The 127,395-nt window shown below is 63.5% G+C and overlaps 4 protein-coding genes across 10 annotated transcripts; 1 reads left to right on the top strand and 3 right to left on the bottom strand.

Annotated features, from left to right (window-relative positions):
• Nucleotides 1-62,235: 62,235 nt before the first annotated feature.
• FGFRL1 (fibroblast growth factor receptor like 1) lies at nt 62,236-74,791 on the bottom strand. Of its 2 annotated transcripts, none has more exons than XM_036017878.1 (7): nt 74,513-74,791; nt 73,903-74,003; nt 65,575-65,847; nt 64,392-64,472; nt 64,024-64,305; nt 63,600-63,953; nt 62,236-63,506 (listed from the first exon to the last, which is right to left on the bottom strand). In XM_036017878.1, the coding sequence occupies exons 2-7, from the start codon at nt 73,985-73,987 to the stop codon at nt 63,058-63,060; spliced, it is 1,524 nt and encodes a 507-aa protein (XP_035873771.1). In that variant the 5' UTR covers nt 73,988-74,003; nt 74,513-74,791; the 3' UTR covers nt 62,236-63,057. The 2 variants fall into 2 exon arrangements, with proteins under 2 accessions (XP_035873771.1, XP_028359584.1); XM_028503783.2 differs by lacking the exon at nt 74,513-74,791 and adding an exon at nt 74,200-74,268.
• Nucleotides 74,792-88,075: 13,284 nt separating this feature from the next.
• On the bottom strand, nt 88,076-101,946 carry IDUA (alpha-L-iduronidase). Of its 5 annotated transcripts, none has more exons than XM_036017868.1 (13): nt 101,659-101,946; nt 91,519-91,604; nt 91,188-91,295; nt 90,875-90,970; nt 90,580-90,782; nt 90,322-90,501; nt 89,995-90,211; nt 89,503-89,715; nt 89,256-89,377; nt 89,044-89,169; nt 88,880-88,956; nt 88,370-88,470; nt 88,076-88,230 (listed from the first exon to the last, which is right to left on the bottom strand). In XM_036017868.1, exons 1-13 carry the CDS (start codon nt 101,829-101,831, stop codon nt 88,124-88,126), a joined length of 1,809 nt encoding a protein of 602 aa, XP_035873761.1. In that variant the 5' UTR covers nt 101,832-101,946; the 3' UTR covers nt 88,076-88,123. The 5 variants fall into 5 exon arrangements, 4 of the variants coding, with proteins under 4 accessions (XP_035873761.1, XP_028359665.2, XP_035873764.1 ...); XM_028503864.2 differs by lacking the exon at nt 101,659-101,946 and adding an exon at nt 98,389-98,966; XM_036017871.1 differs by lacking the exons at nt 88,076-88,230; nt 101,659-101,946 and adding an exon at nt 98,389-98,966 and having other exon boundaries at nt 89,256-89,342.
• A 5,284-nt stretch (nt 101,947-107,230) lies between these two features.
• Nucleotides 107,231-119,493, top strand: DGKQ (diacylglycerol kinase theta). 2 transcript variants are annotated; one of them, XM_036017845.1, is made up of 23 exons: nt 107,231-107,672; nt 110,142-110,221; nt 110,893-110,992; nt 111,275-111,360; nt 111,442-111,567; nt 111,759-111,912; nt 112,001-112,072; nt 112,170-112,270; nt 112,348-112,592; nt 112,685-112,775; nt 112,914-112,968; nt 113,090-113,151; nt 113,528-113,678; nt 114,112-114,150; nt 114,657-114,772; nt 116,051-116,202; nt 116,452-116,600; nt 116,729-116,907; nt 117,149-117,249; nt 117,369-117,515; nt 117,615-117,726; nt 117,810-117,962; nt 118,277-119,493. In XM_036017845.1, exons 1-23 carry the CDS (start codon nt 107,399-107,401, stop codon nt 118,337-118,339), a joined length of 2,808 nt encoding a protein of 935 aa, XP_035873738.1. In that variant the 5' UTR covers nt 107,231-107,398; the 3' UTR covers nt 118,340-119,493. The 2 variants fall into 2 exon arrangements, with proteins under 2 accessions (XP_035873738.1, XP_035873735.1); XM_036017842.1 differs by having other exon boundaries at nt 107,232-107,672; nt 112,164-112,270.
• TMEM175 (transmembrane protein 175) lies at nt 118,887-126,267 on the bottom strand. Its single transcript, XM_028503819.2, is given in 11 exon segments — nt 118,887-120,363; nt 121,496-121,631; nt 121,797-121,875; nt 122,557-122,721; nt 123,016-123,099; nt 123,696-123,731; nt 123,913-123,964; nt 125,073-125,170; nt 125,828-125,866; nt 126,114-126,218; nt 126,220-126,267. Coding segments are annotated over 11 exon segments (1,500 nt in total). The 3' UTR covers nt 118,887-119,705.
• Between the last annotated feature and the right edge of the window lie 1,128 nt (nt 126,268-127,395).

Genomic DNA, 127,395 nt, shown 5'->3' with positions numbered 1-127,395 from the left:
TTGGCTCCATTCCTCTCTGCCCAACAGATTCAGATCCCCAGTGGCTACTTTGACCCTTGACCTTGGGAAGGAAGGAGCGAAAGCAGCTGTCCGTGACCATTTCACCCACTGCGGGGGGAGAACGGTGGAGGCTTCATGGGCACCTCAGACATGCTGCCGCCTGGACCTGCTGCTAAACAGACCGGTGGCAGGTGCTTCACCAGAGGAAGGGACTTTTCTGTGGAACATTCTGGGCATGTGATCTTGGGGCACAGTGCCAGGAGAGCCCAGGAAGAGCCTGAGCTCCAGGTGCATGGCCCCTGCTGTCCAGCAAAGCACTGCACTGGGTCTGTCTGCTCATGGGCACCCCTGCCCCAGGCGTGAGCCTTGAAGGATCCCACTGAGTGGCTTTGGGGTGCAGGGCACACACATGGTGAGAGCCACACAGCACAGCTCAGGCAAGCTCAGGCATACTTACTGAATGAGCAAGGAACTCAACACTCTTCATCTGTTTGCAGGAACCCTGACAATGAGCACCTAAGATACTAGACAACATGAGACATATCCCTTTTTTAAAATAAATAATGCACTGATGAAGTAGCAGGAGGTGGGGAGTTTCTCCAAGGCCCAAACAAAAAGCAGCTACTGGGTAAGTGGTACATGCAGGAGCCGGACTCCACCTGGATGCCCTGCTGACCTGAGGTATCAGAGGCCTGCACCTCGCAGGCACCACCCCCAGTATGAGAGTGAGCTGGCCCTACACGGGTATGGCTTCTCTTGTACTTGGCTCTGCAGAGAAAAAAAAAATTGTCCTTGAAAATTCCTGAATGCAAGCCCATGGTCACACATGGGATCTGAAAGCTCCTAGTTAAAAATTTTTCTGGGCTGGTGACACCCTGAGGCCCCTGGAAGAAATGATCGTTAAGTCCTCCCTGAAGACCCCACATGGATTTAGGACTCAAAGATTTCCACCGTGACATGAACTCACAATCAAAACCCACCAACACACACAGAAATCAGCAGGACACCCCTAAGTCAGAGGAAACAGCAAACTACAGGTCAGACCAAAGAAGCCACAGGTGCTGCAATCACCATGTGTAGGGTGTGACTGAGTATGTGCTGTGTTACCCAGCCCAAGCACAGACTCCAGAGCACGCCCCAGAACCCAGCATAGCACTGGGCCACGCATTCGAACCAGACCACAGACTACACAATCCAGTCAAATGACACAGGAACATAGACATTGCGGTGGAGACTCCTGTGGACACCCGTGTCCACTTCCCCTTCCTCCCTGGAACAAGGGGCCAGTGGGGCCCTGGGCAGGGGGCTGAAGTGACAAGTATTATTTGGTGCCAGGACATTTACTGCTCACATGAGATGCTCCAGACCCCAAAACACATGTCAACAGGAAGGTGCCTTCACAGAAGCCACCCGGAGCCAACACTCTGAGACACCCAGCCTGGAGAGTACCTAGGACCATCGCCCAGTTAGAAACCACCTTTGTGGTGGTGGTGATGGTGGTATAGCACACTCTTTCAGGAAGGCGGTGGGGGTCACCCTCACTGATGAGCCCACCTCTGAGCAGAGCTCTGAACGAGAAGAGGGGAGTCTCTCTCTGGTGATGAGCATCCAGGAGGGGGAACAGCCAGAAGCAGAGGCCCTACTCTGCTGTGCGGACAGCTCGGAGATCGGTGTGATCAGCACAGAGTGGGGGTGGCCGGCAGGAGGCCTGGTCAGACAGGCTGTGAGCTTCTGCCCCAGTGAGGTAAGGAGTGGGGTGAGGTGAGGAGTGGGCGGGTGTCATGGCAGGGCTGAGGGAGAGTGACAGTTCCTGAGTGTGCAGTACAGAGCGTCAGCCTGCCACTCCGAGAGCTGAGTGCAGGGGCGGAGGCAGGGGGAGAGGGCGAGTTAGAGGCCAGGGCACTAACTTGCAGAGGAGCGAGCTTCCCAGAGGCACGAGGACAGCAGTAGAAGTGAATGAGTTCCGAGTTCGTGCTGACACAAAGGCCACCCAGACACCCGCAGACTGGTGTCTAACATGGCTTCAGAGAAGTGGAAGCCACCTCCTTCACAGCATCCAGTGCAGGAAGGTTCCGGCCATCCGGGTCAGCCCAGGGAGAGTGAGGGGATGAGTGGGGACAGGCCCGTTCTGGAGGCTCTGGTGGGCTCTGTGGTGCCACCACACGCTGAGTCAATGCGGGGCCCTGGGCCAGATGAGGTTGCTCTAGCACCTGCACTCACCTGCAGCCTGTCACACAGGCTGGAAACGTGCACTCGGGGTTTCTAGGGGTGGCGGCTGGGCCTGGCGTTGGCAGACCCAGAGCGAGCACGTTGCAGAGGCAGCGGCAGTGGTCTGCAGGGACAGTGCTGGAGGAGGGGGGACCTCAGGAAAGGTCCACTGTGCTCAGCAACCCCAAGCACACGACTGGGGGCAGGGCTGAGCAGCTGGTGGCACTGGGAGGGGTGGGGAGGCAGGGGGCAGGACATTGAGAAGTAATGGGAGGGGCCTCCTGGCAGAGATGGGCTGCACACTCCCATCTCACCCCACTTCTGCCTGAATCCCTCAGAAGCTATAGAAAAGGCCGTTTGGAGGGCACACCCAGATGACTGCTTCTGACATTACGTCTGCCCTGACATCCTCTTCCACACACCCCGCCAGACCCTCAGCTCTGGGTGGAAACCCCATCTGAGACACTGCCCTTTCCATACTGGTAGAGGTGAACTCTCTCTTCCTCCTCCTACTTCCAAACATAAACAAACAAAAAAACTGAACTGGGGCTGGAGCAAAGTGGAGCTGGGGTGAGGCCCAACTACGCAAGCAGCTGGAAAAGACAGGGCTCCCTGGGGGCTGCGGCTGAGCAGGGGCCGGCAGCAGAATCCAGAGACAAGCTGGCGCCCCCTTGCTGAGCAGGCCCTCAAGGACAGTGGTGTCCTTCGATATTGGGGAAGAATAGATGCAGTTCTCTCTGGAGGAAGCTTTTTCAACTCCCAGTGTGGGACTCAGGCCTCCCACCAATCAAAATCAAGCAATTAGTGCAATCCAAAAGTCACTAGTTAAACAAGAAAACAAGCCACTATAATCGATTGAATGTCGGCAGAAAAACCAGCAGATTCAGAGGCCCCAGATAAGGAAGTTGCCAGGATGAGCAGGCACCACAGTGGCCAGTCAGCAAGGGGTGTCGGAACGAACGGGCGCAGGCGGGAAGGAAGACTGTGCGCGGACAGGCCTCCCTCTGCTGCAGGGAGGGTTACGGGGACTTGGCCCAGAGCACGGCCCAGAGAGAGGCAAAGAGGCAGGACGCTTCAAGAAGATATGGAAGATGAAATGAGCAGTGTTAAAATGTTTTAAAGTGGAGCTCTGAGGATTTAATAGAGGTAATGGAGAGAGAAGGGAATATTTAAAGAGAATACAGTCCCAAAGTCACAGAACTGGCTAAAGTGAAAAGGTGTCTTCAGAACCCGAATGCACATGATGTCCCACGTGGGGCCGATGAAGGCCCCACACCGTGCCTGTGACACGAGACTGCTGAGCACCAACCCGAGCGGAGACCTTTGAAGGGCCCAGCGCTGGGGCAGATCGCCCCCCAAGGAGCATCCACTGGAAGGACAGCCGTTTCTCAGCCCCGACCAGAGGAGTCCGAAGGCTGTCAGCACCCTGAACACTCGGAGAGGGACTACTGACCCAGATGGAGTTGTGAAGCTCAACACTGTCTTTCAAGGATGAAGGCCTTCACACATTTTCAGAGGAACAAAAACTGAGCTTGAACCACGGTGACTGCACTGAAGCACCTTTCGAGGATGTGCTTCAGAAAAGTGTACCTCCTCTCCGTCCTCCAGAGAAGCTTGGAGGGGAAGACCACCCAGTGGAAACAAACACCCTTTATGTTCTTCTATCACAGGAGCCAAGATAAGGGGCAGATGATGGAGCAGGGAGCACCTGTGTCCACCTGGACACCTGCCCGCTCTGTCTGATGGAACTCTGTTTGGGGCTCTGGAGTCTGTAGAAGTCTTGAAACTTTCGGGGGAAGACTAGGAGGGTCAACATCAGCTCCTAGCACAGCAGCAGCTGCCCGTCCCCCACCCAGCCAGGGGGGTGCAGCTGGGCACATGACCCTGGGGCATCCCACACACAGCTCGCAGGAACCAAGGTGGACAAACAGGACCCTGTGTTCCAAGTATCGGGGACCTGTGAGCGGATGTTGGTTGCTGCTCCTAATCACAGAGATGTAGATAAAGGGAGAGCAGCCATTGTTGATATACCCCCAGCACCCCCCACCCCCTGCAAGCCCCGCCCCCTCCAGCTGAGGTCACTTGCAGACGATTTAAAAAGACCCTTTCTTTTCCCCCTTAATTTCTCACTTTTTCCCCTTTCAGAGCCAAATATTTACGGGAAGGTATTTGAAAACAGCTGTACATCCAGGGAGCACTAGAAAGTGACTGCAGGCCCAGGGAACGTCAGGAAAGGCCTCAGAAGGCCTGGGGTTTACCCCTCTGGTGGAGCTCCACCAAGACAACCTACGACAATCACAACCGAACAGCAACAACACAGAACAGCAAACCCCAGGAAAGGGGGAGAGGGTGATTTCCAGAGACACATCCTTGGATTCAAATGTCCAGTGTTCAAGAACAAAAAAATCACAGGGCTACAAAGAAATAGGAAAGTGTGGACCATTCAAACAAAGAAAATGAATTAAGAAAGCTGCCCCTGAGAAAGTTCTGATGGCAGCGCTGCTCGACAGAGCCCCTCGTTACAGGTGCTCAGAGACCGAGCACAGTGCCCGCCTCCGCTCCCAGGGTGCGGTTACGCAGCTTCTCAGTTCTGAGAGATGTTGCCACTGGGGGGCGGCCGGGTGCTGGGCACATGGGACCTCTCCATACTGTTCCTGCAACTTTTTGTGAGCCTATAAAGGTTTAGAAATAAAAGCCTTAAAAAATACGTTGGCTGCGTAGACTGAAAGGACCCAATGGATCACACTGGGTGAGTTCAGCTCCTTTTTCTGAAAGGAGGAAACCGAGATCCCCAGAGTTCTGTTCAGGGCGAGGCCTCGGTCATCCCAGGCTGCCAGTGCCTCCCAGTCCAGCATGTCCCATCTCAGCCGCCTGCTTGCTCCTTGGCCGCACTTCCACGCCCACCTTCCTCCTCTCGTTTCTCAAGCCCAGGACACAGCCCTCACTTCCTCCTCCCCACTTCCTGCCAAATCACAGAGACCCCCGGGCCACGTGGGTTTGGTCTCGGGGCATCTGCTCGGCTTGGCCCTCTGCAGTTTGCTCCAGGTCCACACTATCTTCCATTCCATTAGCATTCTGACGTCAGCATGCCCGGAAAGGCCCTGAGGCCCAGATGTCTTATTCCCTGAGACTTGCTGCAATACCTGCCCAAGGGCAGCCGCCACATGTCACCTCCCACAAAAATCAATGTACAAACTTAGCCAGTGAAATACAAACACTCAATAAGCAGCATCACTTGCAACTGATCCATTTCAAAGCAAGTGCCCAGGGGCGTCTAAAGCAACAGAAATGCAAGTGCTAACGTTTCTCTTAGGTTTCTGTTTTTCACTTGCGACTGCTTTTTATTTCCACACGGGGGAACGAGAGGAGAAATGCATCATAGAAGACATTCCGAGTGACACACTGATCACAGGTAGGTGCCATACGCTCTTCTGAATGTGGCACTAAGGAAGCCATGCTGTGGTCTCATGCCAGCCACTGATGTAGGTTTTGTTTGCCAGTGGGTATCAGGCTATGTGGTTTCCTCTTGAGACAGTTTATCAAGTCATGCAAATGCAACATGAAAATGGCCTTTAGAGTGAGTTGCGTAATTCATAAACAGGAAACCCAGATGCAAAACCACAGACTCCAAGCTTGACTTGTTTTTCCGACTGTCAGGTTTTCTTCAGTAAAAGATTCTGATGCCATTCATTCCTCTAGGTGTGGTTGAACTCTGCAAAGATGTATGTTTTAGACCCGTCTAGTAAAGCAGACATTAGTGTGTCCTATGAGTGCCCATGTCCCACAGGCTGGGGTGCTGAGAGGCCATGCGTGTGCAAGCCAGACACTGCTGCCTGAGCCAGCTGCACACAAAACCTGCCACCATCACAGTGACCTCTGCTCCTTCCCATTCTCCACCCGGTCGCCTCACATGGTCAGCTTCTCAGGCGCGCTGAGAAAGAAGCAAGTGCCAGTGCCTCAGAATTGCATAGAAAATCCAGCGTGTTCAGCATTCAAGGCAGAATCAACATCAAATGCCCTGATTTTCATACAAAAAAGGGAAAGAAGGGACAGGATGTAAGCCGTCACTGTCTAGCGGTGCCGAGAGTGGACTTGTGTGGCAAGCTCAATCTCACAGAGGGTGCCCAGCTCCCCTCTGTGTATCTTGGCTACCACACTGGAGAGTTCTGCAAAGACTAATGCCCACCCTGCAAAAAGTCGAGTAACGCATCACTCGAGGAGGCAAAGGAAGAGACTCACGGACGTGAGACGGACTTTGGGGTTGAGAAGACTACCAGGAAGACACACAGAGAAGCACTGGGTGGTGTCAGCACCTCCTCACTGCTGTCATGGTCACTGTGGCAAGAGGCTGTGCTTGGGACTGCGGAGTGTGAACAAGACCACCCAGGGTCAGGCCCCAGCTCTGCCACCTGGTAACTGTGTGCCCTTGGGCAAGCGACATAACCACTCTGCTTCATCTGTAAAACAGGATAAATTAGTAACGACGCCTGTTTCTTTTGGTTGTGATAATGACCAAATCAGTATTTGTCAAGGCCGTAGGACCCAGCAGACACGCAGAGTGTACTTTAAGGGTTTGCTTGAGTCTCTGACCCCAGCTTTTCCTCTCAAGGGTATTCTGATCCCTGGGCATGTAGCTGTGTGTAAGGTGGTCGTTTTTCTAGTAGCCTGTGAACTTTTCCACCTGCATTCAAAAGGAGGGCGGAGGAGTTAAGAGAAATAGGAATAGCCTGCCCCCAACCCACCTGCTGCCCGGAGGTCCACCAGCTGGATGGACTTGGCCTGGGACACACTCACTGGCAGTGAGCCCGAGAATCACCTGGCCGACCAGAGGGTCTGAGGCAGGAGGCAAATTCGGCCAGACGGTGTTCAGCAGCTGTGAGAAAGGCAGACCTCAGTCTGCCAGGCCCCTAGTTCCCAGTCAGGAGCCTCTTTTAGTCCTTGTCCCCATGAACACTGAGTCTACCCCCTTGTCTTGTCCTGCGCTGGTCCTTCCCTGCCTTCTCAGGCCTCCATCTCAGTTCTCTCTACTCTGTGGTCTCTGTAGTCATCACCCCTGTGCAATTATTTTTTAAAAAGATTCTATTTATTTATTTATTTTTAGAGGGGGGAAGAGAGGGAGAAAGAGAGGGAGAGAAACATTGATTGGCTGCCTCTTGTGCACATCCCAGCCAGAGCCCCGCAACCCAGGCATATGCCCTGAACCAGCAACCTTTTACTTTGCGGGCTGATGCCCAGCCAACTGAGCCATGTCAGTCAGGCCACCCCATACAATTATGCAGGTTCAGAGCTCAGCTTCTAAAGCCTACTGCAACTACAGGGACAGTTTGGAAATGTGTCAGGGCGCACATTTAAATTTCTCTTTAAAAGAGAATGTGGTCCTGAGGTCCCAGAATGTATAATGTGCAAATCGAGAAAAACAGGAAAAAAAGGCAAGGAGAAGGGACGAAGAGGACAGACAGAAGACAAGTAGCAGGAGAGCAGGCATGAGCCCAGCAGCACTTCATACTATACTGAGTGTAAGTGGACAAAGCTCCAACGAAAAGACAAAGGTTGGCTGGATTTAAAAACAAAACAAGTGTATGCTGTTTCCAAATGAGACAGTTAATGTAAGGAAAGGTTGGAAGTAAAAGAATGGAAAGACAGACATGTACATATGAACTGAAGATAAGTGGGCATCAAACACACTTTAAGAAAACCACTGGAGTGAGAAGGATGTAGAAATCACTACTGTTGGCGTCCAGTGGTAAGAGAAAGATGTCCAACGTGTTTCCCACCGGACTCTACTGAACCTCTTCTAAAGGAATTTGAGCACACTGACCACCAGTTAAATCTACTCTTGTCATCATTTTCTTGAACTATAATCATGGCTTTAATAATTAGCCCAAATAATATAACAGTGTGCACCAAGATAGAATTCCTAAACACTTCCTTTAAAAGTCCCTTTTTTGAAAAAAATTTCATTTCATGTTTACTGTACACTGTGTTCACTGCAGGTTGCAAACCCCTATGTCTGAGGCCAGGACCGTGGTCTGGCTCCCTGCTAGCAGTGGGGACAAGGTCCTGCCTGCTGCGGGCCAGGGGCTCAGCCACTGTGCCGCCTGCACCAGGACAGGGCTCCACGTCCCCCCCCTCACTGAACCATCGCAGAACCTTCGCCACCTGTGGGATCCCCGACTTTCCCTTAGTGCGAGCTTGATCAGGAACACACGTGTCAAATGCACGTGGTTAAGTACTAATCCAGAATATGCTTATATTTAATTTTTATGTTCCCCCTAACATGAAAAATAGACTTTAAGTTTTTCTGGGCATCTGTGAGGACCTGAGACTGTGCCGGATACCCCTCATTCAGGAAGAGCACGCACCAGCTACTCATTTCTCTCCTCAGGGCTCTCAGGTCCAATGGCGTCCAATGGAACACACCTCTCTAAAAAGTTCCAGAGACTGACCTCAGAGCCAGACATCAAAATCTACCTGAAAGTGTAATTTTCTCACTGAGACTAAAAACAGACTGCAAGGAACTCAAGGGCTTGGACTCCTGTCTCCTCCCACCCCCCATCGGAGGCAGGTCATAGGTCACAGGGGACAGAAACCTGCTTTTGGAGTCAACAAGGCATGCTTTGCACCTGCTTCTGTTGCCCAATAGCTGGTGACTGAGCTGTTTCCTTATCTGTAAACTGAAGCTACACCTGCCCCGAAGCTACACCTGGCGCAGAGGTGACTAGCTGCAGGTGTTCATCAGTATCAGTTCCCACCCTTTTGGACTCTGTCTCCAACTTTGCCCCAGTGTCTGCCCTCAGCTCCCCGCTCCCCAAATGAAGTAAATTCCCTGAGAAGCAGAGAAGGAGCCAGCGTCCCCCTGCCCGGGGCTGAGAGGGAGACGATGAAACAGGACCTGGGTGCCCGAGAACTGAGCCGGTCTGGGCACTATGGCCACACCTGGGATGGGAACTTGCTTGGGAACTTGCTTAGAAGCTTCAAGTCAAATACAGTGTTTCTCTTCACTCTTTTAGTAATGTTCTTTAATAACTAATTCCAGATGGTCTTGAATGAAAAAAAGGAGAGCTGGTTTGATTCCCAGCTGGGGCACATGTCTGGGTTGCGGGCCAAGTTCCCAGTAGGGGGTGTGTGAGAGGCAACCACACATTCAGGTTTCCCTCCCTCTCTTTGCCCCTCCCTTCCCCTGTCTCTATAAAAATAAATAAATAAAACATTTTTTTTTAAAGGGAGAGAGGTATTTCAGGGAGAGGAGGAGCAAGGAAGGAACTCTAGAGAGGCCACAGTATAACTTCCAGAGCTAGCCTGAGTTTAAAACTACTTACTGGTCCTTGTAGATACTTTAAAAAAACCAAAAAACAAAAAACAAGGCTGTTAGTCTCTTGTAAACAGCAGGCATTGAGAAAAATGAAGAGGTGTCATGGAGCATAGAGATCATTAAAAAGAAAATAATTAGAATTCTGCCCTGGCTGCTGTGGCTCAGTGGATTGAGTGCTGGCCTGTGAACCACAGGGTTGCATGTTCGATTCCCAGTCAGGGCACATACCTGGGTTGCAGGCCAAGTCCCCAGTAGGGGGCGTGAGAGAGGCAACTGCACATTGATGTTTCTCTCCCTCTCTTTCTACTTCCTTTCCCCTCTCTAAAAATAAATAGATAGAATCTTTCAAGAAAACAATTAGAATTCTGAACCGATGAGTTTGCTCCTGGTTGCTCCCTTTCAAAAGTCCCAGATATGGCTCTTGCATTCTGCCAGATACCCAGGTTGCTGCCATTTTTTTTCTTCAGAGCAAAACTTATCAGGGACTAGGAGGCAGAAGTTAAATTTGAGTGTCACCCTTCATTGTCCTCATTCGTGCCGTCACAGAACACCACACCACATGTCAGAGTGTCTAAAGCTAGGGGCTCCCTGGAGCGGCTCCGAGACAAGGAGTCAAGCACAAATGATCCATTAAGAAGATGCTCCCAGGAACCAGAGGGAAAGAAGCCAGGGAAGGTGAGATTTCTGGTGAAGCCCAGATTCAGACTGAGCCCAGGACCCTCAGGAACACAAGGTAATAGTGCAGACATACGACCCAGCACTTGTGCTCTGAATAGATGCCCGGAAGAAGTGAAAGCAAAGCCTCAGCTATTGGCACACCTACATCACAGAAGCACTGCTCACAGCGGCCAAAAGGGGGAGCCACCCAAGTGTCTATTGACAGATGAACAGATAAGCACAATATGAGGAAACATTATTCAGCCTTAAAAGGACGGAATTCTAACACTTGGTTCAACATGGATGAACACTGAGGACGTTATTCTCAGTGAAATAAGCCGGTCACTCAAGACAAATACTGTGTGATTCCACTTATGTGAGATCCTTAGCATAGGAAAATTCAAAAAGCAAAAAGTAGCTCTGGCTGGTGTGGCTCAATTGGTTGAAGCATTGCCCGTAGCTGAAAGGTTGTGGGTTCAGCCCAGGCATGTATGATCCCTGGTCCAGGTGTGTATGGGATGCAACCAATTGATGCTTCTCTCTTGCATTGAGGTTTCTCTTTCTCTTCCTCTCTCTCTAAAAGCAATGAAAAAATGCCCTTGAATGAAGAAGATTAGAAAAGAAAAGAAAAAAGTAGACTGGAGCTTGCCCGGAGCTGGGGGAGGTGGGGAGGTGACACTTCAGTGGGGGCGAGTTTCTGTGTAGGGCGATGGGAACATCCTGAAGACAATCGTGGCAGCAGCACAACAGTGTGATTGTGCTTGATGCACCTGAGCTGCACACTTGAACTGGCTAAGTTCAACTTTGTTACATATATTTTACCATTTTTTAAAACATTAAGAAACAGTTGGATGAGATACCCACAGAGTGTGTCCTCGCTCCAGGCAAAGGAGCTGGGCGTCTGCCCCCTCACATTTCACTGGCTTCCAGCAGGGGCACGTCCCAAGTCCCGGCAAAGCACATGATGTGGGGCATACACAGTGCCCACCACAGCCATGTGAACACACATCTTGGCTGAGGCTCCTCCCCAGCCAGAAAGTGCTTCTGCACCTGGGAGGTTTCTCAGCCTCCTAACCTCTCGCCTGTAAACACCCATGGTTTCTAATGATGCTGCTTTGGGAGAAGTGCCTGCACTTCCGATCATCTGCCCTTAGTGAAAACGTGACAAGAACCTGAGAATGAATGTGATGCAACACACCAGCACAGAGGACTACCCATGTGGCTGGGACAGAAAATTGGGCAAAAAGGAACAGATGCTTCACCAGAGAAGAGACCCAAGTAGCCTGGAAGCAGACAGACAGGGGCTCAGCTGTGTGAGTCATCAGGGGAATATAAGCAAAGCCCAGTGACATACACACACCAGTGAATGCAAAATGACAATGACAGAAAGCAGCAAGTGTGCAAGTGCACGTAACCCTTGCACAGTCCAATGAGGCCCTGGACTCCCACGGGGGAGCTGAACACAGGCACACTTGAGGCCCAGGGAAACATGCACATGTGCTCATGGGCACAAGAACCTTCCTGGTAGCACTATTTGCAATGGCTGAAACACCGGACCCTGCCCAGTGCCCATCAACAGTCAAATGTAAAATAAAAGTCACCTAGTCACGTGTGCAGAGGCCTGCAGCATCTCGGGCCTCACAAATCTAGGCTGATTAGACACTGACACAAGCACTCACATACTTATACAAGTTCCAGAGGTTCAATGACAGACAGAAAGAACCTGGCTTTAGAAGTCAAAGCGGTAGTTGCCCTGGAAAAGTTGGAGGAGGGAGTGATGGCGAGTGGCAGGGCATTCGAGGTGCTGACCGTGTGTAACCAGGGTGATCCGGCTGTGATAACTGGCTGACCTATACACTGACAGGGCGTGTACGATGCGTGATGTGTATATGCACCGCCTCTCGGCCACACCACACCTGGGGTCTCAGAAACATTCACAGGTTGTAGGGAAACTAGGGGTCCTTGGGGGGACCTGGAGCATTCCAGAAGGGGTCACTCTGGGTTCATAGCTATTGCCTTCCATGCCAAGGTTACTGCAGGGGTCAACCAGATGAATGGTCCTTTGACCCCCCCACACTGCAGGGCCGCCCACCCCTTGTTTCTTCCACTCACTTGTCAAATGCCGGGCACTCAATTGGTGTCCAGAAAGTTCTGTACTCGGCTCTGGACCCTTCTTCATCTCTGAACAAACTTCAATTCAGGTTATAGACAAATGTTTAAGGACACAGAAAGATGGTCACAAAAACTGGAAAAATTTACAGATTGTCCTTGCTGCATGACCTCAGTTTTTATAAAATATATAATATGTACTTACAGGAAAAAAAGTCCAGAAGGATCACACTGAACACAAAAAACTCCTATAGGGAACTTTTACTTTCTAAAATTCCTTCAGTGAATGCATTTTCTTTTTCTTTTTTTAAAAAAAATATATTTTATTGATTATACTATACAGTTGTCCCATTAGCCCCCCATTCCTCTCTGCCCTGCACACCCTCTACCACCCACATTCCCCCCTTTAGTTCATGTCCATGTGTCACAAGTTCTTTAGCTTCTACATTTCCCCATATTATTCTTGCCCTCCCCCTGTCTATTTTCTACCTCCACCATCTATGCTACTTAGTCTCTGTACCTTTTCCCCCTCTCTCCTCCTCCCACTCCCCTGTTGCTAACCCTCCATGTGATCTCCATTTCTGTGGCTCTGTTCCTGTTCTAGTTGTTTGCTTAGTTTCTTTTTGGTTTTGTTTTAGGTGTGGTTGTTAATAATTGTGAGTTTGCTGTAATTTTACTGTACGTGTTTTTTAATCTTTTTCTTAGATAAGTCCCTTTAACATTTCATAAAATAAGGGCTTGGCGATGAAGAACTCCTTTAACTTGACCTTATCTGAGAAACACTTTATCTGCCCTTCTATTCTAAATGAGAGCTTTGCTGGATAGAGCAATCTGGGATGTAGGTCCTTGTCTTTCATGACTTGGAATATTTCTTTCCAGCCCCTTCTTGCCTGTAAGGTCTCTTTGGAGAAACCAGCTGACAGTCTGATAAGAACTCCTTTGTATGTTACTATCTCCTTATCTCTTGCTGCTTCTAGGATTCTCTCCTTCATTTTTACCTTGGCTAATGTAATTATGTGCCTTGGTGTGTTCCTTCTTGGGTCCAACTTCTTTGGGGCTCTCTCAGCTTCCTGGACTTCCTGGAAGTCTATTTCCTTTGCCAGAATGAGGAAATTCTCCTTTATTATTTGTTCAAGTAAGTTTTCCACTTGTTGCTCTTCCTCTTCTCCTCCTGGTACCTCTATAATTCGGATGTTGGAATGTTTAAAGATGTCCTGGAGGTTCCTGAGCTTCTCGTTTTTTTGAATTCTTATTTCTCCATTCCTTCCTGTCTGGTTGTTTCTTTCTTCCTTCTGGTCCACTCTATTGTTTTGAGTCCCAGTTTCCTTCCCATCACTATTGGTTCCCTTTGCATTTTCCTTCATTTCTCTTATCGCAGCCTGCATTTGTTCATCTAATTTGTGACCAAAATCAACCAGTTCTGTGAGCATCTTGATCACCGGTGCTTTAAACCATGCATCTGATAGGTTGGCTATCTCTCAGTTGCTTAAGAGTACTGCTTGTGAGGCTTTCAGTTCTGTTTGAGCCATTTTTTTTTTCCTTTGGTCTGGTCGCACCTGTTACGTATGAGGGGCGGGGCCTTAGGTGTTCACCAGGGTGGGACACCCCGGTTGCTGGATTGTGATGTTGTATGTGGGGGCAGGGTCCGACAGAGAACAATGGTGCTTGCTCCACTCTCCGTCAGACCTCAGTCCCTTCCACCGCTTCCCCCCGAGCAAACTGGGCCCCTCTGGTGCCAGTTCCCGTGTGGGTGGGCTTGTGCACCCCGTGAAACTTTCCAACAACCTCTCCTGTGAGGCTGGGAGTCTCTCCCTGTGCCTCAACTACACAGGTGTTTTCAATTAGTGCCCCAAGGCTCTATTTCCCAGTGCTGGGACCCTAGGTTTCGAGCAGTGCCTTGCTTCACAATTCCCGCCTCGCTGGGTCTGCCAGCTGCTGCTTGTGCACTCAGGGTCCACCTGCTGCGGTTTTGCATGCCCCAGATGCCTTATGCACCTGGTCCCAAAGTTCTCTGCTCTCCACACCGAGACCCCCGCCAGGCTGCCCGACTCCGCCCCTCCTACCAGTCTGGATGAGCGGGTCTATTTTAACTTCTTGGTTGTCCGACTTCCATACAGTTCAATTTTCTGTCAGTTCTGGTTGTTATTCTGTTTTTAAATTGTTCTTGCCCCTATCTTGGTTGTGTGAGGAGGCACAGTGTGTCTACCTATGCCTCCATCCGCATTTTATTTTTCTAATACCAGCTCAAATGGCCCATGGTTCCAGCCTTCTGGAGCGGAAGGGACAAGCACATTAAGGTCACAGGGAAGGGCTGAGTGCCTGAACAGTGCATAGGCGAGGCCCAGGGAGACCAGGAGCGACATGTTCAAGTGCCGGGAGAGGGCTTCTGTGTGCCTGGGGCAACTGGCCTTCTGGTACACAGCTGTCACTGAATGGACATGCCAGAGGAAGGGCCCCTGTGTAGTGAGGCTGGCTTGCAAGCTGTGTAAGAACCACATTTGCTTTGAAGCACACACACAGTCCCTGGCTATGGCGTAAGCATACATTGTAGTGAGGGTGCAGGGCCCTCGATTAGGGAACCAAGCTAAGTTTTAATCCTGCTCAGCCTTTTATTGTCTGGATGGTTCCAGAGAAGTCGCTCAGCCCCTGGGGTCTCAGGGTCCTCTTCTGTGACAGTGGGGGTTGTTGTACCAGTTTGACAGGGTCGTGGGAGTCAATGGGGACTCACAGAAAACACCGCAGTGAAAGCCCACAATAATGTCAAGAGTTATTGATCAAGTGCTTGCATAGTGCTTACAATGTGCCAAGTCAAATATTAACTCACCCTTTGTACCCTAAGAGATATAACTTTAGTATCCTGGTTTTACCCGTGGGGAAACTGAGGCATGCACTTCAGTGACTTGCCCAAGAATCTGTTTTTAGCCGGAATCCTTGCCAGTGTCTCGCCAACTGGTGGGAAGGAAGCCTGAGGAGGCAGCCTGACCCTGCTCTGAACCAGCACTGCTCCACCCACACCCTAACCGAGGCTCTCAGGCTGTGCCCCAGCAGTGCTTCTCTTCTGCCATCTGGTGGTAGCCATGGGGCATGACACCTCCGTCCATGCTCCTCTTCCACCAAGGGGCCCAGGTCCTGGTGGGGGTGATGGTCTGGTGACTCAGGAAGTGCACCAAGGACACTGTCACTTTAAGCATGGGCCCATTGACACTCACTCGAACCCTTCCTGAACATGTACTGAGGGGAACTTCCACTCATCCCAGACATCCTTATGGAGCCTCTTCTGTGGAGCCAACAGGTCCCTCTGCTTACTGCCAGGCCCCAGGGCCTAGGGAGGCAGACACAGCACGTCCCTGGTGCCCCGGAACGTTCCGAGTACAGACATGGGACGACGACCACAACAGCTAGCAGGCACCATAACAGGCACCAGGTGTGGGCAAGTGTGGGAGAGGGACGAGAGCCAAGTCCCTGAGAAGTGGGAGGGTGGCCACTGGCAGAGCAGGGACAGCCCAGCCCTTCCAGCCAGAGGTGGGCGGGAGGGGAGTGAGTTGCGAGGTTAGCATGCTGGGTGGAGGAAAGATGCTGTCCCTGTAGGAGGCGAGGTGACCATGTCAGAGGAGGGGGTGGGCTGCAGGAGGGGCTCCCAGCTGTTGGGAGAGCAGGAAAACACAGTCGAGGCCTCCAGGCAGCCACCTCTCTGGGAAGCCACCAGTCCGGGGGGCTGTGTGCTTCCCCCAGAACATTCAGCTGCTTCAGCCAAGGTGCCCATCAGGGTGCGCCAGGGAGCGCTCCACGTGTTCTGCTGCTGTGGGTCCTGCTGGTCAGGCTGCTTGTCCTTCAGTTTCCCTGCCGACTTCGCCTGGTGTTTCCGTCCGGTACCGGGGAGCACTGAAACCCCAGCTACCATTGTCCATTTTTCTTTCCCATTGCTTTACTTCATGTGTTTTGAATATCTGTTGTTTGATGCCTTCAGGATGGTGATACATATCTTCCTAATGGACTGACCTCTGTATCTTTATGTAATTATGATGATTATCTTTGTCATTGGTAATTTCCTTTGCTCTGACATCTCATTTATCTGATTACTATAAAGCCACTCAAGCTTTCTTTTGACTCATGTCAGAATGGTGGACCTTTTACTTTACTTTTAACCTGCCTGTAGCATTATGTGCAAAGTGACTTTCCTGTAGACTGCAATATTGGATCATCAAAAACACCTATTCTACCATCTTTGTCTAACCTCTGTTTAGACCAGTTACACAGGATGTGATTATTGATATGCAGGATTTAGGTCTGGTTTCTGTTCCCATTTTCTACTCCCCGCCTTCCTGCAGGTCACTTGAACATTTTGTAACATTGCATTTTGCATCATCTATAGTGTTTTTCACTTCATCCCTTTGCACAGTTGTTATTGGTGGTTGCTCTTAGGATTACAACACACAGTCTGACTTATCACAGTCTAGGAGGGTCAATATTTTACCATTTCTAGCAGAATGTAGAACCTTACGACCATGTGCCCTTCCACCCTTTACAATAATGGCTGTTTTAAATATCATGTGTATACACTTTGAGAATCACACGGGATGTTACTTTTTTTTTTTTTTTGCTTTCAATGATCTAACATTTAAAAACTGTCAAACAACTTTTTAAAAAGAAAATACTCTATTGCAGTTTCCCAAGATATTCATCCTTTCCATTGTTCTCTCTTCATTCTGATATTCCAAGTTTCCTTATCATTTTCTTTCTGTTTGAAGAACTTCCTTTAGTCACTATTTTAAAGAAGTTACTCTAGTAAAAAAAAATGCTTAGTTTCCCTTAATCTAAGAATATTTTGCTTTTATTCTGAAGGATATGTTTGGTGGATGTAAAATTCTGTTTGGCAATTCTTTTCATTCAACACTTGAAAAAATCTGCCACTTCTTTCTAGCTTCCATGTGTTCTGATAAGAATCTCCTGTCACTTAAATTGCTGTTTTGCTAATACTGCACTGTTCTGCTCTATGTTCCACATATATATATATTTTGTCTTTAATTCTGAGAAATTTGATCATGATGTATCTCGTGATGGATTTGGGGGATCACTCAGCTTCTTAAATCTGTAGGCTTTTTTCTTTTAAAAAATTTGGGAAATTTTCAGCCCTGGCTAGTGTGGCTCAGTGGATTGAGCGTCAGCCTGCAAACCAAAGGGTCGCCATTTCAATACCCAGTCTGGGCCCATGTCTGGGTCGCAGGCCAGGTCCCTAGTTCGGGGTGCACAGGAGGCAACCACACATTGATGTTTCTCTCCCATTCTTTCTCCCTCCCTTCTCCTTTCTCTAAAAATAAAATATTTTTTTAAAAATTAAAAATTAAAAAAAAAAGTTTGGGAAGTTTTCAGCCATCAATTCTTCCATTGTTTATTCAGCCCTAAACAGGCACACCTCACTTTGAGCTTTGCTTCTTCACAGATGTGCAGGTTTTACAAATTGAAGGTAAAACTCTACACCAGAAAAAGATTACAAGTGGCTAGAGGCTCAGATGGTGTCAGCACTCGTTAGTGATAAGGTATATTTAAGGTAGGCACACTGTTTCTCAGGTGTAGTGTTGTTATACACTTGGATGACAGTTTGCACTGGGACGCCAGAAGGCTCATGCTGCTGGCTTCACTGCAGGGGCCTGGTCTTCTCCTGCAGCATCTCTAGGCATGACTGTCCTCCGCCCCTCAGACTTGCAAACTGTAGACCTTCGATTATTGCCCCACAGGTTCATGAGACTATTTGAGGCTCATTTTCCCCCCATCTACTTTCTTTCTGTTGAATGTGTTTGATTATTTCTATTAATCTAATTTTAAGTTCATTGACTTTTCTGTCATCTCCATTTTCTTATTGAGTCTATTCAGTAAATTTTTAATTTCAAATATTGAATTTTTCCTGTTCTAATGCATCCACTTTTTTCTTTTTATATTTTCTACTCTTTTGCTAAGACTTTCTATCCTATTTTTTCATTATTTTAAGGATGATCCAACTTCCAGTTGATGCATTTTCATTATGGCTGTTTAAATTTCTTGTCACATAATCCCAACCATGATGTCATTTTGATGTTGGTGTCTGTTAACTGTCTTTTCTCATTCAAGATGAGATTTTACTGGTTCTTGGTATGGTGAGTAATTCTGTAATGTACCCTGGACATTCTGAGTATTATGTATGACTCTGAATCCTATTTAATTATTCTGTTTCAGTAGGCAGTCAACCCATATATATTCAGAACACACTCTAATATTAATTTAGCTTTCCAAGACTTTGCACTACTGTTCTGGTCTACCTTGCTTATGTGTCACACGTTGGCCAACCTGAAACCTGGGCAGTATTCCGTACCACAGGTGGGGTTTCCAAGCTTCTGTCATGTTGATTCTGGTTGGTTGCATGCACAAGCTGCTCAGAAGTGTGTGCAGGACTTCAGACATGGTCTTAAAAGATCCCTTGAAGCCCTGGCTGGTGTCACTCAGTGGACTGGGTGCCGGCTTGGGAACTAGAAGGTTACAGGTTCGATTCCCAGTCAGGGCACATGCCTGGGTTGCAGGCCAGGTCCCCATTTGGGGGTGTGCAAGAGGCAACTGACCGATGCATCTCTTGCACATTGAGGTTTCTGTCCCTCTTGGCCCTGCCTGCCCCCTCTCTAAAAATAAATAAATAAAATCTTTAAAAAAAAAGATCCCTTTCACCAGCCCCCTCCTCTCTGTGATCCTCCCTCAGGCCTCTAGGGTTGATGAAGCATGCTGCCTCTTAACTGTCCTCTTAGTGCAGGGCAGGCATCTGAAGTGTCCAGTGTGGACGGGTACTGTGTCTTTCACCTGGAGCAGGCAGGTATACTTAGAGGGTTCCATCCTGCAGGGCCACCCTATTCCAGACCCTTTGGCTAGAGAGATGTTTCTTGAGTTCTCTTCCTTTCTCTATCTCACTTTGCCCTGCAGTCGCAGATTGCTCTCACCCCCAGGAGAGGACACACAGGTGTGAGGCAAACGTAGGGGCACTGCTGGGTCACACTCTGAGTCAAGGGGTCCTTAGCCAGTGAGTCTGTTTCTCTGCCTTTCAGAGTCTTTGACAGCTGCCCAAAGCTTTTAGTTGTAATTAGCAGGAGGAATAGGGTAGAATGGACTTGCTACATCTTTTCCAGAATCATCAATGATATTTTTAAAAGACCTTGAGGTGGACCCATACTAAAAAGTATAGTTAGCAAATTTCTGATGGGAAGAGGCCAGGTCCATTTGAAAGATGCTTATGGCTACAGTCACTCAGGGCGAAGGCAGGCTTCAGAGTTTGCTGCAGTCTTCTGTCCCAAGAAATATCCTTGGCGTCCCTCAGAGTCCCTCACTTTCCAAGGCTGCCCTGACAGTCGACGTAAGGGTGCAGCTCCCATCTCAGGTCCCTGTCAGGGACTGTCCTCTCGCCTCCCAGGGAGGTGGTGTGCACTGGATATAGTTCTGGGCTTTGGAAGCAGATGACTTCGGTGGTAATTCTGCCACTACAACTTATTACTAGGTGACTCTGGGCTGTGACTTTATCTCTCTGATCCTCAGTTCACAACTTGTGTAGTAGGGATAATACAGGATCTAATACTTTTTACAGCCTCCACTGCTAGCACATGGCCATCTCGATTACAACTATAGCCTCCCTGCTTCCACTCTTAATCCTCCTTCTTTCTTTTCTCCACATAATTAAAATTTCAAAATGAAAACCACATCATTTCACTCATCCAACCAACTGCTTCCCCAAATCCTTACTACAGACCTGTAGGCTCCCCCTGGTCTGGCCCATGCTATGCCTCCAACCCCATCAAAGATTCTCTCCCTGCTAACCTCGCCCCAGCCACTCCACTGCCCCTAAAACAGCCGAGGATGCTCCTGTGTAGAAGGACCTTTCCCCAGTGGAGACAACATCGCATGGTGCCGAGGGAAAAGGCACACACTGCCAGGTCTGAGCCCTGACTCTGCCACACGCTAGGAATGTGACCTTTGGCAAATTCAATACTTTTTCTGTGCTTCGGTTTCATCACATGTGAGATCGTCATAAAGACAGTATCCACCTACATAATGTCACTAAAATTCAGATTATATGTGTAAATTCCTTAGAATGGTGCTTGGCACATAATTGGCACTGAATGTGAGAGGTAACTTTTATATATGACATTTGTAAGTATAAATATTCTAAAACTCTATAATTTTGACTCCCCTATTCCTTCAAGTCTTTTCTCAAATGTCAGTGAACCCTCCTAACTCCCTACATGGTACTTGAGTCCCCTAGCACAGTCTATCTGTTGCCTATTTCTTTAGCCTTAATACCTTCGACAATATATATGTGTTTGCTTGTTGTCTGCTTCTGTCTGTAGGAAAGCTCCACGGGACAAAGACATTATCTATTTTGTTCACTTATGCCCCCAGGTTCTAGAACAGTGCCCCTGCCAAACAAAGTGCTCATTATGTACATGTCAAATGACTGGGTGAATGAATGAATAAATAAAAATGCTTTCCTAAAAGCACGTTTTGAGAATAAATGAAATAATGAATGCTAAATGCTTAACACAGTACCTGGCCTACATAAGGTACTATTAGATATTTTTCAACAAACGTTAAATATTTTTTCATTCTAACTATACTTCTGGAGGCAACAAGGAGAAAGGTGAGCTCTCTGATGCTTATTAGGTCCTAAAGGGAGATGGTGGGGGCCCTTTCAGCAATCCAAACTTTAGCAGGAGCCTCTGGAGACAATGGGAGGGTTAGACATGAACACACCTAAGCTTTAGGAAGGAGTTATGCAGGAAGTGTTCAGGACAAGTCACAGGAGGGAGAAACTGGAGGCAGAACTACTGAGGAGGTGCTAGAGGAGGTCTTAGCCAGACCCACGTGGAGTAACAATCCGGGTGGAAAGCTTTCATGGGAGTCCCCACAGCTCTCAGACTTCAGAGGGATACGAACTGTCCCCTTTTCTGCATAGGAAACTGAGGCTCGGAGCAGTGAAGTAACACATAGATTGGAGTGAGACAGGACCAAGAACTCATATCTTCCTGCACATTCCAGCTTTCCGATTCTGCTATGTGACCTGACCCCTAAGGTGTAAACCATTCAAAAGCAAAATTTTGTGATTTGGGTACACTGAGAAATACAAGCTCATTATCAGTAATTGTATATAACTATTTCCTGCACTTATTTTATAATGTGTCTTGTCTTATACTTTTGGAACAGGGACTTTCAAGATACAGCAATGGGACATAGCCAGACATGATTTCCTTGAATCTGCTCCTGGTTTGGGGCTGTTTGTGACTGTTACAACCTATAATGAGGAGGTAAAACATTCTTTTATGTTTTGTTACTAAAATTTTTCATTTGCTAAAATTCCTGTGTCATGTACCCCCCCCAAACTTTTAAAATCTGTGTAAGCACTCATGAGCCAGCCTTTAAATTCTTAGTGTGTAGACCCCTGAACACAGGCACTGCACAAAGACAAAGAAGGTGCCTGCCTCCTGAGAGCCTCGTCCAGCTGATGCTGGACAGAGAAAGTTTGAAAACAATACAAACAGGTTTGCTGGTCTGGCTGGGCAGAGAGGACCACAGCGGGACCCACACGGCCAAGGTATCCCAGTGATTCTGCAGGGACCAGGCTTCATCTGCTCTGCTGGTGCCACAACTCCCTGCCCCACAGCGTGAGGACTGGACAGGCCAACTCCTCTTCTGGTCCTGGCGAGGCTTTCTCTACACTCGGCAGCCTCTGGGCCTGTCTCTGTGGGAGTTAGCAAAGGAGTTGGAAAGATACCAGGAGCAAGTGAAAAGAACATGGGTTTTGGAGTCAGAGCGAAGTTAAAGCGCAGACTGTCATCTACAAGCTAAATCCTGAGCAGGTTATTTGCCTGCTTTGATCCTCCATTTTCCCATCTGTACAATGGATGTAACAGATGTCCATTCTTCAAAAACACCCCCTTCTAGGAGAAATGAGAGAGATTTTCATTTGTTCTGCAAACATCCAGCAAATTTTATCATGGGCCTAATATATGCCCAAACCTCTTCTTGCCTTGGGGAAGACAAAACTCTCACTCACAGGCCCTATTTTCAGAAAATCCCCTCCATTTGGAAGATGACAAGAAACAGCTTTCATTTCAGCATTTCTTACAAGCTAAGATCCCTATCAGCACCCCCACAAAGACTCTGTTCCCACTTGGGCCACTGTGCCTGGGGACATGGGGCACTCTAAGGTGTCCCCTGATCATGTGTCCATTTCTATGCATGTGACTGACAGCCCAAGGGAACAACAAGCTGGTAGGAGAGGCAGGGCAGACCACATCAACAACACATGTGTACCACACAAACATGCATTCTGTGCCCTGTTTTCCATTATCTCATGTCCAATATTCCATGTCCTCAGAAATGGTAGTTCTGAGAGGTTAGATGACATATGAGACCTCACTGTTAGCAAGTGGCAACACATTTAAACTTCCATGTTTTTTTCCAATATACGAAACTAGCAGGCATTAAAAACATATGTGCTGACTAAAACAGCCACTGGAAGTAGACCATGCAGAGCTTTGATATGAAACTAAAGCTCAGAAACAATTTAATAGGTAACAAGCAGTCACTAAATATTTTTTCAGAGGAGAGGTCTTTGTTATTCATTTAAAATTTTTAAAAATTGTAAAATCTGACCCTTGAATGCAGTCTTATTTAATAAAATTTCCCAATCAACAGTCTGTTAAGGGAAATTAAGTATGTGGCATCGTCCTTTAATTTCCTGCAAATCAAAATTGAAAGACTTAAAACAGAATATTTATTGAGTTTTTCTATGTGTAATACACATCTGAGTTGCAATGGTAAGACAGACTATTTTTAGAGCAGTTTTAGGTTCGCAGCAAAACTCAGCAGAATGTACAGAGCTACCATGTGCCCTTCGCCCCCCAGAAACAGCTTCTGCCCCACTGCCAGCACCGATGGTACATTTGGTACAGAGCCTCCCGCCCAGCAGCACCAGTGGTGCATTTGCTACGCTGACACAGCATCACCACCCCCAGGCTTACACTGAAGTTCACTCATGGTGCAGTACATTCTATCGATTTCCATTATAGTGTTACACAGAGTGGTTTCCTTGCCCTAAAAATCCTCTGTGCTCCACCTACTCATTCCTCTCCCCTGCTAGCCTTTGACAACCACTGATCTTTTCCCTGCCTCCATAATTTTGCCTTTTCCAGGATGTCACATAGGTGGAAACATGCAGTGTGGAGCCTTTTCAGATTGGCTTCTTTCACTTAGCAGTATGCCCTCAAGTGTCTGCCCTGTCTTTTTGTAACTTGGTAGCTCAAGTCCTCTTAGTGCTGAGTAATGTTCCGTTGTCTGGATGGATCTCAGTGTAAGTGCCCGTTCGTCTAGTGAGGGACACCTTGGCTGCTTCTCAATTTTGGCAATTATGAATAAAGCTCCTATAAACATTCATGCACAGATATTTTGTGTGGACCTATATTCCATCTTATTTGGGTAAACAGCTAGCATATTTGCAGGATCATATGCTAAGAGTATGTTTGGTTTTATAAGAAATGGTCAAAATGTCTTCCAAAGTCACTGCACCACTTTGATTACCACCAGCAACGGATGCGAGTTCCCATTCTTCCACATCCTCGCCAGCATCTGGTATTGGCGCTGTTTCAGATTCCTGCCATTCTCATAGGGGTCTCACTTTGAATTTGCAATTCCCTTATGACATGTGATTGGGAGCATCTTTTCATATGTTTGTTTGCCCTGTATGTCTTGATTAATGAGCATATTCTGATCTTTTGCCCATTTTTTAATTGATTTATTCATTTCCTTATTGTGGTTTTCAGAGTTTTTTGTATGCTTTGGGTAAGAGTACTTTATTGGATGTCTTTTACAAATATTTTGCTTTTCTTGTTATTCTCTTGATTGTGTATTTTGCAGAGCAGAAGTTTTAAATTTTAATAAAGTCCAGTTTCTCATTTCTTTCCTGGATCATGACTTTGGTGTTGTATATAAGAAGTCATAACCAGACCTAAGGCCATCTAGATTTTCTCCTATGCAATCTTCTAGGAGTTTCATAGTTTTGTGTTTTACATTTACACCTATGATGCATTTTGAGTTAATTTTTGTAAAAGATGTAATGTCTGTGTCTACATTCATTTCTTTACATGTGGATGTCCAGTTGCTCCAGCACCATTTGTAGAAAACACTGCCTTTGTAGTTGTGTCTAGACGGGGAGACATATTTCAGGTGATTTGTTCTCTACCATCTTCTCAGAATCCTCTCCTAATTTAAAATATTTTAAAATCTCTTATTTCTTGACCCATGTGCTACTTAGAAGTATGCTTTCAATATCTAAGTATTTTGGGATTCCCCAGCTGCCTTTCTGTTACTGAACCCTACTTGGATTCCACTCTGCTCTGGGAACGGTGTTTCAATTATGTTCAGTGTGTTACGGTTGCTTTACGGCCTGGAGTGGGGTCTGTCTTGGTGAAGGTTTGCTGGGAGCGTGGGAAGAATGTGTCATCTGCTGCCGGTGGATGAAGTGGTCTGCAGGTGCCGGTTCCGTGGGGTTGGCTGGCGGGGCTGTTGAGTTGGACCACGTCCTCACTGACCTTCTGCCTGCTGGGTCTGTCTGTCCTGACAGAGGAGTGTGGGCATCCCCGACAGCGACAGTGGGGTCTTGTTTCTCCTCACAGTTCTAGCAATTTCTGCCCCACACAGTGGGATGCTCTCTTGTTAGGTGCACACACACTGAAGATTGCTCCATCTGCTTGGAAAAGGGACTGTGTAATGTTACACGACCCCCTTACCCCTGGTGGCTTCCCTTGTTCAGAAGTCCACAGAGCTGCTCCAGCTTCCTTCTGATTGAGATAAGCTTCAAGTGAGCACGTCCACCCTTGTCCACCCTTAACTTTTAATCTGTCTGTGTCTTCATATTTGAAGGAGGTTTCTTATAGACAATATATAGTTGTCTTGTTTTCTTTTATCCACTCTGACAGTCTGGCTTTTTTTTTTTTTTTAAGATTTTTTACTTATTTATTTTTTTAGAGAGAGGGGGAAGGGAAGGAGAAAAAGAGTGCGAGAAACATCAATGTGAGAAACACTAATCAGTTGCCTCTCACACATGCCCTGACTGGGAACCAAACACACAACCCAGGAATGTGCCCTACCCAGGAATCGAACTGGCGACCCTTTGCTTTGCAGGACAATGCCCAACCAGCTGAGCCACACTGGTCAGGGCTTACAGTCTGTCTTTTCATTGGTGCATTTAGTCCATTGATATTCAAAGCAAATATTGATACAGTTGGATTAACATCTACCACATCTGTTACCATTTCCTAGTCACTGCCCTTGTTCTCTGTCCTTGTTTTTGTCTCCTACTCTTTCTCTGCCTTTTGTGGTTTGAATTGAGCATTTTGTGATTCTACGTTATTTCCTTTCTTAGCATATTGGTTATACTTCATTTTTTAAACTTTTTTTTAGTGTTTGCCCTAGTGTTTGCCGTATATATTTGCAACTAATCCAAGTCTACTTTCAAACAACATCCCACCTCTTCACAGGCACAGCAAGTGCCTTCTAATGCAGTATTTCCCATCCTTTCTTCCCACCCCGTGCATCATTGCTGCCCTTCCTTTCACTCACACACAGACTACTGTACAATCATCCAACACACTGTTGCTGTTACTCTGAACAGACTATTATGTCTTAAAGACAAATAAAATTGTTAACTGTACCTTTACTTATTCCTCCTCTAATGCTTTTCTGTTCTTTATATACATTCAAGTTTTTAACCTATATTGTTTTCTTTCTCTCTGAAGAACTTCTAACGTTTGTTATAAGGCAGGTATATCAGTGGAAAATTCCCTCAATTTTTGTCTGAGAAAATCTTTATTTCTCCTTCACTTTTAAAAGAGAATTTTGCAGGATACAGAATTCTATGTTGGTAAGGTTTCTCTACCCCCTCCCCAAAACTATTTCACTCCACTCTCTTCATGCTTGATGGTTGCTGAGGAGTTCAATGTAATTCTTATTTTTGCTCCTCTACAGCTAAGGGCTTTTCCCTCTGGCTTCTTTCACAATTTTATCTTTGATATCCAGTTTCAATATGAAATGTTTGGGTACAGTTTTTGGCATTTATGTTATTTGGTTTTCTCTGGCTCTGTGGCTTGGCATCTGACATGAGTATGGAGGAAGTTCTCAGTTGTTGTTGCTTTACATGTTTTTCTTCTGCCCTGCCTGGTGTGGCTCAGTGGATTGAGTGCAGGCCTGCAAAGCAATGGGTCACTGGTTAGATTCCCAGTCAGGGCACATGCCTGGGCTGTGGGCCAGGTCCCCAGTAGGGGATGTGTGAGAGGCAACCGATTGATGTACCTCTCCCTCTTTCTCCTTCCCTTCCCCTCTCTCTAAAAATAAATACATAAAGTCTTAAAAATAAATAAATATTTTTCTTCTGTTCCTCTTTCTTCTCCTTCTGGTATTCCAATTGTGTGTATGTGTGTGTGTTATACCTTCTCTAGTTGTCCCATGATTCTTAAACATTCTTTCCCGATTTTTTCAGTCTTTTTTCTCTTTGTTTTTCAGTTTTGGAAGTTTCTGTTGACCTACCCTCAAGCTCAGAGATCCTTACCTCAGTCATGTCCAGCTTACCAAGGAGCCTATGAAAGGCATTCATATCTGCTGCGGCATTTTTACCTCCAGCATTTCTTTTTGATTCTTTCTTAGGATTTCCATCTCTCTGCTCACAGTGCCCACCTGTTCTAGAATTGTGTCTACTTTTTTCATTAGAGCCTTCAGTGTATTAATCATAGTTCTCCTAAATTCCTGCTCTAATAATTCCAATGTCCCAGCATATCTGAATCTGATTCTGACGCTGGCTCTGTCTCCTCAAACTGTGTCTTCTTGCTTTATAGTGTGCCTTGTAATTGTTGTTGTTCTGAAGAGCTGGACATAATGTACTTGGTAAAAGGAGCCCAGTACTGGTTCCCACAGAGCTTCTTCTCTCATAAGTTGTGTTCTTTGTATCTGCGTATTTATTTGGAGGCAGCAGTGTGCCCTGTGACCTCAATACTCTGACAGACCTAAGAAAAAGTGATTTCTTTCTGTTCAGCTGTTTATTTGTTGTTTGGACAGAGTGACAACTTCTGAACTCCTTATATGCCAGACTTGAAGTCCTTTTCCTGTTTTTAAAATCCCAACAAATATAACCACCTAACAGTTTGATGTATGTTCTTTAGAATCTTCTTGTAAACATACAGAAACATGTGCATCCATACTTTTATAAATGATACTTATTTAAAAAGAGGATCCTATACAGATGTTCTACCAGAGGATATGAGGAACACCTTCAGTAGAGAAATGGGTGTAATATTCTCTTTTATTGCTGTATAGGGTGTCTTTATTTGGTTTTGCCTAAATTTAATTACTCCTAACTGAAAGGTATTAACGTTATTTCAAAAATGCAATTTTCTTTATCTAATGACTGAAAAAATGCAATTTTGCTATTACAAATAACATCACAGTGGATATCCTTTTACATATACCTTTATCTACTTGTGTATTTCTATAGGATAAATATCTATAGGTAGAAATGCTGGTCAATGGTTATGTACATTTTAATTTTCAACACATATTGCCAAAATGCTCTACAGAATGGTTGTTCCATTTTCACCCCCAAAAGAGTGTTTGGAGATAGTATTCCTGAATGCTATCCTTGGGTACTTTGAAATCTTTGCTGACCTGGTAACAAACAAGAGATATCCTACTGAGGTTTATATTTTTTTATTACTAGCAAGTCTGAATATTTTTCACATTTATCGGCCATTTGATTTCTTCTTTAGGAATTGCATAATTTTTACTAGAAATATAAGAGAGATTTATTTTTAAGAACAGAAACTAGAGAATAACAAACTTAAACTATGGAAATCTTCCATCCTAGGTGTTGTTGTCAAAGTTATATGGCCCACAAGGAACATTCCATTTTACTTCACATTCACCTGGAGAACACATCATTTGCTTAGAATCTAATTCTACGAGGCTTGTGTCATTTGGAGGGAGTAAGCTGGTAAGTACCCGCCTCCGTGTCCCTGTTAATGAACACAGTGTCAGCACTATTCAAGCATGACATTGGTATGCAGAGCCATGCCACCCAGACTGGTTAGAAAGTTATTCAAGTCCTGCACCCAGATCTCAGCACAGCAACCAAAGAGGGAGCTGGAGAGCTTGGAAGAGGTTCAAAGGAGTGCCACGAAGTTGATTAAAGGGCTTGAAAAATAAGAACTGTGAGGGAAGGTTAAAAGGGCTGTGATTATTCAGGCTTGAAAACAAGTGAGGGCTGAGGGTGAATTAATAATGGAATTCCAATAAGTAAAACTCTTCACGGCAGATGGTGATTGGCTATTTTCTAAGTGTGCTGAGAATGAACGAGGAGAATTTGTACTTTAGCATCAGAAACTCAGCTGTGTGTAAAGAAAGTTTCCTGAGAGTAATCAGATTCTCAGGACCAAACGCACTTGCCTGATAGTAAATCTGACGTTCAGGAAGGTGTGAGTACCCTCGTCTCTGGGGGTTACCATTTAAGACATTACTACAAAGAAGACTGCCAAGCAAAAGAAGGACCAGAGTGGCAGTGAGGGGCACAGGGAGATGGAAAACCAGGGCCTGCCTGCTCTTGTGAAGGGGAAAGGAAGGGGAGAGGAACTGAGGACACAGAGAGGGAAAACGAAAGAGAGGGGGGAGCCGTTTTAAAAACACATTTCCTCCTTTCCACTGTTTGCACAGCGGATCCACTTAGACATTCACGTTGGAGAACATGACCTCGATGCTGCCATTGCTCAAGCCAAGGACAAAGTTAATGAAGTTAGCTTCAAGCTTGAACATCTAATTGAGCAAATTGAGCAAATAGTCAAAGAACAAAACTATCAAAGGGTCAGTTTGCCTGTTCAGCTCATTTTATCTCTTCCTGCCAGGAATCTAATTCTGCAGACAAAGTTCCTGAACCAAGAAAAAGGATAATCTGCCTGTTCCTCGGTCTTTCTCTCTGAGCCAGAGGCGAGGGCTGTGTGTGGGCACAGGGGGTGGGAGAAGGGCAGCCCCTCACTCTGCGCGGACCGCAGGCTCCTCTAGGACAGGAGGCTGCGGCCCGTGCGCCGCTGGGGGGGAGCTCACGGACCGAATAAATCAGTGCTTCCAAACACAGCCCACGTATCCAAAGAGGCCCAGTGTGCTTGCTTTCCAAATCGCTGTTTCGTTCCCATGACATTATGTGTGTTCTGGGTCACTGCACTCAGTGGACCGAGGTCACATGTGGGCTCAAACATGCTCCGCCACTCACTAACCCTGGGTCACCTCTGGGCTGAAGCCTCCTTATCTGAAAAACCAGGTGAGGGCAGGTGCTTGACACGGGGCTTAGCCAAAGTAACAGAAGGATTCAAACCATGAAAATCTACCACGGCGGGGCAATGTTCACTTTGCTCAAAAGTGGCTAAGGTACAAGGTAACAGACCAAACACCTGATACGTTTAGACCCAAACACGGAAATGTTTTACAAGGTTGATTCCTTCTCCCTGCCTGTGCTTGGCAAGCCAGAGGTGACTTTGGTGTGAGACGCTAACTGGGACACAGGGGACACCTTGAATGCACACAGCACCGCCCCCCGAAGTCTCGCTGTAAGAAACCAGAGCTGCCCGTCTCTCTCCCGTGCAGGACCGCGAGGAACACTTCCGGGCGACCAGCGAAGACACCAACAGCAACGTGCTCTGGTGGGCTTTCGCCCAGACGCTCATCTTCATCTCGGTGGGAATCTTACAAATGAAGCACCTTGGAGACTTCTTCGTAGCTAAGAAGCTTGTCTAAAACACTCACGGGGACAAACGACGACCCGCTCATGCGCACAGTGGTTGGGATGACAAAGGGAAGTGATACTCATAAATGTGTTTTCCAGCAGACTGTGGAAGGACGCTGTTCTGTTCGATGTCCTTTCGCTGTGACGGTGACGGAAAAAATAACTTCCCCACCGGGACCCCTGATTGTGGGACGCCCACGTTCTCCCCGTGTGTGTATGTGTGTGAGTGTGTGTCCTGCCACACCCCAACCACGTGCACAGACGCGCCCGCGGTGTCCCAGGGCAAGCGCGGGCGTGGGTGGCCCTGCGAGGGTGGGCGGGGCGGGGGTCCGCTGTGCACCCCGAGCGCCCGGAGCCCGCAGGTCGGAAAAGGGGGCCGCTCCATGCGCCTGAACACACGGACTCGGACAGCTCCCGCCCCGGGTCTCCGCCGGGAAGCCGGGCGGTGTCGCGGAGCCGGAGGGACGAACCGTCCACTCCACGCCCGCCTGGGGGTGGGGGGGGCGTGCTGGGCTCCGCTGTGCCCGCCCGCCCTCGCTGGCCTCGGGCCCCGGAGCGCGAGCCCACGCCGGGAGGCCGCGCCCGCGGAAGGCGGCGCTGACGACGCAGATGCGGACGGGAAAGCGCGCGTGGCGTCTCACGGCGGCCTCGGGGGCGGCCGGCGCGTCCCCCAGGAGTCAGTGTCGGCCCCGTGCGCGCGGCGAGGCTCTCCGGTGCAACCGGGCTCATGAAGCGGCGGCCTCGGCCGAGCCACACACCCTAACCCTCACGGCGCACGCGCGGCCGCGGCAGCGCGTGGGGGGTCGCCTCGCACCGACGCCCGATGCCTCAGCTTCCCGCGCTTCCGGGAGGCGCCGCGGGCCGGGCGCGGGAAAGGGGCGGCGCCGCCTCCCCTGGGTCCCGAGGCCGCGCGGTGACAGGGCGGACCCGAGCCCCCCCACGAGCGCGTCGGAGGAGGCAGGCCCCCGCGGCCGCCCACCTGCCCCTCAGGCCGGGCCGCCGACCCCGGCTCCCCTCCGGGCACCCGGTGTCCCCTCCCGGCCCACCAGGCCGCCCGCAGTCCCGGGCGGGCGCGGCCTCACCGGACTCGCGGCCGCCTCCCGGGCCCGCGTCGCTGAGGGGGCACCGTCTCCAGGACCCGGGCCGGGGCGCGCTGTCCCACCGGAGAGTCACCGGGCCCGCGGCGATGGGACGAGGACGGCAGGTCCGCGGTGCGTGTTCCTCCCCTCAGACCGGCAGCCGAAGCCGCCGGCGGGGACACCGCGACCTCACGCGGCGCGTTCGCCCGCGGGCACCGTCTGCGCCAGGTTTTGGCGGGAGCTGCCCGCGCCCTGGTGCGCAGGCGCAGGGCGGCGCCCCCAGGTGCGCAGGCGCAGACTCGCGCTCCGGGCGGACGCTGCGGGGACCCCGTGGGCGTCGAGGAAGAGCGGCGGCGCGCGGCATGGCCAGCTGGGTGTTCTGCAATCGCTGTTTCCAGCCGCCCTCGCCGACGGCGCGCTTCAGCCTGACCAGCTGCGGCCACGTGTACTGCGACGGGTGCCTGAGCAGAGGTGGGCGGGGCGCCGGGGGGCTGGGGGTGGCGAGCAGGCCGTGCCCGGGACGCCGAGACCGGCCACAGCTGGGGGCCCCTCCCTTCTCGGTCTGCACGAACCCGGAGGGAGGGATGGGGGGACACCCGGCAAGAATGGGGCGTGCCTGCACAGCTGCAGCGCCGATGGCGTGGGGATCCACGTCTCAGCCGGGCGATGGCCTAGGTGTCTCGGCGTGGGGACCAGGACAGGGGACAACGGCTGCTGGATTTGTGCCGGGTGTGCAGCCCTGGCGACAAGGGACGCAGGGCTGCGGCGCCTTGGGTGAGGAAGCAGAGCTGGTGGGGGAGGTGGCGGGACCACAGGCCGGCTGGCCGCGCTGGGGCCCCGCGTGGCGGAGGACACCCGCACTCCGGCTCCACACGCAGGCGAGGAGGTGCAGGCTTATGTTAGCGCCGGCCACGTGCAGGAGAGCCGGAATTTCAGGGGGCGGGGGACGTGGTGCAATAGGTGCTAGGGTCCCTGGATTTGGGGCAAAGACCGGAGGAGGGCAGAGCGTGAGCTCGCCGCCAGCAGGTGGGGCACACGAACCTTTCATCTTTAAGGGGCTGCCATACAGGTAGCAGGAGCTCAGTGCATACTTAGAAAACATGAATCCAGGGAGTCGGTGTGAGCTGCCCCTGGTGTTGCAGAAGTGAGGCTGAGAGCATAGAGCAAAACTTATTTTGTCTGTTAGGGGAGGGGGTGGGAGGAGCTATTCGCAAACTAAGATACAGGTATAAAATTAAGTATAAGAAATATCTGGGATAGACAAGATTAAGTATTACTGATTATGGTCACTGTTTGGGGGCATATTTGCAAAACAGAAAAAAAAAAAAGGAATCTTAGTATGAACCCTAAAAGGAATTACAGTATGAGTCTTTTCAACTCTATCCATACCCACCACGGTCTCTGCCACTTTTTGAAGGTGCTGTCATCCTGTATAGTTTTGAAGAATTGTTGCAATTCAAAGTCTGTATTTGCACATTTAAAAGCACTCCTCACGATAACATAACATTTGCTTTTCTTTTTTAGGTAAAAAGGATGAATGCTTGATTTGTAAAGTTCCTTGCCGTACAGTTTTGCTTTCGAAAGATGTAAGTTGAAATCTGTAGCATCTGAATATTGATCACAGTGTTTCCTTTTAAATTTGAGACTCAACGTTTGGACATTCGTGGTGTCTAAACGTTTCTTGCATTTTGTTAGGTTAACTGGAAGAGCTCACAGGATTTCTGAGTAGTGAAAGTACAATTAGAATTTGGTTTCCAATACTTTATACAACTTTTTTAAACTGTAGATTGGCTTACCTGTAAGTTTGCTGTCCATGTTCCTGAAAATGAAACTGTGTTGAATAGATTTCTTCAGTACAATACAAGCTCCTTAAGAAGGTGATAGAGTTCGGGGTCTTCCCAGTTAAGAGGCTCAGAGAAAAGTAGGTTTAGAATTGACTGCTATTGCAATAGCTTAAAAGAGTGCCTTTTGTTCTTTCTATAAAGTACATCAGTTTAACCTGTTTGGTTTAAATTTGGTTACAAATAATTGTTCTCGTTACACTTAGGCTCCAAGACGTGTATTTGATCTGATGTTTTAATCTCTAACAATCGCTTTTCCTGATTACAAGTATAGAACAAAGGTACAAGTCATGCTGACAATACAGAGGCTCCCGGTGGAGGGTGTGGAAGTCCCCCCATGCTGTTTCCCCAAGACAGCAGCCGGGAGTGGAGCCCCTGCTCTGCGTGGCTGCTGTGATTTGTCTTCTCGCAAAAATGGTGTCTTCTCAGTGGACATATTTAGGGGCACAGCCACACTCTCTACAGATGACTGCATAGCCTTTAGATGTTTCCATCCGGTAAACCTTTGGGGTTGTTTTTTTTTTGTTGGTTTTTTTTTCAGTTTTATACTATTTCAAACAACCTTACAGTGAACCTTTTTAAACAGTATCACTGCATACTTGTCAGAATACTTACGTAGCATAAATTTCTAGAATGGGAAACCTGCAGCTGGAGGAATCTGTATAAACATAGGTCATGGGTCCCAGCTTTCCAGGAGTAAAACTCAGGCCTGTCCTGCCCACGGCTGTGGCCTGGCCTCTGGTGGATGCCTGGTCCCAAGCCAGCAACTCGGGCCTGTCGACACTTCCTCACACCCCCTTCATCTATGGCCTTGGGGAGCCACAGACAAGGAAGAACCAGCGGGCAGAATCGGGGGCTGGAGCGGGGTGGGCCAGAAGGTTCCCCTGGACAGCAAAGGCCAGCCTAATCAAGACAGCCCAGGGCGGGAGTCCCAGGACACCCGCTTGCAGGGTCCTCCTGACTGCTGCACCCTCCCACCTATGCTCATGCTACCATAGGGGTTGCGACCCCGTCCCCTCCGGTAGACTCTGGTCATGGTGGGGACTGGCTGTGTTCATAGGTGTAAGAGAGAGGACCACCCAAGACCCTGGGCTGGTGTGGACACAGTGACGGGGCATTTGGGATGTTCCACGGGTGGAGGGTGACTTTCTGTGCAGTGGAAGAGACAAGTGTACACCGGCAACTAGGGATGGCAGGCCCAGGTGGGGGGCTGTCTTCAGTCTGCCTCCCTCTCTTCCTGGGCACCCAGCTCACAGTGTCCCCACTGGCCTCCCACGAGAAAGGCCAGTCCAGGCCTGGCCCCCAGCACAGCCTCCCAGACAGCCTTCAGCCCCCCTCCCCTCCACCAGCTGGGTGCTGAGGACCCATCCCAGCAGAGCTGCTGACCAGAGGCTGGATCCCCTGGGAGACCACCCGCCCCTGAGCACCGGCAAGACAAACGCCCCCTTAGGCCCCCGAGGCTGGGGAGCTGCCGCAGCAGAGAGTGCCCGTTAGCCTGGGCGCGCTGCACCAGCTTCGAGATCACTGTCAGCTCCCACGTGCAAAATCAGCAGTTCGGGTCAAGGTGGTGTCTGTGTGAGCCTGGCTCACGCCTCCACTTACTGGGGTGTGCCCTGGCCTCAGGGACTGAGGTGATGCTCAGGTGACGGTTTGGGGTGCTGCCGCAGGGCGTTCTCACTTCACCTCCTAAGTGCCTGTTGCTGGTGTGAGAGATGCGATTGGTTTTCGTCTGCGACTTGGGTGGTGGCCTCGCTAAGTTCGCCTGGTGACTCTGTTGATTGGCCGTGGGTTTTTCCAGACTCCGCACGGGCGCCTGGACTCGGACGATCGCCTCTCTCAGCTGCAGCTGCACGGCCTGGACGCTGGCACCGTGTGGTGCAGAGACGGCGGCCACGACCTCACGACCTCGGGGCTGGTGGCGGGTTCCCGGGAGGTGTGGTGTGCGCTGCAGGGTTTTACTGAAGGCTTTGTGTCGGGAGTGGCGCTGGACTCCATCAAGTGGCTTTTCTGTCGCTGGTGAGATGATCGCCTGACTTTCTCCTTTGTTTTGCGAATGTGGTGAATCGCATCCGTCTTCGGAATTCTAAGCCCACTCTCGTTTCCAGGAGTGAATCCGAGCGGGGTGAGGCGGCCCAGCGCGTGTCCAGATGAGCTGCAGGTTTTGGCCTGAGCCCGCGTGGGACCGGGCTGTGGGCTCCTCTCTTCGGGGGCAGCGTGGGCCTCATTCCCGCCCCGGGAGGCGGGGGTCATTTGCAGAACATGTGGTGGAATCCACAGGTGACACCGCCTGGACCTAGAAGGGTTTTGGTGGGGAGGTGTTCAGCAAGGGATTTAATTTCTCCGGTAGATTTGCCACTGCCCGGTGTTCCTCGTGCTTGCCAGGCCAGCCTACGGAGGCCGTGTTTTCTAGGAATTTGTGCCCTTTGTCTGGGTTTTCGGACATCCTTGTTGTTGTCAGTGTTGGTGAGATCTGTACAAAGTTCGTTTTTCTAGTGGTTATTGTGTCTTCTCTTTCTTTTTTCTTGAACAGTCTTGTCAAGTGTTTATTGACTGTTTTTTAAGATTTTACTTGTTTATTTTGAGAGGGAAGGGAGAGAGAGAGAGAGAGAGAGAGAGAGAGAGAGAAACATCCATGTTCGGTTGCTGGGGGTCATGGCCTGCAACCCAGGCATGTGCCCTGACTGGGAATCGAACCTGTGACACTTTGGTTCACAGCCAGCGCTCAATCCACTGAGCTACGCCAGCCAGGGCGTTTATTGACTTTTTAAAAATATGTTCTTCATGTATTCTTAGAGAGAGGGCAAGGGAGGGAGAGATACAGTCATCGCTGCCTCTCACAAACCCCCAACCAGCAACCTGGCCCACAGCCAGGTGTGTGTCCCGGCCGGGAATCAAACCGGTGATCTCTCTGCTTACGGGGCAGCACCAACCCGCTGAGCCACGCCAGGCAGGGCGAGTGTTTGCAGACTTCTGTCAGTAGTTTCAGAGCTGACTTTGGCTCTTTTACCTTTATCTCACAGTTCCTCTCTGTTCTGTGGGTTCTCCCTGCCCCTTTGCCTTCTGTTTCCCTTTGGTTTAGGTGGTTCTCTAAGACGGGCCCTCAGCGTCCGAGACCGACCTTTCCTTCCGAGAGTCGGCGTCACGGGCGGGCGTTGCTCCCCCTCCGTGCTCCCCCTCGCCTGCGGCGCGCTCTCTGTGTCTTCACTTCACAGTGATTTCCGACTTCTTCTCGGTCAGTCCTGTGGCCCATGTGTTCGTCGACTGACTTAGAAACATTTGGGGATTTTAATGATCAATGTCGCTAACTTTTGTTGAAGTATAATGCAGGAAACGCACGAATAAAACGTGTGTAACTCAGCGAGTTCTCCACGACCTGAACTCAGGCAGCAACTCGGCTCCAGGAAGCTTGGGTGCGAGGGGGCTCTCGTGCCGCAGCCCCAGGCTTGCCTTGCCGTTTGCAGCCTCCCCGGGGCCTCGGTGCTTGGACTCCACCCCCCACCCCCCACCCCGCCACCCACCCGCCCACTCCCAGTGCTGTGCTTGCGTCTCCCTCTCTCCGAACAGAAAGGAAACCGCCCCGACAGCCTTGCCTCGGTTCCCATAGTCCCCTTTCCTCCGCTTTTCTCCTGTCCCCTGTCTCCCTGCCACCCTGAGGGTCACGTTCCGCCCCGGGGAGCCCCTTTTGTCTCATCCTGGAGTGAGGTCTGCCGGTGGCCGTCCCCCAGGGGCCTCTGTGCGCCCTCATTGGCCCTCATTGCGAGACAGGCTTCCATGGGGGTGGAAGTCTCCCGCTGGGGCGCCCGCTGGCTGTCTCGCTCGAGCAGCGTCACTTCCTGCTTCCCCCTGGCTCTTCACGGCGTGTCTGTCCCCGTAGTGAGTGCCCCGCTGAGCTGCAGGGAGACTCCACAGCCTACCCAGGGGCTCAGTTACTGGGGTGGAGGCTCTTGGCCACTCTGCTTCAGACACTCCCAGTCCTACCCAGGGCCTCCATCCACGCAGAGTGAGGGCTCCCGTCTCTGTCCACCGGGGTCTCTCCCGTGGAGAGAACTACTGCCCTCACAGAGGCTGTGGATCTCGCTTCACCAGGGACGGCGTTTCCAGCGGCTTCCTTTCTGCAGTGGAGCCACTCGTCCTGTTTCGGGTGTCTGTGGGTGGGCAGCCCGTGGGGAACCTTTGCTGCCTCCCAGGCCAGCTGCACCCTGTGGGGGCACTCTCCCGGGTCCTGTGCCCTGGGCTCCCAGGCCCTCGGGGAGGCGCTGTCTCCGCCTCTTGCTGCACCGGGAGCAGCAGGCTCCAAGCTGTGCAGCGGTGGGCCAGGTGGCAGGCTGAGTTGGTGCCCAGCAGGGCTCGCGGGGACCTGGCCCCCCAGCCCCCGTCCACAGTCCACACTGCTGGAGGTGTGTGGAGGCTGGGTCCTGGACCCCGCTGTCCAGATGGCCCATGAGCTCTCCCTCCAGGGTTGGGAAGTGGATCCTGGAGCCCCCTCACCCGCCCCCCACCCCTCCGGAGGGCTGGGCCTGCTGCAGAGCTCCGCCCGTCCCCCAGGAGCCCCTCTGGGGCACCGCCTTCCAGGGGCACTTTCCAGTTCCTGCTTAATCCAGTTTCCTCCCTAAGCCCAGTTTTACTGTCATTCAGAGGAACTTGGGGAGCAGTTTCAGTGGAAGGGCTCAGGTTCCCACTTTCATGCCTGTGTCTTGCTGATGGTTGTGCAGCAGGGACCCGGCTGAGGAGGGAGCTCGGGGGGAGGGACGTCCTCTGAGTGTGGCGGCCCGTACCCAGGGCCCGGCTGTGTTCATCGCTGTCCTGTGCCTGGTTCGGGGCAGCCCTGCCTGTGTCTGTGCCCCAGGGTGGCGGTTGCTGTGGGTGCTGGTGTGGTCCGGAGTAGGGGGGCGGGCAGGGGGGCCGGCCATGCCTGCCTGCACAGGGTCTAGGAGAGGGCCGGCACTGCGTGGGAAGCCCTGCTTTTCCTCAGGCGCCTCGTGCGTGAGCTGGGCCTTCCCCCGGGCTCCTCTCCGCCGTGGCAGCCCTTCCCAGCAGGCACGGGCCCCACCTGGCAGACCGGGACGTGTGGCCCCGGGGGCTCCGCCGGCTGCCGGGCACGCTGCCCCGCTGTCCTTGGAGGCGGTGGCACGGCCCTCATCCCACAGCCCTGTGCGGGCAGGGGTCGGGGGAGAACTGGCCCCACGCGCCCCCGCGGGTCTTCCTGGATCTGCGGTTTGCTGTGCACTCGTGGCCGCGAGCGCACCCCGGGCAGCACACGGGCCGGCCGTTCGCTCTCTTCCAGACGGACTCGGACATCCAGGCGCTCTTCATGGGCGTGGACAGCCTGTGCAGGAAGTACTCCAAGGAGACCAGCCAGGTGAGTGTGCGCGTGCACACCGGCCTCGGGAGCCAGTGCTCTGAGGGCCCAGGGCCCGGCCTCACGCCCTGGAGAGCTGACCCCAGGGGCCCGGGGTGTGGCCGGTGGGAGCTTCCTGCCCCTGCACCGTCTTCGCTTCGATGACGCTGTTCACGCTTCCCTTCCGTGCCCGTCCCAGGCTGCTGCCAAGAGGAGGTGCTGTCCGGTCAGGGTGCCTGGCTGATCCTCACGGTCCCGGTGCTGAAGGGCGTTTCCAAGGCCTCGGGGCAGGAGGGACTGCAGCTCCCTGTTGATGCACACGCTGGGCTTATTATTGTCCTTTTGAAGGGCCGGGTGCCTTAAACGTCTCTCAGCACTCCGTTCTCCTGGGGTGAACGTGGACGGCCGGAACCGCCCAGGCTGAGCCCAGTGGGGTCCTCCGGGACTTCAAGGGTGTAGAGCCAGCCCTGGGCCCGGCCTGCATCCGCCGACCCTCTGGACTCCTCGGGAGATGCGGGAGCCAGGGGGCTGGGGCCCGTGAGGGGCTGCCGGCCGCTCCCACACAGTCGTGTCCTCTGAGGTGGCCGTGGCTGTGGAGGCACGGGAGGCCACGAGGGCTGGCCCTGCTCCGTGGCGCGGAGGGGCTTTCTCACCTCCTTGTCTGAGACCTCCTCTGTCCCCACCCTGAGCCAGCTGGCACAGCTCGGTGCCTCTCCTGCGAGGTGGGCTCGTGGGAGGAGCGGAGACGCAGCCGGGAGCCCAGGCGCGGCAGCTGGCGCTGGGCAGCTCTCGTGGTCTCCGCCTGGGCCCGTCCTGCCTGCCGGCCCTGATCTGCGTGGCAGTGTCCAGGGGGTTCCGGTCGGTGCCGTGTGGTCAGGAGGCTGTGGTGATCCAGTCTCGTTGCCAAAGGGACAGTGCACTGTGGTTGGCCCCTGGGGTCGTGTCCCACGGGAGGGGGATGGCGCCTGGAGTTTCCACCTCCTGCAGTGCCACACGCTCCCTGGGTGCGAGCACGCCGGCTGCATTTCCGCCAGGACTGCGCAGGTCCGTGGTGTGTGTGGGCACGGGCGGTGCCGTGTCCGGGCAGGCGGGCAGGCAGGGCGTGTCCAGGGGGGTGCCCGGCGCCGCCCTGCGCCTCCATCAGCCGCTGGCATGTGCTCTCCTCTCAGATCTCAGAGTTCCAGGAAAGACACAGGAGGAGACTGGCGGCCTTCTACAGGGAGAAGGTAAGCCCCGTCCCCTCGCCCCTCACGCGACGGCCGTCTGGCTTCCTGTCAGACGCCGACCCGCCGCCGCCACGTCCCAGGGCAGAGGGCGGGGGGAGGGGCCGGGGGGCATCAGCCTGCGGATCCTCGGCCTGCTGGCGGTGCCCGTGCGCCACGTCACCGCTCAGGGCCAGTGGGGTCGCCCCTTCCCACCCACGGCGTCCCCCAGACGCGGGGGCAGCTCTCGGTGCACAGCAGCCCCAGGAGCCCCGCAGACCCTCACGGGGGCGCAGGAAACGCCTGCTGGTTTGCCCGACAAACACCCTCCGTCCTCGGCGTCTGCGCTGAATGAGGGAAAGGGGGGCTTCGGGGGGGCGGTCGTCCGTGGGCGCTTCGGCTGACTCGGGCTGAGGCCCCTGCGGGGACGGTGGACACTAGACTCGGAGGGGGGGCGGGAGAGCCTGGAGCAGCCGGCCGGGGGGGCAGGGGCAAAGGGCAAGGAGCAAGGTCAGCCTGGTGTGCCTGGGGCTGCAACCCCGGGGACATGGGCCGTGTGCACGGGCCACACGGCAAGGACCCTCCGCACCTGGCAGGGAGTGACGTCGGGGCCTGCAGAGCAGCTCAGACCCTCCCCCGTTCCATCGTTCACACCATCGTGCTTGTTTCCCGTAAAAGTCTTTGGGAAAAAACCTTTGCCCCAGCTGGTGTGGCTCAGTGGATTGAGTGCTGGCCTACAAACCAAAGGTTTCACAGTTCGATTCCCAGCCAGGGCCCATGCCTGGGTTGTGGGCCAGGTCCCCAGTAGAGGGAATGCGAGAGGCAACCACACATTGATGTTTCTCTCCCTCTCTATCTCCCTCCCTTCCCCTTTCTAAAAATAAATAAAACCAAAAAAAAAACAACCCACCTTTGAAGGTCATAGAGTAATGAGGGTAAGGGGCCTGGTTTCAAAGCCATATGTCCTGCGGCCACCTCCTTGAGCGTGGAAGCCCCCTGGTGTCTGTCCTGGGGCCCCCAGTACCTCCCTGGGTGGGTGTCACGGCCCCTGAGGCCCAGTTGGCTGGCCCATGCTTGGTGCTCTCTGCCGTCTCCCTTCCTCACGTGCCCCGGGCCGGCCCTGCAAGGGTCTGCACAGAGACGGGCCAGAGGAGTCCAGTCCCTGCCCAGCCCGGCCCTGTGGGCAGTGTCTGCAGAGCTGTCCAGCCCCGTCTGTCCCCCGGCCCCGGGCGCCCAGCCAGCTCCCACGGGGCTCACACTCCGACGCAGGCCGGGAGAATTGGCAGGTCTGCGTGCCGTCTCCGCACGGGGCCCCGGCGCGGCCAGGCTGGTCACCGGAGGCCCTGCGCTGTGTCAGATCGCCAGGCTGGAGGAGTCCCTCAGGAAGTCCGCGCTGCGTGCGGAGCAGCTGCAGAGGTGGGTTCGCTCGCCGCCCCCGAGCCCGCAGTCCTCACCAAGGGCCAGAGAGGAGGCGGCAGAGGCCAGGGGAAGGAGCAGCCGCAAGGAGAGGAGGTGGTTCCCGGGGCAGCAGGGCTGGGGGCAGAGGCCGCGCCTGCTGGGGAGGAGCAGCTCTGGAAGGTGCGTGCAGGCCGCCGGCCTGTCCACTAGTCCACGCACGTCCACCTAAGGTCGTAGAGCGATGGTCCTGAGGGGCTGCTGTCCAGCTGGGGGCATGTGTGGGGGACCCGCCCAGTGCCCCCTGGGGCGGGCCGCAGACGGAGCTGGTGACGCTGGTCCCCGCTCGGCCTGTGTCTGCCAGCCGTCGCCACCTCGGCCTGCTTCCTGGAGGTGCGTCCCAGCGGGCAGGTTCTCCCAGTGCGGGGCCGAGGGGCGCGGTGCTGGGCAGGGCGCGCGCTGTCCCCGTGCGGCCCTTCCCGTCGGAGCGAGTGGACGAGTGGACTGGGAGTACGTGTGTATGGGTGACTTAGGACCTTTTTCCGTCTGTTCAGCATGAGACCGTCCCAGCATGCACCTTTCAGCATGACACAAAATCCAGTCTCAAGTAAGTGGCGGCACGCCGGCCGGGGCGCGGGCCCCAGGACGGTGCCCAGGACACGCATGTGCTGACACGCGGTGTTCTGTCGCAGCTCCTTCAGCGACGCCCGGCGCCCCGCTGCTCCTGCCCACCGGCAGCGCCGTGGCTGGGAGGTGTGTGTGCCCACGGAGCAGGGCGGTGGTCTGTGATGGTCGCGGAGCAACCCTCACAGGTCGTACACGTCCTTGGACATCCTACGCTTCCGTTCCTCCTGCTGCCCCTTCTCCCCCACAGCCCCAAAGTCTGGAGCTGAGTGACCCCTAGCACAGCCCCCAGGAGCGCACTGCCCCCCGGTTCTCCCTTGGCAGTCAGGGGCGTGGGCCAGGCTGGCCAGTCACAGCTCCGTCCCCGTGGCCTCGTGGCTGGTGTCGGAGTGGTCATGCGGCTCGGGCTGGGCCCTGTCCACCATCTGGGCAGCTCGGAAGCCCGTCAGCACAGGGACAGGACAAGAGAGGGTGACCCTGCTGGGGGCCCCATTGGGACCCTGACCCACCCCCGGCTGCCGCTCCCTGCAGAGCATCCCTCCCCCACCCATTTTTCTTGGAATGCCGGGAGTTGGGTCCACGTGCAGCCCAGAAGGCCCCGGAGGCACCCCGGCCCCGTGTCCCGCTGGTGGCCGGGCCCCAGCGCTGAGCGTGCAGCTGGAAGTGAGGAAGCAGCCGGTCCCCCCGCCCCCACGCCTCTTCCTCCTGGGGTAGGGGGGAAGCCCCAGGGACTCGGGCCAGCCAGTGAGGGAGCTGGCGTCTCCCGGGCACTGGCCGTGTGCAGTGGGTGGGCCAGGCAGCAAGCGCTAGCACAGGCGGCTGGGATGGGGCCGCCCCAGGAGGTCAGGTCAGGCCAGGCAGGACTCGAGGAGCCGGACGGTGGCCACGGAGGGCCAGCCCGAGAGAAGGCCTCCGAGCTCCGTGCGGGGCTGCGTGCGGCCTCGCCAACGGCGGTGGCCGGGAGAGAGCGTGAGAGTGAGGCGGCGGCACGGCTCAGGCCCAGCGAGCGTCTTGCCTCTGTTCGCAGAGTGGAGCCCATGGAGGTGGACCTCACGCCCACCCCCCTGAGAAGGGTGAGTGGTCTGCGCTCTGTGCCTGTCACCTGTTTGCTGATGTCCAGGGCCCTGGGCTCCTCGGTGCCAACACGCGTGGTGGCCATTCCCTCCCCGCGGGGCCGCCACAGGAGGTGGGGCCAGGCCGGCCACTGTGCCCCGGTGCCCCCGCCGCAGCCTGAGTGAGCGGTGGGCGTGGTGCCCAGTGAGTCCAGGATGCGTCCCCCGGCAGCCTGCGGGGGGCAGGGTCAGCGATGTGAGGGGACGGCTTGCCCACGAGACAAGACCAGAGGACATGTGGCCCGGAACTCAGGGCGGCCATGCCCAGCCCGTCACGGCCAGCTCAGGCCGAGTGTGGTCCTGGACGCGGGCCGCTCAGAGTGGGGCGCAGGGCCACACCGGACCAAGTGCTCTCTCCCCAGGTGCACACACCTCTGGGCTCCAGGGCCTGCTGCTCGCAGGCAGGAGGCCGCGGCAGGTGAGGTGCCGTTCAGTGGGAGACAGGGCTCGCTCCCGGGGGCCCTGGGGGCCTGGCTCTGGAGGAGCCTGAGGAGGAGGTGGGGACGGGGCACCACGCGGAGGCCGTGGAGGGGACAGCTCAGTCCTCGGCAGCCGGGCCAGCATGCCGCCTCCTACATGCCCAGCCGCCACCCGCACCCCTCGCCCTGCAGGCCTGCCAGAGGGCGGCGCTCCCGTCCGTGGGAGGGACCACACGCGCTCCTTTCTGCCTCCGCCGGCGCGCCCCAGACCCCGCCCGCCAGCCTTACCAGCAGCTCTTGGGGGCCCCCCACCTCCAGGCTTCCCGCAGGCTGGACCACAGCCTCGGCCCACGTGCGGCCTGCCTTTCCCTGGGTTTCCCTGGGTTCAGAGGTCAGAGGCAGACAGGCTGAGCTGACGTGCACATGACCGGTGTCCCCGTGGGCACTGCAGCCGAGGGACCAGCATTTAACGAGCCGTTTGTTCTAACTCCCCAAGTGAGGCGCTGACCGGGGGGGTCAGCAGCGTTTTCCCAGGGAGAGACGGCCGCTGAGACTCTGGGGCCCGAGGGCCTCTGCCCCAGAAACTCGCCCCTGACGGTGGGGAGGCCAGCGGGCGCAGCTCGCCCCGTAGAACTTCACGGACAAAAGTGGGGTGCGGGCCGTGGTGGGCGGCCCCTGTGCCGGCCCCGTTTCAACTCCCGGGTGCAGCCCAGACGGACACCCCAAGACGTGCTCCAGAAAAGGGGCCCTCCCATGGCCCAGTCTGGGCGCACGTGTCCCCGGCTCCTCCCGGCCCTGCCCCACACAGCCGGCTGGGCTGTCCTGCCCCGGGTCGCGGCCGCTGTCCCGCTCACTCGGACTCTCAGTTCGCTTCGCCTCACCTGCTCCCGGGCTCTCCCCCAGGCAGAGGACTCGGGGTCTGACCCTGCAAGCACGAACCCTTCCCGTTGGAGGCCGGGCTGAGAGCAGACGGTGAGCGGACTCCGGCCCGACAGAGTGGCCTCTGCCCTCACCACGTGGAAACACTTCTCTCTGCCGGGTCTCTCGGGCTGCCGCAGGTGCTCCGGGTTGGCCGGCACCGGGCGCACGGGGCAGGGCATGCAGGACGGGCTGCAGGTGGGCGTCGTGAGAGGACCCCGGGGCACGTGTGGCGGCAGGGGGAGCCCGGGGCAGGGAGCGCGTCTCGATGCCCCCCCCAGGTCAGGGCTTTGCCTGCGGGCGGGAGCCAGAGGTAGGGCCGGGAGGTGTCAGCAGAGGGTGCCCGGCAGTGAGGCCGCCCGGAGCTGGTGGAGCTCAGAATCGCTGGGTTGGGCGAACCAGGGCGGGGAGCTGGGGGGACGGCCACTGAGGCGGCGGTGGCTGAGTCTGGGCAGGTGGCAGAGCCGGGCATGTGCAGGGCCTCAGGAAGGAGGCCAGGATGGGCTGTGGGAGTGGGGAGATGGCGGCCAGGAGTGGCACCTGTGTGCCCACACCCCAGCCGGGCCCACACGGGGCGAGCAGCGGGGCCGTGGGACTGGAGCTGCCTCCGTCGGTCACCCCCGTCCCAGGGCTGGGGGGGCCCAGGACACTGGCCCGGCCCAGCCTGGCCCCCGCGCACCCCACACGGGGCCACACCGGGCCACCGCCGCCCGGCGTCCAGGAGACAGCTTTACACCGGGAATCAGGATCCACTCACGAGTCTTAAACTCGTGACGTTGGCCGAGGACACTGTTTGTTTCATCTCTGTGCTGAAATTCTTAGAAGAGCCCAGTGAGTCCCCGGCCCACGCACCGCTGTGGGGGCCCAGCGGGCACTCCCCGCCTCACGGGCTGCGTCCCAGGACCGGCGGCACGGACAGGCCTGCAGAGGGCGGCCCTCACCCCGCCGGAGGGCGCCGCGCCCTGACACCCGCTGTGTCCTCTCTGTGTCCTCAGCCCGAGCTGGTGGCCGGCCCGGCCAGGATCTCCCTGATCAGCCCCCCTCAGGACGGGCGCATGGGTGAGTCGGCCCCTGCAGCCGGGCCCCCGGGGAAGTGTCTGCTTGTGTCCGTCCGGTCCTGCCCTAGGGGAGAGCCCGGCCGGCACCCGCCCCACTGAACAGCGAGCCGCCCTGGGCGTCCTGCCCGTGGGCAGGTGACGCGCAGCAGCCCACACGCCTGGGGCTGCGGGGAGACCGAGTCCCCGCCCTCCGGGTAATGGGCTCCCCTCCCAGAGGCCACGTTTGCTGTGGGAGCGGGTCAGAGGGTCTTTCCGAGATGCAGCTGGCGGCCCTGCCTCCTGAGCAGAGCCCCAGGCCGAGGCTCCCAGCGTCCTGGCCCTGGGGGGCGCTGCTCCATCACACCCTGAGCTCCCGGGAGGCTCTCGGGCTGCGTTCCGCCTCCGTGCCGCCCACCGCCAGCTGCCAGCCGAGTCACTACTCTCGCGCAGACCCTGCATGCTCCCCGGCTCAGCCCGAACCCGTGGGGTCCCCCAGCCAAGGGCCGACGCCCGCACGGCGGCCAGAGGGCCCTCGGAGCGCTGCCCTCGCCACCCCGGCAGCTGTGGACCTGCCCAGGCCTCATGCTCCCCAGCTCCGTTGACCTGAGGTTAACCCACAGATTCCTGTGGAGCGCGAGTGGGACACTGCCCCCCGGACCCCACGGTGCCGAGCGTGTGCGCTGCTGCCTGAGAGCGAAATGCTGGCGTCTGTCCAGGCAGCCTGGGGAGGCCGGCGGGTCGGGAGGTGACCGCCACACGGGAGGGAGATCGTGCTCACAGACCCCTGGGAACGTGCAGGGCCGGCGGGAGGCGCCGGCGCCGTGAGGAGGAGGCAGGTCCACGTGGGAGGGACAGGGCGGGACGGCGGGAACCGGCCAACCAGGTCGGCCGTGGATGGTTTGCATGGTGCTGGCAGTGTCCGGGTGCAGGGGCTGCCCCCTGGGGTCGGCCTGGCCTCGGCGATGAGGACGGGGGGACAGAGGAGGGGCCCAGGGCCCAGGCCATGGGTGGGCCGGCCCTCGCGGGCAAACCGCAGGCTCACGCAACGACAGTCCGCCTGCCAGCAGCAGCGTCTCCAGCGAGAGAGGCCCCAGGGTGCCCAACCCCCGGGGAGCACAGGAAGTGGGGCCGGCACTAATGTGGCCCGAGGGGAGGGTCTGCAGCGCTGGCTCTTGGCCGTGCCGCCCCCCCACGGCCCAGGGCCACTCCATGCCAGGAGGCCTCGGGCAAGCAGGCCCTCTCGCCCCAGGCCCCGCGCTGTGCAGGACCCAGAGGGAGCTCACCCGCCTGCTGTCTCCCCTCCGCACTCCGCCGTTCTCCAGTTAAACTCTCCGCAGTGTGGCGGGGGGGGGGGGGGGGGGGGCGCAGGGGGGGAGGGAGCCCAGGTCTCGGAGACAAGCGGCGCTCCCACGTGTGCCTGGGTGTCCCTGGCGTGTGCCACGGACTGTGTGCCCCCAGAAGTTTCTCGCAGCCCGAGGAGTGCAGGGCTTGGGTGGAGATGGCCCCCAACCCCCACGTGGTCCCCGCTGTCCCCGCCCTCCTCAGAGCGGGAGCCCCTGGGCTCGGAGCGCAGGCCTGGATGGGTGCTGAGTGCCTTCTGAGTGTGGGCTGTCACCCCTGGACAGCCTCAGGTGGTGGGGGTGGAGGCCGTGGCCCGAGGGCCAGTGTCGGCCTGAGCCTCAGCTGACCGCGCAGCCCTGTGCCGGGCCCCCACGTCGGGCTGCCCACAGGCGGGCGGCTTGAATGTTCCGGGAACACACGGGGGAGGCTGGGTGTGAGGCGTGCGCCCCCGCCATTCGGGCGGAGGGTGCTCCCGTGGGGTGGGCTCAGCTCGGCGCGGGCAGGGTGGGCAGGGACCGCGGAGCTCAGGCAGCCTCTGCCCCCCGCCCCCCGCCCCCCACCCCCACAGGCAGCGTTTTCTGCCCCGTCCCTCCGCCGCTCAGCCTGACGCCCGGTCACCCCAGCGTGTCGCCGGCTTTCAGGTACAGCCCAGCCCAGTCAAGGGGGGGTGGGGGGAGCAAACCCCTCCCTCGCAGCCCGACGCCCCGCCCACAACCCCGACGCCCCTGGCTGCGGCCCTCCCCCACTTCCCACTTCCGCGAGTGCTGAGAGGACGCTGTGCAGGCCGCTTTTCGGGCCGCTGCTTTGAAGCCGACGCGGGACTCCGGCTGTCGCCCTTCCTGCCTGTCGGTGAGACCGTCGGAGCCCTGTCGTGGCTGCGGCATCCCACCACGGGCACAGCTCGGGGGTCTGCAGGCCGCTCTGCGCCATCTCTGGAGGCCCGGGGGCAGAGCAGCACGTCTGTGTACCCCCCAGGCTACCTGCAAGGGCAGGGACGGGGTTGGCCTGGGGGCTGCCGCCCCCAGACCCCCGAGCAGACCGTGTCCACCGCCTCAGACCGGGCCCGCCGTTGGCTGCCCTGGACGCACGACTGATGAGTCTGGAGGACTCTGAGCGCCAAGGGCGGGCGGCCGCGCCCTCTCACCCCACCTAAAGCCCTCTGATGGCTTCCAGTGCCGAGGGCCACGTCCAACCTGGCCACCTGGCACCACCCAGCTGGTGCCTCCAGCATCCTCCCCTAGCTCAGCCCACTGCCCGGGGGCCCAGCCCTCTGTGCTGGTGCCCCTGACGGCGACCCTCAGCTTTGGTCAGCAGCAGCATGGGAGGCGGTCTGCTGAGAGCAGACCCCGGGCCTGGTGACAGGCCACCGTCCCCGCAGGGCCTGCAGGTGGCCCTCAGGGGAGGCTCAGCCCAAGCTCTGCATGTGCCCCCCCCCCCCCGGGAGTGGGGACATGGCCTTTAAAGCTGAAAGGCACCCCGCGTGTGAGCGGCCCTGTGCCGGTCCTGTGAGTGAGGTGTCGGTGACTCCGTCTGTTGAATTTACTCCTAGGGTTTCGCCTCTGCAGACCCCCTGCCCGGGGTCGTCCCAGAGCCTCGGCGCCCAGGCCACGGGCAGAGCGGGAGGAGGGGGCTCGTCCAGTCTCGGCAGCCCCCTGGCCCTGGCCCCCAGGCCACCCATCAGCATCTCGGGGCTGCTGCAGAGACGGCAGTCAGGCAAGTGCCTGCGCGGGCAGGTCGCACCGGAGGGTCCCGGAGAGAGGTGTCTGAGCGCCCGTCCCGACGAGACTCGGCCGCCGGTGGTGCTCCCGGTGCCAGTGTGCCTGTGCCTGTGCCTCCGCAGGGTCTGCTGGCCCCGGGGGGCTCGCACTCAGGAGGTGACCTGCTGCCGCCCGCCCGCCTGCCGCATGCTCCCACCAGCTCCAGCGCAGTGCCCAGGGGAGGCCGCGGACGGACTCTGTGACTCAGCAGTGCAGCCGAATAAAGCGTTTTCCTGGCTCTCTGTGGCGGCGTGCGTGTGGGGTGCTTGACACGCCGCTCTCCTGGCGCCCGAGACCTCCCCTCGCCGTGGGCGTTTGTGCTCAGGGGGCGCCGCCGGCCGGGGCGCTCTGACCCTCGCAGGCAGGCTGAGGGGTCTGCAGCCCACAGAGCCCCGGGGCAGAGCCCTGCACACGGACCCGGAGCGGCACGGCCAGCGGCTCAGGTTGCCCTGGGTCCTGCTGGTCTGCCGCCGGACAGCCTGTCGCGCGGTGCCCAGGACTCACAGGTGACACCGTGGTTTCGTCCGGGCTCCCCGTGCCAGGCAGGTGAGATGCGCTGGCTGGGGAGGCCACGCGCGCCCCCTCCCCCCACTAGCTGGGACTCCGGTGGACGAAAAGGGGGTCATGGGGTGAGTTAGAGTCCTTCCTGTCACAGTTACCTGACACGTGTCAAACACCGAGTGTGTCGCCTCGTCTGGGTCGGGCTAGTCACAGGGAGGCAGGTGCTCGGGACTCCGGGCGGTGCTGACGCCCGGGGAGCCCCTCGGGCTGCGGGCGCCCCGTGCGCGTCCCAGATGGGAACGGCGTGCGGCCGACCGTCCCGTGGGCGAGGGGACACGTGTGCGAAGCCTGTCGTTCAGAGCGCCACAGCGGTGTGCGTGTTCCACGCCGGCTCCAGTCCCAGAGAGGGCCACGGGCTGGAAACGCCTGGCCAAGGCGTGTTCTTCCCGGTGTGTGTGTTCTGTGTGCCGCGTGTGCACACGCACTCCCTGTGGAACCCACACAGGGGACCTTCGGCCCTGCCGTTGGGCCGACCGGTCCCCGGCCCCTCCTGGTGGAGCCGCAGGGCAAGCAGCGTCCCCGCTGGGGCTCCCGCCCGTGGTTCTCTGTGGAGTGGGGTCGGGTGGACACGCAGCCCCAGGGACAGCACTCGGGGGCCGGCCCCCCACCGGAGCCCCCGATCAGCCTCCAGACGGCCCCGGCCTGTTCCGGAGGGCGAAGCTGGCACAGACGCGGGTGCCAGGGACGACGCCAGCGCTGGCCGCGGGCAGGTGCCCTGTGGCTCTGGGTCGCACTCTGCTTGCAGCGGGCCCTGTCCAGACGCGCCCACGACTGTGTCCACCCCCGGCCCCTGCTGAGACAGGGCGCCAGGACCCGCCACGTCACCCTGGACAGTGAGCTCCTGTCGTGGTTTTCATTTTGCTCCTCGACTCATTTCTGTTACAAGGTGACACTTGCTCGTCCAAGCCCAACACTGAGTGAGTGGGAGGCAGTCCACTCTGCTGACGCCACAGGCCCCACTCAGGGGGCCTGTCCCCACCCCCGCCCAGGGCCGCAGGGCCTCCCTCCCCGCCAGCCCCCCGTCCTCTGGTCCCCCTCATCCAGCTCACCCCCACCCAGGACTCTGCCCAGGACCCCCACCCAGGCCAGCGCCATCCCCTGTGACAGCTGCAGACCCGGTCTCCTGCTGCGGCCCCGCCGGATGGGTCGGGCCCACGAGCAGGCTCTGTGGCTGCCCCCGCGGCTGCGACAGCGTCCGGAGGCTCCTGGGGGCCGAGGGGGGGGGGCAAAGTCGTGCTCATCGAGGGCCCCCCTCTCCTCAGGGGGCCCCTCGCTACACCCCTGCTCAGCCCCACACTGGACAGGGCTCCAGGAGGACACCTGGGGGGCCAGACCCTGACCCGGGAGAGGGGGGCGCGGGTGAGGTGCTGGGTGCCGGGGTTCCTCCACCTGAGGGAGCCAGCAGGGCAGGGCGGGAGGGTTGGGGCGCCAGGGGTCCCAGGACGAAGGGCCTCAGGGCTGACATGGGTGGTGGGGCCGAGAGCAGCCGAGGACGGCGGGTCTGGGCTCTGCAGCTGCCCCTGCTGGCCCCGCAGGACGCCAGGTGCTCGGCCTGCCCAGGAGTGGCCACCAGTCCCAGCCCCGTGTCCCCCGACCCCTCCGGAGGAGCGCAGCCACGGCCGGGCGGGCGCGTTCCCACCGCAGCTCAGCGAGCACAAAGGCACTCTCACCGCCCCCCCCCCCACCCCGCGGGACAGGGAGGGGTCTCTGAATGAGGGCCTTTCAGACGGGGAAATTCCTCAGATTCTTCGTGGGTGGTTCCCTGTCCCCGCGCACTGGCGCCTCACCGAGAGGGGGGGCTGCGCCATGCCTCCAGGTCTCTGGGGGTGCAGTGGGGGGTGCCCCCTCAGACCTGGTCCAGGGGTCTGAGTGGTGAGGGGGCACCGGCAGTGGGGTTCTGCGGCGGGAGGCTCAGTGGAGATCGACAGCCAGGCTGCCCAGAGTGTGCCCCCAGGCCTCTGGGAACCTCGCAAACCTCCACAGTGGAAGCACTATGGTGTGGCCTCCCCCCCACCCGCTGCCTCTGTCCCAGGGCAGACGGAGCCCCCCCAGGTGGCCGGCTCAGCGGGGGCAGCGGCAGGGGTCACGGCCACACCAGTCCCAGACCGAGGCCGAGTGGGTGGGGCGTGGGGGTGGCATGGGCAGCCTGCTGGCCGCAGCCAGGGAAACTGAGGCCCAAAGCCAGGCCAGCCCCTGCTTCCTGTGTGGCCTGCCCTCCCAGGACAGCCTGCCCACTGCCCTTGTGTCCACACATGGCACAGGACACGGAGGCCTGTCCTGGCCGCTGGGGACACGCTCCAGCCACACGCCGTGCGCCCGCATGACGGCTCTGGCCAGGCCCGGCACCTGCAGGACCCTCCAGACCCGCCCCCCACACCCGGGCGCTCATCCTGGTCCTCCCTGGGGGTGTCGGGGGTGATGGTGAGCCTGGGGGCGAGGACCCACCGGAGTCCATGGAGTCGGTGGGCGCCCCTGGTCTGGCATCTTCCCCAGGCAGACGGGGCCACCACCGTCCGTCCCCGTTGAGACCTCCCTGCACCCCCTGTCCCCACCACTTCATCTCACTCGCTGCTTCTGTTCTGCGCTCTCAAGTCTCAAACCTAAGTTTGGCAGAAGAGGGATTTGTCTCAGGACTTTCCTGGGCCAAGGCTCCAGGTGAACAACGGGGCCCGGGGGGCACCGAGCTGGGCACGTGGGGCCTCGGGTCTGTGTGCTCCGCGGGTCCCGCCGGTGCCGGCCTGCGGCGGGTGGTGCCATCACAGGCCGGTCCCCTCGCGTTCTGGGGCTCACAGAGCGCCGTCACCCGCCCGGGCCCTGCTCCCAGCAGGAGCCTCGGGAGGGGAGGTAGCCGGGGTCGCCATGGCGCCCAGCGCCCCCCGCAGGACTACTCTTCACCAGGACGTGCGACGAGACCGGGTGTCAGAGGAAGAGCCCCTCCTCCACCCGGGGCTGAGAAACGGAACGGGCTGGTGCTGGACCTTCTGGAACCATCTCCAGCTCCTGCTGTGAGAAGCCTCCACTGGGAGCCAAGGCCCCAGAGTCGCCCCTGAGCCAGGGGCACCCCCGGTGGGCGGGGCGGAGGCCAGGGCACGGGCTGGGAGCCGCCAGCCGCCCCATCCCACCCGGGGCGGCCAGCTTCCAAGTGCGAAGAGCTCGAATCCGGTTCCTGGAAACATTTCCAGATGCTTTTGGCATCAGAAAGGGCCTTCCGTGAGCCTGGGAACACGGCCGGGCGGGCGGGGGTCCCACTTACCCAGTGGGCACGGCTGTCATCTGGTGTGTCAGCCGCGCAGCCCCAGGAATGCCCGCCGTCTTCCAAAGACAACAGGCCAGCGGGGCGCCTGATGCAGGCCCACGGGGGTCAGGGCACAGACTTCTGCCCCCAGGTGCACCCCCCCAGGACACCGGAGCCCACCCCCGGCCCACAGGCAGAGCAAGCCCCAGACCTCAAATCCTTCCCAGAGACCTGACCCTGAATGTGGGGGAGGCGAGCAACATGCCCAAACTCATACCGTGCACGTGCTCACACATGTATGGACACGTGTGTGCGCTCGGCCCACATGCACACTGCACACATCCTCACATGTGTGCACACCCAGCCCCTGCACACGCAACGGCAGCACCCGAGAGCCGGGCAGCCTGGGTCCCCCTTCCCGCTGGTGCAGCCTCGTCCGGGCGGGGATGTCCGGCCGTGATGGGTGAGACATCCAGCCATGATGCGTGTGCGGCATGCACACGGGACTCGGAGCAGCCGCTGGAGGCAGGGTCTCTGATGGGCAGGGCTCCCCAGTCTCAGGGTTGGGGGTTCAGCCGCCGAGGCCCATGGCGATGGGGCCTGGGATGCCTGCCTGCTATACTGGCCGGGTGGGTGGCCACCCGGGACAGAGGGCCCCGCTGCGACAGCTTCCTCGAACCCCAGGCCACAGCAGCCTCGGTTTCCCCGCCTCCCCTGCCCGGCCTGCCGCCCCAGCTGGGCGGGCGCCCGTGGTCCGCAGCAGCGACCACGGCACTCAGCGTGTGCTCCTCAGGAAACTGGTCTGTTTGCAACTTGTAAAAGCTGAGCCAACGCTCAGAGCAGGGCTGTTTCCAGTGGAAACTGTAATGTGAGCCCAGCAGCGTCTCGCTCGCCTCTCAGACGCCCCGACGCCCCCTCCGCCGTGAGGCCGGCGCCTGGCTCGGCGGCCACGCCAGGCCAGCTCCACACTGCGCCAGCGTGGTCCCGGCCACGGTGCCGGCCCTCCCCCTGCCCAGGCTTGCAGTCCCCCACCCCCCAACAGGCCGGGCCGGCTGGGATCAGGGCTGGCTGCAGACCTGGGTGCGGGAGGGTGAGGCCGGGCGCCGCTGGGACCCCGCGGAGGCACCAGGGCCGGGGGGAGGCTCCCACCTTCCCGCAGCCTTGACTCCAACCCGAGCGGCGCCTGGACCCAGCCCTCAGCCAGGTCAGGCCTGTCGCTCAAGCGCCCAGCTGGCCAGCTGGGGGCACGAGAGGCCTGGCCATAGGCCCTCCGGCTTCAGCCAGCCAGGCCGGTCTGCGGCCCAGGCCCCTCGGGGAGTCCAGTGGCTGAATAGACACCTTGTCCTCCAAGGGGGCCCTCAAGGCCATGTCCCGGGGACCGTGGGGCACCGGGCGTCTGAGCTGAGAGAGCTAGGTGGCGGTCGTCACACCGTGTCCCTGGGAGCCACAGGCCAGGCTGTGATCACCCCACCGGGGGAGGACCCAGGCTGCCCAGGCCGCCCTGGCCTGTGGTTCCCCGTCCCCCCCGGGGAGAACCCCCACCCCAGTCTGCTCAGCTCAAGCCACAAAAACGTGAGAGGGCAGTCTGGGCCCTTCGGCTCAGAGCTGCTGGGAGTCGGGGCCCGCGGGCCGTGCAGGGGTTTGGGGGTGCAGCAGATGAACAGCAGCCCCTGAGGCCTCCCAGCCGGCGTGGCACTGGGCAGACACAGAGAGGGTCCCTGGGATGTCCCCGGGGCCTAAGACCCTTCCTGGTCCCTGCGCGGCCACCCTTGCCAACACTCACTCCAGGAACCTGGGCGCCAAAGGGCGGGGCTCCAGCCAGCTGTCCCCGACACCCCACGGTGGTGTCTGCTCTCATCCACGCGGGTGCTGAGCCCAGGCCCCCGATGCAAGTGCAGGCCCCTGGAGGACAACCCCCCGCGGCTGGGCCCACCTGAGCACCTTGGGCTGGTCCCTTGGGTGCTGTGTGCCGAGGGGAATCAGCAGCAGGGGCAAGTCCCAGCTGCAATGACCACTCCCTGGGCCCCTTCCCGCCCTGCCACCCCCACACCCCTGAGGACAGGAGCGATCTGCTCTTGCAGTGAGTGAGGGGAGGGCCCTGCCAGGCCCAGAAACGCCGCACTGGGCCCAGCGGCACACCAGGCCCATTTGGTGGGGGCGGGTGGCAGCTCCCCTAAGATGGGACACGTGCTCCGGTCACCCGTCGGGAGGGACACTGGCAGGGGAGGCCTCGTCAGACGGGAGGGCCAGCTGGGCCCGGCTCAGATGCCCCCAGGCAGGTCAGGCTCAGGGGCAGAGGGAGGACAGGCTGACGGGGGCTCGAGGCCACAGGACACCAGCCCGCTGCCCCAGCCCCAGCTGCTGTCTGCAGAGCTCCCAGCGTCCTCCCGGCCGCTGGCAGGAGCACAGGGGTGGCCAGAGGTGGGGTGGGGGGCCCAACCCCGGGGTCTGCACAGGAGAGAGCAGCCAGAGCCTTGCTGTGGTCTGGGGCTGCTCGGGGGCAGGCAGGGCACCGGGGACTGCCTCCCCAGCCCAGGCTCGCCCCCTGCAGCCGGCAGAGGCTGGTGGGGGGCCCAGCAGACCCGGCACTTGGGGTGAGAAGGGCAAGGCCAGGCACCCACCCAAAACCAGAGGTGGGCCCCTCTTGGGCCTGGGGGCCGTGTTGTCTGAGCCGGGGCTCCTCAGCAGCAGTCTGGCCCACAGCCCAGGGCCTCGGGCAAGCGCTGTCACCCCAGCCCTGAGACCCGCCTCCCGGCAGGGGACCTTCCCGCCTCAGGGTGGGCTTCAGGGCCCAGGCCCACCCACAGGGCCCAGCAGGCAGACCTGGGGTCGGAGGGTGGCCCTGCCCCCGTGCCTCTGCCTGGGGACCCCAGCCAATGCGCCCCCAGCAGGCGTCAGTGCCCCGCGCCACCTGTGTGGATCGGAGCCGGGCCGGGGCCGGGGCCGGCCCTCCCATGGGGGGCCAGGGTAGGGATGTGACGGAGGGGCCCCGAGTGGCACAGGCTGAGAGGGAGGTGTCCTGGGGGCGTGCCAGCCCAGAGAGCCTGGGGAACCCACGGGGCAGACCCGAGAACGAGGCCCCCAGGTCCGCAGCCACACGTGAAGGGAGGTATGAGGGGACAGCGGGGGGTCCACGCCCCACACGTGTGTGCACGCACGTGTGCACACAGGTGGGCATGTGCTAATGGGCATGCACTTCCACCCGTGGCCCCAGGTAGCCCTGGGCAGGAAGGAGCACTCCCACGTGGGGCCCTTCGGGGCCAGAGCCCCCTTCCAGGGGTGAGGGGCAAGCCTGGCTGCCCCGAGGATGGGGAGCAGCCCTTCGGTCCTGTCTGCAGGGCTCTGGGGAGCCAGGGGAGCCTCGAGGGGCGTGGCCAGCCCCCACCGCCCACCTGCGGTCTGGGGCCGGGAAGGAGAGAGGAGGGGACTGTGGGCAGGAGGCCGTGGGCAGGGGCCTCCTCTGACCGGAGCAGGTCCGCCCTGGACCTGCCCTCCCCAGTGGCCTAAACAGCCTTGCAGGAGGGGCCTGGGCCATGCTGGAGGGGGTGGAGGACGGTGGAGACCCGGGGGGTGGCCGTGGGCGTCCAGGGCTATTTGCTGGGACCTGCAGCCACCCCTCGCGGATGCCCCAAGGGCCCTGGCCAGGACCTGGGGGGAGGCAGCCTGCCCGCCCCGGGAGCCAGCCCCTCCGGCTCCTCTGCTGGGCTGGGCCTGGCGTCCACCGGGCCCTGGCGGCGAGGTCTGCGGGCGGGTGAGGCCCGCTGGCTGGCGCTCCCCCCCATTTCCTCTTGGCCCGCAGGCTCCCAGCAGCCTCAGGAACAAAGGGTGGATTGTGCCCCGCTCCGGGCCCACTCCCCGCCCAGCACTGCCCCTGCCGGCCCCGCGGGCGACGTTTGTGTTTGCAGCCAAACCAGACTCCTCTGGCCAGCCTGCCGGGCCTTGTGCACAGCGGCCCTGGGCACCCGCCCCCGCCGGGGAGCCCGGGAACCTCCGCTGGCCGTGCTGCGCCGCTGTCCTCCCCAGCAGTCCCCACGCACCCGGAGGCGGGGCCAGCCGCGCACCTTCCCCTGCACAGACACTTCCTGTCGCCAGCCCAGCCGGCCCGCGGCCCCTCCGGCCCAGTGCTGGTCCAGCCACCCTCCTGGACTGCAAGCAAAGACCCCCGATGTCTGTTTGCTGTCTGTCCAGCCCCCCCCACCGCCCGCCCCCCCAGTCATCAAGTGTCTGGGGTACCTCAGGCTCAGGGTGGCTTTTGCAGGGAGTCAAGCAGGGATAGGGTCCAGGTCCCCAAGAGGGCGAGGTGGAGACGGGCCACAGCCCCCCACCGCCTGGTGCCACAACCCCAACTCTGCGTCCTGCAGTGCCTCCCACCCCGCTCTCAGGGGCGCTCCCGTGTGCAGGGGTGGCCACCCGAGACCAGCCCTCCTGAGCCCCTGGGTGGGCGACGTGGAGCAGAGAGCCCGCCCCCTCCTCGTCGTGCAGCGCCGTCGGCACCCAGACAGGCTGCCGGGCACAGGGGCGCACTCCAAGCCTAGCCCCCTCCCCCCACCGCCCACTCGGCAGCCAGGCCAGTGGGCAGCTCGGAGCAGGCCCTGGTGACGTCGGCCCTTCAACCCGGGGAGCCTGGAGAGGGGGCGCCGTCCTCACGGCCAGAAGCGGCACAGGCTCAGGCTGGCAGAGCCCCGGGCGGGGGTCCCAGTGCGGCCCCGGTGCACCCCCGCTCCCGTGAGGACGCCGGGGGCCTCGCCTGCCTGCCCGCCCCGCCCCCACTGTTAGTTCAGCTCCGCCGACGCCGTCAAAAGGGGCTTTGTGGCCGCCCAGCGCGCCGGTGCGATTGTGTTGGAGGGGCTCCAGCAGCGAGCCGTGGAGGGCGGGCTGCTGTGGGGGAAACGTGGGGAAATAGAGGGAAAAGCTGTGAAGAGAGAAGGGGTCTGCCTCTGTGGGGCCCCTGCCACATCCCCCGGGTCTGGGTCCAGGACGGGGTGTCAGGCGGCCCCCGGCCCTCAGTGCCCTCTGGGGCTGGCCTGGGCTCAACCCCTGTCCACACGGTCACCAGTGAGGACCCTGAGGGTCAGAGTTGCTGGGTGGCCGCAGGGCCCCCGAGGGAGGACTCAGATGGGAGCCCTGAGGGTGGGAGGTGCTGCCCCGGGCCACAGAGAGCGAAGTGGGGGGGGGGCTGGCCTCCCACCCCCTGCCTCCCAGGGCCGAGGGCTGAGCCGGTGGCCCAGGACTGCCACTTCCCACCCACACATCAGGGGGCGCTGTCGGCCTTGGCCGCTGCACTTTCTGTATGGCAGTCCGGGGGCAGCTGGCACGGACGCCCCGGCTTGCAGGGGGGCCGCCACAGGCGCAGGGGTCGGCGGTCCCAGGGGAAAGCGTCATCCGTGGATACTGGTGGTTTGAAGGAAGGTGGGAAGGTGAGGGGTCTGGGAGGGACCCTCTGCATGCACCCCTCACTGTGAGCCCGGCCCCCCTCTCATCACCGAAGCCCACCTGTGCTGCCTCCTGGCCCGCTGTGCCCCCCATGTGGCCCCCATTGCCCTTGCCCCTCCCTGTGGAGACCCCCAGGGGCAGACGGAACCTCCTGGAGTCCTCGGCCTGAGCCCCAGGGCCACGATGCCCCTGCCTCTTCCCCCACTCCCCAGGGCTGTGCTTCACGACCACCCTTCCAGGACCCAGGGTCCAGCCAGACCCCACCCCCACCACGGCACAGGGCAAGGCTGGCGCCTGCCCCTGCAGCCAGCTGTAGGCGGCCGTCACCACCTGCCGGCCCAGGGCCAGATGCCAGTGGCTGCCGTGGGCATGGGGGTGGGGCTCGCAGCCGCCCGGTGGGGGAGCCTCGGGCCCCCGCCCCGCCCTCACCTGAGGCTACGGCAGGCCCTTCGTTAGTCCCCCTGCTCTGCCCTGGGATGGGGCACATGTCTCAGCTCGGGCACCCTGAGGGGTGGACATGGGCCCCAGCCTGAGGTCCCCTCCCCTGGGCCCCCCACCCACCTGTGCGCCAGCACCTGCCACTCCCCAGAACGTGGCTGCAGGGTGGCAGGTGGGGCCCCTGGGAACTGCTCTCGGGTGGGGAGGCGGGGCTCCCCAAAGCCTCCGGGGAGGCCTCCCGCCCCTCGGGCCCAGGAGAGAGGCCGGCGGCAGGCGGCAGGCCCCAGGGCAGTGCGGGCGGCCTGCGTGCCCAGCCTGTGCCCTGTGACCCCTGCTGCGGGGCCACAGCCCGGGAAGCTTCAGGCCCCTGCGCTGACCGCCGGGCCTGGCACTGGCTCGCTGCCTTCTCACCCCGGACAGACACCACCGTCAGGCCCCCCAAAAGGAAGCAGCCCGTACCCCAGGACGCAGACGTGTGCCGAGGGCCCCCTGACCGGGGCGTCTCCAGCCCCAAGCCGACGCGGAATCTGTGCCGCCGGCAGAGCTCCTGCCCCAGACCGCCGGGGGCGCCCAGCCAGCGCCAGGAGGCCCCGTGCCGGCTGCCCCCGCGGCGCACCCCGGTGGCGACGCCGTGCCGGATCGCCGCCCAGCGAGGCGCACGCAGGGGTGGGCTCCTGAGCCTGCCGGGCAAGCCCCCAGCTGACCGGGCCTGGGAGGCCAGGACAAGCCTCCTGGGCTGCCCACCTGCGGGCGTCCACAGGAGAACCCCGAGGGGCAGGGAGCTCGGCCTCCTGCTCTGTCTGTCGGGTCTGGGGCCTGCACGGGCGGCCACCTCTGGCCACAGAAGCGCGTGGACCCGAGTGGGGGCCTGGACCCGCGGTGAGGACTGACCAGGGCTCAGGCAGGGCCGGGCAGTCAGTGCTGGAGGACAGAGCTGCGGATGGGGTCGGTCCCAGGCCGGGCGGCAGCCTGGCCAGGCTTCGGGTGGGTTGCTGAGGGCCCGGCCACGTGGCCCCGGGGGAGGGGCTGGTGGACGGGGCGCTGCCCAGGTTGGGAGCCTGACTTCAGGACCAAGCACTGCCGGCCGTGAATGCGCCAGCTTCAAACAGGCTCCGTGCACACTGGGGCAGCAGGGCCCGGGACACCGTGGGCCAGCCACCCCGGGCCTGCCCGCTGGGGGCCTGTGCTGCGGGGTCACAGGGGTCTGATGAGCTCAGCACCCAGCTCAGCCTTGGGTGGAGACAGCACCCTGTAGGCAAACCTTCCCCTCCTCAGAGACCGCTCCCTGAGCCCTTACAGTGAACCCCAAGACCAGGGCCCTGGGACACTGGTGGCTGAGTCTCCCTGTCTCTCAGGAGAGCCCTTGGCCCCCACCAGATTCCCCCACCACATCCCGGCGCCCACCCAGCCCGTCCTGGGAAGGCCCTGAGCCCAACCGGGCCTGGATGCTGGGCCTCACCGTGCAGGCCAGGCCCAGGGCAAGGTCAGCACAGGGCCCCAAGGGAGCCCCCGCAGTGGCCAGGCCCTCCCTGCCCCACCTCGGACCCAGCCCCTCGGTGTGACGAGCAGCTGCAGTGGCCCCTGCCCACCACGGACAGCTCACGGAGTGCCCTGGGCTCCCGCCACCAGAGGCTCCTCGTGTTGGACTTGCTGCCGCCCGTCACACAGCAGGGGCTGCTCCCCCACGCCCCAGCCGGGGGGCCACACGGGGAGCCCAGCCTCTGTGCCCCACCTCCAGGCAGCCCCCACCCCATAGGCCCGCCCGTCCTTGTGCCCTGGCTCTGGGCAAGTCATCGGGGGGCGTCTTCCATCCGGCCCCCACAGCAGGTCCCTGCCCTGGCAGGCCCCACACAGCAGCCCCCAGGAACCCTTGACCTTGTGCTCTGGGCCCAGGCCAAGTCTGAGTCCCCCAAATGTCCCTGGCCTGGCCCCAAGACAAGGCTCTGATCTCCTGCCAGCACCCCCAACACAAGGCCCGTGGGGGGAGGGTTGCACCCGCACCCCTCACACTTGGCCCCTGGCCATACTGCCCCATCCCTGGCATCAGCCTCGGGCCCCCCCTGCCCCAGGACAGCTGCTGGCCGGCCGGCTGACCGACACCCCTTTGAAGCCAGGAAAGCTGGGCAGTGGCAGGGGGCAGTCACACCCTCGGGTGTCAGAGCCCCACCGCCCTTCCAAGCTCGCCCGACTTCAAGGGGCCCGGCTTGTCGTGCTGCGGGCAGGGCAGATCAGAGGGCGGGCGGCTGGCTGGCTCGGTGCCGGCAGCCGTGCCCTCCTGGCACCCCCACCCAGTGCCCTGCACCCACCAAGGGCACCCAAGTATCCCGGAATGGCCTGTTCTGAGGGTCGCCCTGAAACCCCACAGTTGACCCCCTCACCCACCTCCAGCCTGGGACCCCGGGCAGGCCCCGACCATGCCCACCCCCCAGAAAACCCTGCAGAGCTGGGGATGGTGGCATCTGTGTCCCCACTGGAGAGCCCATAGGCTTGGCCGCTGCCCCCAGGCCTTTGTGCCTGTGGCCAAGGGCGCCTTAGGGCCTGGCCTCAGTGGGAGTCTAGGGCGGCCATGCAGGGGCAGAGGAGCCCAAGGGACCGGGGGGGATGGCCCAGCCACAGTGCCTCTCCCTTGCCCCCCAGCTCCCCGAGGTCCCACCAGCCCCCCCAGGCCCCCCGCCTGTCTCCTGGACCTGGTCAGTCCCTCTGTGCTCAGCCTGGAAGTCCCCAATGCCCCAGACAAAGGTGTGGGGCGGGGCAGCAGTTGGCAGAGAGCCGCCGGGCAGGGTCAGCTGGCGAGCCGGTCAGCGATCACCTGTTAGGGGCAGACTTTGCGCCTCCTTGGGGACACCGTCTCCCCTCTGCCAGCCTCCCCCCATGGAAAGGACCCACTACCCTCTGGTGGGCTGCTCCCCTCACGCCCATGCCCACCCTACAGGGGTGCAGGGAGGTGAGGCTCCATCCTGGCAGTGCGGGCATGGGCAGCTTGCGTGCACCTCTGCAATGTGGGGGGGGCCAGGGCCGACGGGCGTCCGAGTGGGCCCTGAAGTCCCCCAGGGTCATGGCAGTGTCGAGGGGCAGACAGCCCAGGACAGGAGAGGTGGGGGGGAGGTCACAGTTGCAGACCGAGGGGGGGGGCTGCAGGGAGCAAGGAGGTGCTGACGCACTCTGGGCAGTGGCTGAGGGGGCCGTGGGAGGCGGGGCCTCTGAGCCCCGGGGTGTGGGCTGACCAGGTGGGCCTGCCTTACCTCAGGGCTGGCTACGGCCCCGCCCCTGTGTGATCCCTAGGGGTCGAGAGGGGCAGGACTTGGGGTCTTCAGGTTCTGGAGGCTGCCCCTCCAGCGTGCCTGCCCCTCCTTGCCCCCTGGCCCCAGGTCTCCCTACCACTGGACAGACATCTTGCTACCCAAGGTCCATCCCTCCCCCACAAACCTGCTCTGTCTGGGGACCTTGTGGGGGTCACCAGCTGTGAGCAGCCACAGCCCCCGTGGCACCCTGAATTGCTGCAGCTGGCCTCCCCAGGGCAGCCCGTGCCCAGGTCTTCCACTGCACCCGCCACAGGCGGTCCCTTTGCCCCCAGCCAGGACCACTCCAGTGGGGCCTCCTCCCAGGGGACGGGGAGATGTGGAAAGGAAGGACACTGCCTGGAGGCCCCAGTGGGGGAGTGGGAAGCGGACTGGAGGCCCGGCCCTCAGAGACAGAGGAGGAGGGGCTGCTCTAGTGTGGGGTTGAGGGGCAGGGGCTGAGGCCTTGACCCTGGGGGGCTCAGCAGCGCCTGGGAAGGGTGGTGGGTGTCCCAGCCTGCAAAGCCTGTCCTTGTCTGGAGAAGCTGAGACCCAGCACCAGCCCAGGCGGGGCCCTTCCCGCCTGACTCTGAGGCCTGGGGACGTCAGGTGCCTCACACGGGCGGCTCTGCTGGAACCACACAGGTTGTCGTAGTGCCTTTTCCTAAGAGGTTCCAGCACCTCCACCCCCCGGGCCCGAGGAAGCCCCACCCTCAAGTGCTGGCCAAGCAAGTTGAAGCCTCGTGTCCCCAGGTGGAGAGTGAGCCCATTGCTGCCCCACTCAGGGGTGGTGGCCAGACCCTTGGGATGGCACCCTGCAGGTGGCAGGTGCCTGGGGTGGGGGGGTGCCAGCCCCACTCCTCGGAGGGCAGCCCCAGCCCTCCAAGGCCACCCAGCTGTGTGGGATGGGAGCGAGTGAGGGCCCCAGGGCTCCACCGTGGAGAGGTGTTCGTGGGACAGGTGCCAGGGCTCCAGCCGGGTCCCAGGCTGACCCTCAGGCCCCAAGGTGGGACTCTGTCCCTGCCTGGAGCCCAGGCCACAGGTCCACTCGCAGGTCCATGGGCACACACACACCGGCACACACTTGTACAGATGCACACGCAGGCAGCAACACTAGTTTAGAGGAAAAGGATGCACGTTTTCTTGTTTAACAAAATAAATTAAATATACGAAGCTTCAGCTCAAACTCTATATAAAATTACAGAGGTCTGGGCCACCTTGGACAGTGGGGTGATGGGTGCCTGGCCCCGAGTGGACACCCGGCCTGGCCACGAGGCCAGGTGGGTCCTGGGCCCCGGGAAGGCCAGGTCTCTGTGGCCCTGCTCTTTCCTCATTAATATTATCTTAATTTCATAAATATAAATACCAAGGCCCTCTTCTCTCTGGCAGTGGGAGGTGGGTGTGACCAGAGTCACTCCCAGCTGGGCTCCAGCCTCTCAGGACAGGGCCTGAGACGGCCATGCCCGACCCCCCGACCCCCCGGCCCAGGGCGCGGGGACTCCTGGACACCCAGGACAGGTGGCGGCAAAAATAGCCGCCCACCTGCCGAGGCCTGGGCAGAGACAGGCGGGCAGGCGTGGGGCAGGGGTGGGAGTTTTTGGTTTGCAAAGCCAGGGCATCTCTCAGATCTCCTGCCAGGCAGGGGCGGCGACCGTGCCCCCGTGAAACCCTCCTCACAGGCCAAGGGCTTCCCTCGTCAAGCGGCCCAGCACCGCGTGCCCTGCGCACTAGAGACGCGGGCCCGAGCGTGGGCGTGGCTGTGCCCAGAGCACGCCTGTGTGTGTGTGGCGGTCTCTCGTGCACGCTGCGCCTCGCACAGGGCGCCCAGGCTGCTGGCTGCACCCTTCCCCGGTGCACACCCCCCACCGCGGCCCTCTGCTCCCTGCCTGGCCTCCGGGCACCCACCCCGGGGCACCCGAAGCCCCAGCACCGGCACCACCTAGCATTGGTAGTGGATGTGCTGGTGCTGGTGGACCTTGCCCTCCACGTGTGAGTGCGTGTGTGAGTGCGTGTGAGTGTGTGTGTGCACGTCTGTGTAGAGCTTGGGGTAAAGCTTGGGGCCAGCCGCTGAGCCTGGACCCAGCAGGTGCTGGGGGGCTGCCGGGGCCCCGAGCTCCTCACACAGCCCCATGCCGGCGGCGGTGCCAAGGCCGGGGGACACCGACAGGTCCTTGTCCCCGCCTCGGTCCCGAGTGGTCACCGGCGTGCGGTGCGCAGACGCGGGGGGCACGGGAGCGGGTGCACACGGCTTCTTCTTGGCCTGGCACAGCCACAGGAGCACAGTGCCCAGGATGAAGACGGCGCCGGCCGGGATGCCGATAACCACGGGCCACGGCAGGCTGGTGGTTGAAGACGAGGGGTGCACGGGCGGCCCTGGCGGCTTGGGATCTGCAGGCGAGAACCAGGAAGAGGGCGGAAGGGGTCAGGAGCGCCTGCGCACGGCCCCGGGGGCGGGCGGGCGGGGCCCGGGGCGTGGGGCACCTGGCAGCACGGTGAGGAAGGCGCTGCGGAAGCTGTAGCCCATGGTGTTGGCGCCCAGGCAGATGTACATGCCCGCGTCGTCCTGGCGGGCGCGGGTGATGAGCAGCTTGTTGAGGTAGGAGCCGTCAGGCCGTGACCACACGTCACCCGTGGGCAGCACCACGAACTTCTGGCCGCCCACGTCGATGGTCGAGTTGTAGCGGCCCTCGGAGCCGTACTCCACGCGCTTCAGCCACTGGATCACGGGCTTCACGTCGCTGCGCACTTTGCACTGGAAGGACGTCGTGCCCCCGAAGTCCACCGTGGTGTTCACGGGGTGCGTGCCGGTGAGCACGGGCTTGGAGCGCGTCCGCTCTGCAGGGGAGACGGCATGTGGGCGTGGCCCCCGGCCCCGCCCCGGCCCCGCCCCCCGGCCGGCACTCACGGATGACGTCCACCTTGTAGGTCGCGTTGATGGCGCCGGCGCGGTTGGACACCCGGCAGGTGTACTTGCCGCTGTCCTCGGGGCGCAGGTTCTTCAGGCTCAGCGTCCACTTCTTCCTGTGCTCGCTGGCCTCGGGGCGCGTCAGGGCCTGGTCATCCTTCATCCACATGATGTCGGGCCGCGGGTGCCCGCTGGCCACGCACTTGAGACGCACGGAGCTGCCCACAGGCCGCGCGATCACCCGGCGCCTCATCTTGGAGGGCTGCGTGAAGCGGGGCCGTGCTGCCGGGTGGGCGGCGGAGAGGTCAGCGGGGCTCCGACGGAGGGGGCCCCCCTGCTCCGAGGACTGGGGTGTCGCCCACACTTACCCCACTGCTTGCTGGCTGGGTCCTCCTGGCCCCCGGAGGAGCCCTCGTGCCCCGGGCTCTCCCTGGCTGGGCTGGTGTCCTCTACAGAGGGGAGGGTGCATGAGAGGGGTCCCCACAGCACTCCCAGACCCAGGCTGGTCCCCAGGCCTGGGCGTCTGGCCGGGCTGTGACAGCCCTGGAAAGGCCACAGGCACCCCCCCCCCCCCATCTCAGAGGCCTCGGGACAGCTGGGCACAGCCCGCCCAGCCCACTCCCAGGGTGCAGGTGACCCCAACAGACTGGGGGGGGCAGGACTGAGAGTGGGCCCCCCACCCTGGCTCCGGGGGGTCTACAGGCCGGGGGGAGGGGCAGGCCCGGCGGCAGCTGCGGTAACCCTAGCCCACATCAAGGGGCCGGGGGCCGGGTGAAGTGACATGGGCCACATACCACCCTGTCGTCCCCCCCCCCCCTCCAAGAGGACAGTGGGGGGGGGCACCCAGAGTGCTCCCATTCCACAGCCCCTGAGGGGGCGGGGCTTGTGGAGGAATGCCCCCTCCCCAGGACAGCCGCGCCTCTGTGAGCCCAAGGCTGAGGCCAGGCTGCCTCAGGCGCCCGCCCTGGCCCCGGCAGGGGGAGCCCAGCTCAGGCCACGCCCTGGTAGGCAGGCCAGGGCCACCGTGCCCAGAAGGACACTGCCCCCCCCCCCGGGAGGCCCCACCCCAGAGACCCCTCCCCAAGGGACCCACACAGGGAGCACACAGGGGCGGGCTGGGGCCAGTGCCTGGTCCCCGCGAGAGCAGGGCGTGTCTCTGGGGACGCCGCCCAGGCCCCAGAGGCAGAAGAGAACAGAAGGTCCTTGGCTTGCGGCGGCCCCTCTGAACTCCGAAACCTGAGCCTCAAAGTCACCGCCAACAGCAGGGCCGCCAGCCTGCCCGGCACACCCTTCAGTGGGTCGACCACTAGGGCCCCACGCCGGCTCCTGCTGCCCCGGAGCCCGGGACCCCGGGACAGCACACCCTTGGGAGGAAGGGTCCCCGAGGGGCAGAGGACAGAGGTCAAGCCCCATCCTGGGCTCAGAAGAGGTGGCAGGGCGTCCTGGTGGCGGCGGGCGTGGCTCAGGCCCAGGGGGGAGGGTGGGGGAGGGGGCAGGGTGGGGGCCTCGGGGAGGGCCGGCCCCAGCACGCGCCGCGCCGGTGGCACTCACCCGTCACGATGAGGGTGTAGTTGACGCTGAGGCTGCCGAAGCCGTTGGTGGCCTTGCACACGTAGGCCCCAGCGTCCCCCCGCTCCACCTCCTTCACCCGCAGCCCCTGGGGCAGCACCCGGAACCGGCTCCAGCCGCCGTGGATGGTGCGGCCGTCCTTGGTCCACATGGTCAGCGGCGGCGGGTCCCCCTCCACGGGGCACTGCAGCCGAATGGTGCGGCCCAGCCGGGCCACCTGCCGTGGGACCACCTTGTCCGCCATCCTCGGGGGGCCTGCAGGCAGGTCAGGGCCTCGTCAGGGTGGCAGTGGTGGGGTAGGTGCTGGGAGCCGGCGGCACAGGGCCCTCCTCCCAGACCACTGTCTGCATTTGCCCAGCCCCCCTCGGGCCGGGCCGCGGCCACCGAGCACCTGCTACCTGCCACTGCACGGAAGCCGGAACCAAGCTCCGCCGGGGCAGCTCGCCGGGGCACACGTCCCGGGAGAGCAGGGCGGCTCTCACCGGCCCCCCCAGACACACCGCAGTGTGTGTGCATGTGTGTGCACACGTGTGCACGAGTCACATGGCCCCCACGTGGCTGACAGCCCAGGCCTGTGTGCCTGGACAAGGGCCTCCCTGCTGCCAACCACAGCCAACACGAGGCTTAACCCAAGGCCGGGGGTCACAGAGTGAGTGGCGGGTACACCGGCCCTGGGTGCAGGGTCCCTGTCGGGTTGGCAGTCTGTGCCCAGCGCCACCAAAGGAGAGGACCGTGGCACCCCGCACTGTGGCAGAAAGCCCGCATGTGGCCTCAGGGCCTCCAGAGTCAAGTGCGGGGACAGTTGGGCAACCGGGCCTGGAGGACATGGAGGGACGGGCCTGCTGGGAAGGACACACAGGCGTCCAAACGCATAGGGGTCCTCTCCCGGCCAGCGACACAGTCGCCCTGCCCAGGGGCTCGGCCAGCCAAGTTCCAGGACCCTGCTCGCCACCCCATGCTGCGTCCACTTCAGGCCCAGGGGGCCCGTGTCTGGGTCCTGGCCTCACAGGCGTCCCGGAGGTAGCGGTGGCTCCCAGATGCTGTTGAACGGGGCCTGAGGGCCACATGTGTTTCCAATCACCAGCTGGTATTCCTTCAGCATGCAATTACCAGCTGGTTACACCAGGGCCTTTGCAACCAGGGCCACACGTGCCTCCGTGGGTCCGACAGAAACTCCCGCGGCAGCTTCCCACACGTCGCCACCCCCCTCCGGGACTGTCCCGGAGCCCTGAGCCCCCCCCTCCTCTCTGGGGGCACTGAGGGGGGCTGGGCACCACTCCCACTTAAGGCAGGGAGCTGGTGGCCCAGGTTCAGGGTGTCTGGTTCCCAGTGGGGAGGGGCTCCCTCATCCTGCCTGGCACACCCCACTCCGCCAAGCCCACCCTGCCAAGATGCAAGTCCACTCCCCACCCTGCCTCCACTTGGGACACTCCCACCCACCACGTGGATTCTGGACGGTGCACCATGGCCCCAGGCCCCCTACACTGCCCACCAGCCCCTCCTCACCAGCTGTCACCCCCACCCCTGTCCCTGGGAAGGGACAAGAACTGCAGAGGTGGCAGGGGTCCGAGACCCACCTCTCCCTAACTCCTCCGTGGTCTGCCTGGCCCCCCAGGCCCCCACCCAGCTAGAGTGGGAGGGGGGGCTGCAGGGCCCACAGACCAGGTCCCAGCTTCACGCCCAGGCAGACCCGGTCCGCCACCTGTCACTGTCTGAGATTCTGCCATTCACAAGGCCTCTAGCCGCAGGACAAAGAGCCCCCCAGCCTTCCCAGCACCCTGGGCCTCCCCGCTGCCACCTGGGCTCACGTAGACACACGCAACCACTCAGCAGGCACGGGGAGGGAGGGCAGTGCCTGACCTGAGAGGCAGTGTCCTCCCCGTTGGGGGTTGCCCGCCCCAGCGCCACCTGGGAGGGCACCACAGAGCGATGGCCCGACACCCCCCTCTCCCCAAGGAGCCGGCTCCGTGGCAGGGAAAGGCCCGACCTGCCTAGGCCGGGGGCCGCGGAGCTCGAGCAGTGGGGGTGTCTTTCGGGCGGCAGCAGCTGAGTCCTCCAGACAGAGAGGCTGTGATGCCCTCCATCCGGCATCCTGCGGGACAGAGCCAAGGACAGCCAGACGGCCGGAAGTGTGGCCCCAGGGCAGCCCTGTGAGCCGTGCTGGGGGACAGGCGGGCCGGAGCCAGCCTTATCCTAAAGCAAACAGCCCCTTCCCCGCCCCTGCAGCCAGGCTGCCCCGCCCCACACCGACCCAGGGCCGTGCCAGGCCCCTGGGCCGCCCACACCCACCCTGGCAGAGACCCCAGCAGGCTCCAGGGAGGAGAGCCCACCCCCTGCAGATCCCTAGGAACACGGCTGTAGCTCTGTGCTTGGCCTGGGGACACAGGCCCCCCCCCACCCCGGGCCATCTGGGCAGGGTGTGCAGACCCTCGTCACAGGGAGACGATGGCAAGGCGGAGGCCGGGGGGTGTGCGGGGATGCCCAGGAGGAAAGCCCAACAGCAGCTCCGAGGCGGGGGCCGTGGCCTCCTCCAGGGACCCCCCGTCCAACCCCAGCCCCCTCCCTGTGAGCACCTCCTCCAGGAAGCCCCCAACCCGGCACACACCTAGGCCACAGGTGTGTCTAAGCCATAGGTGTGGGAAGTTATGGGCACAGGCGGGCCACGCGGGCCACATGGAGGGGCAGACGGGGCAGCAGAGACCAGGTCAGGGCTCCCCACCGCCGCCGGGAGGGCTGAACACGCAGGCGGGGGCAGGGAGGAAGTCTGGCCCCCTTTCCTCTCCCCTTCCTCCCCCCCCCCCCCCGGCCGTGAGAACAAGGCCAGGGGTGGGGGGTGGGGGGGCTGGTGTGCAGTGACCTGGAGGCCCCACCCCCACCCGGCTTCCCCGGAGCTCAGGTGTCACCCACACCGTGTCGCTGGCTGTCCCCCAGACAGCTCCCCCCCCCCGTGCACACCCCCCCAACAGTGGGTGCAGACCTCCCGCAGGGGGGTACAGCCCACCTCAGAGTGCCTGAGGCCCCAGGCCCACTGCTGTCACCCCCCGGCCAGGTCTGGTAACACAAGAACCTCCTGTCACCCCGGCGGATGCCCCTCTCACCCCGTGGGCCGTGGGACGGCGAGGGGAGCCGAGCACTGGGGGGCACGGAGAGGTGACACACAGGGAGGGGTGGGGACAAGGCCCCGTGCGGCCTCCAGGGCCCTGGCTCAGCCCCGAACCCAGGGCCTCAGCCTGCCCCCACCTGGCGACCTTCCCAACCCCCGTCCCTGGTGACCTTCCCAACCCCCTTTGTCTGTCTGTCTGTCAGGGGCCTGGTCCCGGGGCATCAGCCTGGCTTCTCCCCACAGCCCGAGGCTGTCTGTGGGCTCTGACCTGCTGACCCTGAGCTCCGGCTGGGCCGGGCCCCGCCCTGCTCCGGGCCCCGCAGGGGTGGCAGGTGCACCGCGGTCTCAGGCCTCGCCCCACACCTGCCTCCCAGCTGGTGACACCCAAGCTGGGGGGGCAGATACAGGTGGGAGTGAGGGCGCCCGGGGACCACTGGCTCACCAGGGCTGCCCCTGCCCCCCGCAAGCCCCAGGAAGCCCCAGAAGTTTCTGGCGCAGAAGGAATTCTCCAGCCAGGAGCCCCCAACCTGCTGGGCCCACTCCTCCTGGAGGAGCCAAGAGGCCTGGGGACAGCACGGTGGACCGGTCAGAGGGCAGGGAGGAGAGGCAGGGGGGGCTGTGACCCCGCCCGACTGTGAGAGAGCACCTGGCACAGAGCTGTCTGGGGGGCAACGGGCCCATGTGGAGTGTGCACACGCCCACACACGCACCCTCGCACGGGCTCCCAGCCGTGGCGCGGCCCGGGGCAGCCCCCGTGCGCCCCCAAGGGCTGTGGTAGAGCTGGCAGGACCCGCAGGAGGGGCGGCTGCCTCGGAAACAAGTTCACTCCGGGCACAGCGGGGGGACAGCCTGGCCCACCCCACGGGCAAGCTGGCTGCAGCGGCCAGTCCCCTCTACTGCCCAGCGGGGCTCTGGGTGGGCGGGTCAGCCTGCTGCCCTTCCTGGAGTCCTCAGGGGCCCTGCCCACAGGGACCCTCCTCCCTGCTGTCCCGGGGATGCAGGGTGTCGCCCCGATGGCGCCCCTGCCCTGGGGGAGCCACGGAATCCACTGGCAGCCGGCAGTGAGCAGGGAGGTGCCCAGACCCCCCGCTGCCGCCGCAGCTCCCACCGAGGGGCCTCACGTCCAGACCGTGCCGGGCCCGCCAGACTGCAGGCTGGCCCCTCCACCCTGCTGCTCGCAAACACCGCTCACCTGGAACTTGGGGCCCATCACAGGCTCCTCGGGGGGCCCCACCCCACCCCAGCTGTCACGCACCCAGAAGGCCCTTTCCTCTGAGCCCTCCCTCGAGTGCCAGTGTGGGACCCTGACCACCAGAGTGCCCACGTCCGCCTGAGGCCTTGGAAACGTGGCGGGGCGTCTCCTGAGCTGGGAACCCCAGGGCCAGAGGCCAGCAGAGCCGATGCCCTACGTGCTGTCAGGACTCACGTGCTGGACAGCCCGACCCGCCCAGCGGCCAGGGCTCCTGCAGGGCGGAGAGCCCTCACACGCACCCACGCCTGCCCCACCTGCCCCTCGGCCCAGGGCCACAGCGCGCTCCTCGGGGGCGGGCCCAGGGCTGGGCCGCCCAGCCCTCCGGGCGTGCAGCACACTCGCTGTGCTCCGCAGTGAGCCCACAGGCCCTGCCGGGGGCGGGCAGCTGCAGCAGGAGCACGGAGGCCGCCCCAGCCCCGGCCCCTGGCTCTGGCCCTGGGCGAGGAGCTGCGAGCGCCAGAGCGGCTCGTGGCCCAGGTGTAAGGCTCTCTCGGGCACAGCGCCCTCCTCCCACCCCGGCTGCGTGCCCTCTCCTCAGCCGTGAACTCCCTCCCGGGCCACGCTCGCCAGGCCGGAAGAAAAGCAACCGTTTCCTGCCGGGACGGGAGGCCTGGGTCCCAGCAGCCCTGCTGCTTGAGCGCCCTCCCTGCCACCTCCCGCAGGGGACAGCTCCTGGAAGCCCCACCCATGCTGGTTCTCCCAGGGGCGGGGGTGAGGCGGGTCTGGGAGGGTGAGGGCGGGCAGGGCCCAGACCTGCTGGACTCCAGTGCAGGCACACCCGGTGCAGGCTCCTCACCGGGGACCGGGCTGCTGACAGGTAGAACATCCCCCACAACCCCGTGAACGCCCCAGCCAACCAGCCTCTCATCCCAGCCCAGGCCTGTTCTCCACCCAGTCCCCAGTCCAGCTACCCCAAGGCACCCACGTATCCCAGATGTGCACCCTGACCCAGGTGCACGGCCCCTCCGCCCAGAGACGCCCACCTGGAAGCGTTTCCTCTCCTCCTGGGCCTGTCCTGGCCCAGCCCCATGATGCCCATGCCTCTCCCCCTCCCCCGAGCCAGCCTGGGCTGTGGGCCCTGGGTGGCAGCACCCCCACACACACCCTGTAGGCCGAGGACAGGGCCCCGACAGAAGCCTGGCCGGACACCCCAGGGCCACCACCAGGAGGAACAGATGACGGGCGGCAGGGACCACAGCCCTGGAGAGGGTGCCTGTGGGGTCCGGCACAGCGGCCTGGGGACCCCTCCCCTCCACGTTCAGACCTGCCCGCCGAGGCTCTCACCGGGACACACCAGGTGAGGCACAGAATGAGCCACACGAGGCCAAGGAGGACACCCACGGTGGGCCGGCGGCCAGCGGCCAGCGGCCAGCGCACAGCGTCACGGCCTGCCTCCCCGGGACGGCCAGCAGGGCCAGAGCCCGGCCCTGGGCAAGCCACAGGCTGGGGCCACCGCTAGGGGAAAACCAACATTTCCCCGGCCGGCCGAGGCGCCTGGCGGGCGCTGGAGGCCCATTGATCCCGCACAATGGGGAAGGGCCTGTGTTTCCAGGCCCAGCCAAAGGAGACTTTGTTCACTGCTGCCCCCCCCCCACCCCCGAGGGGACAGTGATTTATTCTCCCTTCCAGGAGTGGGGCCTGAGGACGCCAGGCGGCTGGCCCTCACCCCACCTGGCAGTGCCTGGGCCTGGCTCCCGCTTGTCCACCTCAGTCCACCTCCCTCTGGCTAGCCGCTGCCCAGTGGGGCCTGGGGGGCCGGGGGGAGGTCCCTGCGGCCTGGCTGGAGGCCGTGGCCCTCTGATGCTCACACACGTCCCCACTGAGTCACACACACCGCAGACCCAGAAGCACCAGCCTGCCCTCCCCCCGCCCCCCGGGGGGGCACCACACTCGGCCAGCACCCGGCTCCCCGGGGTCAGTGTTGCGTTCAGTTGGCGCGACCTGGAGGGCCGGCTGGCTGCTCAGGGACCACTCTGCGGCACCGCCATCCTCGGAGAAGTTCAAGGGCAGCACCTCCCAGAAACCCCCGACACACCTTCTTCTAAAGCTATTTGAGAAAAGTATTTCGTTCTGAACCTCTCGGGCTCCCACGGTGAGGAATAAAATGGAAATGGAGAAAGCCAAATTCTATCTCTCCTCAGCTTTGGAAAAAAACAGTTCAAGACAAACCCACCGCGATTGTGAAACTTTGGGAAAAGGGGAACTTCGAAAACATGATCCGGCTCCAGAGATGTGCCGCCTCCAGAAGTGGCGACACCACGGGGAGAGCGGCTTTCAAAACACCCCACACGCGCTGTGCGCCGGTCCGGCTCGCCCGCCCAGGGGAGGCCCACCCCGACCCGCTCACCCGGGAAGTGGGAGAGCCTGGAGTCCAGGCCCGGAGGGAAGCCAGTGCGACTCAGGAGGAGGGCCTCCACCCCCACCCGAAACCACAGAGGCCCTGCCTTTGGACGGCGGCCCCCGCCGGCTCCCTGCTGCGCCGCGCCAGCAGAGCTGGATGCCAGGCGCAGCTCCACGGCACAAGCTGAGGGGCACCGAGCAGGGTGTGGCCCGCCAGGGCCCCTCGGCGTCAGCACGGGCCCTGCTGCCCACTGCCATCCCCTGGCCACCGCCGTCCCCCGCTCCGCCTCGGGCTCCCACCAACGACCAAGCCAGGACAGCAGCCTGCAGAGCCTCCCTGGCGTAGTGGCCAGGGGACAGGCAGGTGTGGGGATGGGGGCGTCCGGACAGATAAAGGAAGAGTCAGAGTCTGGGCCACTGGCTGCCGGGGGCCTTGCTGAGCATGACCCGAGTGTCCGCAGCGCCCAGGACGCCGCCCAGCCCAGCCATGGCTGGGCGGCCCCCACCCTCAAGCCAGCCGGCCAGTGCCCGACTGGGCGGGCAGGGAGGGGGGCACCGTGGCATGAGGCCCACCTGGGCCGCCACCCGCCACCCAACACCCGAACGTGGCCATATAAGGCCGCATAGGGCTCGCTGCGCCCACTGTGCGGCAGGGGAGGGGTTCCAAGCCTCATAGGACTGGCGGACAGGGCAAGGACGATCCTGAGTGGTCAGCACACCCAAAGGGCCGGCCTGGCCACAGGTCCCGCCTAGCTGAGGGGAAGCCAGCACAGGCCATGGCGGGCAAGAATCTGTGGGCACACATCGCCCGTTACCCATCAGCTGCGATGCCCCCGCTGGCTGGGGCTGGGGGCAGGGCAGGGGCCCCTCAGGGGCAGCCCAGGCCGGCCCACTTGGACGTCAGGGGTGTGAGCATGCACCGGGCTCCAGCATGGTGCAGGCCAAGGGCACCATGTCCAGCCTCACGTAGGCCGTCCTTGGGGTCTGTCTTGATATAGCCCCCCGCCACAGTACAGCACCCCCAGGGGCTGGGGACTCTGTATCTGAGGGTGGGCAGGCACAGGGCTGGGTCGTGAATCCCAGACCCCAAGAATGTCCCCACTGTCACCACACTGCACCCTGGCCACCACAGGACTTAACTGGGTCCTGTGGCCAAACAGCCCACGCTCAAGAATCCAAGGTGACCAGCCACCCTCAACTGCAGGTTCTCATGTGGATATGGATATGTGTCCTGCGGGGAGCGGGGGCCAGAGCCCACCCTGCCAGCAACTGTGGGGCCCCCTAGGTGAACTGGGGTGCCCAGGGGGTCAGAGGGGACCCTCTGGGTGAGCTGAGACTCCCAATGGATGAGTGGAGGGACCATGGGTAATGGGGGCTCTTGTGTGAGCTAGAGGTAAGTTAGGGGTACCCTATGGATAAAATGGGGGAACCCCAAAGGTGAGCTAAGGGTGCCCCGCGGGTGAGCTGGGGCCTGCAGGTGAGGGGCCACTAGCAAGAGCCGTCAGGGGCGGGGCGCAGGCACGCGCCAGGCGGGCACTGGGGCAGAGTTGAGGGCCGGAGGGAAAGGGGCGGTGCTGGCCGAGGCCGGGGCGCTGGGCCGGGCGCCAGGACTCACCTCGGGCGGCGGCGGCCGGCGGGAGGGCCCCCAGCAACAGCGGCGGCAGCAGCAGCAGCAGCAGCAACGCGGGGCTCGGCGTCATCTCGGCCTGTCCGGACCTGGGAGTTTAGGGGGGGTGGTCACTGGCGCGCGGGGTGCGGGGCGCCACCCTCCGGCCTAGGGCCCCCGAGCGCGGGGGTGGGGTGCGGGCCGGTGCTCCGGGCGGAGGAAGCGGCGGCGGGGAGACCGTGGGTATCAAAGCAGACAAAGGGTTTACACTAATTACCGCCTCCCCGCCGCCCCCTCTCTAAGCACCGTCTGGATTCCTGGCTCTTGTAACTCGGGCCTGCCCGCGGGACACACAACACCGGCGGCCCCGCAGATAATCGCCTGCGCCATTAGCGGACAAATTTGCGCTGGAGGGGGCCACGTGGGGTGCCGGGGGGGCGGGGCGCGCAAGACCCTGGAGCGGGCGGGAGCAGCGACGGCGCGTGCCAGTGCCCAGTGGCGGCCCCGCGGATCAGGGACCATGACCCTCCCGGCCTGCGCCTCGGACCCCGGACCCCGACCCTTGCACTCGGTTCCCCAGTCGTTCCCAGGGGCCGCAAGCGAGCGCGGAGGGGCTCACCTCGGCGGGGCTTGCGGGCGTTGGGGCTCAGGGCCGGGCCCGCGGGGCGCGCTGGGCGGTCATCGCCGCCCCGGGCGCCGCACCCCGCCGCCCCGCGCCCCCGGGCCCGGCCTCGGGACGGCGCGGCGCTACCTGGGCGCAGGCGGCTCGGGCCGGGGCCGGAGTCCGGGGCAGGGTGGGCAGCGAGATCGCGTCTAGGGGCCAGAGGCCGGCGCCGGGGTCCCGGGGCGGCGGGGCGAGGGGCCCGGGGCGGCGCGCCGCGAGGCGTCCTTCCCTGCGGGGCTTTGTCAACTCTCCCGGAGCGAGCGCCGAGCCCGCCGCGCGCCCCGCCCCGGCACAACTTTCCGCCAATCGGTGCGCCGCGGCCCGCCCACTCTCCTCTCGCCCCGCCCCGCGGCCGAACTTTCTGCCAATCCGGGCGCGCGCTCGCCCCGCCCGCGGGGCCCGAGGGTTTAACCCTTGCGCCGCGGAGGCCCGCGGGCGGGGCAGCACCCCGGGGCGCAGCCCCGCCCCCGTCCGGCCCTGCCTCCACCCGGGCCCGCCTCCTCCAGGTCCCAGCCGCCAGCCTTGGCCGCGGCCCCGCCCCCACCAAGCTCCGCGCAACGCCAGGTGCCTCGGAGCCCACCCCACACCTGCACCTCTTTGCAACCGCCTCAGAGGCCCCAAAAGCAGGGTACCCTCTTCCCTCGCACCCCCAGAGCTGACCTCTGGCCAGCTGCATCCGGCTGCCCAGGAGAGAAAAACTGGTTGGCCTCGGGCGCTCTGGGCTTCGGGTCCGTGTTTCGTGGAGATGTCGGAGGCAGAGGCGTGATCCAAAACCCAGCCCCGGACCAAAGCGGCCCGATGTGGAGGCCAGGCTTACTTGGTGCCCTTGACGGAGGGCAGGTGTGTTCCCACCGCCCACCAGCAGGCTTCGAGCCTCTCACCTGCTCCTGATAACAACACAAGGACCTTAGTAATGATAGCAGCAGAGAACAACACACACGGCGCCTCCTTTAATCCTCAGGATGAGGCAGGTGTCTGTCACCTGGTGCAGACGCACAAATGCAGGCACAGAGAAGGCAGGGGATTTACCCGAGAGCTCCCAGCCGGTCCGTGGCGCCTCCGGGACTGACAGAGGCTGAGGAGTGGAGCTCCCCTGAGGTCCCCTCTCCACACTGCCCCACCTGCCCTCCCCTGCCGGGCACCCTGCACGAGCTGGCCCCCGTGCCCCCCCCCCACTTCCACCCGTCAGTCTCTCAGACACCCACACTGTCCTCTCGTCCTCTCCGGCCCGAGCTCCTACTGGTCCCGGCTCCCCCTGGCTTTCCTCCACTGTCATGTCACGTGAATCGAAAATCATTTTTTTAACCTTTTTTTAAAGATTTTATTTATTTATTTTTAGGGAGGGAAGGGAGGGAGGGAGAGGGAGAGGGAGGGAGAGAGAGAGGGAGGGAGAGAGAAAGAGAGAGAGAAACATCAATGTGCGGTTGCTGGGGGTCATGGCCTGCAACCCAGGAATGTACCCTGGCTGGGAATCGAACCTGGGACACTTTGGTTCCCAGCCCGAGCTCAATCCACTGAGCTACACCAGCCAGGGCTGAAAATCATTTGTAAACACAACCCTGACCCTTCTGTGGTTCGCCAGAGCCCACGACACAAACCCCGTGACCTTTGAGGCCCTGGGTGCCTGGGTCCTGCCCATCTCTGACCCAGCTCTGCCCAAATTACAACCCCCCCCCCCCCCCCCCGTGCAATGCCCTCCCTGGCTCCCCGGGGCCTTTGCCCGCGGTGTTTCATCAGGAGCACTGCCTGGAGCATCCTCTCCCCTCTCAGGAGGCCCCTCTTCCAGGAAGCCTTCCAGGGAAGACTGGAACTGGGGACGCCTTGCAGGCCAGCGTCCCCAGGGCAGGGGACAGTTCAGTGAGGGGTGCCAGCCATCAGGGCCCGGGGCGCATCGGGGCCCAGCCTGCCCACCCTTCCCCAGTCAGTGAGGAGGCAGGTCCCCAAACCCTTTCTCTGGACCCGTATGAGCGCGTGTGGGCCAGCGGAGGCCAGAAGGCAGATCTGAGAGGCCGTCCTGAATGCGGAGTCAGGCTCCACAGGCCGGTGGGAGGCCACCCCGAGCCGCCCCCGTCAGGGCCGACCCGAGGACCCGAGGCCGGCACTGGGGGGCAAAACGGCGAGTGGGCGGAGAGGTCCCCGGCTGCCCTGGACTCCGGACTTCCAGGACGGGTTCGTGAGGAGACACCACCCGGCCGTGAAGGGTTCCACAGGTGCGCAGGCTGCCGAGGGCAGGTGTGTGCGAAGGTAGCCCTGAAGCGGGAGGCGGTCAGAACAGGAAGTGGGCGGAGGGACAAGGTGGGCGGTGGGGAGGGGTCACAGCAGGTGATTGGGCTCAGGTGGGGTGGCAGTCCAGACAGGTGGGGAAGCGTGTTTCCTGCGGGGGGTGTGAGTGCGAGGGGAGCGTCCTGGGTTCTGCGCTCCGCCCCGGGGCGGAAGGTGCCCACGGCTCAGACGGACTCCCTGCGCGGGGACGCGCTGCCCCCTGGCGGAGGCACTGGGCGCGGCGGCTCCCCTCCCCCGCTGCGGCCCAGCCCGGCCCGGCCCGGCGCCGCCCGCGCCTCTCTGCCCGGCTCCCCACAGCAGCGCCAAGCCCGCCCAGCCCCAGCGCCAGCCCAGGCCGCTTTCTGCGCGCCTCCGACCAGCGGGCTCCCACGGCCCCCTCCTGACAACTGTCCCGGGATACAGAACCCGATCAAATCCTCCCCCTTTTCAAGTGAGGCTCAGGGCAGTTAGTTCCCTAAAGGCTGGGTCTGGGTCTCCACACCTGCAACCCGATCCCGCAGGATGACAGTGAGGACTGTGGGAGTTTCTGTCTCCCACCTGCCCTGCCCAGGTGAGCCCCAAGAAGGATTAATTTGCTAGTCATCTGGTCATCGTTCGACCGTGACGAGCTGAGCCTGGCCCCCCCGAGCCCGCTGTGCCGCCAGCTGGAGATGCGGGGTGCAGCGGCCCCAGCCCTCACAGAGGTGGAGTCTTAGCAGCAGGCGTGGGTCCCGATGAGGCGCACACACACACACACACACACACACACAGAGGGGACGGCGCTCGGCAGGGAGGTGGGAGCGGCTGCTGCGCGGGCTCTGCTCCTGCTCCAGGCGGGTGACAGGCTGGACCGGCACGCTCTCGCCTGAGGCAGCACATGCACAAGATTTCAGTGGAGACAAGTGCACGTGAAAAACACCCAAAACACCAGACATCACGGAAGGAAAAGACAGCGATCCGTGAGAAACAGCAGACGAGCGAGGGGGAGCCTAGGACGGCCCTGTTCCCTGCGGAGCCTGGTGTCCCCTGCAGACAGGGGTGGGGCGGGCCAGCCGGAGGGTCAGGCAGGTGGAGTTCTTGGGGTGAGAGTCCCAGAGAGGAGAGGGCGGCACAGAAAGGGAACCGCAGGCACCTGCGAAGGCACGCCTCAAGGCTTCGGAGGAGAACAGGTGGGTGTGAGAGTGGGGAGAACCTGGGAAGGACCTGGGAAGGTGCCGCTCGGTGGGAGAGAGCCACACGGGACACACACGGTCCCTGAGAACCTTGTGACCAATGTAGGGAGCGTCAGTCAGGGAAGAGAAGGGTCCTGCCGACGTCATGAGGCTCTGGCGCTTCCCGCCCCTGAGCTTGGCGGCAAGGCCCAGAAGGATGTGTTTCCAGGTAACTGGGTCGCAGAACAGGTGCAAGCAATGCATAGGGTTCTCATTCAGAACACGGGATGAGCCGGCACCCCGACGAGGTGGGGCACAGAAGGCTGGACACCCGTCCCAGAACTGGGAGGCGTGGAAAGAGGCCCGGAGCTACAGCTGACGCTGAGGGGGGGTCACTCGAACAAGCCGGGAACAGCAAAGGGGGGAGAATTGGCAGAGGAGAGCGTCACACATGCTCACTGGGACTCCCTCCCCCTGGGGAGATGCTGAAAGACTGGTCACAGTGAGCAGACATGGAAACAATTTTCAGCCTCCAACTGGACTTCCAGAGGGGAAAACCGTAATATATGAGATAAATAATACATGGGGTGGGAATAAGGACACTGTGGAAGAAAAGACTGATGACCTTGAACACATGGCAACAGACACTCTCCGGGTGAAACCGGGAATGCTGGGAATCAGATGAGGCCAGTGCGAGGCGGTCAGCCAGTGTGTCGGGGGCATCGGAGGCCCCAGGAAAGGGGGCAGAGGTGAGAAATAAAAACTGTTTTATGAAAAAAACAGCCCGACTTTTTCCAGATGTATTGGAAAACATAACCCCACAGTTCCCGAAAGCTCAAGAAAACGTAAGCACAAGGAGCATGAAGAAAACTACACCAAGGCAAGTATGTCACTGTCAAAATGCTAGAAAAAAAAAAAAACCCAGCCCTGGCTGGTGTAGCTCACGGGATTGAATGCGGGCCTGGGAACCAAAGGGTCACCGGTTTAATTCCTGATCAGGGCATGTGCCTGGGTTGCGAGCCAGGTCCCCAGTTGGGGGCGCTCAAGACACAATCACACACTGATGTTTCTCTCCTTCTCTTCCTCCCTCCCTTCCCCCTCTGTCTAAAAATAGATAAATCCAATCTTTTTTAAAAAATGCTGAAAAACAGTTATAAACAGAATAGCTGAAGAGCCTCCCAAGGAAAGCAGGTGCCTTCTGTATGTGGGAACAGAGAAGCGGACGTTGAGAGACAGGAGCTGATGTGTTGCTGACCACACGGCAGCGAGCGGTAAGTTTCAAGTGCCAGGGAGAGAAGCCGTAGATCTGTGCTCTGCGCCAGCGAAGAGGCCCTCGGGACACAGGCCAGCGAGGGCTCTTCAGACCCACGGAGCTGGGGGAACGGAGGATCTGGCGGCAGCCCTACACTGATGCTGAGTGAGCCTGTCCTCTGGGCAGAGGGGAACAGTGCCGGCTGGAGACCTGGAGCCACACCAGACAGCGAGGGACACGGGAAACAGGAACTGCACCAGTACCTCCAAGAGGGCCTCTCCTGGCCCCAGCCAGGGCGGCTTCGTCCTGCAAAGCCAATGGGCACCGGTTTGGTCCCTGGCCAGGGCACCTGCCTGGGTTCTGGGTCAGGTCCTTGGTCGGGGCTCATGCGCGAGGCAACCACTCAATGTTTCTTTCCCTCCCTTCCCCTTCTCTAAAAAATAGATCAGCCAGGGCACATGCCTCGGTTGCAGGCCATAACCCCCAGCAAGCACACATTGATGTTTCTCTCTCTCTCTCTCTCTCATCTCCCTCTCTTCCCTCTCTAAAAATAAATAAATAAAACCTTAAAAAAAAGAATATATAAAAAAAGAAAAAATAGATCAAATATTTTTTTAAAGTTAGGGGTTAAAAGAAAAAAGGTGTTCCTGGCTGGTGTAGCTCAGTGGATTGAGCGCGGGCTGCGAACCAGAGTGTCGCAGGTTTGATTCCCAGTCAGGGTACATACATGCCTGGGTTGCAGGCCATGGCCCCCAGCAACCGCACATGGATGTTTCTCTCTCTCTCTATCTCCCTTCCTTCCCTCTCTAAAAATAAATAAATAAAATCTTTAAAAAAAAGTGTTAACCCCCAAAGCAACCACAGAAATAACCTACCAGAGGATGACAGCTAGAAAAGGGGGAAAGAACAGTTGAGGCAGATAAATGGTCAACGTCAGGGCGGTAAATTTAAACTCAACCACACCGGTCATCACACTAAATGTAAGTGATGTGAACGTTCCAGAGAGACTGCCCCGGTTACCAGGTTGGGTCAGAACGCAACGGTCGGCTCCGCGCACCGGCACGAACAGGCTGGAAGTGTGGGGCGTGGGTGTGCACCATGCTGACGCGCACCGGAAGGGTTCTGGGGGGCCCGGCACTGTTGGGCAGCGTGGACGCAGAGCGAGGGTGGCTCCTGGGAGAAACAGGCTCATTTCGAGACACTGGGGGGACATGGCAGCCCTAAGTGTGTGTGCATGCAGCTGACAGCAGGAGAGAAAAACCCATGAAGCAAAACTGACGAGGACAGACGGGTAAATCCCAAACTGTGTGCCGGGATCCCCACACCCCTCACCCCGTGTCTGGCTCAGCGAGTAGACGGAAGCCACGAGGAGTGCCGGAGGCTTGACCGAGTCCACTGACTGGGCCCCGCTGTCGTCAGAGAACAGCCCGACACTTTCTGGGCCGCGCGTCTCGATGCGCTTAAACTAATCCACGCAAAGCAAAGAATGTCCTCTGACCACGCTGGAGTCACAGGAGGAGTCACAAACGGGAAGGTGTCTGGAAAACCCTCAAATATTTGCAAACCAAATAATCCACACCTTCGTCTCCCATGACCGAAGAAACCAACAGGCAAGTGGAACATCATTCTGAACAGAAAAGACAGCGTTTCAAAAACATCGCCGTTAACACGCTCCTTGGAGGGAATCGACAGCCCAACCTCAGCCCTTGTTACGGGAGCCGGGTCTCGTCCATCCGAAGAAACTGGGAAAAACTGGGAGCAGGTGAAACCCGGAGAAAACGGAAGAAGGGAAAGGGCAAAGATCACATTAGAGATCCAGGAAACAGGAAACATAACAGAGAAAATTAATGAAACCGAAAGCTGGTTCTTTGAGATCGGTGAAATCGATAAACCCCTTACAGACGCGTCTGGGGGGAGAGAGAGGACCCAGGCTGCAGATGCCGGGACTGAGAGAGGAGGCGTCACTGCGGACCCTACACACAGTGGAAGAATAGCAGCACATGTTGTAACGTGGTGCCGCTGAATGTGACACTGCAGATGAAATGAACACATTCACTGAAAAACAAAAACTACCCAAGTTCCGTCTAGAAGAAACGGATAACCTGACTATGCCATTAAACAATTTGAATTTAGTTAGAAACCTTGTCCCAGAGAAAGCACCAGCCCTGAGAAATTCCACAAAACATTTGAGGAGCACATAAAACTCGGTGGAGAGAAGGGGAGCCTCCCGGCTCACCCCGTGACGCCAGCGCGGCCAGGACAACGTCCGTCCTGGACACACAGACGAGCCGTTTTTCACTTCGGTTCGTCAGCCCCAACAATGTGAGAAAGGGGTGACATGTCGCGGCCGGGTGGGGTGTATCCCAGGGCGGCGCCACTGGCTCAGCCCGGAGCCTCGGTCAGTGCGAGGCTCTCCAGCAGCGGAGAGAAGCCCCACGTGACTGTCTCAGCAGATGCAGAAGGAACATGAGTCCCAACCCAACGCCCCCTCCAGACCTTCAGTAAACAGCTCTCAGCGAGCTAGGCACGAGGACTTCCCCGACCCGGCAGAACGCACCCGCAAAGTCAGTGCGGCCGGCCACGTCGCACCCAACTGTCCCAGACTTACGCTCTCCCCGGGCCCAGACCCAGACCCAGACCCGGACCCGGACCCGGCCCCAGACGTGGACCCAGACCCAGACCCAGACCCGGACCCAGACCCGGACCCAGACCCAGACCCAGACCCGGACCCGGACCCAGACCCGGCCCCAGACGTGGACCCAGACCCAGACCTAGACCCGGACCCAGACCTGGACCCAGACGTGGACCCAGACCCGGACTCGGACCCAGACCCGGCCCCGGACGTGGACCCAGACCCGGGCCCAGACCCGGACCCGGACCCGGACCCAGGCCGATCTTCCCACGCCGTCCCACACGGCAGCGGAGGCTCGGCCGGCACAGACGGCACAGAAATGAGCAGAATGGCGGGATCATCCATGTAGAAATCTCCACGGAACCTACAGGGGAAAGGCACTAATGAACTAATAAACTCGTGCGCTCAGCGAGGTGGCAGGATGCCAGGGCAGCGCCTGCGCCTGGCCCACGGGGGGTGCACGGCCATGTGGGGCGGGTTTGCAGGCCCCTGGGAGCCCAGTCCTGCCCCCTGGTCACCCCCCCCACCGCAGGGGTTCGCCCGACCGGAGAGAGAGAAGGACCCAGCCCGACGGAGGTTCAGGCACAGCCGCTCACAGCCACTTTATTCGCGATAGCCCCTGACGGGAAGTGACCCCGAGGTCCGTGAACAAGTGATGGGCTGCTGACACGTCACCCAGTGGGTGGGGCCCCGAGGGCGATGAGGAGGGGTGGGCGATGAGCACAGCAGATGAGGGTGCCGGGTGAGAGGACCGGTCGGAGCGCACAGGCGGGTGATGCTGTCTGCACCGCGTGGGTCCAGTGGCAGCAAGGGGGGGGGGCTGCCAGCTGCGGGGGGTGGGGGGGGCCCAGACAATGGAAACCTTTGCCACTCAGGTGACAGCCACGGTTTCCTGACACAAACGTGTGAAGACCCATCGGATGGCAATGCTTTAAACAGCACAGTTTGTTGTGGGGATTGCACCTCAGGAAAGGTGCTACTGTTTAACGCCAGCTGACGGGCCTGAGGGCAGAGGCCTCCGCTCAGTCCCGCGGTGGTGGCCGGGGCGCCAGGCGGCCAAGGGGACCCCGCACCAATGCCTGCTGGGCGAGCAGCGGACACCTGACTTCTGATGCAGCCTTCAGACTTCTGATGCCCAGGCGGCCTCTTCTGGGTTCACTGCCTCTCCCGTGACCTGCATCTTAACCTCTGACCTCACTGGAGCCTCTCCCTCAGGGGCACAGGCCTCTTCTTCCAGGGCCCCGCTCTGGGACCACCGGCAGGAGGGACTGGCACCCACCCACCCCTTCCTCTCTGAGGGACGCTGGGCACCACCCGTGACTCTTGGTCATGGACTCTGTAGGGGCGAGCGGCCCAGGCCCACCCTTCGGAGGGGTGAACTCAGAAGAGCAGCACCCCCAGCCCAGCCTCGACCCGGGTCCCCTTCAGAGGGGTGGCTGTCCCCACAGGGCTCAGTGGGCGTGGGCTTGGATGCCGGTCCCGCCTCGTGGCTGGCTCTCACGAGACGTGGCCAGGGATCCGGGCAGCACCACTGGGCAGGACAGCAGGCTGCGGGGGCGTTGGCCTCCTGTGGCTGCGGGGCAGGTGCATCCACAGCTGTCTCGGCCTCAGCAGGGAGGGTCCCCCATCCCGTGTACCCCCAGTGAGGCCCCTCAACCAGCAGTGCTGACCTGGGGCTGGGCTGTGTGCTGCATCCCAGGGATGGGGCAGGGCAGGTGCCGTCCTGTGTGGTGTCGTCCAGGCGGGTGGGAGGGGCACGTGGACCCAGGCAGAGGCCCTCAGGGCCACTCTCAGCCTGGGGGGGTGTGCCCTGGGGTGGCCCCGCTGTGCTGGCCTGGGCTGCAGTCACACCCTCTGTGGCCCATGCTGTCCCCACGTGCCCTTGGGGCTGTGGGCCCCCACACTCAGGCCGGTCCCCCTCCTCGGCCGCCCCAACAGCCCCCGAGCCCTGAGGGCACCCAGGTCACACTCAGGCATATGGTGGCACCCTGATCCCCCAAACTGTGGCTCCCACTTGGGTTTGCTCCACGCACACCTAGAAGGGGCCAGGGTGCGGCGTTGAGCCTGTGGGGCTGCCTCCCTCCCAGCTCACACCTGGGGGCGGTGCCCACCCTGCTGCCCCAGGCCCAGGGGGCTCCCTGGCCCACCTCCGGGACCAGTCCCTGCACTGGAGCAACCACTGGGGTCGGCGTGTCCCCCGTCACCCCCCTGGCCAAGGGCCTCCAGCACTGGGGGGTGGCTCAGGACACAGACCCTCCACGAGGGCTCCAGCACCCGGTGACCTTGCCCACGGGACACAGCAACAACCCGGCACCGGCACCGGCGGAGTACAGGGGGAAGGCAAGGGCTGGTTGCTATGGCAACGCCACCCTGTGAAGCCTGGGCGTCCCTCCTCTCCTGAAAGGGAAGTGTGCAGGACACGTGGGGACGGGGTCACCATGCTGCGGCCCCAGGAAGGCCAGACCTGGCCGGACCCTCGCTGGCTGAGGGACAGCCACCTGCAAGACTTGGGAGGGACACCCTGAGACCGGACTGGGCCGTGGGGACGGGCGGGCAGGGGGCCCTCAGCGAGGACCCCGCCCGTCACATCTGCAGCTGGGCCACTGCTCTGCCTCCAGCACCCAAAGGAGGGTGGCCCCCAGAGCGGCCTGGGTGCCACCCCCCCCAGTCCCTGGAGGTGCTGGCAGGAGCCTGGGCAGCGTGGTGGTGACCTCAGCCCCTGCACGGCCCAGGCAGGCCTGGGACGCAGCCACCGAGACCGTGCCCACGGTGAGGCTGGAGCCCGGGCATGGGGCTCGCGGCCCGCAGACGGGTACTGGCCTCACCGCGGCCTGCGGCTGTGTGCCCACGGGCCCTCCCAGGGCCAGCCGCCCCGGCCACTCGGACCCACGGCGACTCCCACACATGGCACTTCTGAGGTGATGAACCCTCGGGGGTGCTGTCCCTCGTGAGGTGGCCGGCCGCACGCAGAGTCCTGGGAAAGGAAGCCCCCGGGGGCTTCCCGGGGTGCAGCCAGGGGGCCGCTGGGCAGCTCTGACCCTCATCAGAGTGAGACTTCGGCCCACGTCCAGCGGCCCCCAGACCCCGGCCGGTCCATGGATGCAGAGCTTGCGGCGAGGGCCCGGGTCCCTAAGCAGGGTCCACGCTGCAGTCGCTGGCACGTCCCCAGGTGTGGAAGGGCCCCTGAGGCCGTCTCCTGGTGACCCACAGCGGCGAGGGGAACGCCAGCTTCCTGCGGTTGCCGTGTGCTGGTCTCGACCCGAGAAGAGAACCGTCCTCCTCCTCAAGGTCGTGTGGGCCACGCTCCCCCCTCCTGACCCGCAGGGCGCCAGGGCCCTCCCTCCCCCGTCCACCCCCCCCCCCCGGGGAAGCTGCAGAGATGGCTAGCTCCCACATGGGAAACACGTCAGAAACTCGGGGGAGACTCTGGAGAGGGGCAGGGGATCCCTTCCCACTCTCCGACTGGCCGGCGGGCGTCTGTCTCCCCCACGACGCTCAGCACGCGGCCGGCCTGCACTCGCTCCTCTCCCTCCGGCCCACCCGGGGCGCGGTCAGGGGCACTTCACTGCCACACATGCGAGAGGGATGCAGGCGCATCTCCACCGTTTATTGTGGCGGCAGCCGTCTCAGGACGGTCCAGAGGGTTGTCTTCGTGCTGAGCGGACAGGGCGGGCGGGAGGTGACTCGAGTTCAGGGGCTGGGGCTGGGGTGGGGGCAACACACCCCGAGGTCGGAGCCTTGGGGAAGGCTCAGGGAGCCCACCGTGCCAGAAACATTGGGACCTCTGACTTAAAGTGAGGCGAGTGTTGCCCTGGCTGCTGTGGCTCAGAGAATTCAGTGCCCGCCTGCAAACCAAAAGGTCACCAGTTCGATTCCCAGTCAGGGCACAGGCCTGGGTTGCAGGCCAGCCCCCCAGTAGGGGGCGTGTGAGAGACAGCCGATCAATGTTTCTCTTTCTCCCTTTTTCTCTCTAAAAATAAATAAGGCCTTTCTTTTTCTTCCTTTAAAGACAAAGTTTTTAAAAATAACAAAGTAGCAAAAATAAAGGGAGGCCCCCTTCTAAGAGTGCTTTGGGGGAGCCACACTGGCTGCGCGCCCCGCCCCCTGGGCAGCAGGTGATGTTGGCGGGGAAGCCCCTGCGGCAGGCCCAGGTGTGACGAGGCGGTGGGGCCCCTGCGGCAGACCGCCCGTGGGGCCTCTGGCAGCCCCGGCGCCCGGCGCGGGCCCACCCCGACCCCTCCGTCAGCTCAGCTGCCTCCGACTGAAAAGGCCTCAGGCCCACAGCGAAGCCACGACCCGGCTCCCCGAGGAGCTGAGTGACCCGGACACCCCGAGGGGCGAGCGCTGGCCCGGAGGCCCCGGCCCCGCGGCAGTGCCGCCGGCTCACCCTCGCCCTCCGTGCCCGGGCTGCCGGGGCTGCCTGTCGGCTGCGGGGGGAAGGGAGGAGTGCAGACGGGGTTTGTGGGCGATGCTGCGCGCCCCTGCGTCTCGATGGGCTGGAACCGAGGCGGCAGAGCGGGCCCAGGCGTGGCTCCGCCGGGGGCAGCATCCAAGGGGACGCCCAGCTGGCCAGACCCAGAAAGCCTCGGTGGGAGGCTTGGGGGGCAAGGGGGTCTGGGGAGCGGCGCAGAGTGAGGGGAGCCGCGTCCCACAGGGACGCCTCCGTCACTCCAGGGAGCCTGGGGGACACTCTGCGAAACAGGGCCCGGGGCGAGCGGCTGCGGCAGCAGGGACAGAGGCTGTGCGGGAGCCGCTCACGGGGCCTCCCCCACCCCACCCCCACCAGTCCGGTGCAGCTCCCAGGCCCCGCCCACGCCAGCAGTGTGGGCGCAGGGTGGGACGCTTCAGCGCCCTGGGGGCCGCCCGAGTGCACAGAAGCCACAAACGGGGTGGAGACGGTGACTCACCCTCCCTGGAGACAGAGGGACGGAGCACAGATGACTGCCCCAGAGCCACAGTCACCTGCAAAGGGGGAGTCCCGCCTACCAGGACAGGTGCAGCGGTCAGGCCGGAACCCACGGCTGAGGCACGGCCTTGACCGTGTGCCGCCCACCACACCCCTCCCTGCCCCGGGGCACCTCGCTCCGCACATCTGCGGGTCCCAGTGTCCAAGCAAGGACCTGGTCCACCGAGGGACCCAGGCCCTGCCCAGGAGCTGGAAGCCGAGATGCCCCTGGCCGCCGAGGTCCTGGAGCCACTGCTCGGGCAGCTGGGGGAGAGACTCCGCCTTGTGGCTGGGGTGACGACCCCACACCAGGCCCCAGGCCCAGAGCCCTCGGGCACCCCCATGAGGAAAGGGGCATGGGGAGCCCATGCTGGCTTTGGGGTTCAGATGGACGTATGGCTCAGTGGACACCTCCCACCTGTGACAAGGCAGCTGGTGGCCCCTGAGCTTCTCACATAGACACCAGGCAGGCAGTCTGGGGGAGCCAGAGGGGCGGACCGGGCCTTGTCCCCTGCCGGCCCTTCCTGGCCTGTCTCCTCAGCACGGGAGCCCAGGGCCGCCCCGTGGACGGGGAGACTGGGGTGGGGTCGGGGCCACCGTGCCCTCCACTCACTCACAGGGCCCCCACCCAGGGCCCCAGGTGTGTCTGCTCCTGTCCAGGTGAGCTCTGCACCTGGGAGAAGAGCGCTCCCTCACCTGTCCTGCCTGCCTGGGAGCAGTGGGGACAGGGGTTCTGTGCCCCCCCAACAAAGCAGGGGGGCCTCGCTGCCCCCAGCCTCAACTCCGGATGTCCCCAAACCGTCTCCATCAGATCACGCCACCTGCTTCCTCCTGGGCCCACAGATGGAGCAGAAACACCCACAGGGGCAGCCTGACCCGCTGTTGGTCCTGTCCGCTGCTGGCCAGAGTCTGGGCCTGCGGCCCGGGGCACTCCCCACCCGGCGGGGCGGAGGGCGCAGCAGGGCCGCAGGCGGTGGGGTCTCCCCCGCAGGTAGCAGGCGGGAGGGGAGGGGGCCTGCTGCCCCCTTGGCACTCTTGGCCTCCTGATGGCAGCTGCGCCTCAGCCGCCTCCAGCGGCTTGGACTTGTGGGTGCCGCGCCCGCTTCCCCTCCCGGCACCCTTGGGTGGGGGAGAGGCCAGGAAGGCGCGCTCCAGCCCGCGTCGGCCCACAAAGGTGCTCCAGAGCCAGGGTGTGGGAAGGCACTTTACAGGGCGAGTGATGGGACGGGAGGAGACGAGAGCAGAGCCCACGGCCGCCGACGGGCCAGCCCGCGGTCAGCACAGGCCCCAGGCCCCAGGCTCCAGTCGCGGGCAGCGGTGGCCCTCACTGGGCAGGGGCCTCCACGTACCGCACGGGGTCGGAGAAGGGGCCTGGCCGGGCCCAGTAGTCCACCGCTCGGACTCGGTAGAAGCCGGAGACGACAGCTGCGTCTGGGGACACGAAGGTACACGCGTGATCCTGAGCACGTGACCCCTGAAGCCCCCGACTTTGCGGGCTTCACCACGCGTGGTCCCCCGGAGCCCCGCTGCGGGCGCCGTGCGGAGGCCCCGGAGCTGGCGGCCGACCCACCTGGGCTGAATACGAAGAGGTTGAAAGTGGACGGCCTTCCGCTGACAGGCGCGTAGCCCTGGCCGTCCAGGGAGAACTGGACCTCGTACGTCCACAGGCACCTGGGTGGTTGGTCAGTCAGGACGCGGGGAGGCCCCGGTGGTCAGAGCCCGGTCGCCCCCAGGCCCCCACTGGCTCCTCCCGGGGCCCTGGGCACTCTCCCCGGGGTGAGCACCGGCTGCGCGCCTGAGGGGAGGGACTGGAGCCCAGCTGCCGCAGGCAGCCTCCCCTGTAGGTGCCCTCACCCAGCATCCGGCAGGGGTGGCTCCCGCCCGTCAGTGAGTACAGTGGGGGCGGGTGCTGAGGGGAGGGGTAGGTGGCCTTCTGGGTGGTCAGGGTGGGGGCTGCAGGCCACAGCGAGGTTCCCACGGGGCACTGTGGCCCGAAGGAGGGGCTGGCGCGCGGGTCGGGGGGAAGAAGGGGCAGGTGCAGGACAGGGGCAGGGGCGTGGGGGCCACCACCCTCACGCACTTTGAGGCCATGCGCTCATCCGACCAGACCAAAAGCAGCTGCCCGCGGGTCAGGGGCAGAGGGCGGAGCCGGGTCACCTGGAAAGAGGGAGGCACCGTGACGGGGTGCGGGGAGGGTGGGGCCGGGCCAGGCCGGGCCGGGGCGGGGGTGGGACTGCCACTTGCCTGGCCCGGCGGCTCCTCGGGGCGCGCGCACACGTGCACCAGCAGCAGCGAGGGCAGCGGGAGCTCCCGGCGCAGCGTCAAGCGGCCGCTGGCGGGGAAGGGGCGCGGCGCCGTAGCCACAGGGTCCTGGGGACAGGGGCGGGTACTCAGGGCGGGAGAACTTGGGAGCAGCCCCGCCCCTCGCCCCCCACCCCGCCCTGCATCCCGCGGACCTCGGCCGCACGCATGCGCCGGAACTGCTCCGGGGAGGGGAAGACCGGCCGGCCGAGGCGCTGCCACTCGCCGTAGGGGCTGCAAAGCTGGTTGTCCAGGTAGAACGTGACATACACGAGCCCTGCGGAGCCGGACGCTGGGGCCGCGCCTCCCGAGCCCGCCCCCTCCGACACACCCGGCCCCCGGGCCAAAGCCCGGCCCACCCAGCAGCGCCCCAGCGCCCCCTCCCTGGACCCCGGCGCTCACCCGGGCCCGGGGGCACCCCGTGCAGGCGCAGGGTTAAGGCGGCGCTGCGGTTGGCGTGGGCGCGGGTGTCATCGCTCGCGTAGACCAGAACCGCGGCGCGCCAGGCGTCGGCGGCGCCGGCCGGGCGGTGGGCGCTGGCCAGGACGCCCACAGTGTGGTTGGCGTCCAGCACCGCCCCGTCCTGCGACACCTGGGCCCAGAGCTGCTCGCCGTCTGCGGGGCACGAGGCGGCGGTCACCACACGGAGGGTGCCACCCCCCTCTCCCGCCCCGCCCCCCCCACCCCCGCCCCAGGACCGGGCTTCCCACCATTTGCTCCTTCCACTGGGGTCCCCACCAGGGTCCCGGCCACACCACAACCTCTACGGCCCACCCAGCAGCGCACATCCACCCGGCGCTTCTGTCCCTCCGGCCCCGGCGGCGTGCGCCCAGGGAGAGCGCGCCTGGCCCCCGGGCTCCCAGCCCCGCAGCGCCGCGCGGAACGCAGGCTCACCCAGCAGGGCCAGCAGCCCCATGGCGGCGAGCACGGGCTTGCGCAGCAGCTGCACGTGGGGCGGGCGGGTGTTGTTGACCTGGAAGCGGGCGGCGAGCGTGCGCTGGGAGAAGGGGTGCGGGTGGTAGCTCAGGAAGGCGTTGTCGTTGCTCAGGAGCGCGTAGCGGACGGACGAGCTGCTGTTGCCCACCAGCAGGTCCTGGTGCTGCGCGATGACCTGCGGAAACGGGCAGCTGGGACCTCGGCCTCCACGGCCCCCCCCACCACCAGGCCTCCCCCTGCGGAGGGCCGCCGGTGCGGGCGGCAGGGGTCCGGGGCCCGGCCCACCTTCACGACCATGGCCGCGTAGGTCACGTCGGCCCGCCACGGCTGCGGCAGGGACCAGCCCACCAGTGGGTCCGCCTCGTCGTTGTAGACGGGTGTGTCGGCGAACTCCGGGAAGAGCTGCTTTATCTGCCGCACCACCGCCTCCTCCTGCTCCAGGATGTAGATGGAGCTGCCCGCGCCCTGCGGCCGGCAGCGCGGCCTCAGCACGGACGGCGCCAGCCCCAGAGAACCACCTCGGGGCGGTGGGACCGGGCCTACCTTCTTGTGGAGGGCGATGTAGTCCAGCCGGACTCCCACCTCTCCCGTGAAGAAGTTGGTGCCGTGGAGACAGTGCCCCAGGAGGCCCCAGCTCAGCGGGGAGTGCGGCGGCGGGTGGAAGGAGTCCCCGGGGCCGCCCAGGCGCAGAGCGGGGCTGGCCGCGCGCAGCCCCTCGGAGCAGGCGTCGTAGTAGTTGAAGAAGCCTGGCGGGGGGTTGGGCACCCACAGCCTCTCGCCGCAGGGCCCCGCCCCGCCCCGCCCCCTTCGCCTGCCGGACCCAGGAGGCCCCGCCTACCTTGCGTGGTCATGGACACGTTGTCAAAGTCGTGGTGGTCGGGCTCGTTCCACGTCTCGAAGTTCCACTTGGAAACGTGCTCCAGTCCGTACCTATCTGCAGTGCCCCTGCTGTCACTTGGGCCCCGCCCTGGGGCAGGGGAAGGCGCGTGCCAACCCCCAGGCCGGGGCGCCCGCGGTGGGCCCTCAGGGTGTCGGGCTGATTCCGTAGGTCTGCACTCCGCCCCCGCGATGGGTGAGGCGGCTGGGCTGCTGCAGGAGGGCAGCCAGCCCGGGCAAGCCCACCGCTGTCCCTCACCCCCAGCCTTGCCCACCTATGTATCTCCTGGCCAGGAGGGAGACCAGCTCTCTCCACTCAAACACCTGCTGCTTGTCTTCGAAGTCTGAGAAGTGTCCAGAGGGGCTGCCCATCAGCTCAAAGCCTGCAACAGAGGGGCAGCCATGATGCCACATCACCCCCCCCCCACGATCCCCCATGATCCCCCGGCCAGGCCCCCCCACCACGATCCCCACTCCCCCAGGCCAGGGCCCCACCACACCACACCAGCGCTGGGCGATTCCCGGATGAGCAACCACTGACGACCCACAGGGGCCAGGGCACCGGGAGAGGGCACCTGGTGGGCAGAGGTCAGGGCCGCCACTCACCGGGGAGGAGCTGGTTCTCCCTGAGAAGGTCCAGGTAGCCATCCAGGTGAGTGAAGTTGTAGCTGAGGCCCTGCCCTGCCGACCTCCTGCAGAGGATGGGAAAGGTCAGGGCAGGTAGGGGCAGCCCTGGGCTGGAACTGTGTTCCTGGCCAAGCAGGCGGAGAGCCCACAAAGTGCCACCTGGCATTCAGCTCCAGAACCACGGCCCCTCCCCTTGGCAAAGGCCAGCCACGGAAGCCTGTCACAGCTTAGTATGAACTAGCGCCTGTCCTGGAACCCCCGCCCCAAAGCCGCTGGGGCTCAGGACAGCTAGGGGCTCAGGAGCAGGCCGGGCAGGCCGGTCTTCTGGGGAAGGTCCAGCAGGGTGCAGCAGGGCCGCACACACACCCTGCAGGCAGCTGACCGGGAGTAGGGGCTACGGGACAGGGGCCTGACAGGCTTGCTTCTCCGTGCCCCTGGAGGCCAGGGCCCCTGTCACCCCCCCACACACATACACACTCCAGGAGGCAACACGGACAACAGGAAAGGGAGAAGGCAGCGCATCCCAGACTGTGGCCAGTCCCCGGAGCTGCCACCCCAGAGGGACGAGCATCCCCAGGCAATGACTCAGCTCAGACATGCGGGGAGGGGTGTGACGGGGAGCGAAGGGCCAGGCAGGGAGGGCTTCTCCAAGGCGGCATCCAGGCCCCCCAGACAGCCGGGGCAGGCAGCGGGGGGAGAGCAGGGGGGAGAGCCGGGGACAGGCCGGAGGAGGGGTGGGCAGCGTAGACAGCAGCCTGAGGCAGCCGGGGCCCAGGGACGCGGTGGCGGTGGAAAGGCAGCGCGTGGGCCTGGGGCAGGACGAGGGTGCGTGCAAGGTGCACCTGGGCCTTGCGACCCCAGTGAGGAGAGGCCCCAACTCGCGGGGCAGGCGGAGCCCTACCGGAGATCCAAGCAGAGCGGCGCCGTGGCGTCTGGGGTTCGCTCGTCTGCAAGACTTAACTCTTTGCAGCGGCCGAGGGCTCACAGCGACACTGCGAGGGGCGTGCAGAGCTCTCCCGCCCCCTCCCGCCGGCACAGCCTCCCACCACCAAGGTCCCCGCCCGAGGGGACACGTGTGACGACGGATGTCACTGTCAGGTGGGGCTCGGAGGGCCGCCCGGACGGTGTGCCCTCTGTGGTTCGGGAGGGCGCGTGGCGGCGACACGGAGCTGCCGCGACCACGTCACCCGCTGTAGCTTCAGCGCCCAAACTGCTCGCCTGCCCGTCCGTCCCTCCCGGCACCCCAGCCCCGACAAGCACACTTTGTTTGCTGCCCTCACAGTCTTCCTCGGCCACGATGCTCTGAAAGGGTCCCTCCGGTGGCTGACTGGAGCCACAAGACGGCCCCCCGGGGGCAGATGGGGTGTCCGGACGAGGAGGGGCTGAGCGGATGGGTGCTGGGCGAGCTGGAGGTGGGGCCCCGGCACAGCCCTCGCTCGGTGGCATGGGCCGTGAGATGGGTGGCTGTCCGTCAGGCCTGGGCGAGGCAGTGGGGCAGGGGAGCCGGCCAGGCCGGGGTGCTGCCAGGTGAGCAGCACAGCAGGCGGCAGGCAGGGGGTCTGAGGGCAGCCCTTGAGTATGTGCCCGGTCCACGCGGGGAGCCGAGGAACGTGGGAGGGAAAAGGCCGGAGGGCCTGCCAGGGGGCGGCCAGAGTGTTGCCTCTGTGTGTGTATGCGCCTGGGTGTGTGCATACATGTGTGTGTGTGTGTGTGTGTGTGTGTGACGGCAGAGTCACCGAGGGTCAGGCCCCCCACGGTCCCTGGCCTGTCAGCCCCCAGCCCAGCTCTGTCCCCCGAACTCGGAGGAGGATCTGGACAGGTCAGCACCTCCCTTCCAGCTGTTCTCTCCCCCACCCCTCACCCAGGGCACCCCTGCATTCAGGCAAGGCAGAACATGGGCCTGGCCCTGCGAGTTCACCCACCGCGCCCCCTGCTGCTCGCAGCCACTCGCCCTCGCTGACCCCCTCTGGGCAGGTGCTGCCTTCCCGCTCCGGGACCGTCCCCTCCCACACCTTCCCTTCCATCCAAAGGTCGCAACCGGTAGCAAAGAAATAAAACTTAATAGGCACTTGGGTAAAAATTAAATGCGCCCAGGGGATGGGTTCCAAAGTCCCACCGGTGGGGGTGGGGGGGCACAGGTGCACACAATGGTGACCAATGGCAAGGCGAGGGCACAAAGGGCTCTTCAGACCCCTTGCTAGTCCCTGCTTCGTCCGGGGCCAGCGGCGTCCCCGGTCTGTCACTCGGGGTGAACCCGAATGTCCGCTGGCCCAGCCAGCCTCGGCAACCAGGGGTACCCTGGGGGTCACTACACCTGCCCCCGGGAAACCCGGCGGTGGGAGCTAGGACCCCAGGAGCTGTCCTTGGGCCTCGCTTTCGGCGCCCCCACTCCGTTGGGGAAGGAAATGGTGTATTTTCCAGGCAGGGTGCCCAGGGGTAGGGCGAAGGGTGCAGCCCACTCAGTGCTCCCCCCCGCAGAGAAGCCTGGGTCACAGACGCAGCCCTGGCGCCATCGACCCCCAGGGCCCCTCCATCTTGCCGCCCTGCAGGGGGGTCGAACCTGGGGGCCGGGCACCAGGGGTCGCTCCCGCATGTGGGCGGGGCGGCGGCGGCGGCAGCACAGCGGCCTCATTCACCGTGCGCCTGTGGGCGGTCGGCGGCACCAGACCCCCACCTCGGCCCTGAGCGCCTGCGCGGCGAGCACCGAGCTCCGCCCGGGCCTAGTGAGTGCTCGGGTGCGCCGTGGAGGTGGGGGAGGACGCCGGGTGCAACCGCATGGGGTGTGGGGGACCAGCCGCGCTCGCGCGCTCGGCAGTGGGGGCGCACGCACGCACCCCAGAGGGGACGCAGGGCGGGGCTTGTGCGGGGTGGAGACCCAGGCCGCGGCTCCCAGAACAGGTGGGGGCGGGGAAGAGCGTGCTCTGCGGTCCCGGGATGCGGAGGGCAGGCTGTCGGCTCCGGCCGCGGGCCTGGGAGGAGGGTCTGCCTAGCCTCGGCCTTCCTTCTGGAACCCCGAGCGCAGGCACGCGCGTGGTAGCAGAGCTTTCGGGAGAAAGTCGGCTCTGGTCCTCAAGGGCCCTGGAGACCAAATGGCTGTCTGCGGGCCTTTTTTCACTTGTAGGGACACGTTTCCTTTCCAAATAAGTGAACTTAACGATTTAAAACCGCGACTTAAAGACGAATATTAAGTAAATAACCGTGTGGCTGTGGCAGGGCATGGGCAGGAGGCTGGCAGCAGGTGGAAGGCACCAGAGACCCAGCCGCTGTCTGCAGAGCAGGAGAATCCTGCTGCCAATAGGCTCCCTGAGTGGGTGTGGGGTAGGCCTCAGTGTCCTCCCACAGGACCCCAGGGGGCACATGGGGGGTCCACGTGCCCCTGCCAGACCACAGGCTGCTCAGAGCTGTGAACACACCACAGAGAGGCAGGCAAAGGGCAGGGGTCTGTGGCTGTGTGAGCGTGTTAGGTCCCAGGGGTCCTGCAATTCTCTCAAAGGACAGCTGGGACCTTAGTTGTATTTCGTCACTTGCTTCAGACCCCCAGCCTGGGTGGGAGTTGCGTGGGTCCCAGGCCACACTTGGGCGGGCAGGGGCCCCTGGCTCTGCCCTGCGCAGCCCACAGACTCTCCGAGGACAAGGCTGGAGAGGTGGCCCATGTTGTCGCCCCTGGCGGTCACCACCCCCACCCCCATCTTTGCCCCCAAAGGGGGCCCCTGGTCTCCCAGCCAGGCCCAGGGGTTCAGAACTGCGGCTGGACCCGAGGGCCGGCTTCCCAAGGCCCCAGAGTGGGGCCCGGTGTGGAGGGGCCTGGATGGAGCCCCTCAGCCTCGCACCGTCCCCCGTCCCGGGGGAGTGGAATCCGGCAAGACGGTTGATCTGTGTTCCCCTGGCAGCTCCCGTGGGGGCGGGGGAAGCGGGTCAGAGCCAAGGCCAGGACCTCCTGGGACAGCAGCCCAGGCCAGTGTGGACTTCCAGCCGCCCCAGGGACCACCCCTTCAGGATGGGGGGCACTTGGGGCTTTGGCTCCCCATGGGTGGACCCTGCTCACCCCCTCCTCATTTAAAAGACGGGGGCTGAGGTCCCGAATAGTCACTGTGAAAACAGCTGCTTGCCCTTCATTCACACGTGTGGGGCACCAGGACAGCCGTGTCAGATGCTGCCAGCCGGGCCCTTGTGCGGGGACAGAAGGGGGTGCAGGGGAGCCGGGCCCTGCCACGCACAGGGGTCAGCGCCTGCTGGGATCGGGGGGTCTGGACCCACGCCCCACTCCAGGCTAGTACCAGTCAGTACCTTGATGGCCATGCACGCGTGTGCACACACACGGCAGCTTGTCCACAGAAGGACACAGAGCAGAAGCCAAGGGCGTGGCTGCCCAGGTACGCCCCTGCCTGGCAAACCTGTCTCCCGTCAGGACAGGGAGGGTGTCTGGGGCTGGGGAAAGAAGACCCGCCCCTCCCTTGGCCCCCTGTGGCCCATACCCATCCTCCAAGGTCCTGCGAGCCGGGCCACTTGGCCCAGAGCTGAAGGGTCATGTGTTGCCTGTGTCCACCTTGGGCCGGGCCAGGCTCCTGAGCCTTGGCCTCCTCCAAGGGCCCTAGGACCCAAGCACCCTGCCCCAGCCGCTTGCTGCCTGGCCCACCTGTCCCGTACCTGCCGCCCTATCGCCTGTCCCAGGAGGCTGGGCACTTATCAGAGGCCACACGATGTAACTACTCGCGAGCCTCCAATCACAGCGCAGCTCCCCGGAGTAGCTGCTCAGGCAGCACTCGGCTGGGGGGCAGGTGACTCAGCAAACTTTGGGGTAAATAATTTAACTGCCAGCCCAGCCCGGCCCCACAGTCAGAGGTTCACTACGGAGAACTGCCTGCCAGGGGCGTCAGGCCCAGAGCCCACCACCCGCATCCCCACCCATGGGCAGGAGCTGCAGGCCCAGGGCTGCAGCCAGCCCGCAGACCCTGGCCTCAGAGCACGGACGGCAGGGCCCCTGGCCACCCACCGCGCCGGTGAGAGGCTCCCTCAGGTGAGAGTCACGCCGGGCGTGCAGGGCGGCGGGCATGCAGGGCGGCCACGGCTCTGGGGGACGCGGCCACAGCCGGGCCGGCTGCCGGGCGGAGGAGCAGGACAGGCCCCTTCTGGGGACCTGCAGGCAAGAGGCAGGTGGCATTCAAACAGCCCTGACCCTGGTGGCCCTGCGAGGTGAGGTCTTCAGAGGAGGAAACTGCCCCCCTCCCGCCCACGAGGGCAGAGCCACCTGCCTGCGCCCCCAGGGGCCGGGCCAGCGGCACCACCCGCCCTCCGCAGCCCCGGCAAACCCGGCCCAGAGTCCTGGACCAGCGTGCAGCCCAGCGTGCAGCGAGGCCGCGCCGGCAGCGGAGTGACCGGCCTCAACGCCACCACGAGGGGAGCTTAAGGAGCCACAGTCTGAGCTGAGCTCGCCCGGGAGCGGGCCCGGCTGCCAGACGCCGCGCTGCGTGCGCAGACAGGGCGGGCCAGGGGCACAGTGCAGCTCCTCGGGGGGCGCCGCGCCCCCGGGGTTTTGAGGCCAAACCCAGGAGAGTGGCCGGTCGCGCGGAGAGGGCGGTCTGGGCGGGGGCGCGAGGGGAGGGGAGGGCAGGGGAGGGCCGGCTGCTCGCGCCCCGTCTCCGTCTCCGCACGAGTCTTCGGGCCCTCCGGTCTCTGGGACCAAGGCCCCGCTGCCCCAGTGTCGACGCCCACTTCTCCCTGGCAGGTTGTCCCACGGGGCCTGGCCCCCCGGGATGGAAGCGCCCCCCGAGCAGCAGGGGGGCGGCCCGGTGCTGGTCCGCCGGCGGCCCCCGGAGCCCCCCAGCCTGCGCGAGAGGCTGAAGGCCAGGCTGCAGCGGAGCCGTGAGTGCAGCGCGCGGGGGGCCTGGGGGCTGGTGCGGGGCCTGCTGCCCGCCACGCGCTGGCTGCGCGGGTACCGTCTGCGGGAGGACCTGCCGGGCGACGTCACGTCCGGGCTGGTCGTCGGCATCATCCTGGTGCCCCAGGCCATCGCCTACTCGCTGCTGGCCGGGCTGCAGCCCATACACAGCCTGTACACGTCCTTCTTCGCGAACCTCATCTACTTCCTCATGGGCACCTCGCGCCACGTCTCCGTGGGCATCTTCAGCCTGCTGTGCCTCATGGTGGGGCAGGTGGTGGACCGCGAGCTCCTGCTGGCCGGCTTCGACCCTGCCCAGGACGGCCCGGGGCCTGGGGGCAACCGCAGCACCCTCAACGCCTCGGCCACCGCGCTGGCCCTCGGGCTGCAGGACTGCGGGCGCGACTGCTACGCCATCCGAGTTGCCACCGCCCTCACGCTGGTGGCTGGGATTTACCAGGTGAGGAGCCGGACGCAGCGGGGACCGCGCCGAACTTCTGGGTGGGGCCTCGAAGGACGGGGGTTTAACCACAAGAGGAGGACAGAGCAAAGCGTGGGCAGCGGTGGGCTGGAGACGGTGCCCCGGACGGGGCGTCCGAGGGGGCCCATCCGGCCAGCTGCAGCCTGGGCTGGAATTGGTGGCCAGGTGTGGCCTCAGCTGCAGACACGCCCGGCTGGCCCACGTGGCCTCCCTGTCCCAGGTGGGCTGCCAGCCTTCTCGTGCCTCCCCGCCCCCGCCCGCCCCTGGAGCAGGCCTGGCCGCCGCAGCCCTGGGCCCCTTCCCAGCGGCTCCACGTCCCCGGGAGGAGCAGTGCCTCTCCCAGGGCAGGAGAAAGAGCTGCCTCCCCACGGCAAGCCCGGCCCCGTGCTGCGGCCGCCCCCTGGGCGGAGACCGACAGTCCGCTGTCCTCACGACACCCTGCCCACAGGTCCTCATGGGCGTCCTCGGGCTGGGCTTCATGTCCGCCTACCTCTCGCAGCCGCTGCTCGACGGCTTCGCCATGGGGGCCTCGCTGACCATCCTGACCTCCCAGCTGAAGCACCTGCTGGGCGTGCGGACCCCCCGGCACCAGGGGCCGGGTGCAGTGGTCCTCACGTGGCTGAGCCTGCTGCGCAGCGCCGGGCAGGCCAACCTGTGCGACGTGCTCACCAGCGCCGTGTGCCTGGCCGTGCTGCTGGCCGCCAAGGAGCTCTCGGACCGCTGCAGGCACCGCCTGAAGGTGCCGCTGCCCACGGAACTGCTGGTCATCGTGGGGGCCACGCTCGTGTCCCACCTCGGGCAGTTCCACGCTCGCTTCGGCTCCAGCGTGGCCGGCGACATCCCCACTGGCTTCATGGCCCCGCGGGTGCCGGACCCGGGGCTGATGTGGCGCCTGGCGCTGGACGCCGTGCCCCTGGCGCTCGTGAGCTCCACCTTCTCCATCTCGCTGGCGGAGATGTTCGCCCGCGGCCACGGCTACTCTGTGCGAGCCGACCAGGAGCTGCTGGCCGTGGGCTGCTGCAACGTGCTGCCCGCTTTCTTCCACTGCTTCGCCACCAGCGCCGCCCTGGCCAAGAGCCTGGTGAAGACGGCCACCGGCTGCCGCACGCAGCTGTCCAGTGTGGTCAGTGCCGCGGTGGTGCTGCTGGTGCTGCTGGTGCTGGCGCCCCTGTTCCGGGACCTGCAGCGGAGCGTGCTGGGCTGCGTCATCGTGGTCAGCCTGCGGGGCGCCCTGCGCAAGGTGAGAGACCTCCCGCAGCTGTGGCGGCTCAGCCGGGCGGACGCGCTGGTCTGGGCGGCCACGGCGACCACCTGCGTGCTGGTCAGCGTGGAGGCCGGGCTGCTGGCCGGTCTGCTCCTCTCGCTGCTCAGCCTGATCGGCCGCACGCAGCGCCCACACGCCGCCCTGCTCGCCCGCATCGGGGGCTCCGGCTTCTATGAGGATGCCACGGAGTTCGAGGGCCTGGTCCCCGAGCCTGGGGTGCAGGTCTTCCGCTTTGCAGGGCCGCTGCACTACGCCAACAAGGACTTCTTCCTGAGGTCCCTCTACAGCCTCACGGGGCTGGACGTGGGGCGTGCAGTTGCCAGGAGGAAGGAGTGGGGCCCCGAGGCGGGGGTCGTCGAGGGAGAGCCCCCAGAGGACACGGGCCGGGGCCCGGGGAGCAACGTGGCTGCTCTGGTGCCCGAGGCCGCCGGCTTCCACGCGGTGGTCATCGACTGCGCGCCGCTGCTGTTCCTGGACGCGGCCGGCCTGGCCACCCTGCGGCAGCTGCGGGGAGACTACAGGGCCCTGGGCATCGCCCTGCTCCTGGCCTGCTGCAGCCCCTCCGTGAGGGACGCCCTGAGGAGAGGGGGCTTCCTCGGGGAGGACCGGGGGGAGGCGGACGAGGAGGGGCAGCTGTTCCACTCCGTGCACGGTGCCGTGCAGGCGGCCCGAGCCTGGCCCCAGGGGCTGTTGACCTCCGCCTCCTCGCTCTAGCGGAGGCGGCCCCGGCCCAGACCCCACTCCCTCCGAGTCCTCGCACCGCCCGTCGCCCAGGCAGATTCTCCCGAGGCCGTGGGTCCCACCTCCTCCCCGGAGGGACGAGGGAGCCTTTGACACAAACGCCCCCAGGGTGCGGAGCTGGACGCCAGTGCTGCGGGTCTGTGGGGCCGTGGGGGCCGGGTCGACACTCAGCGCTACCATCGCATTTGAACGAGGGCCCCGAGACAGCCACGGGGCCCCCATGGTGCCGAAAGGACCCTGGTCCCTTGACGCCTGCGGCCCGCACGCCACCAGGTGGGAGCTAGCTGGCAGCTCTGGCTGGGGCGTAAGGGTCTCTGTGTCTCTCCGGGCCCCCAACACACACCCAAGTGTCCCTTACACCTCGTGCCTGGGCTCGGCCAGGCCCGCCAGGGCCCACGGCGGCGAGACCAGCGCAGCCTCTCCCCGGACCTGGGGCGGCCTCCCTGCACAGCCTGACCCGAACGCAGCACAGGGCACCTGCGCACCTGCGGAGCTGGGTCCCGCCACAGAGCCAGGGCCGGAGCGCCAGCCACACCCGGAGCCTCCACAGTGGCCTCTGGCAGGAAGCCAGCTGTGTCAGATCCTGGGGTTGGCCCAGCACCCGTGGCCCCCGGGAGCCCAGGGCAGGGAGGTGACATCCTTTCCCCAGAGGACACTTTGCTGGGAAGTGTACGGCTCCTCAGAGCTCTCGCCCAGCTTGCACCCCACTGCCCCCCGTGGTGGACACAGCCTTGGATTCCACTTCCACCCAGTGGGCTCTGCCCAGCAGCACCCAGGCGGCCTCTGCCATTGTCACCCACCTGGCCGTGATGAGCTCCAGCAGCCAGTGGGTCCGGACCTGCTCGATGCCACCATGGGGGACGGCGCCCACGTAGGCCAGGTTGAGCTGCTGGTCCCAACTGAGGTCGTACTGGTCGGCCCGGTTGTGTGGAAGTGGGGGGCTGGAGACAGAAGGAGGATGTGGGGGCATCGGTACCTGTGGGGGACACCCACAGAGCAGCCTCACCCAACACCCCGAGTTTGCGAAGCCAGGGCCTGGCCCCCGCACACAGCCTGGGGGTGTCCGCCCGTGCATTACACTGTCTTCGGGGTAATAAAGTGATCTCTACGGTCAGAAGTGGTATGAAGTCTCGTGGTTTGGGTAGGGGCCCCTCAGAGGAGAGAGGACCACATCCCCACCCTGCTCCTTGCCTTACCAGTGAGTGGCAGGCCTCAGCTCAAGGCCTGACACAGAGGGGGTTGGGGACACGCGGGGGGGGGGGACACACGCAGGTGCGGGGGCAGGTGCCCTGGCAGGGATGTCCTACAGCACGGGGGCTGCCCCCCGGGAGGGCTCTGGGCTGCAGAAAGAATAGGGTCCTGAGCCACCGCCCCTTCCAGGGCCTGGTCTGCCTCCCATCACCAGGCTCCACCACCAGGCAAACTCAGGGCCTGCCCCCAGGCCTCCACCACTCAGGGTCCCCTCTCAGCTAGAACCCCCCACCTCATCCCCGGAGCTGGGGGACATTGCGGAGACCCTACTCTGACTGAGAGTGGACCCCAGAGGAAGGAGCGAGCTGTCCTGGACGGTCTTCTTCACCTAGCAGCACCTACTGTGTGCCGTGGGCGCAGGAGCCTAAGGGTCTCTCCACGCACCACAAGGGGGTCCCAGAGGCCGGGGAGCGGGGTGCGCGGTCCAGGTTTAAGAGAAGTGCGCGGCGGGATAGAGGTAAGATGGGCCGCTCCAGCCTCAGTCTCCCCGCCTGTGACGCTCACCAGAAGCCAGTGCTCCTCCAGAAGTGCCGCAGGGGCCGCAGCGCACGGGCCGCGTCCACGCGCACCAGGTGCGGGGCCTCGGCCAGGGCCGCTGGGGACGAGGCCAGCAGCGCAGCCAGGAGCACGAGCTGCACGGGCCCGGGCCCCGGGGGGCACTCTGCCGAGGCGGGCATGGCCCGGGCGCGGAGCGGGGACACCCCGGCCCCTGCAGGCCCTCGGGGTCCTCGGCGCTCCCGGAGCCGAGATCTGCGCCACTCCGGCCGGTTCCGCCTCCGGGTCGCGCGCCACATGACCGCCATCAAGGGGCGGGTCCTTAGGGCCTGAGCAAGTTGGGGTTGGGCGGGGCTTAGGTGGGCAGGTTGGGGGTGTGAGCGCACAGTGCTGGGGAGGTGAGCGGTGGTCTGTGGGCGAGGGTGTGGGCGGGGCCAGGGCGGTGGGCGTGGGTGGGGCTTAGGTGAGCGAGGCAGCCTGCAGAGCGTGGGAGTTGGACTGCTGCTTCTCCTGGCAAGTTCCTCCCCGCGCCCCAGCCGCGCCGCCGGGAATGGCAGTCCTGCCCTGCGAGCCGGCGCGGGGACCCTTGGAAACGCTCTCCTGCTTCTCTGGCCGGCGGCGCTAGGGAGAGCGCTGTCCGGTGGATGCGTCCGGAGGGGCCCGATGGGCGGGGCGGGCGGCCGCTGGTCGGCTCAGACTTTGCGGAGAGGTGGCCACACGCGGGGCACTAGGACCAGCTGATGGGTTGGATGGGGGAAGAAGAGCAGGATCAAAGGTGACACCTGCGTTTTGGGATGGGGGCGTATTTTCTGAAAGCGGGGCTGTTGGAAAGGCGCATGCGTGGTTGGGGACGGGCTGCGTCTGGGAAGCCAAGTGTGTGTTTCCAGGAGGCAGTGGGCGGCCTGAGCTGGCTGTGAGCGGAGCGGCCGCCCGGGGGGAGTGTGTGCGCTTGAAACTGTGCAGACCTGCCCGGTGGTCAGACAGCCGCACACCTCTCGGCGTGCAGCCTGGCCCTGCACGGCCCCTCCCAGGCGGCAGGGCCCACTCTGCAGTCAGCCGGCGTCCTGTCCCTTAGGTCGGCGACACAGCGGTAGGCGTTCCGAGAGGTAGGAGCTGATGGTGTTCTAGAAGCCGTGGGAGCCGCCGGCAGGGCCAGGAAGTGGTGGCGAAGCGCGGAGACCCGCCGCCGGGAGGGCCGGCCACCTCCCCCGGGTGCAGCGGCTGCCGACCTGGGCGTCCTCAGGGAAAATGGCTGCGCACCTGGAATTCTAAGTCCGGCGGACGGTGAGCTTTCACCAGCGAAGGGCCAAAAGGTGTTTCACAGAAACCAGCTCGGAGAGCACTCGTCCCGAAGGAGAAGGCGAGCGAACGGCGTCCTTCCCGGAGGCGGCTGACTGCCGCACCCCGGGGGTGGGGGGGAGGGGGCGCCGGAGACGGCCGGTGAGGAGCGACCTGGGAACGGTGATTACGGTGTCGCGGGGGACTTGCAGCGCCTCCGGGGGATGACCACGTGTGACAATGGCGTGCAAGCGGCGGGGAGGGGACGGAGTGTGACCCACGGGCCGCAGCCCAGCCCCACGAGTCCGACCTTAGCTGGTGAGGGGACTTTGCGGGTGTGATTAAGGTAAGGACCTTGAGACACGGAGATTATCCTGGATTATCCGAGTGGCTCTAGAAGTCTGTGAGGGGGAGGCTGCGGGGAACGGGCCTTGGGAGACGCCCGACCTCCGAAGAGAGACTTGGAGGCTGTTGTGGAGTTTGCGGCTGGGGGTTGCCGCGGTCAGCTGGGTGAGAAGGCAGCGCAGCCCTGGCTGTTGTGGAGGGGGCGTTCGTGCCCACAGCCCCCGGGGAACAGGGCAGCACCACACGGAGGCAGGGGTACGTGAGTACAGGGCCTTATACATACATTCATGTGTGTGTGTGTGTGTGTGTGTATATGACACATGTATATATTTTTGACTTTTCACTTCTGTCTCTGGCTGAGAGAAGAGAAGGCAGGCAGCGGGGGCCCCTGGGCCCGGGCAGCACTCTCCCCGGGACAGGCCTGCCCACAGCGGGCGTTCCCCTCCTCTTTCTCGCAAACAAAGTGTTTTTTCTCTTAAAGCCTGGCTTGTATCTCTACACAGGTGACACCATTTCCCGCCCCCCCCCCCCATCTGTTTTCCCCTGACTGTACCAACTGCAACTGCTTGTTCTCTGTCTTTGTGACTCCTGGGGCCTTGGTCTGGGAGACACTGCCCCTCCTGGTGCCCCCCCCAGCCCTGTGGGCGCCAGCGATGGCAAAGAGCCACCCAGAGCCTGCTCCACCAGCTCCCCACCTCACCCTCAGACACCAAGCCAGGTGCTGGACAGCGAGGGACCCCTCCCTGCAGGCCAGGCTGCTGAGTGCGCTCATACCACCCACCCCGGCGCTGCCCCACCCTCTCCTTCCTGTGAGGGCCCCACTCGGGGCTCAGGGCCACACTCTCCTGGCTCCAGCATCTACCCCCTGGCCCGGGTGGGGCTTCCCCACGAGCCCCCATGGGTGCAGCGCACTTGCTTCTCCTGGGGATGTAAGCGGCCGCTTGTTCCTCCAGAGGCAGGTGACGGTCTCTGTCACCTCACCACACCCGACCACATTCATTAGAACGAATCCTGGGCACAGATTCTGAACACAGGCGCCTCGCTGCTGCTCTGGTGACTGGGAAGGGCCACCGTGCAGGACCCCAAGGGGCCAGACAAGGCCAGCACTCGGCTTCTGGGGGACCTGGTCCTGCCCACACCTGAAACGCACCGGAAGGTGTGTGCTGTCCTGGATGGGCCCCGAGGCCAGAGCAGTGAGACAGCGTGGCACTGGGCGCCTTGGGGCACACAGTGGCCTGCATTCACAAAGGGCCATCACTATGGGGTCATGTGGTTCTGTCAACTTTACTAAACTAAGATATTGTGACCCTGGATGTGTCCACACTGTCCTGGGTTCCCTCTGTCACACTTCCCCTCTTGCTGGGGGGCCCTTGGGAGGTGACGATACTTTCGGGATCTGGCCAAGGGGAAGTCACGCTGTGGAAACATTGGTCGGGGTCAGACAGATGTAGTTTACATGGCCTGCAGTTACTTCTCTGCACCGTGAAGTTAATGCCAGACATGCTGGTGCATCCAGGGACGTGCATGGCAATTGCCCAAGAGGAACGAGTCACACAGACTGCTGGACACTGCTGACTGGACCGGATGGCACTGACAAGACAAGCAGGAACCTCATAGCAATGTGACAAGGACACGGTGGAAGAAGGCCATCCGATCGGTAGGGGCATCTTAGATTAGCAGAGCACAGAAAGTGCACCCACACTTTCCAGCTGGCCGGTGGAAGAGACCTGGCTGCGTTCTCTCCAAACGAGACGGCAGTCCTGACAGTGGGTGTGGCAGAGCCGGCGGCGAGCTGTGCAGAGGGAGCCTCTGCAAACAAGCGTCTTGACCGGGTTTCCAATCAGCTGGGCCAGAGGGGCTCAGTGGTCTTTCTCTTTTCTCCCTGGAAAATGGCATTGTGAAATCATTGTAAAAAGATGCAACATAAAATGTATTTATTTTGTGCTTTTTCTTTTGATACAAAGTATAGATGCAAAAAAAAGTGTCCAAAGGCAAACAAGGCTTCCACAAAGGGGCCTCTTCCCGGCCTGAGGATGTGGGGAGAAGGCCAGTCAAGGGGGCCCGTTCACCAGAAGCCCCACTGCATGGTGAGCCCCCACTGGAGGGGGCGCCTCTGTGCTGCAGGCGCAGCTGGTCCGCGATACTCCCAGATCCCGTGCTTGTGAATCCATCTACCCACTCAGGTTTATTTGTAACCCCACAGCGGACCCTTGGGGACAGCCCCCTGAAAAACCCGCCACGTACATCCTCTGAGTGGATCGAGGTGACTCTGGCCTGTCTCAGCTCAGACTGGAAACAGGCGCCCTTCTTGCCATCTATTTAGTGCCACGTTTTCTGCATTTTTGTGCATTTTCTTGGTGATTCCACTGCTTACGACCATCCCCGAGCCTGGTGCTGGGGGCACCCCCGAGTGCAGGGAGGCTGAGACTGGCCTTTCAGATAGTCCGTGTGTCCGGCAGCTCCTTCAGGCTGAGACAGTGCTGCTGGCCGAGCTGTGTATGTGGCCAAACGTGTGTTATATGCAGTGTCACCCGTGACCTGACTGAGGGCAGTTTCGGGGGGGGGGGGGGTGCTGAGGACAGAGGCGGAGAGGAGGGGACCCAGGAGCTTACAGCGCTTGGGCTCAAGGTTCCCCCACGGGGAGGAGGGGCAGGGAGCTGAGCTCAGAGCTGGGGGCTGGGCTGCAGCTCATGGACACTGTCTGAGGAATCCCATGGGAATGGGTGCTTTGGCTTTCCTGGCTCCCCCCATCCCAGGGCCTTCACACCCTCTTTTCTCCCGTTTGGATGCCCGCCCCGCCCCATTTTTCTTCTCTTCTGGGACCCCACCCTTTCCAGCACCCACAGGAGCCAGCTTCTCCAAGGCCCTGCAGCCCATGGTCGCAGTGCTGAGGTGGGGACCTGGTTGGAGGGCAGCCCATGACTCGGCAGGAACCGGATGGGTCCCCAGAAAGCCCCTCTGCCCACGATGCTCACCTTGGCCACGGACACTGCACTCCGCGGCGGGGCTCACGGGAACAGGGGCCCTGGAGTGCTGGCAGGCGAGGGGGCAAGACGACCGAGTGAACACGTCCCCAGCGCTGCCCCGACAAGATAGTGCTGTGCACGCTGGGGTGCCCCGCTGGCAGGGCCGGGCGTGCGGAGTGGGAGCTGGCGGTGAGGGTTCAATGTCGGCCTGAGAGCGCGATGGGGAGGGGTTTCATGCCGGAGAGGGGTCTAGGACAGCCTGAGGCAGGAACGCTCGGCCAGGGCGCAGAGGGAGTGAGGCCGGCCCCGCCGGCTCTTCCAAAGGGAGAGCTGATGGGAGGGGGCATCTCGCCGCGAACAAGCGTGGCAGTCCTGGCCGCCGCAGGCCGGGAGCCTCAGTCCCCGTTTGTGGTGAGGACAGGGGCCGGGCGTCCGACGACCCCAAGCCCGCACAGCCCAGGGCCGTCGCCATGGCCCCCCTCCACGTGGGCGCCAGCCTGACCGCGAGCCCACCCTGGGGTGCGCGCAGGCTGTGCCTCGCGCGCGCTGGGTCGCCCTGCACAACCGCGAGCCAAAGGATGGATCCCGGGACCGCGTAAGAGCCGTCGGTCTGCGCAGGCGCGCGCCTGGACGCCGCAGGTGCAAACGCCTCTTGTCGGTGTCGGGAAGCCGCGGGCAGAGAGCCGAGTCCCGGCCCCGGGCTCAGGCCGGCGGCCTGCTGCCACCGGAACCCTCCTCTGATAGCCGGGTCGCCTCGCCCAGCTCCGTGGGGACCCTGGGTAGAACCTCCGCTCTGCAGGCCCGCCCCACCTCCCGCCCTCAGGCCCCGCCTCCCTCCCGGGCCACGCCTCCAACCTGGCCCCGCCCTTCGGGCCTGCCCCGGTAGGCCCCGATTCCCTAAGCCCCGCCCCCCGCCCTATCTCCTGCCCGCCCCTCCTCCTCAGGCCCCGCCCAAGAAGCCGCACCCCACTCAGCCTCGAGGTCCAGCCCATCCCCGCCGCCGGGCCCGGCGGGGTCCGAGAGTGCGCGCCTGCGCAGTGGCGGCGGGCGCAGTCGGAAGCCCGGCGCGGATTGCGGGGGAGACCCGGGACCACGGCCTCTTTCCGCAGCGCGCACCCGGCTCTCGCCAGCCGCCGGAGCCCCGGCCGCCCGGGCAGAGTATGGCGGCGGCGGCCGAGCCCGGGCCCCGCGCCTGGCTCGGCGGCGGCTCGCCGCGCACTGGCAGCCCGGCTTCCAGCCCGGATCTGGGCAACGGAGGCCGAGCGCGGCTGGGGCCGAGGTCCGAGCCCGGGTCGGGGCGGGAGCGGGTAGGCGCCAGGACCCCGGGCCCCGCTGCACCGGGCCACACCTTCCGGAAGGTGACGCTCACCAAGCCCACCTACTGCCACCTCTGCTCCGACTTCATCTGGGGGCTGGCTGGCTTCCTGTGCGACGGTGAGCGCCCGCGACCCCATCGCAGACCGCAGCCCCTGGCCCCAAACGGGCGCCTCACCTTTGGCCCCTGCGCTGTGGCCCAGCATTGGCCTTCCCACCGGGCGGGAAGAGCCTTCCCATGGAGGTGATGAGGACCAGCTCTGTCCGGGGTTCGGGGTCCCGGGTCCCCGCGGCCCCTCCCCAGGACTCCCTGGGCTTCCTCACCCGGGTCAGAATCCAGTGGGGGAAGAGCGTGGCTCCCAACGCCCAGAGTCAGGCAGGGTGAGCCAGAGGACACAGGTGCAGTGACTGGGGGATGAAGCCAACCCACCCTGAACAGGCCGGCTCCCCCAGGCAGGGCTGGCCCAGCCGGCCGGCCTCTGCACCCTGATGCTGGTCCATTCGTGCTCAGGTGCGTGCACTCTGATGCCCACAGGGGCCTGGTGTTTGCTCTGCTCGGGCTCGGGCTCCCGGACAGCCGGCTCTGGGGCCTACTGCCCCAAGTACGGCATGCCCCGACAGGGCTCCCATGCAGCTGCCAAGCTGCCGGCTGGGCAAAAGGGCCCTCCCTCCTCTGGTTCCTGGGCAGCCGGGGTGTGTGCTTCAGGGTCTGCTCTCTTCTAGTCCTGTGCCCCTCCTCAGGGCAGGGGGGCAGGCCTGGGGACCCCACCCTGCTGCCCAGGGATGTTGAGGGTGGCGGGGTGGGGAGCTCTTGCCCTGCCCAGGGAGGCAGGCCTTTGGTCGTGGGGACAAAGTCACAACCCAGGCACAGGTCTGTAGAGACGTGGTTCGATCTGGGTAGGGAGAAGTCGGGGCCCCTCGTACAGGACACCTTCTCTATGAGGCTGGTGTCAGGGTGTTTGCCCCTGGGTCTTCTGTCACGCTGGAGACATCGCACCGCCCTGCCTCCCCCCTGGAGGACCAGGAGGCTCCCCTATGGCGGGAGACTTGCTGACACAGGCCGAGCCAGCCCCAGGTCTGAGGCTCGACCCAGGGCCCCCACACGGGGGGGATCTGGGGAAGGCAGGGCTCCGGGCATGAAGGGCCCGGCAGCTCATGGAGAGAGAGGCTGGGCGTGGGGATGACACGGCGGCCTCCCTGGGCAGCTGTGTGCATCTCCTCCCCCCTCCGTGGAGAAGGGGCTGGCGACCTCTGCAAGCAGAGGAGCCTGATAAGGCTGTGGAGGAAGGGCCCCTTCCCGGCAGGAGTGCCCAGGATGCGTGGTGTGCGGTGATGGCCGCTATCTTCCCGAGCCAGAGGGGAAGCCGGGCACCGCCTGCCCACAGCAGCTGTCTGTCTTCTGTGGCGGAGCCAGCCTGTCTGTTGGGAGGGGAGGCCGATGGGGCTCACACCTCGGCCTCTGTGTCTCCCCACTTCTCGTACCCCAGCCCAGACTGCTGCTCCTGGAGTTTTCTGGGACAGCAGGCCTCAGGGCTGCTCTTGCCAGCCTGGGATGGAGCCGCCTCAAGGCCCGTGGGCAGTCTCACCCAAGGCTGTGTTGCAGAGTCACCCCTCTGCCGCCTGCCCACTTCCCGGGCCCCTGCAGCGGGGTCCAGCCCACCCCACCCCAGGCCCCCATCCTCACGGGTGTACCCCTGCTGCACTTGCTACTAGAGGCCGCTCTGGCCACTCCTGGCCTCCCCCCACTGACCATCTTTGAGTCCATCTCCCAGCTGAGCCTGAGTCTTGCTGGGCCCCCCCAGGACCAGTGGGGGTGCCCCTTCTTAGGTGGGCCTCGGGAGCACAGTGTGGTCTGAGTGGTCACTGTCTTCAGGGCCTCTGGCCCGCCCAACCCGGACAGGGGCAGGGGCAGCCATCCCACCAGCCTCAGTGGGGTCCCGGCCCAGCACAGACTGGCTGTGGGTCCCAGCAGACAGGGTTTGTGGGAGGCCTAATTGGGGGTGCATGCAGCTGTGGGGTTGGGGAGGATGTCCCTGGCAAAGCTGGTCTGGGGGGTGTGCCCAGGTGCCCATCCACCTGCCCGCCCCTCTTAGAGACTGGAAGGAGAGCCAAGCCTAGGGGCAGGGGCCACTCTCGGGGCACCAGATACGTCACCCGGGATGGCTGCAGCCATCAGACCCCTGCTCCATGCACACTCTGGGCACTCTCTCCGGGTGAGGGGTGGGTGGGGCAGAGGGCAGGTGTGTCTTGGTGCTTCCGAGAGGGTCGGGGGAGGCTGTTGCCACAGCGTCCCGTTGCTGCCAAGCACGTGGGTGGTGGGACCCGCGCTCCCTGTGGCTCGCACGGTGGGGTGGGGTGGGCTGGGGTGGGCTGGGAGCCGGCAGTGACCCGCCCTGCAGGGGGTGGCCGCAGCAGCTGTGGCCGAGTGGGCCCCCCGTGACGGGGACTCCCCCCGTCAGGACGCTGCTGCCCCGCCCTGGCCCTCGGTGGGCCTGCCGGCTGGGGCCGCCCATCTGCATGCCGCCATTCCTGGGGCCTCCGGGTTCCCGGGCAGGACAGAGGCCAACTCGCGCGGCTCTGTTCCCACAGTCTGCAACTTCATGTCCCACGAGAAGTGCCTGAAGCAGGTGAAGACCCCCTGCACCAGCGTGGCGCCCAGCCTGGTCCGGGTGCGTACTGGGGTGCGGGCACCCAGCGTGCCGAGTGGGCGGAGGGGCGGGGAGGGGCTCTGGCAGGCAGGGCTGGAGCTGGGGCTCAGGCCTCCGGTTGGATGGGGAGGGCAGCGGGGCCAGCCTGGGGGCCGGGGGTGGGAGTGCTGCTTTGTGCCAGACCGGTTCCCGAGCTTCGACCGCTGCTCCCCTGCCTGCGAGCCTCTCCCAGGGCAGCAGCCACCCCTCACTTCCCGCTGGTTCTTACCTGTCCCGTGGTCCCCGGTACGGCCCCCCTGCCCGTGGGCAGGCCCCCCGCCCCCTGTGCTCCCTTCGGGTTGCCCACATGTACCGCAGGGGGCCGGAACTGGGAAGTGGTCGGTGCCGGCGCGTTCTGGGCAGCGCAGCTGGGGGGCAGGACCAGCAGGGGTGCCCTCACTCCCTGCAGCTGGGACTTTGTGGGGTCACCGCGGGAGGCCCAGGGCAGCGCTGGCCCCACAGAGAGTGGGGCCGTGGCTGTGCAGGGCAGTCCCAGGGGGCCCCTCACAGCACCGTGTGAGCACTGTGCCGGAGGGTCTGGGGGCACTGCGGCACTCAGGCAGGTGGTGTGGGGGTGTGATGGGTGTGGGTGGAGGGTGCGGGGTGGGGGCTGGCAGCAGGTCCCGGGCTGAGGCTGTGCTCTGCCCCTCCAGGTCCCGGTGGCCCATTGCTTCGGCCCCCGGGGGCTTTACAAGCGCAAGTTCTGTGCTGTGTGCCGCAAGAGCCTGGAGGCCCCCGCACTCCGTTGTGAAGGTACAGCTGGCCCAGGGTCCCCGTCCCTGCTGCCCAAGGTGGCCCAGCCAGGTGGCCTGAGGGGCAGGGTGGAGGTGGGTGATCAGGGCTCTAGAGCTGCCCAGGCCGGTCAGCAGGGTCTGGCTGCTGGCTGCACATGGAGGTGGGCCCCCCCCTCCCGGGGAGAGGTGGGGGGCTGTCCCTGAGCTGCAGTTCAGGCACAGGAAGCTTACAGACCGCGGGGCGAGGGGGGCAGGGCCAGTGGGGAGCGGCGAGAGGCCCCTAACGCTGCCCACCCCCCAGTGTGTGAGCTGCACGTTCACCCCGACTGTGTGCCCTTCGCCTGCAGCGACTGCCGCCAGTGCCACCAGGACGGGCACCGAGACCACGTGAGTGGCTGGACTCGCAGGCCGGGGCGGGGGCGGCGGCGGGGCGGACGGAGCCTGCTGACGCACCCCCTCCCCCCACAGGACGTGCACCACCACCACTGGCGGGAGGGGAACCTGCCCTCGGGCGCCCGCTGCGAGGTCTGCCGGAGGACCTGCGGCTCCTCCGACGTGCTGGCGGGTCTGCGCTGCGAGTGGTGCGGCGTCCAGGTGCGGTGGGGCGGGCAGGGGCGCCTCCTTTCTATGGGTGCGGAACTTTTGGGGCGGGGGCCTGTTTTGCGAGTAGGGTCCCCCTCTGGGCGAGGCCCTGCAGGAGCCGGCAGTCCTGCGGATCCCGGAGGGCTGGCCTGGACCTGCCTGTCCGCAGGTTCAGGTTCAAGGCTGTGCCCCCCGCCCCCAAGGTCCACACAGTGTGCTCCGCGGCGCTCGCCCCCGAGTGCTCGTTCGGGCGCCTGCGTACCATGGTCCTGCCCCCCGGGTGCGTGCGCCTGCTGTCCCGCAACTTCAGCAAGATGCACTGCTTCCGCATCTCGGAGAGTGCGGTCCCCGAGCACGGTGAGCGCGGGGCGGGGCTGCGCGGGGCAGCGGGCAGGGCCGGGGCGGGTGGGGCGGGAGTGAGAGGCCCGCTGTGCGCATCCCACAGGCGAGGGCGACCCCGCGGCGGACGGAAGCGCTCCCGCCTGCCCGGGCAGAGAGGTGCCTCCGCAGGAGTCAAGTAGGTGCCCAGTCCCCGACCCCTTCCTGGCCCCGGCCCTGGCCCCCACCCCTTGACCCCATCCCTCCGCGGGTCACGCCCCTTCCCCCAGGGCCAGACAAGCAGACGCTGAGGATCTTTGACGGCAGCGACGCTGTGCATCGGGGTCATTTCCGCGTCATCAGCGTTCCGCGCCTGGCCGGGAGCGAGGAGGTGCTGGTAAGCGCTCCCCCACCCCTGGGCGGCGGCAGGGCGCCCCAGCGGGCAGCTCTTCTACCCCAGACCCCACCCCGCAGGAGGCAGCCCTGCGAGCCTACTACATCACGGAGGACCCCGGTGACTTCGAGCTGCAGGCGCTCCCGGCAGCGCTGCGGTCTGGCGACCCCGGGGCCAGGGCCCAGGCCCAGAGCGGCGGGGCTGCGGAGGCGGAGGGCAGCAGGGGCCCCGGGCCCCCGGACAGTGTTCCTGTGGCCGAGGCCCAGATCATCCGCGCCCTGCCCCGCACCCAGGACGTCCTGAAGGTCTACCCCGCCTGGCTCAAGTGAGACCCGGGCCCTGGGCACAGGGCCTGCCCACGGCGGGCACCGGGAGGGTTGGGGGTGTGGCCAGAGCTCCTGAGCTTGTCCCCCGCAGGGTGGGCGTGGCCTATGTGTCCATTCGCGTGACCGCAGACAGCACTGCTCGGATGGTGGTGCTGGAGGTCCTCCCGCTGCTTGGGCGCCAGGTGTGTACCCTGGGCCTGCGGGTCCTGGCCTCCCAGTGGGCCAGGCAGCCGCCCCGGCCGGGTGTGGATGCCCCCTCTGGGTGTCCTGGGGAGGTGGCGCCTGGCTCCCGCCTGATACCCCCACCTCTGTCCCCGCAGGCCGAGGGTCCTGAGAGCTTCCAGCTGGTGGAGGTCCTCATGGGCAGCAGGCAAGGTGAGAGGGTGGCCCCCAGCCGATGCCCCAACCAGCCTGTCCCCGGGGCCCTGGGGTGTTGGGGCGGCCGTCTGCAGGGGTGGGTGCCGGGCTGACGCTGTGTGTCCCACCCTGTATGTAGTCCAGCGGACCGTGCTGGCTGATGAAGAGCTTTTGCTCGACCGGCTCCGTGACATCCGGCAGGTCAGTGGGTGTGGACGCTGGCCCCTGGGTGCTGCTGGCCTTTAACTATGGCTTCTACCTCGCAGAGAGGAACCTGTGGCCACCTTGGTGGGCAGCTGGCTGTCCTGGACAGGAGTGCCCCCTCGGGGCCTGGCAGGTCCATCTGCGTCCTAACGGGTCACCTGCTCCTGGAAAGCTGGGTTTGGAGCTTGGGACCTCGGAGCCCCTGAGGGTGCAGGGAGGAAGCTGTGCCTTCCACCCTGTCCGCTTCTCTCTGGTGTGGCTCAGCCTGGGGACCCTCCCAGGGGCCCTGGCTGGGTGGTGCGGGTGGAGGGGCCTGACATGGGCTGCCGGGCTGTGCTCTGCTCAGCACCACCACCACTCCCCCCGCCCGCAGACGTCCCTGCGGCAGATGAATCAGACTCGCTTCTACCTGGCTGAGAGCAGGCCTGTGGCCCCCCGAGTCTCCCTGTTCATTGGCGGCCTGCCTCCTGGCCTGTCCCTGCAGGAGTACAGCAGTCTGCTGGACGAGGCTGTGGCCATGAAAGGTGTGATCACTTGGGCTGGCCTGGGGCTACTGGCCACTTGGGACAGGGCGGGGGTCCTGAGACAGGCTGTAGGGGCTGCTAGGTGAGGCCGGGCCCTCCAGCGCCCCCCTCTGAGTCACAGCCCTTGCCCAGCGGGCGACCGAGCCAGCGGGCCTCCCCACACCTCCCGGGCCCTGGCAGGGGCCCCTGCTCTGAGGGGCTGCTAAGCCTCCTGAGGCCCAGTCTCTGCCTTCTCTTCTCCGGGCCCCGCTGCACCTGGTGTTGGGGGTGCCCTTTCGCGGGGTCCCTGGCCCCCCGTGTGGTATGCAGTTTCCCCCGAGCAGAGCGGCCGGGCACTGCCAAGCAGGGGTGGGGGCAGCCGTCTGGAGGCGCTGGGGGCCCCTTGGTCGCGGCTCTTTCCCGCACCCCGACCGCAGCGGGTCTGTCTTTGCAGCGGGTCTGGTGTCCGTGAGCCATGTCTACGCCTCCCAAGGTGAGCCGCACCCCGCGCAGTCGGGTGGCCGGGCAGTGGGAGGGAGAACCCCGCCCTCTGGCCCCCGTGGGGCCGCACCGTGTTCACCCCGACTCCCCTCTCTCCTCCCGGGGACCCCTGTGGGGGAAACCAGGACTGAGGCCAGAGAGCGTCACCGTTCCGCCCACGGGCTCACATCCCTCCCACCGAAAACTCGACGTCTACCAGAAATGGGGGAACGGTGCCCGGAGCCGTGCCCCCTCTGTGGGTCCTCAGCAGTTACCAGTCCCCCTTCCTGTGGGCTCGTCCCCCGCGGGTCCCTGGGGCTCGGCAGTCCGGGGAGCGAGGACCTGCCCTGCCGTTCCATCCTGCGTCCTAGTGGCCTTGCCGACGTCCACCCACCATGTCCTGTCTCGGGGATGTCCAGCCGTCCATGAAGGCTCCCCAGGGGTGGGGCTGTGCAGGCGCCTTTGGGTGGGCTTATCTGAAACCGGCTGTGGCCTGTGCTCACAGTCCCCCTGCCCCAGGTGCTGTGGTGCTGGACGCGGCCTGCTTCGCAGAGGCCGAACGGCTGTACATGCTGGTCAAAGACACGGCCGTGCAGGGCCGGCCGCTGACTGCCCTGGTGCTCCCGGACGTGCTGGTGAGTGGGAGCTGGGACTGGGGGCCCTGGCTTCTGTGGCTGGTTTCGTCTCACACTCGGGGGTTGGCTGCCCAGGTCTAGTTCACACACGTGGGAGGCCTGTATGGACCTCGAGGACGCCCCATGGCCCTTGCCCTCCTGGGGTCACTGGGCAGGGCCTCGTCCACCTGCCCAGCAGGCCCTGGGACCCCTGCTTGCAACTGTGGCTGCCTGGGCCAGCAGGGGGCGCTCTCTGACCAGACGCTGCCCTGAAGACCCAGCGCAGCCTGGAGCAGGGGTCCCTGGTGCCGACCCGCTCCTGCTCTGGGGTGAGGGTCGGGGTGGGGTGAGGGGCCCACGCCCTATGCCCCCACCCCGTGCCCTGTGCCCTCCCTGAGGAGCCTGTGGTCCTCACCCTGTGGCCCCCAGAGCCCCTGGTGTCCATGGCTGCTCTGTCCCTGGCCCCCAGGCGGGACAGCAGTGAGCTCAGGGTCTGACGGGTAGACGGCGCCGGCAGGTCCCCGCTGTCCCTACCCACCCGAGCCAGCCCAGGGTGGGGCGGCCAGCCAGTGGGTGCAGCCTGCGGGTCAGGGCCCTGGGGGCAGAGCTGGCAGGCAGTGGCAGCAGGTGAGCGGTGCCTCGGGCAGCCCCGCCTGCCGGGCCACGTGTCACCCCAGCGTGCCCCTGGCCTGCACCCAGCCTGTATGTCTCCTGTCAACCAGCCACCTCACTGTGGGACCGAAGCCCCTCCTGGTTCTTGCTTGTGGGCTCCCCAGCCTCCTGCCCTCTGGGTCCTGGGCACTGTTTGGAGGATTTCAGGGGCTTCATCTGGAGCTGAGGGAATGTGTATGGACTCCCCATGAGCCTGGCCTCCTGGCTGCCACTCGGGGGGCGGTGGGGCATGGCCCTCGGAGCTGCGTCCTGGCATGTGTACCAGGTGGCTTCTGGGTGCAGGTGGGGTCCAGCCCGTGCTTGTGGCACGTGGACAAGGTGGTGGGCACGGCCTCGGGGACACATGTCTGCAGCTGGCCACGGCCTGTGTGCCTGGAGCCCCAGGCTGGTGGCCTCATCGTAGCCCCACTGGCCAGAGATGTGTGGGTACCTCCGTGCCTTGGGGGTGTCCCTAGAAGTCTGGCAAACTGGGGGTGCCGTGTGGCCTCCTTGGCCCGGTGCACGCCTCCCTCAGGACGGGGCGGCCCTGGCTTGGCTCGGGCCAGGTGGGCTCCGGGTTGGGGGCAGTCACTGCCCAGGGGGTGTGGTGGGGGGGACGCCTGCCACAACTCAGCCCCCGTCCGTTAGCACACGAAGCTGCCCCCAGACTGCTGCCCCCTCCTCGTGTTTGTGAACCCCAAGAGCGGAGGCCTCAAGGGCCGGGACCTGCTCTGCAGTTTCCGGAAGCTGCTGAACCCTCACCAGGTTTTCGAGCTGACCAACGGGGGGCCTCTTCCCGGGTGAGTCCGGCGGGATCCCTGCTGCAGCGCTCACAGCCTGGCTGGCCCCTGAAGGGCTCCCACACACCCGTGGGTGCGGGTGGGCGGGTGGGGACAGGGCGGGGTTTGGGGCCGGCACGGCGAGGGCTGTCTCGGGTGAGGGGTGGGCTGTGGCCCCGTCAGGCGGCTGGGCTTCGACCTCCTGCCCCCCACCCCCTTCCCCGCGCGGCCGAGGCTGGTGGCAGACAGCTCCCGTCTCCCTGCCGCCAGGCTCCACGTGTTCTCCCAGGTGCCCCGCTTCCGGGTGCTGGTGTGCGGCGGGGACGGCACCGTGGGCTGGGTGCTCTCGGCCCTGGAGGAGACGCGGCACCGGCTGGCCTGCCCAGAGCCTTCCGTGGCCATCCTGCCCCTGGGCACAGGTGGGGTCAGCCAGCGGGTCGGGAGGCGGGGCCTGTGGGCACGCCCCTTCCCCCTTCCCGCCCCAGGTTTCCGTGGAGGCCTGGGGCGGGGCGGTGGGTGTGGAGTTACCAGAGTCTCCCTGCCCCAGGGAATGACCTTGGCCGCGTCCTCCGCTGGGGGGCGGGCTACAGCGGGGAGGACCTGTTCTCCGTGCTGGTGTCGGTGGACGAGGCTGACGCCGTCCTTGTGGACCGCTGGACCATCTTGCTGGATGCTCACGAGGCCAACGGCACGGAGAACAGCATGGCTGACCTGGAGCCCCCCAAGGTACCGTGTGTCTGGGAAAGGGTGTGGCAGCTGTGGGGCCTATGGTGACCCCCCTCTTTTCTCCCCCTGGGAAGTTGAGGCGCAGAGCAGGGGGTCCTGGGTGACAGCCCAGGGCTGGCTGGCGGTGCCTGGCCTGCACCACCCGCCGCCCACCCGGTGCTGGCGTCACGGGCCCAGCTTGGAGGGCAGTGGCGCCTGCTCGGGGCCGACCTGGCCACGGGAGAATTCTTGGTGTCCCCAGATCGTGCAGATGAGCAACTACTGTGGGATTGGCATCGACGCAGAGCTGAGCCTGGACTTCCATCAGGCCCGAGAGGAGGAGCCCAGCAAGTTCACGAGCAGGTCTGGAGTGGGGGCGGCCCCCCCCCCCCCCCCCCGCACTTCCTGGAGACTCCTGGCAGGGATGGGCGTGGAGGGCTGGTCCCGGGGGGCTGCAGCGGGCGCACGCCCTCTCGCTGCAGGTTCCACAACAAGGGTGTGTACGTGCGGGTCGGGCTGCAGAAGATGAGCCACTCCCGCAGCCTGCACCGGGAGATCCGGCTGCAGGTGGAGCAGCAGGAGGTGGAGCTGCCCAGCATCGAGGGCCTCATCTTCATCAACATCCCCAGGTGTCGTGGGCGGGGCTCTCGGGGGCTCCAGCTCGGGCGGGACCCTGGGCCTGTGTGCAGCCTGCACGCTCACCTGTGCACCCCTCCTTCTTGGCACAGCTGGGGCTCGGGGGCCGACCTGTGGGGCCCCGACAACGACTCCAGGTTTGAGAAACCTCGGATGGACGACGGGCTGTTGGAGGTGGTGGGGGTGACGGGCGTCATGCACATGGTGAGTGTGGGCGGGTGGGTGGCCGGCGGGCAGGCCCCGCGAGACACCCCTGCCTGCTGAGCCCCCCACCCTCCCCCCACCAGGGCCAGGTCCAGGGTGGGCTGCGCTCTGGCATCCGCATCGCCCAGGGTGCCTACTTCCGAGTCACCCTTCTCAAAGCCACACCCGTGCAGGTGGACGGTGAGCCCTGGGTGCAGGCTCCTGGCCACATAATCATCTCGGCCGTGGGCCCCAAGGTGAGCTGTGGTTGTGCCTGAGAAATGGGGGTGAGGTTGGCCCAATGCTGGCAGGCTGGGACTGAGGGGCCTGGTGTGGCCCATTCTTCTCTGACCCCCAGAGGTCCTGGGGTCCAGGAGAGGTCAGCCAGCCCTTCAAGAGCTGTGGAAATGGGCCCCCTGGGGCCTCAGGGGGTGTCAGCTGGGCAGTGGTGGGGCTGGGGCCCCACTGCCTGCCCTTGATCAAATGCACCAAGATGGGGGAAGGTGTTCTGGGGACCTGGGGTGGTTGGTTTACAGTGCGCTGCCCTCTGACCTCACCTGCCCTGCGACAGGTCCACATGCTCAGGAAGGCCAAGCAGAAGCCCAAAAAGGCTGGGACCCCCAAGGATGCCTGAGCAGATGGGGTGCCTCTCCCTGAGGGAGGCCCTAAATAGAGGGGGGCTCCAGAGCAGCCTGGGCCTGCCCTGCAGCGGTAGGCAGATGTGCCTGCAGCCCTGGCCTCGGGCCCTCTGCCCCACGAGCCTGCCTCCCCACCCGTGACTCGGGCTGGACGAGGGCTCTGCTGGTCAACCCCCGCCGCCCCCCCCGGGGCCCAGGCCACCACCACGGGGGGCAGGTGGGCCAGCCTCCCTGTGTCCCTCCCCCCAACCGAGCCCTTTGAGTGGGCAGCCCTGGACCTCAGCTGGGCCCTGGGAGTGCCCAGCACTGACATGGGGCGCCTGCCCACCAGCTGCTCTGGCCTCCTGACCTTGGCACCGCAAGCCTGTCTGTGACCTGGGACTGACCGCACTGCGCAGCAGGGCCTGAGGAGGCCAGGCAGCTCGGCCACCACCCTGAGGAGGGCATGTGGTGGCCGGAGGCAGCGGGAGGGGTGGGCAGAAGTACCTGGAAGGGACCGGAACTGAGCGGGCTTGGCCCAGGAAGCAGGGACGGCAGAAAGCCTGTGGGAACCAGCTTTAATCACCAAGGACACTCGGCACTTTGCGTCTCGTTTGCAAACAGCATGGCTGCTCCCAGTGTCTGCTGAGCAGACAGGACTTCCGTGGCCTCAGGCTGCTTGCAGCTGCCAGCTCCCCTGGGCCGAGCCTGGACCACCCACGCCTCAGACCCCAGGAGGCACCCGACCAAACCTTCGGCCTGCCTGGGGAACCTCCGGCAGCCCCAGAGGCCCCACTATTGACCCTGGGCAGGGTCCCTTTGCTGCTGGCACCTCTGGCAGGGCTGGTGGCTTTGCCTCAACCTCAGATGTGGCCCTGCCCATTTTGTGCCCCCCTCCCCCCCAGCTTCTGCCAAAGCTGCACCCACAATGCACCAAACAGCTTGTGGTGTCTCGTGTGCCTCCAGGGTGTGTGGCCCGCTGCCTCACCCCTGTGGTGTCCCCAGTCTGTCTGTGCCCTGTGGGCCCTGCTGCTGCTGTCTGGGGACCACCTGTGGGGTGTGGCTGGGGGCCTGCCCTGCAGTCTCGTGTCTGTGCCCAGAGGGGCCTCCCGTGTAGCCCACACTACGTGCACTGTGACTCGCGTCCGCCACAATACAGTCTGGGCGCTGCCATCTTGTCTCCCACTGGTGTGTAGGAGCGGCGTGGGGGGGGGGGGTTGCGGCCCAGCGGCCACTGGGGAGCTCTGTGCATGGGGTGGGGGCAGGCTGGGGCCCAGGACCAGAGCCACTGGACTGCCAGCGCCCCATGGCCGTGTGAGCCCGTGTGCGCCTGCGACAGAGGGGGGCTGCGTGACGCCACAGAGCGGGTCCGGGGGGGCGGGGCTAGCAGGGGGCAGGCAGCAGCGGGGCCTGCGGATCTCCCTCCGTGGGCCGCGCTGGCGGGGCCAGGCCCCGCAGGGCCCGCAGGAGGGCCAGGCCCAGGCGCACCAGCAGCCGCAGCAGCAGGAAGGCGAAGGGCACGGCGATCTGCATGAGGTGGAAGATGGCCGTGCTGAAGCGGCTCAGGAAGCAGGTGGCGGCGAAGGCCAGCAGGCTGGCGCAGGGGTAGAGCGCGAGCTTGGCGAACATGAAGGCGTGCTCCCGGCCCCCGAACCGCGCCGAGGGCCGCAGCGTCTCCGCCTCGCGCAGCAGGGCCGTGGTCCACATGGCGAACTGGAAGACGCTGGCGAAGAAGACGATGGCGCAGCTGACGCGCACGCGCTCCAGCTCGTCGTGCGGCCGGCGGGCGAAGGCTGAGGTCTGCTGGTAGGCCAGCGGGAGGCCGCCCACGAAGGCCAGCGAGAGCGTGTTGAGCAGCCCCATGCACTGCGTGGCCTTGCGCACGTGCAGGAACAGCGAGTGGTGGGCAAACCAGAGCAGGCCCACTGTAGCGAAGGAGCCAAAGTAGGCCAGGAACTGCGGCCCGAACTCACTCAGCGCCGCCACCAGGCTGCCGTGGAACCGCTCCGCCACGTCCTTGGCGTCCGGGACGTTGTCCGAGCTGCGGGGGCGGACGGGCGGCACCTGTAGGGGCCTCGGCGCGGTGCCGGGCCCCGCCCCCGCCCTGCCCCGCCGCCATTGCCACGTGCGTGGGCTTCAGGGGGCGACGGGGACTTCGGGGACCCCAAAGTCACGCCACCCTGCGTCTACACACACTCAGTGCAGCACACGATCCCGCGCCATTCACTTGAAGTTCAAGCTTAACTGACCCCGTTCACTTTGCTGACCGGCAGCCCAGCCCTGCCTGCTGGACCCCAGGAGCTGGCGAGGAGCACCTGCCCCAGCCCCTCTGGCCCCCACGGAGGGGTGCCCATGAGGCCTCCCCGCCCTCCCGCAGCGGCCTGTGCACTCGGGGGTGGGCCCGCAGCCGTCACGGAATGGAGCAACACTGAGGCACGTCGCGCCCTGGTCCCCTCCCCTCCTGGAGGTCATGGGGCCGTGCCCTCAGCTGCAGGGCCAGAGCACTGGTGGGGGCCCCTCTTGAACCCACATGGGGATGGGGCGCCTGAGACACTGCACCCACGGGTGAGTGACAGGGCGGAACCCGAGGGTTTGAGGGAGGGAGCAAGAAAGCAAGCCCGGTGGGGGGTTGCCTGGGGACCCTGGGAGGTCCTCAGGGTCAGGAAGAGGGCAGCTGGGGCCCTGGGCAGAGACTGAGGGAAGAACATCCCCTTCGCCGGCCCCCAACCCTAGCCAGCCCTCACGCTGCTCATGGAGGGGATGGGCACTAGCAGCAGATGATTCTGGAAGCTTAGGTCTAGGCCTCAGAGATCAGTACCAGGGGACATCTGCTCCCGGTTTTAAAAATTCACAAATTGCAGCAGCAAAGGGTGACCGAGAGAGAGTTGGACCAAAGGCCAGACTGTCAGACAGAGCATGGAGTCGAGGCTGCCAGCGGGTGGGCAGTGTCCGGAGGTGCAGCCGCAGGCCCAGAGGAGGGGCACACCGGAGGCAGGCACGCCTCAGAGGCACTGGCGTGACGGGTTGGGGGGTGGGCAGGAGAGCCCAACGGGGGGCTGCTGGCACGGAGAACCCCACACTCTGGGAGCTCTGCCCGGGGTGGGGCCCCTTGGGGGGCAGGTGGTACCGGGGGACCCGTCCCACAAGCCCGGGCGGCTGGGCGTGGGCCTCACCAGATGTCCAGGATGAGGAGCGTGGCCACTATGGCATAGACCCCATCGCTGAAGGCCTCCACCCGCTCCTTGCTGAGCGGCTCCTGCAGGTCGAAGGTGAAGAACTCCACGCTGTGGGCTGGGGGCTCCGGGGGGCCTGTGGGCGTGGCAGGGAGGAGGAGCTGGCCAAGCCCCTGGGGCCATAGGGCCAGCTGGGACGTCCCGGCCCTCCTCCCCACGGGGCCAGGACCATGCAGGGAGAGGACCCACGGGGACACCCGGCCGTGGCGGCGGGGCTCGGGGAGCAGCCCCTGGCACCCACCCCTGAGCCTGTCTCTGCACCAGCCGGCGGCCTTGCTGACGTAGGGGAGGACGATGACCGTCGCCAGCAGCAGGTAGGACTGCAGGAGACGCAGCGCAGGTCAGACCTGCCCGGGAGGGCAGGCGGCGGCCCCAGGAGCCGCATGGCAGGGGAGCGGCTGTGCGTCAGGCCGCGGGGCCGCAGGGGACAGTGCCCGCAGCCATGCCTGCGGAGCTCCATGCACGGGTGCCAGCAGCCCGACCACAGTGAGGGAGCAGCCCCCAGCCCACAGGATGCTCAGCACCGCTGCCCACCGGGGAGAGGCCACGAGGCCACAGTGAGCTGTCCCCTTGCACCCACCAGGACGGCCACCCTCAAAAACCAGGACTCGGTGCTGGCGGGGAGGGGACACGGGGTCCTCACGCCCTGATGGTGGGAGTGGAAGGAGGCGCCGCCGCTGCGGAAGCTGGACGGAGCTGCCTCGGGGAACCCCACGGAACCAGCGCGTGGCCCAGCGGAGGGAGCAGGCTGTCCAGAGGCATCTGCGCAGGTGCTCAGGGCGGGGGGGGGGGGGGGGGGGGCGGGGTCTGAGGGCGGAGGGGCGGGCGGCGCAGACGCCCACGCCGCAGGGCGTGGCTGTGGAGTGGAGGGGCCGGGGCCTCGGGCGGGCCGTGAAGCCCCGAGCCGAGCGAGGAGCCAGGCTCCAGGGCCTTGTGCTCGGGGCTCCGTCGTGGGCACTGCTCCCGTGGGCCCTCGGGGGGCGGGGGGCCACCCTGCTCACCACCGGGTAGAAGAACAGGGAGAAGACGGCGGCCAGGAAGCACAGCGCCGGGCCCCGGAGCACGATGTGCAGGATGTGCTTCCGGTGCAGGCGCCGGTGGGCGGAGCGCCCTATCTGGGGGTTCAGCAGGTGGGGGAAGCGGAAGGCGTACACCACGATCAGCGCCTGTGGGGCGGGGGGAGCAGAGGCAGGGCGGGCCCTTGGAGGGCGGGCTCTGCTGTCCCGGAGTCCCAGGGCGGAGGGCACGGAGCCCCTGCTCCGCCGCGTGGGGGGGCTCAGGCTGCTGCCCTGCCACGGACTCGCGCAGCCCTGAGGGGGCCTGGGCTCTCCCTGCGTGGGCACCGGAGCCCCCTCGGCTGCGCCCAGGGCAGGCACCCTGTGATGCCCGCGTGCCACCTCTCCCTGCAGCACCCCCCCCCCCAGCGCCGAGGGGCCCGCCCGTGGGGAGGGGCAGCCCACCTGCACCACCCCGATGGCGATCACACACGTGCAGAACAGGAAGATGCCCAGAGGCGCCGCGGGGAAGGCCACCATTAGGGAAAACTGTGGCCAAGAAATCAGAGAACCAGGTTCCACAGGGCCCAAGGCTGCGGCCTCCTGGGCTGGGCTGGGCTGGGCTGTCCCGGGATGGGCTGGCCTGGGGGCATGCCCTCTGGGGAGCAAGCCCAGGGAGTGCTTTCCTCCTTTAAGGCTGGACCGGCCACCCGTTCCTGAGGCGCCCCCCAGCTCCCTGGGACCCACAGCCTTGCACACGCAGGCCCTGCTCCCTGTCCGAGTGCACAGTGAGCACAGTGAGGGGGCCGGCGGGAAGGGGGAGCTGTGGCCCAAGGTGTGTGGGGGCCACATGCTGGGGGTGGGCCTCGGTGGCCAGGAGGCTGTGGGCGAGGGGCAGGCGGCAGCTGGGAGCCCCAGGGGGCACGGGGGGGGGTCGATGGGGGTCCCCCATCGGCCCGTGGGGACCCAGGTGTGTCTCTGCCACTGCAGGCCTGCTATGGCTGGAGAGCCTCCCCTCCACCCAGCCAGAACACTCCGCCCCCCCCCCCCCGCCCCACATGCCCACTGGGCTGAGTCCTGTCGCCCAGCGGGGGGGTAGGCTGGACCCCACGCCCAACAGGGCCCGGGGGCTGGCCAGTACTCACCGTGAAGGGCAGGAAGGTAATGGTCATCATGCAGGCCTGGGGCGGGAGGGGTGAAGGAGGACAGCAGGCGGGTCACTCCAGGCTGCCGGTGACCCCCCCCTGCTGCCCGCCCCACGCAGGGAGCCAGGGCCCACGGCGGTGGGGGGGGGCAGCCGGCTCCCACTCGCGCCTGTGGGCGGGTCTGCACCGGTCCGTCCCGAGGGGAGGGGCCACTCACCAGGTTGAGCAGGGCAAGGGTGTCGTCTATCTTCCCCACAACCTGGAACAACCTGAGCCGTTTGAGAAGAGCACGGAGACCCCGTCAGTGGCTGGGCCTCGCGGCCCACAGCGGGCTCCAGCGTTTCTGACCGGGCCGCCCCGGCCCCGTCTCCGGCGGGGGTGAAACGCGGCCGGTGCGCAGGGAGGGTGGGAGGCACCGAGAACGAGCGGAAGAAACCCCGGTGCTGGGGGGGAGCCGCAGGTCGCCGTGCGCTGGTCTCCCGTCGTCTCTGCACTCACAGGGGCGCCCAGACACAGCGGGAGAGAGAGGGGCGTGCCGGGCAGCTCCGGGGGCCGGCGTCCCCAGAGCAGGGGCAGGCCCCCCCACGGCCCGGGGCTGCTCCCTGCAGCTGCAGCTCAGCCCCCCCCCCCCCCCCCCAGTGGACGCTGCCTGGGGCCAGCGCTCAGGGAGGCCCAGGGTGAGTACAGCCCTGAGGCTGTGGGCCGGGCGTCTGGGCTGGTCCCGGGGGCCAGAACTCCAACAGCAGGTCGTGGCCCCGGGGGCCCACAGAGGAGCCTGAGGCTAGCACAGCAGGACAAGGCAGGCTGGAGGGGGCTGTGGCCCCCCCAGCTCCGCCTCCCGGGAACCAGGACGGCAGGAGAGAGAAGCCGCCCCCTAAGCCCATCCCCACCAGGAACAGCCGGTGCCCGAGAGTCTGCACCCAGCACCCTGCTGCTGAGAGCACGTCCTTCCCAGGGCGCCCCCACCCTAGCCCTGCCCCCGGGCACCCCAGTTGGGGCTCAGGGGACCCCTGTGGCTCTGAGGCCCTTTCTCCCCAGATCCTAAGGAGCCCTCTTCCTCCTTGAGAGGCCCAGGGCACGGCCGAAGCCCAGTCCTGGCCCATGCCCACGGGGCGCCAGAGGGCAGAGGGCTTTGGCTGCAGCCCTCCCTGCGCCGCCCCGTGGGATGCCCCCCGCTGGGCCCTGTCACTGCCTGGGTGCAGAGGACCAGCAGAGGCCCGGAGAGCTGGGTGAGGGGCGGGGAGGGCAGCCCACGGACCCGACATCCCCGGGCCCAGCCCCGGACGTGAGGGGCGGCTCGATGACCCTGGGGACGGGTGCTGGTGGGCGCTGCTGCACAGACCCCGGCCCGGCAGGAGCCCCCGCCGGACCCCGCACCTCGTGTGTGCTGCCCAGGCCACGGTCACGATGAGAAACGTCATCAGGTAGACGGCGATCCTGGTTGCTAGAAGCTTCTGCACGCTCTTGTCAAACTGCTGGGAGAGAAGAGCATCCCCATCAGGTGGCCGTGCTCCCCTGCGCCCGCGGCCCCCGGGCAGCGGGGCTTTCCTGGGTGTTGCCGGCAGGTGGGCACAGGGTCCCTTCACGGGGGCAGCTCAGGAGGAGGTCGGCACCGGCCCGTCTGGGTGCTAGTGCCCATGCACGGGTCTCCCCACACTTCTGGGTGACTCCCTGCAACGCCCCGAGGGAGGTGCCGTCGTTGCCTTCCCACGGATGGAGGAGCCCCCAGAGCCCCCTGGGGCTGTGTGCGCCAGTCTGGATAGGCTGCAGCCAAGCGCCAGTGGGTCCTTGCCCCTCCGCCACGAGGACACCCGGTCACACGGGAGGGGGTGCCCCAGGGGCTCTCTGACGCCTTCGTGTCCAGCCCTCGCTGTGCGGCTCCAGAACTCACAGGGCCCAGAGGCTCCCCCCGGAGAGGAGGCTCCACCCGGAGATGACGCTTCCGGGGGGCCCTGCTCCCCGAGCGCCCACCGCAAGGGGCCCACGCCCTCCCCAGGAGGACACCGCCTCTGCTCACAGGCCAGGGTGGGCGTGGGCACCGACCGGTGTCCCTCCCCGGCCCCAGGGGGCCCAGGTTCAGGCCCAGGGCCCCCCCCCCCCCCGCATCAGCGGTGCGGGCTGTGCCCGAGTACCTGCTGCGGGGACAGCTCCGTGTGCGTCACCGGCAGGATCTGCCAACAGAGACACAGAGGGGACCAAGGGGCGTCTCTCGGGCTGTGCGCCGGCCGCTCCTTGGAAGCCAGGAGGCTGGGGACTCGGGCCAGGGCTGGGCTGCCCTCCACCCCCCCCCCCCCCCGATGCCTGCAGGGCTGGGGGGGGCCCAGGACAGGGCTGAGGTGGGCCGGGCTGCCTGGGAGGGCGAGGCTGGGTCCCCAGTGAGGGGGCGGGGGGCTGGAGCTGGGCGGGCCCCACACGGACCATGACGGTGGCGATGATGGACAGCAGTGCGTCGCTGAAGCTGAGCATGCGGTGGGAGTGCTGGGTCCCGTCGGCAGTGTCCTCGTCCCCCTCCCCCGAGGGGGGGGTCACCCTGCACGTCCAGGGCTGGCTCTGGGGCCTGGGGCCTGGACATGGCGGGGCCTGCGGAGAAGCCCAGGTCTGAGCCCCTGGGGGCCCCCGCGGCGACCCCGGCAGTGCTCGGAGGTGGCAGCCGGCTGCCAGGCGTGCTTCGGGCGTGCGGGGGCGGCGGGGGGGGGGAGGTGGCATGCGGGGTCCCCAGCTGAGCACGGCTCAACAGCGAGTGTCAGGAACCCTCAAGCTAGTAAATGCCCGAAAGTGCTGTGGACTGTTCGTGTCCCTGAGGAGCCACCTGTGGAGGCCGAGGGCCGAGGGGGCGGGGTGGGGGAGCTGAGGGGGCGGGGCGAGGCCCTGAGCGAGGCCCCTCCGGGGTCTGTGCTGGGAGAGGAGGCCGAGTGTCCCCCTCTGCTGTGCAAGGGCAGTGGCAGGTTGTGGCAAGAAGCGGCCCGCACTGGGACTGAGCTGACCGCCACCCTGACCGCGGACGTCCCGCCTCCAGGACGGAGGAGGAAGCTCCTGCCTGTGGCTCTTGGCTCTGGGGGCCTGAGCCGGGGCGGGACGTGACGGTGGTGAGGCAGACCCACGGGCACAAAGCTGGGACACGCGCGTGAGAGCGTGGGCCGCGCTGCCGCAGACGCACAGTGTCCGGGCCGCTGACGCGGTGCCCGCCCCGGATGGGGCCGCCCCCACGGGGCCGAGGCACGTGGGGGGCCCCTGGGGGCGAGCACTATGAGGAACGCCCGCCGCCCCGGCCCCGGTCCTCAGTCCCGCCCCCCCGCCCCCCCCCCCAGGTTAGACAGCAGGGTCACGCGCTCGGGTGTGGCGGCTCCGAGCCCCCCGCGAGTGCTCGTGCGTGCTGTTCAGTGCGGCCGCGCCGGTCTGTGCGAGCGCAGTCCTCTGCGGTCGAGCCCCCCCCCCCCCCCAGACCCTGACCGGGCTGACGTTTCGTCTGTGTCGCTTCGCTGCCTCCAGATCTTCCCGAGACGACCTGCACCCCACGGAGCCCCCCGGGGGCCGGCTTCCCGCACAAGCGCGTGAGCAGCAGCGCTGTCCTCCACGCAGTCAGCCCCGAGGCCAGGAGGCGCCCGTTGTGCACCCCCCCCCAGCACGGGGGGTTGCGGGTTGCTCTGTCCACGGGGCCGCCGAGCGTGTCCGCACACCCAGGCTCACAGCAGCGCCGTTC

Source organism: Phyllostomus discolor, chromosome 1, assembly GCF_004126475.2.
Source record: "Phyllostomus discolor isolate MPI-MPIP mPhyDis1 chromosome 1, mPhyDis1.pri.v3, whole genome shotgun sequence".
Taxonomy (NCBI): domain Eukaryota; kingdom Metazoa; phylum Chordata; class Mammalia; order Chiroptera; family Phyllostomidae; genus Phyllostomus; species Phyllostomus discolor.
Note: the sequence above shows the minus strand (reverse complement) of the source record. Positions and strands in the feature narration are given on the sequence as shown.

What these genes read in the sequence shown, in the direction of transcription:
- IDUA (XM_036017854.1), bottom strand. Translation starts at nt 100,125, where the DNA reads ATGGGGGCCCCGTGGCTGTCTCGGGGCCCTCGTTCAAATGCGATGGTA.
- FGFRL1 (XM_036017878.1), bottom strand. Translation starts at nt 73,987, where the DNA reads ATGACGCCGAGCCCCGCGTTGCTGCTGCTGCTGCTGCTGCCGCCGCTG. An exon ending in GCCGGCCGCCGCCGCCCGAG is followed by an intron (nt 65,848 to 73,902) that starts GTGAGTCCTGGC and finishes ACCTGCCTGCAG; the next exon opens with GCCCCCCGAGGATGGCGGAC. An exon ending in CCCAGCCAGCAAGCAGTGGG is followed by an intron (nt 64,306 to 64,391) that starts GTAAGTGTGGGC and finishes CCCACCCGGCAG; the next exon opens with CACGGCCCCGCTTCACGCAG.
- DGKQ (XM_036017842.1), top strand. Translation starts at nt 107,399, where the DNA reads ATGGCGGCGGCGGCCGAGCCCGGGCCCCGCGCCTGGCTCGGCGGCGGC. An exon ending in CCCCGCACTCCGTTGTGAAG is followed by an intron (nt 110,993 to 111,274) that starts GTACAGCTGGCC and finishes CCCACCCCCCAG; the next exon opens with TGTGTGAGCTGCACGTTCAC. An exon ending in TGGTGCTCCCGGACGTGCTG is followed by an intron (nt 114,773 to 116,050) that starts GTGAGTGGGAGC and finishes CCCGTCCGTTAG; the next exon opens with CACACGAAGCTGCCCCCAGA.